We start from the raw sequence: 122,696 nt of genomic DNA on the forward strand, positions 1-122,696 counted from the left end.
TGGACTCACTAAAAGAGCATTACCGGTGAGTAATCCGGCTTATCATTGCTGGTATCATTAATTGACAGATGTACTGCTCCATATTGAAAGAGAAGATGCTACCATCACTCCGTGCCCTTGGTAGACCTGCACATTTCCAACCTGACAATGTCCCATAACACACATGTAAAGCCACTGTTGCATTTTTAAAGAAGAACAGGTTGAAAATGATATCATTGGCCAAGTTTGTCTCTTGATCTGAACCCAATTGAACATCTATGGGAAATTCTGAAGAGACAAGTTGAACATCCATCTGCATCCAGGCCTTAAAAGAGGTTGTTCTTGAAGAATGGAAAAAGATAGATGTCGCAATATGTAACCTGTTTGTTTATTCTGTGCCTTGAAGACTTATTGCTGTACTTAAAAATCATGGGGGTCATACAAAACACTAAATGTAGTAGTTTTTGATGTTGGGTGTATTCAGTTTTGCATCAACTAATTTGAGTAAAAAAATGTTCTATGAAATTTGTCTTCTCGAAATTTTGGACATAATTCTTGTATGCAGTGAGATATTGTTTTAAAGGGAACCTGTCACCCCCCCCCCCCCCCCAGGCATTTTAAACAAAAAAACGCCACCTTGTGCAGCAGTAATGCTGCATTCTGACAAGGTGGCTCTTTTTAAGTTCTGGGTGCTGTAACTGCCGAAATAATCAGTTTTGTAATTTGTCCAAAATACCTTTTCTTCAGTCAAGGAGTCAGGCCTTTCCCCCCCTGCTGCAGACGCCAAACAGCCGTCACTTCAATCTAAACATTTGGGGACTAAAAAATCATTTTTGTGGTAAAAAAATATTTTTTATTTTCACGGCTCTGCGTTATAAACTTTAGTGAAACACTTGGGGATTCAAAGTTCTCACAACACATCTAGATTAGTTCCTTGGAGGTCTAGTTTCCAAAATGGGGTCACTTATGGAGGGTTTCTACTGTTTAGGTGCATCAGGGGCTCTGCAAACACAACGTGATGCCCGCAGACCATACCATCAAAGTCTGCATTCCAAAACTGTGCTCCTTCCCTTCCAGGCTCTGGCATGTGCTCAAACAGTGGTTTACCCCCACATATAGAGTATCAGCATACTCAGGACAAATTGCACAACAACATTTGGGGTCCAATTTCTCTTGCTACCCTTGGTAAAATAAAAAATTGGGAGCGAAAAAATCTTTTTTGTGGGAAAAAAATGATTTTTTATTTTTACGGCTCTACATTATAAACTTCTGTGAAGCACTTGGGGGTTCAAAGCTCTCACTACACATCTAGATAAGTTCCTTAGGGGGTCTACTTTCCAAAATAGTGCCATTTGTGGGGGTTTTCACTGTTTAGGCACATCATGGGCTCTCCAAATGCAACATTGCATCCAATCTCAATTCCAGCCAATTTTGCATTGAAAAGTCAAACGGCGCTCCTTCCCTTCCGAGCTCTGGCGTGCGCCCAAACAGTGGTTCCCCCCACATAAGGAGTATCAGTGTACTCAGGATAAATTGTGCAACAACTTTTGGGGTCCAATTTCTCCTGTTACCCTTAATAATATAAAACAAATTGGATCTGAAGTAATTTTTTTGTCAAATTTAAATGTTAATTTTTTTTTAAACATTCCAAAAATTCCTGTTAAGCACCTGAAGGGTTAACAAACTTCTTGAATGTGGTTTTGAGTACCTTGAGGTGTGCAGTTTTTAGTTTTTAGGGGCATTTTCTATCATATAGGCCCCTCAGAGTCACTTCAAGTGTGAGGTGGTCACTAAGAAAATGGTTTTACCAACTTTTAACCATTATAATGTCCTAGCCAAAAAAATTGTTTCCAAAATTGTGCTGATGTTAAGCAGATATATGGGAAATGTTATTTATTAACTATTTTGTGTGATATGATTCTCTAAATTAAGGACATAAAACCTAAAAAAATTTTCACAAATAAACGCAAGTCATATTGAAGAAATTTTACCACTATCAAAAAGTACAATATGTCACAAGAAAACAATGTCCGAATCATCGGGATCCTTTGAAGCGTTCCAGAGTTATAACTTCATAAAGTGACAATGGTCAGAATTGTAAAAATTGGCCTGGTCACGAAGGTAAAAACAGGCTTCGTCTCAAAGGGGTTAAAACTGCCTAAACCATGGGCACCATGAATCCAAGACTAGCTATAAAATTGCAGAAGGGTATAAGTTCTCTAAAACACTCCAGTGTTTTCAATAAAATATACACTGCTCAAAAAATAAAGGGAACACTTAAACAACAGAATATAACTCCCAAGTAAATCAAACTTCTGTGAAATCAAACTGTCCACTTAGGAAGCAACACTGTTTGACAATCAATTTCACATGCTGTTGTGCAAATGGAATAGACAACAGATGGAAATTGTTGGCATTTATCAAGACACACTCGATAAAGGAATGGTTCTGTAGTTGGGGACCACAGGCCACATCTCAGTACCAATGCTTTCTGGCTGATGTTTTGGTCACTTTTGAATGTTAGTTGTGCTTTCACACTCGCGGTAGCATGAGACGGACTTTACAACCCACACAAGTGGCTCAGGTAATGCAGCTCATCCAGGATGACACATCAATGCGAGCTGTGGCAAGAAGGTTTACTGTGTCTGTCAGCGTAGTGGCCAGAGGCTGGAGGCGCTAACAGGAGACAGGCCAGTATACCAGGAGACGTGGAGGGGTCGTAGGAGGGCAACAACCCCGCAGCAGAACCGCTACCTCAGCATTTGTGCAAGGAGGAACAGGAGGAGAACTGCCAGAGCCCTGCAAAATGACCTCCAGCAGGCCACAAATGTGCATGTGGCTGCACAAATGGTTAGAAACTGACTCCATGAGGATGGTCTGAGTACCAGATGTCCACAGATGGTTGTGCTCACAGCCCAACACCGTGCAGGACGCTTGGCATTTGCCACAGAACACCAGGATTGGCAAATTCACCACTGGCACCCTGTGCTCTTCACAGATGAAAGCAGGTTCACACTGAGCATATGTGACAGAGTCTGGAGACGCCATGGAGAGCGATATGCTGCCTGCAACATCCTTCAGCATGACCTGCTTGGCAGTGGGTCAGTAATGGTGTGGGGTGGCATTTCTTTGGAGGGCCGCACAGCCCTCCATGTGCTCGACAGAGGTAGCCTGACTGCCATTAGGTACCGAGATGAGATCCTCAGACCCCTTGTGAGAACATATGCTGGTGCGGTTGGCCCTGGGTTCCTCCTAATGCAGGACAATGCCAGACCTCATGTGGCTGGAGTCTGTCAGCAGTTCCTGCAAGATGAAGGCATTGAAGCTATGGACTGGCCTGCCCGTTCCCCAGATCTGAATCCAATTGAACACATCTGGGACATCATGTCTCGCACCATCCACCAACGTCACGTTGCACCACAGACTGTCCAGGAGTTGGCGGATGCTTTAGTCCAGGTCTGGGAGGAGATCCCTCAGGAGACCATCCGCCACATCAATTGGAGCATGCCCAGGGATTTTAGGGAGGTCATACAGACACATGGAGGTCACACACACTACTGAACATAATTTCCTTGTCTTGAGGCATTTCCACTGAAGTTGGATCAGCCTGTAACTTTTCATGTTTTCACAAAGCAGTTTGGCACTGCCCCTTTTTGGCTCTTCCAGGCGCTGTTGTAGGCGATTGACATATCTCACCTTATGGGCTGTTAATCACCTCTAGCAGAACTGAGAAAGGTTTTGGCGTTTCAGAGAAATGAAGACGTTGGTACAAAAATGACAGAATTTAGCAGATAAGTGCATTATTGATTGTAGTCTGTTTTAAGTTATTTAATAAGATCATAAAAATGTTGTAATTTTTCTCTAGTAAGACAGGTAAGATTTCCATAATAATCTGTGTCCACAGCAGAGATTATTAAGGAAGATGAGCGGTGGAGCTTATTAGTTATGGATTGTAGGTACAATGGTCCGAGTAGGATCACACTCGATTCTATCAATGGACTGCTGTTCCTTACTTCTTCCTGATCATTTCTTAGATCCGGTGTAAGTACAAATGGCTGGGCAAAGTGAAACAATGCGCTGTCCATGTTAGGAAATAAGATGAATCCAAGTGCCAGTGTGGTTGTTAGTCACTTCTTTATTGAAATAACAGATACAGAACAAACCAGTTTTTGGCTTCAGATCGGAGACCCGCCTGTCTGACTAGCCTTCAGAGTGGTCTCGGTCCACGGTCGGATTTTAAACTATGTTCTTCTCTGTCCTGATCGGACAGCATGTCTCAGTTGTTAGATTCACTTTAGAAGGGATGTGTCACCTTATTGTGTGAGTAGAATTGCAAAGTGCTTACAAAAATTATAAAATTTACTTTAGATTTAAAAATCCTCTCAGCTCTCAAGTACGAATGAATATTTAATTATTTTGTGTACTGTACACCACTTAGGTTACCAGATACCTTAGTAGTCTACCAGAATTGGCTCTTTTATATAGAGCATACATGCCAAACTCTGGCCCCCAGGATGATTTTCTTTAGCCTGTGACACCAGAACCACAACCGCTATGAGGGGCCATTATTCGGTATGGAGGACTATGTGTGGTACATTATTATGTATTTAGGACTATGTAAGGCTTATTATTCTGTATGGAGGACTATGTGGTGCCTATAATACTGTATGGAGGACTATGTGGGGCCCATAATATTGCATGGAAGACTATGTGGGACCCATTATTCTGAAAGGAGAACTATGTGGGGCCTATAATACTGCATGGAGAACTATGTGGGGCCCATTAATCTACATGGAGAACTATGTGGGGCCCATAATACTGTATAGAGGACTATGTGGAGCCCATTATTCTGTATGGAGAACTATGTGGGGCTCATTGTTGTGTATGGAGGACTTTAGGAGGCCCATTTTGGCCCTCTGTCCTTGCTATTGATCCTGCAACCCTCGCTCCGTAGCTGGCCAGATCTCTAGAACCAGCCAGCATCTGTCCCCCTGAGCTCCTCTGATGCTGCAAAGGAAAAGCTTCTTCAGGTTGCAGCACTGGGGAGCACACAGTTCAGGCCATACCTCTGGTCCAAATCATCAATCTACAGAGGTACTCCTGAAGATAGAAGACAACCCCTTTAATAGAAGTTTTCTGGGCTTTTTTCCATCTACTAATTTCTTTACAAAGAGTATAAGAGCTTACTTGTTATATGTTTTAAAAAGTAAGCCCTTCCTCACCATGGGTTGAGAACTGCTACATCTATATATTGCCGTGTACCCCAAGGTTATACATGCTTCTCCCTCTTTTGTTCTCTATGCAATGTACAAGAAGGGGGTCATTATCACAACATATCATTTTGGGCTCTTTAAATTAGTACAAATAATTGGTTAATTTCATAATACATCATTCAGACATCTGCATGTACTTATTCTATTAATTTTTTTTTTCACAGATACAATACGTACCCATTAGACCTATAATGCTATGCACAAGTCCGTGCTTTTACATGGACTGTGTTTTTGTTCAAAACACGGAGACATGTCTGTTTTTCTCTGGCAGCACAAATGACAAGGGCCTATACAAGTGTATGGGTCCGTAAAAAACACGTCCAGCAAACGGATAGTATATATTGAACATTGCAAAGGATAAGAGAAGCTTTGTAATATATATATATATATATTCATCCATGAAAACACGGATGACACGCTGATGGTAAAAATGGATCACACACTGATGGAAAACACTGATGAACACAGGTACCATTTTTTCACGTACGTGTTTAAACACTGACATGTAAATGAGGCCTAATGGTGGGCAGTACTCCATGTTTCTATTTCAGACTTACATATGTCCTGCTTTAATACACAGAGTGGCCTGCAGGCACAACTAGATTGAATTTACTGAAAATGGATTTTTATAGTTCTCCTGCTAGCAATAACAATTTATATGAAATGACCACTCGCCATTGGTGGCCACAAGTATAAAATGTTATCACATCGATTTAGTTCTTCTTAGCTGTCTCTCCCTTAGTGCTATGAATGCGTGACCTGTGCTGCTTATTCCATTGCAGAAGCAGCCTGTATAAGCACGCATGTTTACATTCTCTACCAAACAATCTGCACTCACCTCCGGTGCCAGCGATGTGTGCACATGGTCTCTCGGGGAACGGTTGGCCTTGTTATACCATTTGAGCCCTGCAGCCAATCAGCAGCTGCTTCAGTCTCACTTCCTTTGGACGGAATTGATATTTCGGGGATGTTAGAGAGCAGCGGCCGCTCTTACATCTTCAGGATATCAGTCTTATCTGAAGGAAATGCGTGTAAAATGTCTGTGGACTGGCTGCAGCGCTCACTGGGCATAGCAATATCACGTGAGCCATGGTGCACACTTAGCAACGGAGGTGTGCATAGGCTGTTTTTATTTTACCAGCGGGATTCCAGAGGCGGACATATCATTGGTGCGATCTCTGCAACAGCACAGGGGCCGAAGAGGTAACAGGGTCCATTTGTACCTCTAAAACAGATGGAATTGTGCATTATGATGAGCTATTGAACAGTAAAGGGCCCATATACTATTCTTGCAAAGGGACCCCCTTCTGTCTGTGTCTGCCAGTATGGGGGAATATAGCAACTGAGAAGGGGTTTTTCAAATAGTGTAGGCAGCAACTATCCAGTATCTATGAGCAATATGACTGTAGAACTGTAGCAATGGAACGCAAGCTTTGCTGCTGTACGATTATGTGCACACGACGTATCTGCAGATTGAGGCAAGAGGCAAAGAACATGCATCAGGGAAAACACCGCGATCACTTTCCTAAAGCGTCGTCTGCCTCAAAAATGATGCGAGTACACCGGCGTCTAAAAGACAGCTTGTGCGCATACCCTAAAATGCAGGACAGACTAAATGAACAGAGAAATCCTCGACGTTAGTTTGAATACTCAAGTGAATATGTATTGAAAGTCTTAAAAAAGGTCTGTAAGTGGGGAAAAATGAAAGAGCTGTAGTGTAACAGCTGAGTTCAGAGCCCAGGTGACAAATCACTACATGTGATTCATGAGTTCAGCTATGTTGGGCTGGATAAGCGACATATGAATCATAGGAGGAATTACGCAGGCTGCTGACTTAAAAAAATAAATAAAAAGAGGAAACAACACACTTCCAGGATACATGGAAGGCAATGATATATTTGAATGTTATTTTTTAAAGCATTTTTTAATTCATTATAGTTTAAATGTTAAAATCTAGTTTCAAAAGTAACTTCCAAAGCTAGTACACATTGTAAAAATGCTAAATTGCATTCCTCTAGTGTTAGGGTCGTGACCGACCCGTTTTAGGTTTTAAATGCATACAAATTCTACATACATTTGTTTATTGCATCAAGACTTTTTGACTTTTTCAGGAACTTATTTTAAAATAAAATACAATAAAATAAAACTATTTTACTAAATTGTAAAATGCTCTTATTAAAATTATAACATTTGGGTCAATTTCGACCCAGGTCTAATATAAGAGTAAAAAAACAATAATAAGTCCCAAAACTGAACTCATAAACACAATATAAACCAACAGCCCACAGCCAGCTCTACCTCCAACAACTTGAGTTAGGGATATGTCCAGGCATGTATGGCCAAATCAGCTTAGAGTTGGTACTTTGCAGAGTATACATCTCCAGTTTACACATGCAACAATGAGGAGAAGATTTGATGTAAGCCAAATTCTGGATTATATCTTAGATGATAATGAATCAGAGGACACACAGCAGCAAACTGATACAGATGAACAGGTTTCTGAGGAGGAAGATGATGTGGAGTATCAACCGGAAGACACAGACAGTTCTGATCAGTCTGATGAGGAGGTCACTGGTGCTGAAGCTGCTCCCACTGAAAGATTCAAATCCAAAAGTGGCAAGATCATTTGGAGCTCAGTACCTCCAGATGTACATGACAGGGCAGATGCTGCAAATGTCATCAAAATGACCCCTGGGATCACAAGGTTTGCTGTGACAAGAGTAAGTGACATCAAGACATGTTTTGATCTGTTTATGCCATTGTCAATAAAAAAAATGCTATGACAAACCTTGAAGGAAAAAAAGTCCACGGCAACATGTGGAATGACCTTCATGATGATGTCCTGGATGCCTACATTGGTGTTCTTCTCCTTGCTGGAGTGTACAAATCCTGCAATGAGGCCACTGATCGTCTCTGGGACGCATCGACAGGCAGGAATATTTTCCGGGCAACAATGTCACTTCAAAAGTTTCAAATGATATCAAGAGTCCTCAGATTTGACAGCAGAGACACCAGAACAAAATCTGACAAACTTGCTCCCATCAGGGATGTTTGGGAGAAATGGGTGCAGCTCCTTCCACTGATGTTCAACCCGGGGCCAGAGGTGACAGTAGACGAACGTTTTCTCCCTTTCCACGGAAAGTGCCCCTTCCGGCAATACATGCCAAGTAAGCCAGGCAAATACGGCATAAAAATCTGGGCAGCCTGTGATGCAAAAACTAGCTATGGATGGAATCTACAGATTTACACAGGCAAGTCTGCAAGCGGCATCCCTGAAAAAAAACAAGTCCTCAATATGACTACTGGACTGCAGGGTCACAACATTACTTGTGACAATTTTTTTACCAGCTATGACCTTGGACAAGAACTTCTCAGGAGGAAAATCACCATGGTGGGCACAGTGAAAAAAAACAAACCTGAGCTGCCCGCTGAATTGTTGCAGATGAAGGACAGGGCTCCACTTTCCTCAAAGTTTGTTTTTACAGACACCACCACTGCTGTTTCATACTGCCCCAAAAAACGACGGAATGTGGTACTGATGTCCACACTTCACAAAGATGCAGCTGTGTCATCAGGAAGTGACAAAAAGCCCAGAATCATCCTGGACTATAACAAAAACAAAGGAGGAGTGGACAACCTGGACAAGCTGACTGCCACCTACACTTGCCAGCGAATGACTAGGAGATGGCCAATGGTTGTATTTTACAACATCCTTGATGTGTCAGCATGCAATTCATTTGTGTTGTGGACCCACATTCACCAAGGATGGAATTCAAAGAAAAAAAAACAAGCGGAGGATGTTTCTTGAGGAACTAGGAAGATCCCTTGTCAAGGCGCACATTGACCAAAGGGAGCGAGTGCCCCGAGACCCAGCCACTGCAGCCTTGGTCCGACAACTCCAGAGCTCAACAAGTGCTTCGTCCACACCCACAGCAACACAAAGAGCATCATCACCAGCATCCTCCTCAACCAACCCTGCCTCAACATCAACCACAACAGCCACAACCCCAGTGAGACCACCTGATTCTAAAAGAAAGAGGTGTCAGGTCTGCCCTAGCAATAAGGACAGAAAGACAAACACATCGTGCTTCGCCTGCAAAAAATACCTCTGCAAAGAACACACAAAAAGTGTCACTTTTTGCCACACATGCATCTAAATACTAATGCATCTAAAAACTAATACTTTTTTATAGAAAAAAAAATAGAAAAACTAGTTGTAATGTGACCATAAGTATTAAAATCACATGAGTGAAGTGGCCATGTGATGACTGATGGAACCAGCAAGCAGACCTTAATCTTGACAGTGAGTATATTACACAGTGTTAGGATTGACATGCTACTTCTGTTTTTTATTATTATTGCTATTAATGTTAATATAATTTTCATCTTTTATTTGTATTAAAGTTCTATAAAAAAAAAAATCTGTTTTTTTGCCTTTTTCATAAAGTAGTTAGATATGGGTCAAAATTGACCCGTAACACCATAGATGTTACTAGAGTTAATAATATAAAATATATATATGTATATTTTTTTTACATTTAAGAAATGTGTTCTAAAACCCTTCAGTAATAGTCAGGTAATATAACAAACTTTTTTAAGTTTATATTATTCTCGTGAGGTTCATTTGACAATATTTTTATATTGAAAATGAGGGGTATGCTCTCAAATGAAAGGCCCAGGGGGCCACAACAAAAATATTAAAATCAATCCTTCCATGGATGAGAAACCCTAACAAGGTAACTAAGATGTAAGAAACAAATTGGATCATAAATAACTGTTTTAGGGTATCCTAGGGGTGATTTAAGACACGGGTCAAAACCGACCCGTTAACATAAGAAAGAATAACAGAAAGCTAACACTAGAGGAAGGTTAAATAAATCAAATTGTCTCTTCAGAGAGGAAGAAGACTAGAACTCTAGTGCCACCTATTGGAAGTAGCAATCCTAACAGTCAATGTCGACCAGATCTCCACTTTGCACTGACGAGGAGCAGTACCCCGAAACAGTGTCTGCAAATTGAGATTCTGGTTTGGCTATTATCCTAAGTCATGTGACAAGGGTCATTAAAGGGTCAACATTGACTGTTAGGATTGCTACTTCCAATAGGTGGCACTAGAGTTCTAGTCCTCTTCCTTTCTGAAGAGACAATTTGCATATTTCCCAGAGGAGCATTGCGGCTTTAAGTCTCCTCATCTCGACATGCTTAACATGTCACTCTCAGCAAGGAGAAATGATACTTCTTAAATAAAACAAAGCACACTTAGGGTATGTGCAGATATTCAGTATTAGGCCAGAGTCACACACAACGTATAAAAATACGGTCCGTTTTTGATGGCCGAGATACGCAGAAAATTTCCTGAACAGTAATCCGTATTCAATGCGAGGATGCGATTTTTTTCTCCAAAAATTATCCGTGTGTCATCCGTATGACATCCGTATGGCGAGATTTTCTCACCGGCTTGCAAAATGGACATAGAATGGATCCATAGCCTCAAATATTCGTAAAAACATATATACAGTCTATATATATATATACATATATATATATATATATATATATATATATATATATCTATCTATATATATAATTGTCTAAGGGTTTTTCCGTCTGTCTGTCTGTCTGTCTTTCTGTCTGTCTGTCTGTCTGTCCTGGAAATCCCGCGTCTCTGATTGGTCGAGGCCGCCAGGCCTCGACCAATCAGAGACGGGCACAGCATGGCGACGATGATGTCATAATGGAAATCCCGCGTCTCTAATTGGTCAAGGCCGCCAGGCCTCGACCAATCAGCGACGGGCACAGTATCGACGTAGATGTCATAATGGTTGCCATGGCGACGATGATGTCATAAAGGTTGCCTCGACCAATCAGCAACGGGCTCAGTCTTCCGCGAATTCTTGAATCATCATTGTCAATATACTACGGGGACATGCATATTCTAGAATACCCGATGCATTAGAATCGGGCCACAGTCTAGTATATATATATATATATATATATATATATATATATATATATATATATATATATATATATATATATATATATATATATACAGTGCCTACAAGTAGTATTCAACCCCCTGCAGATTTAGCAGGTTTACACATTTGGAATTAACTTGGCATTGTGACATTTGGACTGTAGATCAGCCTGGAAGTGTGAAATGCACTGCAGCAAAAAAGAATGTTATTTCTTTGTTTGTTTTTTTTTAAATTGTGAAAAGTTCTTTCAGAGGGTCATTTATTATTCAACCCCTCAACCCACCAGAATTCTGTTTGGTTCCCCTAAGTATTAAGAAGTAGTTCAGGCACAAAGAACAATGAGCTTCACATGTTTGGATTAATTATCTCTTTTTCCAGCCTTTTCTGACTATTTAAGACCCTCCCCAAACTTGTGAACAGCACTCATACATGGTCAACATGGGAAAGACAAAGGAGCATTCCAAGGCCATCAGAGACAAGATCGTGGAGGGTCACAAGGCTGGCAAGGGGTACAAAACCCTTTCCAAGGAGTTGGGCCTACCTGTCCACTGTTGGGAGCATCATCCGGAAGTGGAAGGCTTATGGAACTACTGTTAGCCTTCCACGGCCTGGACAGCCTTTGAAAGCTTCCTCCCGTGCCGAGGCCAGGCTTGTCCAAAGAGTCAAGGCTAACCCAAGGACAACAAGGAAGGAGCTCTGGGAAGATCTCATGGCAGTGGGGACATTGGTTTCAGTCAATACCATAAGTAACGTACTCCACCGCAATGGTCTCCGTTCCAGACGAGCCTGTAAGGTACCTTTACTTTCAAAGTGTCATGTCAAGGCTCGTCTACAGTTTGCTCATGATCACTTGGAGGACTCTGAGACTGACTGGTTCAAGGTTCTCTGGTCTGATGAGACCAAGATCGAGATCTTTGGTGCCAACCACACACGTGACGTTTGGAGACTGGATGGCACTGCATACGACCCCAAGAATACCATCCCTACAGTCAAGCATGGTGGTGGCAGCATCATGCTGTGGGGCTGTTTCTCAGCCAAGGGGCCTGGCCATCTGGTCCGTATCCATGGGAAGATGGATAGCACGGACTGCCTGGAGATTTTGGCCAAGAACCTCCGCTCCTCCATCAAGGATCTTAAGATGGGTCGTCATTTCATCTTCCAACAAGACAACGACCCAAAGCACACAGCCAAGAAAACCAAGGCCTGGTTCAAGAGGCAAAAAATCAAGGTGTTGCAGTGGCCTAGTCAGTCTCCTGACCTTAACCCAATTGAAAACTTGTGGAAGGAGCTCAAGATTAAAGTCCACATGAGACACCCAAAGAACCTAGATAACTTGGAGAAGATCTGCATGGAGGAGTGGGCCAAGATAACTCCAGAGACCTGTGCCGGCCTGATCAGGTCTTATAAAAGACGATTATTAGCTGTAATTGCAAACAAAGGTTATTCCACAAAATATAAAACCTAGAGGTTGAAGAATAATTGACCCACACTTTTATGTTTAAAATTTATAAAAATTTAACTGAGCAACAAAACTTTTTGGTTTGTAAGATTTATGCATCTGTTAATAAATCCTGCTCTTGTTTGAAGTTTGAAGGCTCTAACTTATTTGCATCTTATTAAACCTGCTAAATCTGCAGGGGGTTGAATACTACTTTTAGGCACTGTATATGTATAATATATATATATATATATATACAGTGCCTACAAGTAGTATTCAACCCACTGCAGATTTAGCAGGTTTAATAAGATGCAAATAAGTTAGAGCCTTCAAATTTCAAACAAGAGCAGGATTTATTAACAGATGCATAAATCTTACAAACCAAAAAGTTTTGTTGCTCAGTTAAATTTTTATAAATTTTAAACATAAAAGTGTGGGTCAATTATTATTCAACCCCTAGGTTTAATATTTTGTGGAATCACCTTTGTTTGCATTTACAGCTAACAATCGTCTTTTATAAGACCTGATCAGGCCGGCACAGGTCTCTGGAGTTATCTTGGCCCACTCCTCCATGCAGATCTTCTCCAAGTTATCTAGGTTCTTTGGGTGTCTCATGTGGACTTTAATCTTGAGCTCCTTCCACAAGTTTTCAATTGGGTTAAGGTCAGGAGACTGACTAGGCCACTGCAACACCTTGATTTTTTGCCTCTTGAACCAGGCCTTGGTTTTCTTGGCTGTGTGCTTTGGGTCGTTGTCTTGTTGGAAGATGAAATGACGACCCATCTTAAGATCCTTGATGGAGGAGCGGAGGTTCTTGGCCAAAATCTACAGGTAGGCCATGCTATCCATCTTCCCATGGATGCAGACCAGATGGCCAGGCCCCTTGGCTGAGAAACAGCCCCACAGCATGATGCTGCCACCACCATGCTTGACTGTAGGGATGGTATTCTTGGGGTCGTATGCAGTGCCATCCAGTCTCCAAACGTCACGTGTGTGGTTGGCACCAAAGATCTCGTTCTTGGTCTAATCAGACCAGAGAACCTTGAACCAGTCAGTCTCAGAGTCCTCCAAGTGATCATGAGCAAACTGTAGACTAGCCTTGACATGACGCTTTGAAAGTAAAGGTACCTTACGGGCTCGTCTGGAATGGAGACCATTGCGGTGGAGTACATTACTTATGGTATTGACTGAAACCAATGTCCCCACTGCCATGAGATCTTCCCGGAGCTCCTTCCTTGTTGTCCTTGGGTTAGCCTTGACTCTTCAGACAAGCCTGGCCTCGGCACGGGAGGAAACTTTCAAAGGCTGTCCAGGCCGTGGAAGGCTAACAGTAGTTCCATAAGCCTTCCACTTCCGGATGATGCTCCCAACAGTGGAGACAGGTAGGCCCAACTCCTTGGAAAGGGTTTTGTACCCCTTGCCAGCCTTGTGACCCTCCACGATCTTGTCTCTGATGGCCTTGGAATGCTCCTTTGTCTTTCCCATGTTGACCATGTTTGAGTGCTGTTCACAAGTTTGGGGAGGGTCTTAAATAGTCAGAAAAGGCTGGAAAAAGAGATAATTAATCCAAACATGTGAAGCTCATTGTTCTTTGTGCCTGAACTACTTCTTAATACTTTAGGGGAACCAAACAGAATTCTGGTGGGTTGAGGGGTTGAATAATAAATGACCCTCTGAAAAAACTTTTCCCAATTTAAAAAAAAAATAAACAAAGAAATAACATTCTTTTTTGCTGCAGTGCATTTCACACTTCCAGGCTGATCTACAGTCCAAATGTCACAATGCCAAGTTAATTCCAAATGTGTAAACCTGCTAAATCTGCAGGGGGTTGAATACTACTTGTAGGCACTGTATATATATATATATATATATATATATATATATATATATATATATATCCGTGAGACACATATATATACATATATTTATATTTCATATAGCGCTAGATAGCAGAAAAGCCGGTAATTCAATTGCCGGCTTTTTCTATCTCCTTCCCAAACCCGACAGGATATGAGACATGGTTTACATACAGTAAACCATTTCATATCCCTTATTTTTTTGCATATTCCTCACTAGTAATGTTAGAAGTCTGTGTGTAAAATTTGGTGGCTCTAGCTGTTAAAATAAAGGGTTAAATCGCAGAAAAAAACTGGCGTAGGCTCCCATGCAATTTTCTCCGCCAGAGTGGGAAAGCCAGTGACTGAGGGCAGATATTAATAGCCTAGAGAGGGAACATGGTTATTGCCCCCCCCCCCCCGGCTAAAACATCTGCTCCCAGCCACCTCAGAAAAGACACATCTGTTAGATGCGGCAATTCTGGAACTTAGCCTCTCTCTTCCCACTCCCGAGTAGCTGTGGGATATGGGGTAATAAGGGGTTAATGTCACCTTGCTATTGTAAGGTGACATTAGGCCAGGTTAATTATGGAGATGTGTCAATAAGACACCTATCCATTATTAATCCAATAGTAATAAAGGGCTAAAAATACACACACACACATTAGGAAAAAAGTATTTTAATGAAATAAATACACATTGTGTTGTAATAGTTTATTAAACGCTCAATCCAATTGAAGACCCTTGTCACCTGAAACAAAGTTAAAATAAAAAAACAACAATATCCCATACCTCTCCGGCGTTACAGTCAAGTCCCACGAAGTAAATCCATCAGAAGGGGTTAAATAATTTTACAGCAAGGAGCCTACTAATGCAGCTGTGCTCCTGCCTGTAAAAAGTGGGGAATGAATGGGAAGTACATGTGGGGGTTGCCTGGTTGCTAGGGTATCCCCACATGTACTTATGCTGGCTATCAGATGTAAATCATTCAGCTGCAGCAAGAAAAACTAAAACTCCAAGCACTAAAAAATACTCGGAGGACCCCCGAGCATGCTCGAGAAATCTCGAGTAACAAGTATATTCGCTCATCACTAGTCACATACACTGTGTTCCAAATTATTATGCAAATTGGATTTAAGTGTCATAAAGATTTAATTGTTTTGTTTTTCAAATAAACTCGTGGATGGTATTGTGTCTCAGGGCTCAATGGATCACTGAAATCAATCTTAAACACATGTGATAATTGTTTTTTCAGGTGATTCTAATTAAAGGAAAACTACTTAAAAATGATGTTCCACATTATTAAGCACATCACAGTTTTCAAGTAACATGGGAAAGAAAAAGGATCTCTCTGCTGCTGAAAAGCATCAAATAGTGCAATGCCTTGGTGAAGGGATGAAAACATTAGACATTTTCCAAAAACATAAGCGTGATCATCGTACTGTTAAGAGATTTGTGGCTGTATCTGAGCACAAATGTGTTTGTGCTGATAAAGGCATAATGAGGAAGATTTCTGCCAGGCAAGTTCATCGGATTAAGAGAGCAGCTGCTAAAAAGCCATTACAAAGCAGCAAACAGTTATTTGAAGCTGCTGGTGCCTCTGGAGTCCCTCGAACCTCAAGGTGTAGGCTCCTTCAAAGGCTTGCTGTGGTGCATAAACCTACTATTCGGCCACCCTTAAACAGTGTTCACAAGCAGAAATGGTTGTATTGGGCCCAAACATACATGAAGACTAATTTCCAAACAGTCTTGTTTACTGATAAGTGTTGAGCAACCCTGGATGGTCCAGATGGATGGAGTAGTGGATTGTTGGTGGATGGCCACCATGTCCCAACAAGGCTGCAACGTCAGCGAGGAGGTGGAGGAGTCATGTTTTGGGCCAGAATCATGGGAAACAGCTGGTAAGGCCCTTTAAGGTTCCTGAAGGTGTGAAAATGACCTCTGCAAAGTATATAGAGTTTCTGACTGACAACTTTCTTCTATGGCCTAAAAAGCAGAAACGTGCCTTCAGGAGCAAAATCATCTTCATGCTGACAATGCCCCATCTCATGCTGCAAAGAATACCTCTGAGTCATTGGCTGCTATGGGCATAAAAGGAGATAAACTCATGGTGTGGCCACCATCTTCCCCTGACCTCAACCCTATAGAGAACCTTTAGAGGATCATCAAGCAAAAGATCTATGAGGGTGGGAGGCAGTTCACATCCAAACAGCAGCTCTGGGAGGCTATTCCAACTTCATGCAAAGAAATACAAGCAGAAACTCTCCAAAAACTCACAAGTTCAATGGATGCAAGAATTGTGAAGGTGATATCAAAGAAGGGTTCCTATGTTAACATATAACTTGGCCTGTTGGGATGTTTTGGCGTTAAATAGCTTTTTTGTTCAGTGAATGTGACCTCCTAATGCTGCAAATTCCACAAATGAGCATTTTCAGTTCTTTAAAACATATCAAATGTTTAGAAATTCTACTGTGCATAATAATTTGGAACAGTGCATTTTGAGTTTTTATTCATTTTGGAGATTATACTGTTATCATTGGGAGGTTTCTTCAATAAAATTCGATGTATAGTCTAACGGGTGATTACTTTTATTAGACTGACTGTCATTTGCACCGACCATTTAGGAAAATCTGATAAAAATGTAATTTGCATAATAATTTGGAACATAGTGTAGAGTGATTGCAGACTTTCATCTCAAACTTGGACAAGCCCTTTAATTATAAAATGAAGCCCTGTAGCATGTCAATCCTAACACTGTGTAATATACTCACTGTCAAGATTAAGGTCTGCTTGCTGGTTCCATCAGTCATCACATGGCCACTTAACTCATGTGATTTTAATACTTATGGTCACATTACAACTAGTTTTTCTTCCCGCTTCTCTCAGTTTTTATGGAGAACAGCTAGTGGGCACCTGACTAAGTGTTGAAATCACATATGTGCTTGGGATGGAGGGGGGTACCAAACTAAATTCTTGGCCCGGGTGCTGGAAAACCTATATACACATGTAAACTGGCCTCTAGCAGTAGTCACATGAGTGGTCCTCCATTTCCTCATCGATGCCAGCTACAGGAAATTTTGTGTTGTGGGGGGGGGGGGATTGGGGGTGCGACATTGTACCTGGATCTTCTGGTTCCATTACACTTAGTGCAGTTCCGCTCTCGTTAATCGTTTCTTTCAATAAGCTAGACCAGTCCTTAAAAATAATGTCCATTTTATATTCGGCCAAACTGGTGAACAAGGGACTACAGGTTACACATTCTTCTTCTCCATCTTCTACACAATACACCGACTCCATGTCCCCATAAGGCCTATAACTATAATTATAATAATCACAAGACACCTTTAAAGGTTGGAATAAATGGCCGTGAGGTTTTATTTTGAGTTACAAAATCCAAATAATTAACTAAATAACCAATAAATAATATCCATAAGTTCATAAGTCCAAATTTCCATAAACTTCCATAAACCAAATCCACCCAAAGTTGAGTGATTTTTACCCACAAATAAAACCAAACGACAGGAGAAATGACAACATAAAGGGAGGGAGGGCGGGCTCTTCTTTTCTTCAAGCGCCGGCGAACTGAGTATCCAACGCCGGCGCTCAGGTATATATCATAACCAAATCTGCCCAGCAACTGATTGACAACCAATCATCCATCAAAAATTTAGGCGGGCAAAAAGCCAGTCAGAACCAGATCTGGCTGCTTTACATAGAGTAACAGTAAATACCTTGACCTCAATTTGACCCCTAATATCCATGGCATAAATGCATGTGCCAGGCCTATGTGGACATGGGACCCCCGCTATATTTCTGCTGTCTGAGCGGGGGGGCTTACATGTCCCCATAAGGCCTATAACTATAATTATAATAATCACAAGACACCTTTTAAAGGTTGGAATAAATGGCCGTGAGGTTTTATTTTGAGTTACAAAATCCAAATAATTAACTAAATAACCAATAAATAATATCCATAAGTTCATAAGTCCAAATTTCCATAAACTTCCATAAACCAAATCCACCCAAAGTTGAGTGATTTTTACCCAAAAGGCCAAGGTTCAAAGAGCCGAGGCCCCCCCCAAACCACACAGCCATTTTTCGATTATATTGCCCATGTTAAGATTAAATATATCAAGTCCGATATCGGACAAATGAACTAAATCATTTCTGAACATCCCTGGTAAAAAGCCTTCTAAGTCTGTATGTCTAAAAGAAAACCCAGAAATAAGAGGTAAGAACTTCTTCATGGAGAAATGAACCCTCTTCCGGATCTTATCCAAAAATGAAAGTTGATTACAATGCCAAGCACGCCTGGGAATGATTTCTGAAAAAACGACACCAGATAATGGAAAAATCTGTCTTAAATAAGTAAGATCTGACCGCATAATGGCCAGTAGATTCAACGTGTTGATTCTTCCTAAGTCATTCCCAGCGAGATGCACTACAATTAAATCCGGGTAAGGGAACCTCTCCAGACAACTCTTTACCTCGGAGATCAAAGAAAGCCATTGCAGGCCGCGAATGCCGTGACAAAAAACTTGAACTTTAGAAGAATGGAACGACAGATTTTCAGAATATGATCGAAGGCCGGCCCTCCTCTGGGCCCAGCAGACAAATGAATGCCCAACGATCCAAATAACTGCAGGGTATAAGAGAAATAAAAATTAATCGGGATATAAATCAGGCCGAATATAAATTTTGAATCTTTTCGACTCCCATCTTCCCATTCTTTTGATTCTATCGTCAGATAGGCCAGCTCTTGAGGCTTCTGTAGCCGCACCTATTCTGAAAGAATGGGAAGTAATTTTGAGATGACTTTTACCCAAAAATGCTAAACACTTCTTTAAAATAAATTTGAATTGGAAAACCGTCACCGGGGAAGAATCTCTATGAATAAATAGGGAGCCTTCAGCTGGAGGCCTAAACGTAATCCATTTAGACAGATTAGCCACAGGACAAATTTTAGATTCAGGGAACGAATTCAATCTTAGCTCAGATCCTCTCCCCAGCTGATCTGTTTTAGACTTCCTGATAAACAAGAGAAGAAACGATTCAAAAATTCTGACGTCCGAAAGCATAAGCCCGGATGAAACAGCTTTCTTGGCTGACACTACCTCACCGACCCTCAGTGCCCCAAAAAAGGAGATAGAAAATATGGAATTAAACAAAAACGCTTCCTCAAAGTTCTTACAAACGTGCACAAGGGCAGAACAAATGTCAATTAACAAAGAAATAGAAATAGGGCACCTTGAATCCGGAAAAAAACTTTCCCTTTTCAGGCCCTTCAAAAATTGCTTCACCGAGAAAAAGTCCGTTAACGCAGTACCGCCATGTAATTTTAAAAAGAAAGAGACTCCCGCAAAGCATTTGGCTACTGCGGAGTAAGATAAGCCCTGTTTGACCAGAGACTCAGCGAATTTCAAAGCCGAATTCGGGTCAGGAGCAGAGACGTCAAAACCGAAAAGAACAGAAAAATCAACCCATTTTTTCCATGCAGCTGAGTAATCAGCCCATGATCTGTTTGATAAAGAATTCCGAATAAAATAAGGAATTATATCGGAATCATGTCCTGAATTGAAAGGGGGCAATCGTACGCCTCTTTGTCTGCCAATGGGACCTGTAGATAAAAATCAAACCACTGACGATGCAATATAAGATCAGTTAAATGACTAACGTTACCACCTCCCGAGACTGCTTTTAACCAAATATTGCAGTTCAAACATTCCAACACCAATTTTCTCAGAATTTTTGCTGCATTCGCATTCTTGGATGATAGGGTATTGATTGAAAAAATAACTGCCTGATTCCTGGAATGTAATAAAACCCTGGAATTTTGTAATCCATGGCCCCATAAGCAAATACACAGAAGGATTGACAAAAGCTCAGTAATAAAAGGGTTCTTGTTTAATTCTCTAGCAACCCAACTGACAGGCCAGTTCAGGGATACCCAGTGAGATTGAAACAAGCAAGCCACTCCTAGAGTGGCGTCTGCAGAAAAAACAAGGGGAATAGAATCCGAAGATACAAAAGGGGATTGGATTATTGATCTGCCATTAAAACCCGCTAAAAATGCTAGCCAGATTCTGGCGTCCTCTTTCACTTCAGAACACAATCTGATATGAGAATTGGGGGAAGAATGCCCTTTAGTAGCTTCGTAAAGTGACCTGGAAAAAACCCTGCCAATTGGAATGACCCTTAAGGAAAAATTCAATAGCCCCAGCAGGGACTGAAGCTCCTTAAGAGTGATTTTGTCTTTTGGTAGCAAGTTTTCAAGAGAATTACGAAGTTTGTCAATTTTTTCTTGGGGCAGGACGGTTTCCATTCTGACCGAATCGATCATGATGCCCAAAAATTCAATGCGACAAGAAGGGCCTACTGTTTTCTCGTGGGCAATTGGGACTCCAAAAAATGCGCACAATTCAAGAAACCTAGAAAGAGTATTTTCACAAGACATAGATTGGGATGGGCCAACAAAAAGGAAGTAATCTAAATAATGCAGAATACCTGCTTCACAACCGCTAGATTCCAAAACCCAATGCAAAAAACGGGAAAAATTCTCAAAATAAAAACAGGAGAAGGAAAAACCCATAGGAAGGCATTTGTCAAAAAAGAAGCAGTTACCAAACTGAAAACCCAATGAATTAAACCCCTCCGGATGAACTGGGAGAAGTCTGAAGGCAGATTTAATGTCTGATTTGGATAAAAGGGCATTAGGACCGAATTTTCTAAGCATATCCAGAGCGCCATCAAAGGAGGAGTAGGCAACAGAACACATTGTCTTGTCTACCTCATCATTCAACGATTGGCCGACTGGATAAGATAAATGGTGAATCATCCGGAAAGAACCCAGCTCCTTTTTGGGAACAATACCCAGGGGGGGATAAGCGAAAATTTGAATATGGGGGGGACAAAAAGGGGTCGGCGACTCTGCCTAGCTCAAATTCAGATAAAATTTTTTCCCTAGCGACATCAGGGAATTCGGTAATGGACGGGAGATTTTTAACTAAAACACAACCAGAACCTTTGAATTGGGGAACACGAAAACCTAGAGAAAAACCGTCATATAGTAAACTACTGATCTCCCTGTCTGGGTATTTGCTTAGCCAGTGGACCATTTTTTCCAGCCTCACTGGCGATAGAGCCCTTTGAAATTGATTCCTTAGAGGATTGCTGGGCAGCCTGCTTCTTAAAGCATTTGGACATAGGGTGGGAATTCCCACAGAAAGAACATTCATGCTGAAAACGGCAACTATTATTCCACTTACAGAAAGAATCATTGTAAGCAAAACAAACACCTTTTTTGCTGACAGAAACAGAAGGCTGCCTAGTAACAGCATTCCTCATAGGAAGCATGAGATTGATCCATAAACCAATGTCTTTAGAGCCCCATTTTACTTCGGGATGAACTGACAGCTTATGACGAAATGCCTCATCATAACTGTTATGATCCCAATGGCAAAGGATCTCAGAGATTACAGCAAAGTCTGCAAACATAAATACCAGCTCATAGGGACGTGGTAACTAGGCTGACCATATACCTGATCCTAGCACAAACACTAACAGTAGCCGGGGAACGTGCCTACGTTGATCCTAGACGTCTCGCGCCAGCCGGAGAACTAACTAACCCTATAAGGGAAAATAAGACCTCTCTTGCCTCCAGAGAAAAGACCCCAAAGTAATACAAGCCCCCAACAAATAATAACGGTGAGGTAAGAAGAAAAGACAAACGTAAGAATGAACTAGATTTTAGCAAAGAGAGGCCCACTGACTAATAGCAGAATATAGTAAGATGACTTATATGGTCAGCAAAAACCCTGCAAAATTTCCACGCTGAATATCCAAGAACCCCCAAACCGACTAACGGTGTGGGGGGAGAATATCAGCCCCCTAGAGCTTCCAGCGATATCAGGAATCACATTTTGTACAAGCTGGACAAAAATATAAACAATGCAAATGATCAAAAATAAGAAAGCAGGACTTAGCTTATCTTGCAAAGAACCAGGACCTGAAGACAGGAGCAAACAGAAATGAACTGATTACAACGATGCCAGGCACTGGACTGAGAATCCAGGAAGTTTAAATAGCAACACCCCAGGCCTAACGAAGCAGGTGAGTACCAACCTGGTAAAAGACAATCCAAGTGCCAAATCACTAGTGACCACAAGAGGGAGCCAAGGAGTATAGTTCACAACAGTACCCCCCCTTTAAGGAGAGGTCACCGAACCCTCACCAAGGCCACCAGGGCGACCACGATGAGCAGCATGGAAGGCACGAACCAAATCGGCCGCATGAACATCAGAGGCGGCCACCCAGGAATTATCCTCCTGACCATAGCCCTTCCATTTGACCAAATACTGAAGCCTCCGTCTAGAGAGACGAGAATCCAAGATCTTCTCTACCACGTACTCCAACTCGCCCTCAACCAACACCGGAGCAGGAGGCTCAACAGCAGGAACCACAGGCACAACGTACCGCCGCAACAAAGACCTATGGAACACGTTGTGAATGGCAAACGACACCGGAAGATCCAAACGAAAAGAAACCGGGTTAAGAACTTCCAAAATTTTATAAGGACCAATAAAGCGAGGCTTAAACTTAGGAGAGGAAACCTTCAGAGGGACATATCGAGAAGACAACCAAACCAAATCCCCAACACGAAGTCGGGGACCCACACCGCGGCGGCGGTTGGCAAAACGCTGAGCCTTCTCCTGTGACAACTTCAAGTTGTCCACCACAAGATTCCAAATCCGCTGCAACCTATCCACCACGGAATCCACCCCAGGACAGTCAGAAGACTCAACATGACCCGAGGAGAAACGAGGATGAAAACCAGAGTTGCAGAAGAATGGCGAAACCAAAGTAGCGGAACTAGCCCGATTATTAAGGGCAAACTCCGCCAATGGCAAGAAGGTCACCCAATCATCCTGGTCCGCAGAAACAAAACATCTCAAATAAGCCTCCAGTGTCTGATTAGTTCGCTCCGTTTGACCATTAGTCTGAGGATGGAAGGCAGATGAAAACGACAAATCAATGCCCACTTTAGCACAAAAAGATCGCCAGAATCTGGACACAAACTGGGATCCTCTGTCGGACACGATATTCTCCGGAATGCCGTGTAAACGAACCACATTCTGAAAAAACAAAGGAACCAGATCGGAAGAGGAAGGCAACTTAGGCAAGGGTACCAAATGGACCATCTTGGAAAAACGATCACACACCACCCAGATGACAGACATTCCTTGAGACACCGGAAGATCAGAAATTAAATCCATGGAAATGTGTGTCCAAGGCCTCTTCGGGACGGGCAAGGGCAGAAGCAACCCGCTAGCACGAGAACAACAAGGCTTAGCCCGAGCACAAGTCCCACAGGACTGCACAAATGACCACACATCCCGTGACAAGGAAGGCCACCAAAAGGACCTAGCCACCAAATCTCGGGTACCAAAAATTCCCGGATGCCCTGCCAACACCGAGGAATGAACCTCGGAAATGACTTTGCTGGTCCATTTATCAGGAACAAACAGTCTGTCGGGTGGACAAGAGTCAGGTCTACCAGCCTTAAATCTCTGCAACACATGTCGCAAATCAGGAGATATGGCCGACACGATTACTCCCTCTTTAAGAATACCAGCTGGCTCCGAGACTCCAGGAGAGTCAGGCACAAAGCTCCTAGAAAGAGCATCAGCCTTAACATTCTTCGAACCAGGCAGGTACGAGACCACAAAGTCAAAACGAGAGAAAAACAATGACCAACGAGCCTGTCTAGGATTCAGGCGCTTAGCAGACTCGAGATACATCAGATTTTTGTGATCAGTCAAGACCACCACACGATGCTTAGCACCCTCGAGCCAATGATGCCACTCCTCAAATGCCCACTTCATGGCCAACAACTCCCGATTACCAACATCATAGTTCCGCTCAGCAGGCGAAAACTTCCTAGAGAAAAAAGCACATGGTCTCATCACAGAGCAACCAGAGCCTCTCTGCGACAAAACAGCCCCAGCACCGATCTCAGAAGCATCCACTTCAACCTGAAAGGGAAGTGAGACATCAGGCTGGCACAAAACAGGCGCCGAAGTAAACCGGCGCTTCAGCTCCTGGAAGGCCTCCACGGCTGCAGGGGCCCAACTAGTCACATCAGAACCTTTCTTGGTCATATCCGTCAAAGGTTTAACAACGCTAGAAAAGTTAGCGATAAAGCGACGGTAGAAATTAGCAAACCCCAAGAACTTCTGAAGACTCTTAACAGACGTGGGCTGAGTCCAATCATGAATAGCTCGGACCTTGACTGGGTCCATCTCCACAGCAGAAGGGGAGAAAATAAAACCCAAAAAGGAAACCTTCTGCACTCCAAAGAGACACTTTGAGCCCTTCACAAACAAAGCATTATCACGCAAAACCTGAAACACCATCCTGACCTGCTTTACATGAGAATCCCAATCATCCGAGAAAACCAGAATATCATCCAGAAAAACAATCATAAATTTATCCAGATACTTCCGGAAGATATCATGCACAAAGGACTGAAACACTGAAGGAGCATTAGAGAGCCCAAAGGGCATCACCAAGTATTCAAAATGACCTTCGGGCGTATTGAATGCAGTTTTCCATTCATCTCCCTGCCTAATGCACACAAGGTTGTACGCACCACGAAGATCTATCTTCGTGAACCACTTGGCACCCTTAATCCGAGCAAACAAGTCTGACAATAGTGGCAAAGGATACTGAAACTTAACAGTGATTTTATTCAGAAGCCGATAGTCTATACAAGGTCTCAAAGACCCGTCCTTCTTGGCCACAAAAAAAGAATCCCGCACCAAGAGGGGAAGAGGATGGACGAATATGCCCCTTCTCCAAAGACTCCTTGACATAAGAACGCATCGCGGCATGCTCGGGTACAGACAAATTAAATAATCGTCCCTTAGGAAATTTACTGCCAGGAATCAAATCTATAGCGCAGTCACAGTCCCTATGAGGAGGAAGAGCACTGGACCTGGACTCACTGAATACATCCTGATAGTCACACAAATACTCAGGAACCTCTGAAGGAGTAGAAGTAGCAATAGACACCGGTGGAGAATCGTAATGAATTCCCTGACAACCCCAACTCGACACCGACATAGCCTTCCAATCCAAAACAGGATTATGGGTCTGTAACCATGGCAGACCTAACACGACCAAATCATTCATTTTATGCAGAACAAGAAAACGAATCACCTCCCGATGTTCAGGAGTCATGCACATGGTCACTTGTGTCCAATACTGCGGTTTATTTTCCGCCAATGGTGTAGCATCAATTCCTCTGAGAGGAATAGGAACTTTTAAAGGCTCCAGGACAAAACCACAGCGCTTGGCAAACGACAAGTCCATAAGACTCAGGGCAGCACCTGAATCCACAAACGCCATAACAGGGTAGGAAGACAATGAACAAATTAAAGTCACAGACAAAATAAGTTTAGGCTGCAAATTACCATTGGAGACAGGACTGACAACCTTGGTTAGGCGTTTAGAGCATGCTGATATAACATGTGTAGAATCACCACAGTAAAAACACAGCCCATTCTGTCGTCTATGATTTTGTCGTTCGGTTCTAGTCAGGATTCTATCACATTGCATTGCTGGATCGGGGTTTCTATCACATTGCATTGAAACAGGTGTCTGTTCAGACAACACCGCCAGAGGATTAGCGGATTTGAGCTCCCGCAAACGTCGATCAATCTGAATAGCCAGCGCCATAGAATCATTCAGACTTGTAGGAATTGTGAAACCCACCAGCACATTCTTAATGGCTTCAGAAAGACCATTTCTGAAATTTGCGGCCAGAGCACATTCATTCCATTGAGTAAGCACGGACCATTTCCGAAATTTTTGGCAATACACTTCGGCTTCATCCTGGCCCTGAGAGATAGCCAGTAGAGCTTTTTCTGCCTGAATTTCAAGATTAGGCTCCTCATAAAGCAATCCGAGCGCCAGAAAAAACGCATCAACATCCGCCAATGCCGGATCTCCTGGCGCTAACGAGAAAGCCCAATCCTGAGGGTCGCCACGCAAAAAGGAGATAACAATTTTAACTTGCTGAGCTGAATCTCCAGACGAACGAGGTTTCAAAGATAGAAACAATTTACAATTATTCCTAAAATTCCTAAATTTAAATCGATCTCCAGAGAACAGCTCAGGAATAGGTATCTTAGGCTCAGACATAGGACTGCTAACAACAAAATCCTGAATGCTCTGCACTCGTGCAGCAAGCTGATCCACACTAGTAATCAAGGTCTGAACATTCATGTCTGCAGCAAAGCTTACAGCCACTCTGAGAAAAAGGGGAAGGAAGAAAGAGGAGAAAAAAAAAACTCAGAACTCCTTTTCTTTTAATCCCACTTCTGCAATGCATTAACTATTCATAGGCCTGGCATACTGTTATGATCCCAATGGCAAAGGATCTCAGAGATTACAGCAAAGTCTGCAAACATAAATACCAGCTCATAGGGACGTGGTAACTAGGCTGACCATATACCTGATCCTAGCACAAACACTAACAGTAGCCGGGGAACGTGCCTACGTTGATCCTAGACGTCTCGCGCCAGCCGGAGAACTAACTAACCCTATAAGGGAAAATAAGACCTCTCTTGCCTCCAGAGAAAAGACCCCAAAGTAATACAAGCCCCCAACAAATAATAACGGTGAGGTAAGAAGAAAAGACAAACGTAAGAATGAACTAGATTTTAGCAAAGAGAGGCCCACTGACTAATAGCAGAATATAGTAAGATGACTTATATGGTCAGCAAAAACCCTGCAAAATATCCACGCTGAATATCCAAGAACCCCAAAACTGACTAACGGTGTGGGGGGAGAATATCAGCCCCCTAGAGCTTCCAGCGATATCAGGAATCACATTTTGTACAAGCTGGACAAAAATATAAACAATGCAAATGATCAAAAATAAGAAAGCAGGACTTAGCTTATCTTGCAAAGAACCAGGACCTGAAGACAGGAGCAAACAGAAATGAACTGATTACAACGATGCCAGGCACTGGACTGAGAATCCAGGAAGTTTAAATAGCAACACCCCAGGCCTAACGAAGCAGGTGAGTACCAACCTGGTAAAAGACAATCCAAGTGCCAAATCACTAGTGACCACAAGAGGGAGCCAAGGAGTATAGTTCACAACACATAACTGAGCCATGCGGAGCCACCAAAATTTTTATAAGCCTCTAAGATAATGTCAACGTGTTGGAAGAGACTACTACAAAGGTTAGGTGATTTCTCTCCCAAGACGGCAGCATAGATGGCAAACGCTTGGACCCAGTTATTAAAGGACCTAATACTACGCCTAGGGTCATCATGGTCAGATTTGTCATCTTTCTTCTCTGATTTAGGGGGGTGATCCCTACTTGGTAACAATGAAAACAGATCGACAAATTGATTATTCCAAATGAGCTCCTTAACTGAGGGGCTCAAATGGAATCCCAGTGGAGAAAGCTCACAAGTTAAAGCCTCCTTGAAAGGATTCAAAGGAGGAGTACTAAGGGCAGGAGCTTCTGAGCGAAAAGGAGCAGGAGAAGCTGTTGCCCGAGATGAGATATTAGCCTCGCTTAATGCTTCGGCTACTACGGATTTAATTAAGTCTTTTAACTGGTTCTGAGGGACAGACAAGGGGATATTACAAGTCTCACCCCTCGCAGGTCGATCGTCCGGTCTTCTTCCTCCTTCACAGCCTGCGCTCCAGCCAGCAGAATGGGGCGAGCGCAGCTGCCTGGCAGGTCTTGGGTCACGATCCTCCTCTTCATCAGATGACAAGGGGGGCGGAGCTGACCTCGAGCCCCGTGCAGCAGCTGCAGGAGCCGACCGGTCGCCAGCGGATAGGGGCACCACAGCGCTTTTACGGCCGGTGCCCCTTTTGGCTCTTCCGGCCGCTCCCGATGACGTGGACGGCTCACCCAGCTGATGGTTGCCGAAATCTCGCGAAGGGCTGCGAGACCTCGACGCGCAGTGGCGGCGTGACTTCCTGCTTGCTTCCGACAGACCGGGCCTGGACACCGCAGGAGACGGAGCAGGGGGAGAAGCCGCCTTATGTCTTCTGGTCCTCGCCGGAGGGTTCGCAGCAGCCGGAGCTCCCATTTCTTGCCCCGCAGCTGGCACCACAGGTTCCGGAACAGGAGGAGGAGCGACGGCTTTGGAGGCTGCTAATGGAGGTTTTATAGCCAAGCAGCTCCTCAGCCAATCCTCCCCGTCCTCCCCGCTGGCTCTTGATAGGAGTTCCTGCAGGAGCTTCTCCATTGTTCGGTAATGTCTCTTCTTTTCTTCAAGCGCCGGCGAACTGAGTATCCAACGCCGGCGCTCAGGTATATGTCATAACCAAATCTGCCCAGCAACTGATTGACAACCAATCATCCATCAAAAATTTAGGCGGGCAAAAAGCCAGTCAGAACCAGATCTGGCTGCTTTACATAGAGTAACAGTAAATACCTTGACCTCAATTTGACCCCTAATATCCATGGCATAAATGCATGTGCCAGGCCTATGTGGACATGGGACCCCTGCTATATTTCTGCTGTCTGAGCGGGGGGGCTTACATTCTCAGAGTTATAGTCTGCACTTTGTTCCCGGAAACAGGTACCACAGGGGACATGGGGAGATGTGTGATTTGCCTGTGTTTCCTTAGGGGTAAGGTCATACATGTCGATGTGTAACGCTATGATACTGATACCTGGAACCTTAGCTAAGAGTCCCAGGGGCGGCTCACTGAGACTAAGCTCCCTGTTTTTAGTACTTACAGCATGGCGCTACCTTTTCCTAAGGTCCTCCTCTTCCGTTGGACCGTACTTTTCTCAGATTTCTAAGCTCTTTTCTCCTTAATGCAGGGTCCCCACTTGCCTGTGGTGTCCTGCCACCTCTGTAACTAGCTTCTTTCCATGCTGAGATTTGTGGTTCCACAAACACTAAACCTGTCCTCCTGCTGTCACCTACTCTCTTTCACACAGCCATCTCATCACTGACTAATTCCATATCCCTATAGCCTTCCCACTGGCTCCCCTATTGGACTGCCCTCCCCCCTTCCAGGGGACGGCCTTGAGTTTAACGCTCCAAGAACCTGAAACACACTGGCTATGAGGATAAAATACACTTTTATATACTGTATAATATATGCAAATACTGTCATCACACAAAAGCAACTTTTAGCATTTTTAAACTGCTTGACACAACGTCTTCTTGCTTTAACTCCTCAGATATCACTGTCAAGCTTGACAGAGGGAGAACGGGATCCGATCACAGGGTGCCAATGGGTTGTTAAGGTCTGGAGAGGTCTAACAGTTGCCTCCTGTTCTGCTATAAACTAGAGCCCATTAGATCCCACTAGAGCTACACTGACGCTGACTGGTTGGATAGTGCAGTGTATTATCTACACCATGCTCCAAATTATTATGCAAATTATATTTTTCTCGGATTTTCCTAAATGGCCGGTGCAAATGACAGTCAGTCTAATAAAAGTCATCACCCGTTAGAGTATACATCGAATTTTATTGAAGAAACCTCCCAATGATGACAGTATAATCTCCAAAATGAATAAAAACTCAAAATGCACTGTTCCAAATTATTAGGCACAGTAGAATTTCTAAACATTTGATATGTTTTAAAGAACTGAAAATGCTCATTTATGGAATTTGCGGCATTAGGAGGTCACATTTACTGAACAAAAAAACTATTTAACTCCAAAACATCCTAACAGGCCAAGTTACATGTTAACATAGGACCCCTTCTTTGATATCACCTTCACAATTCTTGCATCCATTGAACTTGTGAGTTTTTGGAGAGTTTCTACTTGTATTTCTTTGCATGAAGTCAGAATAGCCCCCCAGAGCTGCTGTTTTGATATGAACTGCCTCCCACCCTCATAGATCTTTTGCTTGATGATACTCCAAAGGTTCTCTATAGGGTTGAGGTCAGGGGAAGATGGTGACCACACCATGAGTTTATCTCCTTTTATGCCAATAGCAGCCAATGACTCAGAGGGATTCTTTGTAGCATGAGATGGTGCATTGTCATGCAAGATGATTTTGCTCCTGAAGGCACGTTTCTGCTTTTTATACCATGGAAGAAAGTTGTCAGTCAGAAACACTATATACTTTGCAGAGGTCATTTTCACACCTTCAGGAATCTTAAAGGGCCCTACCAGCTGTTTCCCCATGATTCCGGCCCAAAACGTGACTCCTCCTCCTCCTTGCTGACGTCGCAGCCTTGATGGGACATGGTGGCCATCCACCAACCATCCACTACTCCATCTATCTGGACCATCCAGGGTTGCTCGACACTCATCAGTAAACAAGACTGTTTGAAAATTAGTCTTCATGTATGTCTGGGCCCACTGCAACAGTTTCTGCTTGTGAACACTGTATAGGGGTGGCCGAATAGTAGGTTTATGAACCAAAGCAAGCCTTTGAAGGATCCTACTCCTTGAGGTTCGAGGGACTCCAGAGGCACCAGCAGCTTCAAATAACTGTTTGCTGGTTTGTAATGGCTTTTTAGCAGCTTCTCTCTTAATACGATTGCCTGGCAGAAACCTTCCTCATTATGCCTTTATCAGCATGAACACGTCTGTGCTCAGATTCAGCCACAAATCTCTTAGGCTACGTACAGATTTGCGTTGTTGTGTGTTGCGTCGGCGACGCATCAGTGACGCAACGCACAATGCATGCAAAACGCATGCAAAACGCATTGTTTTGTGACGCATGCATCCATTTTTTGCTTGATTTTGGACGCACAAAAAATGCATCTTGCTGCGTCCTCTGCACCCTGACGCGTGCGCCGCAGTGACGCATGCGTCACAAAACACAAGTGCAACGCATGTCCATGCGCCCCCATGTTAAATATAGGGGCGCATGACGCATGCGTCGCCGCAGCGGCGCCCGACGCTGCGTCGCACAACGCTAATGTGAACGTAGCCTTAGCAGTACAATGATCACACTTAAGTTTTTGGGAAATATCTAATGTTTTCATCCCTTGACCAAAGCATTGCACTATTTGATGCTTTTCAGCAGCAGAGAGATCCTTTTTCTTTCCCACGTTACTTGAAAACTGTGGCCTGCTTAATAATGTGGAACATCATTTTTAAGTAGTTTCCTTTAATTAGAATCACCTGGAAAACTAATTATCACGTGTGTTTAAGATTGATTTCAGTACTAATAAAGGGTACCGCATACACAACTATATAAGGGTGCTTGGGTAGGATCCCACACCATAGGTATATATTAAATAGACCCAGCACTCAACTTAAGTGATCAAACAGGATATTTAATGTGATTCACTGTAGTAATAAAACGTTTCGGTCTTGCTTCAGACCTTTATCAGTTACAATGTGAGATGATGCGAGGTCACTGAAAAAAATACAGCCACATTCTACCTCCTTAAAAGAATTTGTGATCTTACTGAATACCACTGATGTTTTTTCAGTGACCTCGCATCATCTCACATTGTAACTGATAAAGGTCTGAAGCAAGACCGAAACGTTTTATTACTACAGTGAATCACATTAAATATCCTGTTTGATCACTTAAGTTGAGTGCTGGGTCTATTTAATATATAAGATTGATTTCATTGATCCATTGAGCCCTGAGACACAATACCATCCATGAGTTTATTTGAAAAACAAAACAATTAAATCTGTAGGACACTTAAATCCAATTTGCATAATATTTTGGAACACCGTGTATGTGATTAAAAGACCAATACCCTTGTGAGGCTAATAAGATTTTGAAAAAAAAAAAATTAAATATTAAAAAAAAACACCAAAATCCCAGTTTGATGATAAGAAATGGTTTATGTTTTTTAAAAAAATCTCCAATTCCTGCAAAAAATTATGCATATTTCATATTTGGTATTGCCACATTTGTAAAATCCAGAAATATAAAACTATATTATTATTTATCCCTCATGGCGAATGGTATTAAAAAACCGAGTATATATGTAGTACAAAAGTAATAACAGATGAAAAATATTTGTACAGGACAGTAATTAGTGAATATTTTAACAAGGAAAAAAAAACATGGCAGAATTATGTATACCCCTTTTCACATGTACAGCGCCATGGAATAAATGGCGCTATAATAATAAATAGTAATAATAATAACTTTTTTGTTTATACTCCTGAAAAATAGGTAAAAAACCAAGCCCAAATACAACTATGTTAACAAAAAACTGAATAGTTGTGTCTCCTGAAATGTAACAATAAAAAAGTTTTTTTTAACAATTGAATTATCATAAAGGTCAAACCTGACTTTGACAGGAAGGGGTTAATAAATATATTTACACTGTTGAAAATGGTTCCATTAAAAAACCCAATGTATTCAGCAAAAAAAAACAAGCTATCATGTGGTATGTCAATGAAAAAGGTATAATGTGGCAAGGAAAATATCTGGGCAAAATGCCTGGTCCTTAGGGCCCAAACAGGCCTGCTCATAAAAGGACTAATGGCTAATTTATGGTCTACTGGCTCTTAAGGGTCAACACTTCCCCATTTCACACATGGTAGGGTCTAACCAATATAAATGTAAAAGTTCTGCCATTTTACACTTAGTAAGTTCTTCCCTACGTAACTGTGGCATAGCTGTCCATTCAACCATATTATATTGTGTATTCTACCTTATGTACATAGGATTACAGATACATTTACCCATTTTGACCTTCTTTCTCCAGAATATTTGGGGGCCTTAAAACTGAATTTTACTGGCATGCAGCCAATCATTCCGCCACTCTCATTGAAGGAAGCCATTAAGGGCTTTCTATGCCAGTGTAAGGACACCCTTGGCATTTCTCTATCAATGAGTATCTGCTATCACCCAAAACAATGAACAAGAAAATAGCGATCTTGTAAGTTCACTTACCATATCCGTGAGGTTACAATAAGCCTTTGTTAAGCCAAGATTTGCGGAAACACTGTCAGACTCATACATGCCGATCGGTCTAGGAGGACGATGAGTAACAATGAAATTCTGACAGCCATTATAGAGTCGGAGGTGAAATAACAAAAAGCGTCTGGTTTACTAATCACATGCGGAAACGTTTCCTCCACTCTCTTCCAATGGGGAAATATTAGTTTGACCAAATTAAAGGGATCAGCTTTTCCTTGACAACTTTTTCATTCCCATTATGAAACTACTAATATCGAATTTAAAGTTTGGAAGTTATCTCCTATCAACAGGATAGGGAATAATTTCCCAATCGCTGGGGTCCGAGTGCTGGGACTCCCACCAATCCCATGATCCGAGACTCCGAAGATATCATGTGAATGGCGCAAGAGTCGAACATGCGCACTGTGGCTTCATTCTTAATGTGAATGCTGCTCAGGACACATTTCTGGGGTAATTTATGCCATTAAAGTTGTGTCAATTTTGATGAATTTGCCGGCGGGTCTCGCCACACCCTGCCCTAGCTCGGCCCAGTTCGGCGTAGCTGGCCGGGACTGGTGTAAAAACACCAATAGTCTCGAGATGTTTGCGCAACTTTAAGCTGTGCAAAAAGTTTGCGATGTATCAGTATTTTACATCAGAAAACGAGTGAAAACACCTTGAGGAATCGGGCTATTTATTTCAGAGACTGATTTTCATGCCTGATATCTTTGAATGTGATTAACAATGGTTTATTACACTTTCCACAATTCACCTGATCATAAGGGAGAATTTTCAGTCCGAGTGATATCCGTCAATAAATCAACACTTTGTCCAATGTTATTCAATGGGGCAGAGCAGAGATGAACGATTTATTCACTGACCAAATCTGCAGGTGAAAAGAAATCCCAGCATGCACGACATTCCTCCGTAAATGGGATGAGACGCTCCCATTCAGGTCAGAAAAATATCGGATTTCGCACAAAGACACAGTATAGCATCCGAAATTTATGGACACGATACCATTCTGTAACACTGGAAACTGTAAGTGATTAATATCTGCTGTAAAAAAAAACAGATTTTATATGGATGACAAGTGAGAAAAATATCATCAACTTTTCTGGATGAAACGATTTTCTAGATGAATCCATGTGCAAGTGGACAAAATTATAGGCTCCTAAAACATTTGCGTAAAAATGCCTTTCTATTCCCATATGCTAATTAGGGTGCTCAGTTTACCCTTGGTGCGGCAGCGCAGCTTCAGTGCCTCATTCGGCACCCGGAGTTTGGATACCCCTGCCTCCCTCTCTGGTTATGGACAGGGCCGGCTTGCCAGAAGAAAGTTGGTTCCTGCTCTCACTGTCCAAGTTTGTAGATTGGAGCCACTCACTACACTGTGTATCCTTGGGCCGCAGCAGAGAGGAGAGAGACAGTCATCAGAGAGGAATACATGAGCTTCACCTAGCTCTGGGCGAGACAACGCTGTCCATCACCAGAGTGGGAGGTAGGGGTGTCCGAATTCAGAGGGTGGAACTTGGAGGGATTTATACCATAAAGGTAGGATTTGTATAGGGGCTGCGTACCCTACACGACCATTTGATTTGTTTGTCGCTTAAGGGGTGACGGATTCCCTCAGAGCCGTAAATATAATGAAAGGAATCTGTCATCAGTTTTCTTGCCCCTGACAGTAGCATGAAGTAGGGTGTATGAGCAGTATGTCACATACTGGGCCTGTTGCTGTAGTTTTGGTGAAAAGTAATCTTACCTACTGCATTCCTGCTAATCCCTTCAATGATGCACAGCGTAGAGAGAAAACTGTCAATTAATGGTGGAGGTGAGGTTATTCTACCAGAAAAAACAGTGATAAAGCAAAACTACAACACTATAGCAAGAAGCCCAGCAAGAGACCCTACACTGGAATCAGGGTCTCTGTCACTCTTCATGTTTACCTAAGAATAAACCTAGTGGAAGATCCCCTCTTAATATAAATTATTTTACATTCTATGGACCTCACTTCTCATTTTTACATTGTTCATTAAGCTGAAGAGCTTTTTTAATCCAAACATGGTGAAATCCTTCCATCCTATGCTGTGTCAGGAGAAATATGTCTATGTGGCCATACACTTATATTCAGTATGAGCCCAGACGCATTGTATGGATCACTGTGTTCTGTTTATGCAACTGGAAGATAAGTATATAGTAATGCTTACACTAACAATGGCCAGAGTACATGAAACTAGTTCAGGCAACCAGGAGGCCAGTTTACATATACTCTGGGCTAACAGCATGAATGCAATGTACACTTAGGTTTACCGTAATTCTTCAAGCCTTGTTCATTTGCTGTCTGGTTTTTGAGATGTACACATCTCCCCCTGGTGGTATGAATACATACATAATACCTGCATGGGGGTCTTTTAACTACATTTTTGATGGGGGTCTTTTAACTACATTTTTGGATGCATTCTGTCCCAGAGTGCAGAAATGAATACATAAAATCCTCTTGATTGTTGCTACTTTTATTAATGATGTGGTGACATGGCTGCCTTCCATAGATCCTGTAGGTTACAAACTGCTCTTGCAGTCGGTGTATGTAATTTGGTGGACAATAAGATGTTTCAGTCACTCATGCCTGAAAAGTGAGCGGTAACGTAGCATGGATTGGGGCAGGGGGGCGGCTACCCTGGGAGTTCAAAATGTTGCCCCTTCCCTATGGCTCAAAACTAAAGCTTCAAAACAGAATAGGATTCTTCAGTCGTCCATGCATGTAAAGTGAGGCCCAGGCAGTGGAGTAGCATGAGGTCTAGCAAAGGAGCAACTGCCCTGGTTGCCATAGTGTCTAAGGGGGCAAAATTTTGCCCCTTCCCCACGCGACGTGCAAGTGAGTGCCCGCATGGAACTGATTATGCAGAGCATAACAGGTGAGATGAGTTTGTCATTGTTGCTGCGCTCTGCATAGGTAGTAACCAAAATGACAACGATCATTATAGTGAAGTGAGCACAGCAACTGATGACAAATTTATGTCCATTGCTGCGCTTTACATAATCAGTGACGGAGATGACAGCAGAAGATTAGCATGTAATGAACAAAGACGGGATTGAATCAAGTGCAGTGCAGAAAATTACTCTCTTCAGTTATTACTAGGAATTACTTTTATATTGTTACACTTTTTCTAACCTTAACTAGGGTTAGGGATTGTGTAGAGTTAGAACTAGGGCTAGGGTTAGGCTTAAGAGTTGGGTTAGGGTTGGGGTTGGGGTTGAGGTTAGGACTAGGGTAATACAATTGTTACATAAAACAAATAAAAAAGCAAAAAAATATATTTTTATTAACATTTTTGAAAAAAAAAATGAAAAAATTGGTGATCAAAGTGTAAACGATAGTTAAATCAGTATTTTCCTCAGATTACAACAGATGTGCATGGGGATCAATATTGGTGCAAAACAGAAAGCTTACTCCAAGTCACAGATTACGATGCAGGAACACTTCTTTGTAGCTTTATGTCCAGAAGGCTTCAGTGATCCTTTATTTTAGGAACTTCTACTGTCAATCCTTTTTTTTAGGCCTTTATCTACATAAAGCAAGCAGGGTCTAGTACGAGGTGTTCTTACATTGCCGATCTCTATTCTGGCTCATAGCTGTGTACTTAGCTTGGCATAGTAACAGGGTTTATGATGTTATGCTTTTATTTTTACCAGGACTATCAATAATACACAGTAGAAAAAAGGAAATAAACTATTGAAGGAGCGGAGGAGTGCCAACAGCATTGTCAAGCTCCTCATTTCTACAGCTAACATGATAAAAGCAATAATCATTTGTGTCTCGACCCAAGTTATTACTTTGTATAAAAATCTGATAATAGGTGACTTTAAAATAACGCCTAACTTGGCATGGATCCGGTAATCGGCTTCTACCATCAAAGCCCAACACATGAAGCCAAAGATCTGTCCGGGGTACAGTCCATGCCACCAAGCAGAAAAGGCGAAGGTGCTCAGTAACGGTTGCTTCGAGCAGTTTTGGAATATGAGTCTTCTGAGCCACTTTGCCGTGCTTTTATTCCAAGTCCTGGCAAAAGCTGAGATTCTGTGAGTTGTTTCTAAGGTATAGATGTTACCGTCAGTAAAATCTCCGTAGGAGCTTTCTCCTATGTAAAAGCCTGCGCTGCATAATAAGGCTTCATCCAGCAGCCACTGGGAGTAGTAGGTCAGTCTAAATAGCAACGCCATGCTCCACATTACACATACACATTCCCATCGCCTGCAGTTTGTGAGGTCGTATGGAAAGGTTATGTAGGCAAACAATATACTTTGTAATGCATGGAAGAAGAAGAATAAGGTGCAGGCTTTAATTACAGTCCGGATATCGCATACTTTACAGTTACTGATCTGCTTCTGGAATTCCACAAATGAACATAGCGGCCCACCCAGAAGTGCTGGGAAGAACAGTAAGTAGGAGAGGACCGCTAGTTTGGAGCACGCTGACAGATGATGAAGACCATTCTTCTTCGCCTCGTCTATGTTCACCGTCACTTTCTTTTCATGGATATCCAAGGCTAGAGATGTGATCTTTTGGGTCAGCAGCATGAGAGAAGAAATCATGATGAACACCCTATAGAAAGTATATCATGAAAATGCAAGAAATTAGTTTGACTAGTTAACACGTTTTCTAAGGGGAAATCCGACGATTGAAACTTATCATCTGCCCATAGGTCTCTGGGACAGGATCAAATACATGACACCTATCCTATGGATAAGAGATAAGTTGTAATTGTGGGATAAACCCTTTTAAGCAGATTACCCATGCCATTAATTTGTGGGGAAGGGGTAGGTGCACAGTTCATGGTTAGAGTACTGAGGAATCATGGTGGCTCAGTGCTTTGCAGCACTGGGGTCCTGGATTCAAATCCCACCAAGGATAACATCTTAAAGGAGTTTGTGGGTTTTCTCCCAAACTCTGAATACTTACTGATAGGGAATCTAGATTGTGAGCCCCAATGGGGACAGTGCCGATAATGGCTGTAAAGCGCTGTAGAAGTGAGTAAAATAAAGATACTGTAGTTTTAAGGTTGTTTTTTTTAAATAAATGAATAATACACATTAAAATTAAAAAAAATAATATTATCAGAAAAAAATGCTTATTTCTCCTCCTGAGCTGATCTGTCATTCTCAAATCATGAGTAAAATCTGTGTTCAGTGAAGACGGATTTCCTTATTACAGAGATGACAGATGGTTCTCATAAAATTCGTTGGAGACACAAAGAGGCAGGAGGCGGGTGGAGCTGGAAGCAGATACAGATATTCTGCTGTAAGTTCTCCTGAAACGACAGGTACAAGTAAAAAGTATTTCCACCAAAAATTGAAAACTGATTATAAATAGTATGGTGGCTCAGTAAATAGCATGGTAGATTGGAGTTCTGATATTTTGGGTTCGAATGCGACCAAGGGCAACCTCGACATGAAGTTTATGTGGGTTTCCTCACAAACTCCAAAAACAACTGATAGGTGGTTTCACTATAATATTGACTCTAGTGTAGATGTGAGGCCTGTATTAAATGCTGTATCTAGGACTTTTTTTTTTTTTACTACAAGTCTAAAACTAACAGGCAGATAGATGCTATGTAAATGCCTGTTCTATTCAGCGCCCATCCTTAAGGCCCCGTCACACTTAGAGACGCTGCAGCGATACAGACAACGATGCCGATCGCTGCAGCGTCGCTGTTTAGTCGCTGTGTGGTCGCTGGGGAGCTGTCACACAGACCACTCTCCAGCGACCAACGATGCCGAGGTCCCCGGATAACCAGGGTAAACATCGGGTTGCTAAGCGCAGGGCCGCGCTTAGTAACCCGATGTTTACCCTGGTTACCAGTGTAAAATGTAAAAAAACAAACAGTACATACTCACCTTCGCGTCCCCCGGCGTCCGCTTCCTGCACTGACTGAGCGCTGGCCATAACAGCAGAGCGGTGACGTCACCGCTGTGCTGTACATTCACTTTACGGCCGGCAGTCAGTCAGTGCGGGAAGCAGACGGCAAGGGACCTGACGGACACCGGAATGTGAGTATGTACTGTTTGTTTTTTTTTACATTTACGATGGTAACCAGGGTAAACATCGGGTTACTAAGCGCGGCCCTGCGCTTAGTAACCCGATGTTTACCCTGGTTACCAGTGAAGACATCGCTGAATCCGTGTCGCACACACCGATTCAGCGATGTCAGCGGGACCTCAACGATCAAAAAAAGGTCCAGGCCATTCCGACACGACCAGCGATCTCACAGCAGGGGCCTGGTCGCTGGTACATGTCAAACATAGCGAGATCGCTACTGAGGTCGCTGTTGCGTCACAAAACTTGTGACTCAGCAGCGATCTCGCTAGCGATCTCGCTAAGTGTGACGGGGCCTTTAGAAGGGTTGTTCCCATCACAAAGTGTGGGGCTGGCCACCAACTTCAGCACACCTCAAATCCACTACATAGAGACGTCCTGCAGTTGGATTTCCTGCACAACCAGTGGTTGGCAGCAACTACAGTGGGGGAAATAAGTATTTGATCCCTTGCTGATTTTGTACGTTTGCCCACTGACAAAGACATGAACAGTCTATAATTTTAAGGGTAGGTTAATTTTAACATTGAGAGACAAGAATATCAAAAATAAAATCCAGAAAACCACATTGTATACATTATATAAATTTATTTGCATGTTGCAGTGAGAAATAAGTCTTTGATCCCCTACTAACCATTTAGAGTTCTGACTCCTACAGATCAGTTAGATGCTCCTAATCAACTCGTTACCTGCATTAAAGACAGCTGTCTTACATAGTCACCTTTATCAAAGACTCCTGTCCACAGATTCAATTAATTAGTCAGACTGTAACCTCTACAACAAGGCCAAGACCAAAGAGCTTTAGGCTGCCGTCACACTAGCAGTATTTGATCAGTATTTTACATAAGTATTTGTAAGCCAAAACCAGGAGTGGAACAAATAGAGGAAAAGTATAATAGAAACATAATCACCACTTCTGCATTTATCACCCACTCCTGGTTTTGACTTACAAATACTGATGTAAAATACTGACCAAATACTGCTAGTGTGACGGCAGCCTTATAAGGATGTCAGGGACAAGATTATAGAATTGCACAAAGCTGGAATGGGCTACAAAACCATAAATAAGGGCGAGAAGGAGACAACTGTTGGTGCAATAGTAAGAAAATGGAAGAAATACAAAATGACTGACAATCAACATTGATCTGAGGTACCATTCAAAATTTAACTTGTTGGGTATCCTTGATCATGAGGAAGGTGAGAGATCAGCCTATAACTACACGGGGGGAACTTGTTAAGGATCTCAAGGCAGCTGGGACCACAGTCACCAAGAACACCATTGGTAACACTTTACATCGTAAAGGTTTAAAATCCTACAGTGGCCGCAAGGTCCCCCTGCTCAAGAAGGCACATATGCAGGCCCATCTGAAGTTTACCAATGAACACCTGGATGATTCTGAGAGTGATTGGGAGAAGGTGCTGTGGTCAGATGAGACAAAAATTGAGGTCTCTGGCATTAACTCAACTCGCCGTGCTTGGAGGAAGAGAAATGCTGCCTATGACCCAAAGAACACCCACCCCACTGTCAAGCATGGAGGTGGAAACATTATGTTTTGGGGGTGTTTCTCTGCTAAGGGCACAGGACTACTTCACCTCATCAATGGGAGAATGGATGGAGCCATGTACCGTAAAATCCTGAGTGACAACCTCATTCCCTCCACCAGGACATTAAAAATGGGTTGTGGCTGGGTCTTCCAGCAAGACAATGACCCAAAACATATAGCCAAGGCAACAAAGGAGTGGCTCAAAAAAGAAGCACATTAAGGTCATGGTGTGGCCTAGCCAGAGGGAGTTGAAGCTCCGAATTGCTAACATGTGCACAAACCTCATCATCCATTACAAAAAAGTCTGACTGCTGTGCTTGCCAACAAGGGTTTTGCCACCAAGTATTAAGTCTTGTTTGCCAGAGGGATCAAATACTTATTTCTCCCTGCAAATGCAAATACATGTATATAATTCATACAATGTGATTGTCTAGATTTTATTTTTGATATTCTCTCAATGTTAAAAGTAACCTACCTTTAAAATTATAGACTGTTCATGTCTTTGTCAGTGGGCAAACTTACAAAATCAGCAAGGGATCAAGTATTTATTTCCCCTACTGTACATGTAAAGAAAAAAAAACAAAAAAAACAATTACAATTAATGGCATGTCCTAGCGATGTGCCATCACTGATTTATAAACTATATACATCTTGCCAGGATCAGTCCCCTTTTGTTTTCTGATATCTGGATATTGTATCTTTTCTGGTCTGTTATACTTACTCTACAGTCATTATTTCCTCTAAATAGTATTGTCTGTATATCATCCATAGGTGGCACACAGTTTGCCATGCCATCTGCAGCAGAAAGGCCCATCTGTGTACGAAATGGTAGCTGACTGTGTGAAATATCACTGTAGCACCCAGGGCAGGGGTGAACACCAATATGGCATAACGACCCATTGACATACTGGCTAAAATCACTCCTCCAGCTAGTAGATAGAAGTATCTGAAATACAAAGGACAACAATACAGTTTGTACTACAAAAGTTAATAAGTATCTCGTCAAAACCTTAGTTTATATACGAATAGCTTAAAAAGTAAGTAAAAAATAGCATTTTCATGTTTACAAGCTCTATGTCATATGAATATAAAACAACGATGCTTAACTTCTTACTATTACAGCTTGGAGCACTGTAGGATTGATGGACTGTTCAGCTGCATTCCTTCCTGTCATGATTCCCCAATGGCATGGGAACATCAGAACCACAAAATAACAGACTAGCCCTCGGGTGATGGAAACTCAAGCTGACCGTGACCTAAATCTACCACACAACTAACAGTAGCCAGGAAGCATTCCTACGGCTGCCTAGATGCCATGCGCCAGCCGGAGAACTGACTACGCCTGGAAGAGGAAGGAACAGACCTGGCTTACCTCTAGTGAAATTCCCCAAAGATGATAGTAGCCCCCACATATATTAACGGTGAGTTCAGAGGAAAAGACATACACAGTATGAAGGTAGATTTAGCAAAGCGAGGTCCACTTACTAGATAGAGGAAGGATACAAAAGAGGACTTCACGGTCAGCTGAAAAACCCTTTCAAAAACCCATCCTGAAATTACTTTAAGACTCCTGTGTCAACTCATGACACAGGAGTGGCAATTTCAGTCCACAAGAGCTTCCAGTAACAGGAAATGACAAACTGTAAACTGGACAAAAAATACAAAACAAAAAGGACAAGAGTCCACTTAGCTGATCAGCAGACTGGTAGCAGGAACATGCAACTGAAAGACTCAGGTTACAATGATGACCGGCAAGGAAGGGACTGGAGAGCAAGGCTAAATAGGGAACTCCCAAAACTGATGGAAGCAGGTGAGCTGAGGCAGAAAAGAACACACAAGTCTCCAGTACCACCAGCCACCACTAGGGGAGCCCAAAAAGCGGATCACAACAGTACCCCCCCTTAAGGAGGGGGCACCGAACCCTCACAAGAACCGCCAGGGCGACCTGGATGAGCCCTATGAAAGGCACGAACCAAATCCGAGGCATGAACATCAGAGGCAGTTACCCAAGAATTATCTTCCTGACCATAGCCCTTCCATTTAACCAGATACTGGAGTCTCCGCCTGGAAATACGGGAGTCCAAGATCTTCTCTATAACGTACTCCAATTCACCCTCAACCAGCACAGGAGCAGGAGGCTCAGCAGAAGGAACCACCGGCACCTCGTATCTCCACAACAACGACCGATGGAACACATTATGGATAGCGAAAGATGGCGGGAGGTCCAAACGAAAGGAAACAGGGTTAATAATCTCCAAAATCCTATAGGGACCGATGAACCGAGGCTTAAATTTAGGAGAAGAAACCCTCATTGGGACAAAACGGGAAGACAACCACACCAAGTCCCCAACACGAAGGCGAGGACCAACCCGACGCTGGCGGTTAGCAAACCGCTGAGTCCTCTCCTGGGACAAATTCAAATTGTCCACCACTTGTTCCCAAATCCGATACAACCGATCCACCACAGCATCTACTCCAGGACAATCCGAAGACTCCGCCTGACCAGAAGAAAAACGGGGATGAAACCCCGAATTGCAAAAGAAAGGGGAAACCAAAGTGGCCGAATTAGCCCGATTATTAAGAGCAAACTCCGCCAACGGCAAAAAGGCAACCCAATCATCCTGATCCGCAGACACAAAACACCTCAAATACGTCTCCAAAGTCTGATTAGTTCGCTCCGTCTGGCCATTAGTCTGAGGATGGAAGGCAGACGAAAAAGACAAATCAATGCCCAACCTGGCACAGAATGCCCGCCAAAATCTAGAAACGAACTGGGTACCCCTATCAGAAACGATATTTTCAGGAATACCATGCAAGCGAACCACATTTTGAAAAAACAAAGGAACCAACTCAGACGAGGAAGGCAACTTCGGCAATGGCACCAAATGAACCATCTTAGAAAAACGGTCACACACCACCCAGATAACAGACATCCTCTGAGAGACAGGAAGATCAGAAATAAAGTCCATCGAGATGTGCGTCCAAGGCCTCTTCGGAATAGGCAAGGGCAACAACAACCCGCTAGCCCTAGAACAACAAGGCTTGGCCCGAGCACACACATCACAAGACTGCACAAAAACACGCACATCTCGAGACAGAGATGGCCACCAGAAGGATCTAGCCACCAAATCCCTGGTACCAAAAATTCCAGGATGACCCGCCAGCGTAGAAGAATGAACCTCCGAGATGACTCTACTGGTCCAATCATCAGGAACAAACAGTCTACCAGGTGGACAGCGATCAGGTCTATCCGCCTGAAACTCTTGCAAAGCACGTCGCAGATCTGGGGAAATAGCGGATAATATCACCCCGTCCTTAAGGATACCTGTAGGTTCCGAATCACCAGGGGAATCAGGCTCAAAACTCCTAGAAAGGGCATCTGCCTTCACATTCTTAGAACCTGGTAGATATGAGACCACAAAATTAAACCGAGAGAAAAACAACGACCAGCGCGCCTGTCTAGGATTCAGGCGCCTGGCAGACTCAAGATAAATCAGATTCTTGTGATCAGTCAAAACCACCACCTGATGTCTAGCACCCTCAAGCCAATGACGCCACTCCTCAAATGCCCACTTCATGGCCAAAAGCTCCCGATTACCGACATCATAATTTCTTTCGGCGGCAGAAAATTTTCGAGAAAAGAACGCACAAGGTCTCATCACTGAGCAATCGGAACTTTTCTGCGACAAAACCGCCCCCGCTCCGATCTCGGAAGCATCGACCTCAACCTGAAAGGGGAGAGAGACATCAGGCTGGCGCAACACAGGGGCAGACGAAAAGCGGCGCTTAAGTTCCCGAAAGGCCTCCACAGCGGCAGAGGACCAATTGGCAACATCAGCACCCTTCTTAGTCAAATCCGTAAGAGGCTTAGCAACACCAGAAAAACCAGTTATAAATCGACGATAAAAATTAGCAAAGCCCAAGAACTTCTGAAGACCCTTTAGAGAAGTAGGCTGCGTCCAGTCACAAATAGCCCGAACCTTGACAGGGTCCATCTCAACAGAAGAAGGGGAAAAAATGTACCCCAAAAAGGAAATCTTTTGAACCCCAAAAACACACTTAGAACCCTTTACACACAGAGAATTCTCCCGCAAGACCTGAAAAACCCTCCTGACCTGCTGAACATGAGACTCCCAGTCCTCAGAAAAAATCACAATCATAAATTTATCCAGATATTCACGGAAAATATCATGCATAAAGGACTGAAAAACTGAAGGTGAATTAGAAAGGCCGAAAGGCATTACTAAATACTCAAAGTGGCCCTCAGGCGTATTAAATGCGGTTTTCCACTCATCCCCTTGCTTAATTCGCACCAAATTATACGCCCCACGGAGATCAATCTTGGAGAACCACTTAGCCCCCCTTATGCGAGCAAACAAATCAGTAAGCAGCGGCAACGGATACTGATATTTGACAGTAATTTTATTCAGGAGTCGATAATCAGTACAAGGCCTCAGCGAGCCATCCTTTTTAGAGACAAAGAAAAACCCAGCTCCTAAAGGTGATGAAGAAGGACGAATATGTCCCTTTTCCAGGGACTCCTTAACATACTCTCGCATGGCAGCATGCTCAGGTACAGATAGGTTAAACAAACGACCCTTTGGAAATTTACTGCCTGGAATCAGATCTATGGCGCAATCACACTCTCTGTGGGGAGGGAGAGAACCAATTTTAGGCTCTTCAAAAATATCCCCAAAATCCGACAAAAATGCCGGAACCTCAGAGGGAATAGATGACGAGATAGAAACCAAAGGTATGTCCCCATGAGCCCCCCGACATCCCCAGCTTAACACAGACATAGTTTTCCAGTCCAGTACTGGGTTATGAGATTGCAACCATGGTAATCCAAGCACTAACACATCATGTAAATTATGCAACACGAGGAAGCGAATCATCTCCTGATGGTCTGGAGTCATACGCATAGTCACTTGCGTCCAGAACTGTGGTCTATTACAAGCCAGAGGTGTAGAATCAATACCCTTCAGAGGTATAGGAACTTCCAGAGGCTCCAAATCAAACCCACAGCGCCTGGCGAAGGACCAATCCATGAGACTCAGAGCGGCGCCAGAGTCCACATAGGCATCCACGGTAATAACTGATAATGAACAAATCAGAGTTACAGACAGAAGAAATTTAGACTGTAAAGTGCCAATAGAAACAGACTTGTCAACCTTCCTAGTACGTTTAGAGCATGCTGATATAACATGCGCGGAATCACCACAGTAGAAGCACAAGCCATTTTTGCGCCTATAATTCTGCCGCTCGCTTCTTGACAGAATTCTGTCACATTGCATTTTCTCTGGCGTCCCTTCAGAAGATACCGCCAAATGGTGCACGGGTTTGCGCTCCCGCAAACGCCGATCAATCTGAATCGCCATTGTGATGGACTCATTCAGACCTGTGGGCGTAGGAAACCCCACCATGACATCCTTAACGGCATCAGAAAGGCCTTCTCTGAAAATTGCCGCTAGGGCACACTCATTCCACTGAGTAAGCACAGACCATTTACGAAATTTTTGGCAGTATATCTCAGCTTCATCTTGCCCTTGAGACAGGGCTATTAAAGCTTTTTCAGCTTGAATCTCCAAATTAGGTTCCTCATACAGCAACCCTAAAGCCAGAAAAAACGCATTCACATTGAGCAACGCAGGATCCCCTGGTGTCAATGAAAATGCCCAATTTTGAGGGTCACCTCGCAGCAAAGAAATCACAATCTTAACCTGCTGAACAGGATCTCCAGAGGAGTGAGGTCTGAGAGAAAGGAATAATTTACAATTACATTTGAAATTCAGAAACCGAGATCTCTCTCCGGAAAATACCTCTGGTGTAGGAATCTTAGGTTCAGAAATAGGAGTACGTATAACATAATCTTGTAAATTCTGAACCTTCGTAGCAAGATTATTTAAACCTGCAGCCAAACTCTGAGAGTCCATCCTTAAACCGGAGAGATCAGAGCCATTCAAGGATTAGAAGGAGAGAAAGGCAAGGCTGTAAATAGAGCAGAAATACAACTGAGCCAACTAAGTAGCAAACATAAGAGGAAAAAAAAAAAAAAAATCTACAGACTTCTTTTACTCTCCTTTCTTCTGCCAATTACTTTAACAGTGGCCGGTCATACTGTCATGATTCCCCAATGGCATGGGAACATCAGAACCACAAAATAACAGACTAGCCCTCGGGTGATGGAAACTCAAGCTGACCGTGACCTAAATCTACCACACAACTAACAGTAGCCAGGAAGCATTCCTACGGCTGCCTAGATGCCATGCGCCAGCCGGAGAACTAACTACGCCTGGAAGAGGAAGGAACAGACCTGGCTTACCTCTAGTGAAATTCCCCAAAGATGATAGTAGCCCCCACATATATTAACGGTGAGTTCAGAGGAAAAGACATACACAGTATGAAGGTAGATTTAGCAAAGCGAGGTCCACTTACTAGATAGAGGAAGGATACAAAAGAGGACTTCACGGTCAGCTGAAAAACCCTTTCAAAAACCCATCCTGAAATTACTTTAAGACTCCTGTGTCAACTCATGACACAGGAGTGGCAATTTCAGTCCACAAGAGCTTCCAGTAACAGGAAATGAAAACTGTAAACTGGACAAAAAATACAAAACAAAAAGGACAAGAGTCCACTTAGCTGATCAGCAGACTGGTAGCAGGAACATGCAACTGAAAGACTCAGGTTACAATGATGACCGGCAAGGAAGGGACTGGAGAGCAAGGCTAAATAGGGAACTCCCAAAACTGATGGAAGCAGGTGAGCTGAGGCAGAAAAGAACACACAAGTCTCCAGTACCACCAGCCACCACTAGGGGAGCCCAAAAAGCGGATCACAACACCTTCCTCCGAAGACAAGAATCGCGCTATGTGTACCGTGTCATACGGTTTTACATGTAATGTGAATAGTGACATGCGTCTTTTATTTGTTTACATTGTATGATTGTAATGTACAGTGTATAAGTAATGTAAAGTGTACAATGTGAGTAATGCATAGTGCAGTATTCTGCCACCTATCTATGTACATGGGTGACATGTGTCTGAGCGGTGTGAACATTGTTCTCTGTATAATAATAATAATAATAATAATTTTTATTTATATGGTGCCAACATATTCCGCAGCACTTTACAATTAAGCGGGGACATGTACAGACAATAAATTCAATACAAGTTAAGACAATTTAAACAGTGACATTAGGAGAGAGGTCCCTGTTCGCAAAGCTTACAATCTACAAGGAAATGGGGGGACACAATAGGTGAAAAGCGCTTGTCATTTCAGGCCTGGCAATTATAATAAATAGGGATTTTCATATAAAGCTGCATGATCCGGTCATCAGCCCGTGTGTTTAACCCCTTCATGACCCAGCCTATTTTGACCTTAATGACCTGGCCGTTTTTTGCAATTCTGACCAGTGTCCCTTTATGAGGTAATAACTCAGGAACGCTTCAACGGATCCTTGCGGTTCTGAGTTTGTTTTTTCGTGACATATTGGGCTTCATGTTAGTTGTAAATTTAGGTTCATAATTTTTGTGTTTATTTGTGAAAAAATGGAAATTTGGCTAAAATTTAAAAAATTTCGCAATTTTAAAATTTTGAATTTTTATTCTGGTAAACGAGAGAGTTATGTGACACAAAATAGAACGAAAATTTACAAAACCATTTTTTTTAGGGACCACCTCACATTTGAAGTCAGTTTGAGGGGTCAATATGGCTGAAAATACCCAAAAGTGACACCATTCTAAAAACTGCACCCCTCAAGGTACTCAAAACCACATTCAAGAAGTTTATTAACCCTTCAGGTGCTTCACAGCAGCAGAAGCAACATGGAAGGAAAAAATTAACATTTAACTTTTTAGTCACAAAAATGATCTTTTAGCAACAATTTTTTTATTTTCCCAAGGGTAAAAAGAGAAACTGGACCCGAAAAGTTATTGTACAATTTGTCCTGAGTACGCCGATACCCCATATGTGGGGGGGAACCACTGTTTGGGCGCACAACAGGGCTCGGAACGGAAGGAGCGCCATTTGACTATTTCAATGAAAAATTGGTTCCAATCTTTAGCGGACACCATGTCGCGTTTGGAGAGCCCCTGTGTGCCTAAACATTGGAGCTCCCCCACAAGCGACCCCATTTTGGAAACTAGACCCCCCAAGGAACTTATCTAGATGCATAGTGAGCACTTTGAACCCCCAGGTGCTTCACAAATTGATCCGTAAAAATGAAAAAGTACGGTTTTTTTGCACAAAATTTTTTTTACCCTCAATTTGTTCATTTCCACATGGGCAACAGGATAAATGAATCCTAAAATGTGTTGGGCAATTTCTCCTGAGTACACCGATACCTCATATATGGTCATAAACCACTGTTTGTGCACACGGCAAGGCTCAGAAGGGAAAGAGCGCCATTTGACTTTTGAATGAAAAATTGGCTCCAATCGTTAGTGGACACCATGTCGCGTTTGGAGAGCCCCTGTGTGCCTAAACATTGGATCTCCCCCACAAGTTACTGCATTTTGGAAACTAGACCCTCCAAGGAACTTATCTAGATGCATAGTGAGCACTTTGAACCCCCAGGTGCTTCACAAATTGATCTGTAAAAATGAAAAAGTACGGTTTTTTTGCACAAAAAATTTTTTAGCCTCAATTTGTTCATTTCCACATGGGCAACAGGATAAAATGTATCCTAAAATTTATTGGGCAATTTCTCCTGAGTACACCAATACCTCACATGTGGGGGTAAACTACTGTTTGCGCACACGGCATGGCTCGGAAGGGAAGGAGCGCCATTTGACTTTTTTAATGAAAAATTAGCTCCAATCGTTAGCGGACACCATGTCGCGTTTGGAGAGCCCCTGTGTGCCTAAACATTGGAGCTCCCCCACATGTGACCCCATTTTGGAAACTAGACCTCCCATGGAACTCATTTTTCTTTCCTCAAAAATTATTTTTTAGCCCGCAATTTTTTATTTTCACAAGAGTAACAGGAGAAATTGGACCCGAAAATTTGTTGTCCAGTTTGTGCTGAGTACGCTGATACCCCATATGTGGGGGGCAACCACTGTTTGGGCACACGTTGGGGCTCGGAAGGGAAGTAGTGACGTTTTGGAATGCAGACTTTGATGGAATGGTCTGCGGGCATCATGTTACGTTTGCAGAGCCCCTGATGTGCCCAAACAGTAGAAACCCCCCACAAGTGACCCCATTTTGAAAACCAGACCCCCCAAGGAACTTATCTAGATATGTGGTGAGCACTTTGAACCCCCAAGTGCTTCACAGAAGTTTACAACGCAGAGCCGTGAAAATAAAAATCATTTTTCTTTCCTCAAAAATGATGTTTTAGCAAGCAATTTTTTATTTTCACAAGGGTAACAGGAGAAATTGGACCCCAATAGTTGTTGCCCAGTTTGTCCTGAGTACGCTGGTACCCCATATGTGGGGGTAAATCACTGTTTGGGCACACGTCGGGGCTTGGAAGGGAAGCAGTGATGTTTTGAAATGCAGAATTTGATGGAATGGTCTGCGGGCATCACGTTGCATTTGCAGAGCCCCTGATGTGCCTAAACAGTAGAAACCCCCCACAAGTGACCCCATTTTGGAAACTAGACCCCCCAAAGAACTTATCTAGATGTGTGGTGAGCACTTTGAACCCCAAAGTGCTTCACAGAAGTTTATAACGCAGAGCCGTGAAAATAAAAAATAATTTTTCATTCCTCAAAAATTATGTTTTAGTAAGCAATTTTTTATTTTCGCAAGGGTAACAGGAGAAATTGAACCCCAATAATTGTTTCCCAGTTTGTCCTGAGTATGTCGGTACCCTATATGTGGGGGTAAACCACTGTTTGGGCGCACGTCGGGGCTCGGAAGGGAGGGAGCACCATTTGACTTTTTGAACGCAAGATTGGCTGGATTCAATGGTGGTGCCATGTTGCGTTTGGAGACCCTAAACAGTGGAAACCCCTCAATTCTAACTCCAACACTAACCCCAACACACCCCAAACCCTAATCCCAACTCTAGATATAACCCTAATCACAACCCTAACCCCAACACACCCCTAACCCTAGCCCTAACCCTAACCCTAGTGGGGGAAAAAAAAAAAAATATTATCTTTATTTTATTATTGTCCCTACCTATGGGGGTGATAAAGGGGGGGTTCATTTACTATTTTTTTATTTTGATCACTGTGATAGGTTTTATCACAGTGATCAAAATGTACCTGGAACGAATCTGCCGGCTGGCAGATTCGGCGGGCGCACTGCGCATGCGCCTGCCATTTTGGAAGATGGCGGCGCCCATGAAGAAGACGGATGGACACCGGGAGGCTCGGTAAGTATGGGGGGGAGATCGGAGCAAGGGGGGGGATCGGAGCACGGGGGGTGGATCGGAGCACAGGGGGAGCAGACAGGAGGACGGGGGAGCGGACAGGAGGACGGAGGGGAGCGGACCACAGTACGGGGCAGAAAGGAGGCCTGGGGAGGAGATCGGTGGCGGTGGCAGGGGGCAGATCAGGGTTTCCAGCAATGGCCGATGATATTGCAGCATCGGCCATGGCTGGATTGTAATATTTCACCACTTTTCATAGGTGAAATATTACAAATTGCTCTGATTGGCTGTTTCACTTTCAACAGCCAATCAGAGCGATCGTAGCCACGGGCGGGCGAAGCCACCCCCCCTGGGCTGAAGTACCACTCCCCTGTCCCTGCAGATCGGGTGAAATTGGAGTTTACTCTTTCACCCGATCTGCAGGGACGCGATTCCTCCATGACGCCACATAGGCGTCACAGGTCGGATTGGCACAGACTTTCATGACGCCTACGTGGCGTCACAGGTCGGGAAGGGGAAAGGTGCAATAGTCAAGTATCAAGTGCAGTTATCATGTGCATGGAGGGTGTGGAGACAGATGAATAGTAGGGTGCAGATTCAGAATAATATTTGGAAGGAGGGAACAGGGCAAAGTTTGTTTACTGAGTAGTTGATGTGGTAGGCTTGTTTGAAGAGATGGGTTTTTAAAGCACACTTGAATAGGTCGGGGCTAGGTATCAGTCTCATCGTCTGGGGAAGTGCATTCCAGAGAGCTGGCGCAGCATGAGAGAAGTCTTGGAGACGGAGGTGCGAGGTTCGGATTACAGGGGATGTTAGTCTTAGGTCATTTGTAGAACAGAGGGCACGTGTAGGGCGATAGACAGAGATGAGAGAGGAGATATAAGGTGGTGCAGAACTGTGGAGAGCTTTGTGGGTGAGAGAGATGAGTTTATACTGGACCCTGTAGCGAATGGGTAGCCAGTGTAATGACTGGCACAAGATGGAGGCATCGGTGACGCGGCTGGACAGAAATATGACCCTGGCTGCCGCATTCAAGATGGATTGGAGAGGAGAAAGTTTGGTAAGAGGGAGACCGATCAGAAGAGAGTTGCAGTAGTCCAGACGAGAATGAATAAGAGCGACAGCAAGAGTCTTAGCAGTTTCAAAGGTGAGAAAAGGTCGGATTCTGGAGATGTTTTTAAAGGTACCGTTACACTAAACGACTTACCAACGATCACGACCAGCGATACGACCTGGCCGTGATCGTTGGTAAGTCGTTGTGTGGTCGCTGGGGAGCTGTCACACAGACAGCTCTCTCCAGCGACCAACGATCAGGGGAACGACTTTGGCATCGTTGAAACTGTCTTCAACGATGCCGAAGTCCCCCTGCAGCACCCGGGTAACCAGGGTAAACATCGGGTTACTAAGTGCAGGGCCACGCTTAGTAACCTGGTTACCATTGTAAAAGTTAAAAAAAAAAACACTACATACTCACATTCTGATGTCTGTCACGTCCCCCGCCGGCGTCCACCGGCATGCACTGAATGTGTCAGCGCCGGCAGTAACAGCGGTGACGTCACCGCTGTGCTCTGCTTTACGGCTGGCGCTGACACAGTCAGTGCAGGGAAGCTCTCGGCAGCAGCGCGTGCATATTAGCAGAGCTCTTGCCGAAAGCAGTTTTAACCCTGTGGACGCCGGGGGACGTGACAGACATCAGAATGTGAGTATGTACTGTTTTTTTTTTTAGTTTTACAATGGTAGCCAGGGTAAATATCCGGTTACTAAGCGCGGCCCTGCGCTTAGTAACCCGATATTTACCCTGGTTACAAGTGAACACATCGCTGGATCGGCGTCACACACACCGATCCAGCGATGACAGCGGGTGATCAGCGACGAAAAAAAGGTCCTGATCATTCCCATCGACCAACGACCTCCCAGCAGGGGCCTGATCGTTGGTCGCTGTCACACATAACGAGATCGTTAGCGGGATCGTTGGCTACGTCACCAAAAGTGTGACGTTGCAACGATATCGTTAACGATATCGTTATGTGTGACTCAGTCTTAAGATGCAGGTGACAAGAGCGAGTGAGTGATCGGATATAGGGAGTAAAGGAACGTTCGGTGTCGAATATGACCCCAAGACAGCGGGCATGCTGCTTCGGAGTTATGGTTGAACCCTCCAGGATAATTTCGATGTTGGGTAGAGAGAGGTTAGTAGAAGGGAGAAACACAAGTAGTTCCGTTTTGGAGAGATTTAGTTTCAGATAGAGGGAGGACATGATGTTAGAGACAGCAGACAGACAATGCTTGGTATTTTGAATTAGGGTAGGGGTGATGTCAGGGGAAGAAGTGTATAATTGGGTGTCGTCAGCATAGAGATGGTACTGGAACCCAAATCTGCTGATTGTTTGTCCAATAGGGGAAGTGTATAGAGAGAAGAGGAGGGGGCCAATAGCAGATAGCATTAACTCGCTAATTTGTGCCTCTAATCCTGATGAGCTGCACGTGATTAATCCGGAAGGATGATGCAGTGATGAATTCAACAGATGATGGGATGAAGATGAGGTAGAAGTTAGAGCTGATATTAGAAGCACAAAGTTAGAGGTAACAAGAGAATCCTTTCTCCAGTCCTAAAGCATGTGTTGTCCAAGATGGCACTGACCAAGAAGAAGGAAGTGAGATAAAGATAGGAGGAGTTGCAGAAAGAAAGGTATTATGGGTAAAGCGCAGTAATAATACATGAACAACATAATATAACTACGGCCAGTAGATGGCAGCAAAGTACAACAAATAAAAGATGGAATTAAACCATATACATTACATAATGTCCTATAACACTGACCAACACAAAAAAATCATCAGCAAAGGTTATATGTCTGTTTTATGGAGTTTCATGTGCTGATTCCAAAAATATGCGTAGTTTTGTTCAATCACATAAAGTTTCTGATATAGAAATATTTTTGTTATTACATTATTTCTGCATTTTCAATGTATGTGGTTTTTCCTATGTTCAGTGTCGGACTGGGGTGCCAAGGGCCCACCTGTTGTGAATTAGACTTTTTTGGCTCCCTCTTGTGGTCACTAGTGGTATGACTCTGAGATTGTCTTTCCCTAGTTTGGCACCCACCTGGGTCGTTAGTCCAGGGGTGTTGCTATATGAACTTCCTGAATTCTTAGTCTGGCGCCTGGCATCGCTGTTATCAGTCCTTTCTGTTTGCTCCTGTCTGCTGGTCCTGGTTCATGCAAAATTAAGCTAAGTTCTGCTTCCTTGTTTTTTGGTTATTTGTATTGCTCTTATTTTTTGTCCAGCTTGTACTAAATGTGATTCCTGATTTTGCTGGAAGCTCTAGGGGGCTGGTATTCTCCCCCCGGACCGTTAGACGGTTCGGGGGTTCTTGAATATCCAGCGTGGATATTTTTGATAGGGTTTTTGCTGACCGTATAAGTCATCTTTCTATATTCTGCTATTAGTCAGTGGGCCTCTCTTTGCTAAATACCTAGTTCATTCTTACGTTTGTCTTTTCTTCTTACCTCACCGTTATTATTTGTTGGGGGCTTGTATCCAACTTTTGGGGTCTTTTCTCTGGAGGCAAGAAAGGTCTATCTTTTCCCTTCTAGGGTTAGTTAGTTCTCCGGCTGGCGCGAGACGTCTAGAACCAACGTAGGCACGTTCCCCGGCTGCTGCTATTTGTGGTGCTAGGATTAGATATACGGTCAGCCCAGTTACCACTGCCCTATGAGCTGGTTTTTTGTGTTTGCAGACTTGGTATTTATTGCAGAGACCCTCTGCCATTGGGGTCATAACAGTATGCCAGGCCAAAGTTGAATGTTTAATGCATTGCAGAAGTGGGATAATAAGAAAGGAAATTTTGAGTTTTTTTTTTTTTTTTCCTCTCTTTCTTCCTCCCCTTTACCTCTGAGTGGCTTAAGCTTGCTGCAGACATGAATGTCCAGACTCTGATTACAAGTGTGGATCAGCTTGCTGCTCGTGTGCAGGGCATACAAGATTTTGTTACCAGTAGTCCTATGTCTGAACCTAAAATACCTATTCCTGAACTGTTCTCTGGAGATCGATTTAAGTTTAGGAATTTCAGGAATAATTGTAAATTGTTTCTTTCTCTGAGACCCCGTTCGTCTGGAGACTCAGCTCAGCAAGTTAAAATTGTTATCTCTTTCTTGCGGGGCGACCCTCAGGATTGGGCTTTCTCGCTAGCGCAAGGAGATCCGGCATTGGCGAATATTGATGCGTTTTTTCTGGCGCTCGGATTGCTTTACGAGGAACCCAATCTTGAAATTCAGGCAGAAAAAGCCTTGCTGGCTATTTCTCAGGGCCAGGATGAAGCTGAAGTGTATTGCCAAAAATTTCGGAAATGGTCCGTGCTTACTCAGTGGAATGAGTGTGCTCTGGCCGCAAATTTCAGAAATGGCCTTTCTGAAGCCATTAACCCCTTCCCGACATTTGACGTACTATCCCGTCGAGGTGGGGTGGGCCCGTATGACCGCCGACGGGATAGTACGTCATGCCCTTTAATGCGACACCGCGACTTAAGTCGCAGTGATCGCATTAAAATTCCGATGCCATCTTACCGTACGGAAGATGGCCTCGGCATTTCGGGGTATGGCACCGCCCCCCCGGCCTCCCGATCGCTGTGATTGGCTGTTCAATTCTGAACAGCGAATCACAGCCTTTCTCACTGTTTCAGCCAATCAGATTGGCTGAAACAGTGAGGTCCCAGGCTAGGATCGAGTACCGATGTACTCGATCCTGGGGCCGGTGCCTGGCAACGCCAGGCACTGGCCAGAACCCCTGGGATTGGCGCGATCGACGATCATATCGATCGCGCCAATCGCAGGGCACAGCGGCGGTGTTACCGCGCTGTGCCCTGCATGTAACGCGCTCCGCAGCCCCCTCTGCTCTCCTGTGCCCTGCCTCCTTGTGCTCCGGATCCTGCAGGTGTGATTGGCGCGATCGATGTGATCGTCGATCGCGCCAATCACAGGGCACAGCAGCGGTATGACCGCGCTGTGCCCTGATAGTGACCTGCCGATGACCTGCTGGTCACCTGCCGGTCACTTGCTGGTGACCTGCCGGTAACCTGCCTATGACCGGAGCTGTGAGCTCCGATCATAGGCTGGTGCCTAGCAACACCGGCGTCACCAGGGCCTCCCCTGATTGGTGGGATCGATGTGATCATCGATCCCACCAATCACAGGTCACAGCAGCGGTGTGACCGCTCTGTGACCTGTGTCACCTGTCCCTGACCTGTCTGACCGCTCTTCAGGAATCCTCACACTTGGTGAGGGTTCCTGCAGAGCGGTCACGCTGTCAGATCCCCCTCCTGTGCTGAGACTTGTGGTGCCACAGTAGCCTGTGACACCATAATTCTCGCTGAAAAAACAGAAAGAAAGAAGACAGAAGAAAGAAGACAGAAGAAAGAAGAGAGACTACAACCGTAAGTGTTGATACCCCGATCCCGGCCCGATCTTTCTTACCCCCCCATCCCCCCCTTACCCTCCCCCCATCCCCCCTTACCCCCCCCATCCCCCCTTCCCCCTCCACCCTCACTTTGCGCCGCGTCCGTCCGTGCCCAAATTTAGCAACCGCCGAGCGTTGATTGGTGACGCAGTTCACCGATCAACACTCGTGCTCGCTTTTCTTTTTCACCCCCCTTAGTGCCGCCGAGCGTTGATTGGTGACGCAGTTCACCGATCAACACTCATGCTCACTTTTCTCCTCCATATCCCCGTCCACGCACCCCGCCGCTGCGTCTGAACCCGTGCCTTTCGTTTCTTTTTTTTTTTTCCACATCTCCGTCCGCGCACCCCGCCACTGCGTCTGAACCCGTGCCTTTCGTTTCTTTTTTTTTTTTTTCCACATCCCCGTCCGCGCACCCCGCCACTGCGTCTGAACCCGTGCCTTTCGTTTCTTTTTTTTTTTTCCACATCTCCGTCCGCGCACCCCGCCACTGCGTCTGAACCCGTGCCTTTCGTTTCTTTTTTTTTTTTTCCACATCCCCGTCCGCGCACCCCGCCACTGCGTCTGAACCCGTGCCTTTCGTTTCTTTTTTTTTTTTCCACATCCCCGTCCGCGCACCCCGCCACTGCGTCTGAACCCGTGCCTTTCGTTTCTTTTTTTTTTTTTCCACATCCCCGTCCGCGCACCCCGCCACTGCGTCTGAACCCGTGCCTTTCGTTTCTTTTTTTTTTTTTCCACATCCCCGTCCGCGCACCCCGCCACTGCGTCTGAACCCGTGCCTTTTGTTTCTTTTTTTTTTTTTCCACATCCCCGTCCGCGCACCCCGCCACTGCGTCTGAACCCGTGCCTTTCGTTTCTTTTTTTTTTTTTCCACATCCCCGTCCGCGCACCCCGCCACTGCGTCTGAACCCGTGCCTTTCGTTTCTTTTTTTTTTCCACATCCCCGTCCGCGCACCCCGCCACTGCGTCTGAACCCGTGCCTTTCGTTTCTTTTTTTTTTTTTCCACATCCCCGTCCGCGCACCCCGCCACTGCGTCTGAACCCGTGCCTTTCGTTTCTTTTTTTTTTTTTCCACATCCCCGTCCGCGCACCCCGCCACTGCGTCTGAACCCGTGCCTTTCGTTTCTTTTTTTTTTTTTCCACATCCCCGTCCGCGCACCCCGCCACTGCGTCTGAACCCGTGCCTTTCGTTTCTTTTTTTTTTTTCCACATCCCCGTCCGCGCACCCCGCCACTGCGTCTGAACCCGTGCCTTTCGTTTCTTTTTTTTTTTTTTCCACATCCCCGTCCGCGCACCCCGCCACTGCGTCTGAACCCGTGCCTTTCGTTTCTTTTTTTTTTTTTCCACATCCCCGTCCGCGCACCCCGCCACTGCGTCTGAACCCGTGCCTTTCGTTTCTTTTTTTTTTTTCCACATGCCCGTCCGCGCACCCCGCCACTGCGTCTGAACCCGTGCCTTTCGTTTCTTTTTTTTTTTTTTCCACATCCCCGTCCGCGCACCCCGCCACTGCGTCTGAACCCGTGCCTTTCGTTTCTTTTTTTTTTTTTCCACATCCCCGTCCGCGCACCCCGCCACTACGTCTGAACCCGTGCCTTTCGTTTCTTTTTTTTTTTTTCCACATCCCCGTCCGCGCACCCCGCCACTGCGTCTGAACCCGTGCCTTTCGTTTCTTTTTTTTTTTTTTCACATCCCCGTCCGCGCACCCCGCCACTGCGTCTGAACCCGTGCCTTTCGTTTCTTTTTTTTTTTTCCACATCCCCGTCCGCGCACCCAGCCTCCGCCGCCGAACTTTGATAAGTGACTCGGTTCACTGATCAGAGCTCTCGTGCCTGGTGTTTTTTCCACATCCCCATTCACACACCCAGCAGGCGCCGAACTTTGATAAGTGACGCAGTTCACTTATCAGAGCTAGGGCCTGCTGTTTTAGACTTTTCCTTTCACAGGTATTTTTTTTCCCTATTTGCTTTTTTTCTTTTACTTTTCAGAAGTTTGCACCAAACACTATCCCCCCCCCCCACACGTACACATAGTTCCAATAAATTGCACCCAAACACCATACTCACACAAAAAATGTCCCGTTCGTCCCGTTCGTCCCAGCAGCGCTATTCAGCAGAGGAGGCATATTCTTTTCTTGCCTCCGACACTGATAGCGAGGGAGAGGATCCCACATTCCTTTACTCTTCAGATTCTTCATCCTCTTCCTCCTCCTCCTCCTCCTCCTCCTCATCTTCCTCCTCGGGTCCTGCGGAACCGCCTCGCAGACGCCCCAGGAGAGAAGATGACGCAGCACCCACTCCTGAAGATGAACCAGCGCGCCCTTCTTCGGACCCCATATGGACCTCGCCCCCCGAAAATTACGAGCCACTGATTCCTGATTTTGTGGCAGAATCAGGAATCAGGTTTGACACCACCGGCCTCACAGAAATAGACTTTTTCAAAGTCTTTTTCTCTGAGGATTTTATTAACCTCATGGTGGAGCAAACTAATTTGTACGCTCGGCAATTTTTGGAGCAAAACCCCAGTTCATCATTTTCTAACTGGTCTCCTGTAGACGCAGTAGAAATGATGCAGTTTTGGGGCCTGGTCCTCCACATGGGGATCGTGAAGAAGCCAGACCTTCGGCAATATTGGAGTGTGGATATTTTATATAACACTCCAGTGTTCCGAATGGTCATGGCTCGGACGCGTTTTGAGGCCATCCACAAATTCCTGCATTATTCCGATAATGCACAGTGTCCCGCACGAGATGACCCCAATTTTGACCGTCTGTTCAAAGTTCGGCCGGTCATCGAACACTTCAGGAAAAAGTTTGCTGAAGTGTACGTGCCCAAAAGGGACATCTGTGTGGATGAGTCCTTGGTTCATTTTAAGGGGCGGCTCAGATTCCGTCAATACCTGCCCAGCAAAAGGGCCAGGTACGGAATCAAACTCTACAAGCTGTGTGAGAGTACCTCAGGGTACACCCACAGCTTTAGAGTTTACGAAGGGAAGGACAGCAGGATTGAACCGCCTGAGTGTCCCCCTGTCTTGGGAGTGAGTGGGAAAATAGTGTGCGATTTGGTGCACCCACTGCTGGATAAAGGTTATCACCTCTACACCGATAACTTTTATTCCAGCATCCCACTCTACAAATCCCTCTCTGCGCGAGGTACCACAGCCTGCGGTACTGTCCGCAAAAATCAGAGAGGCCTCCCGAAGACGCTACTTGGGCAGATGCTCAGAAAAGGTGAGAGCAAAGCCCAATGTAGCGACCACCTGCTGGTGGTCAAGTACAAGGACAAGAGGGATGTCCTTCTGTTGACCACCATACACGGTGATGGCAGCGCCCTCAGCACTGTACGGGGTACCTCTACACAGGTCTGCAAACCGGACTGTGTACTGGGGTACAACAAAAACATGGGGGGCGTTGATCTCTCCGATCAACTCCTCCAACCGTACAGTGCTTTGAGGAAGGCCAAGGTGTGGTACAAAAAGCTGTCGGTGTACATCGTACAAATGGCAATGCTTAACGCTTTCCTGCTGTCACGATGTGCACGCCACACCGATACGACGTACCTTCAGTTCCAGGAGGTAGTGATTAAGGCCCTGATGTTTGGCACGAGGGAAGTAGCGGGCCCCAGTACTTCCGGAACTGAGGGTGCTCGTATTGTACCAGGTCAGCATTTTCCGGGGGTGGTCCCGCCAACTGGTAGAAAAGGTAAGCCACAAAAAAGGTGCCGAGTGTGCTACAAACGAGGAGTACGCAAGGACACCATCTATCAATGCGACACCTGCCCCGACAAACCTGGCCTGTGTATGAAGGACTGCTTCAAATTGTACCACACCTCCATGCACTACTAATTAGGAACCAGTAGATTAGTTCCAAAGAGGGGGCACATCTAAGTAAGTTCCATGGGGGTCTAGGTTCCAAAATGATGTCACTTGTGGGTTTTTTTTACTGTTTAGGCACATCAGGGGCTCTGCAAACGGAACATGACGCCCTCAGAACCAGTCCATCAAAGTCTGCATTCCAAATCGTCACTGCTTCCCTTCTGAGTCCTGAAGTGCCCAAACAGTTTTTTCCCACATATGGGGTACCAGCGTACTCAGAACAAAATGGACAGCAACTTTTGGGGTCCAATTTCTCTTGTTACCCTTGGGAAAATAAAAAATTGGGGACTGAAAGATCATTTTTGTGGGGAAAAAATAGGATTTTTTATTTTCACGCCCGGGCGTTATAAACTTTCGTGAAGCACTTGGGGGATAAAAGTGCTCATGACACATCTAGATAAGTTCCTTAGGGGGTCTAGTTTCCAAAATGGGGTCACTTATGGGGGGTTTCCACTGTTTAGGCACATCAGGGGCTCACCAAATGGAACATGATGCCCGCAGACAATTCCATCAAAGTCTGCATTCCAAAACGTCACTACTTCCCTTCCGAGCCCCGAAGTGTGCCCAAACAGTAGTTTTCTCCCACATATGTGGTACCAGCGTACCCAGGACAAATTGGACAACAACTTTTGGGGTCCAATTTCTCCTGTTACCCTTGGGAAAATAAAAAATTGGGGACTGAAAGATCATTTTTGTGGGGAAAAAATAGGATTTTTTATTTTCACGCCCAGGCGTTATAAACTTTCGTGAAGCACTTGGGGGATAAAAGTGCTCATGATACATCTAGATAAGTTCCTTAGGGGGTCTAGTTTCCAAAATAGGGTCACTTATGGGGGGTTTCCACTGTTTAGGCACATCAGGGGCTCACCAAATGGAACATGATGCCCGCAGACAATTCCATCAAAGTCTGCATTCCAAAACGTCACTACTTCCCTTCCGAGCCCCGAAGTGTGCCCAAACAGTAGTTTTCTCCCACATATGTGGTACCAGCGTACCCAGGACAAATTGGACAACAACTTTTGGGGTCCAATTTCTCCTGTTACCCTTGGGAAAATAAAAAATTGGGGACTGAAAGATCATTTTTGTGGGGAAAAAATAGGATTTTTTATTTTCACGCCCGGGCGTTATAAACTTTTGTGAAGCACTTGGGGGATAAAAGTGCTCACGACACATCTAGATAAGTTCCTTAGGGGGTCTAGTTTCCAAAATGGGGTCACTTATGGGGGGTTTCCACTGTTTAGGCACATCAGGGGCTCACCAAATGGAACATGATGCCCGCAGACAATTCCATCAAAGTCTGCATTCCAAAACGTCACTACTTCCCTTCCGAGCCCCGAAGTGTGCCCAAACAGTAGTTTTCTCCCACATATGTGGTACCAGCGTACCCAGGACAAATTGGACAACAACTTTGGGGTCCAATTTCTCCTGTTACCCTTGGGAAAATAAACAATTGGGGACTAAACGATCATGTTTGTAGAAAAAATAGGATTTTTTATTTTCACACCCGGGCGTTATAAACTTTCGTGAAGCACTTGGGGGATAAAAGTGCTCACGACACATCTAGATAAGTTCCTTAGGGGGTCTAGTTTCCAAAATGGGGTCACTTATGGGGGGTTTCCACTGTTTAGGTACATCAGGGGCTCGCCAAACACGACATGGCATCCGATCTCAATTCCAGCCAATTTTAGCTTGAAAATGTCAAAGGGCGCTCCTTTCCTTCTGAGCCCTGCCATGCGCCCAAACAGTGGTTACCCCCCACATATGGGGTATCAGCGTACTCAGGACAAATTGGACAACAACTTTTGGGGTCCAATTTCTCCTGCTACCCTTGAGAAAATAAACAATTGGGGACTAAACGATCATGTTTGTAGAAAAAATAGGATTTTTTATTTTCACACCCGGGCGTTATAAACTTTCGTGAAGCACTTGGGGGATAAAAGTGCTCACGACACATCTAGATAAGTTCCTTAGGGGGTCTAGTTTCCAAAATGCGGTCACTTATGGGGGGTTTCCACTGTTTAGGCACATCAGGGGCTCGCCAAACACGACATGGCATCCGATCTCAATTCCAGCCAATTTTAGCTTGAAAATGTCAAAGGGCGCTCCTTTCCTTCTGAGCCCTGCCATGCGCCCAAACAGTGGTTACCCCCCACATATGGGGTATCAGCATACTCAGGACAAATTGGACAACAACTTTTGGGGTCCAATTTCTCCTGCTACCCTTGAGAAAATAAACAATTGGGGACTAAACGATCATGTTTGTAGAAAAAATAGGATTTTTTATTTTCACACCCGGGCGTTATAAACTTTCGTGAAGCACTTGGGGGATAAAAGTGCTCACGACACATCTAGATAAGTTCCTTAGGGGGTCTAGTTTCCAAAATGGGGTCACTTATGGGGGGTTTCCACTGTTTAGGTACATCAGGGGCTCGCCAAACACGACATGGCATCCGATCTCAATTCCAGCCAATTTTAGCTTGAAAATGTCAAAGGGCGCTCCTTTCCTTCTGAGCCCTGCCATGCGCCCAAACAGTGGTTACCCCCCACATATGGGGTATCAGCGTACTCAGGACAAATTGGACAACAACTTTTGGGGTCCAATTTCTCCTGCTACCCTTGAGAAAATAAACAATTGGGGACTAAACGATCATGTTTGTAGAAAAAATAGGATTTTTTATTTTCACACCCGGGCGTTATAAACTTTCGTGAAGCACTTGGGGGATAAAAGTGCTCACGACACATCTAGATAAGTTCCTTAGGGGGTCTAGTTTCCAAAATGCGGTCACTTATGGGGGGTTTCCACTGTTTAGGCACATCAGGGGCTCGCCAAACACGACATGGCATCCGATCTCAATTCCAGCCAATTTTAGCTTAAAAATGTCAAAGGGCGCTCCTTTCCTTCTGAGCCCTGCCATGCGCCCAAACAGTGGTTACCCCCCACATATGGGGTATCAGCATACTCAGGACAAATTGGACAACAACTTTTGGGGTCCAATTTCTCCTGCTACCCTTGAGAAAATAAACAATTGGGGACTAAACGATCATGTTTGTAGAAAAAATAGGATTTTTTATTTTCACACCCGGGCGTTATAAACTTTCGTGAAGCACTTGGGGGATAAAAGTGGTCACGACACATCTAGATAAGTTCCTTAGGGGGTCTAGTTTCCAAAATGGGGTCACTTATGGGGGGTTTCCACTGTTTAGGCACATCAGGGGCTCGCCAAACACGACATGGCATCCGATCTCAATTCCAGCCAATTTTAGCTTGAAAATGTCAAAGGGCGCTCCTTTCCTTCTGAGCCCTGCCATGCGCCCAAACAGTGGTTACCCCCCACATATGGGGTATCAGCGTACTCAGGACAAATTGGACAACAACTTTTGGGGTCCAATTTCTCCTGCTACCCTTGAGAAAATAAACAATTGGGGACTAAACGATCATGTTTGTAGAAAAAATAGGATTTTTTATTTTCACACCCGGGCGTTATAAACTTTCGTGAAGCACTTGGGGGATAAAAGTGCTCACGACACATCTAGATAAGTTCCTTAGGGGGTCTAGTTTCCAAAATGGGGTCACTTATGGGGGGTTTCCACTGTTTAGGCACATCAGGGGCTGGCCAAATACGACATGGCGTCCGATTTCAATTGCAGCCAATTTTAGCTTGAAAATGTCAAACGACGCTCCTTTCCTTCTGAGCTCTGCCGTGCGCCCAAAAAGTGGTTCTCCCTCACATGTGGGGTATCAGCGTACTCAGGACAAATTGGGCAACAACTTTTAAGGTCCATTTTCTCTTTTTACCCTTGGGAAATTAAAAAAATTATTGCTGAAAGATCATTTTTGTGACTAAAAAGTAAAATGTTAATTTTTTCCTTCCATGTTGCTTCTGCTGCTGTGAAACATCTGAAGGGTTAATAAACTTCTTGAATGTGGTTTTGAGCACCTTGAGGGGTTCAATTTTCAGAATGGTGTCACTTTTTGGTATTTTCTGCCATATAGACCCCTCAAAATGACTTCAAATGTGAGGTGGTCCCTAAAAAAAATGGTTTTGTAAATTTTGTTGTAAAAATGAGAAATTGCTGTTCAAATTTTAACCCTTATAACTTCCTAAAAAAAAAAAATTTTGTTTCCAAAATTGCGCTGATGTAAAGTAGATATGTGGGAAATGTTATTTATTAACTATTTTGTGTCACATAACTCTCTGGTTTAACAGAATAAAAATTCAAAGTTGGAAAATTGCGAAATTTTCAAAATTTTCGCCAATTTTCCTTTTTTTTCACAAATAAACGCAAGTGATATCAAAGAAATTTTACCACTATCATGAAGTACAATATGTCACGAGAAAACAATGTCTGAATCGCCAAGATCCGTTGAAGCGTTCCAGAGTTATAACCTCATAAAGGGACAGTGGTCAGAATTGTAAAAATTGGCCCGGTCATTAACGTGCAAACCACCCTTGGTGGTGAAGGGGTTAAGAATGTGATGGTGGGTTTCTCCATTCCTACAAGTCTGAATGATTCCATGGCGCTGGCTATTCAAATTGACCGGCGTTTGCGGGAGCGCAAAACTGCTAATCCTCTGGTGGTGTTGTCTGAACAAACACCTGATTTAATGCAATGTGATAGAATTCAGACTAGAAATGAACGGAAAAATCATAGACGGCAGAATGGGTTGTGTTTTTACTGTGGTGATTCTACACATGTTATATCAGCATGCTCTAAACTCCTTACAAGGGTTGTTAGCCCTGTCGCCATTGGTAATTTGCAACCTAAATTTATTTTGTCTGTGACTTTAATTTGCTCATTGTCTTCCTACCCTGTTATGGCGTTTGTGGATTCAGGTGCTGCCCTGAGTCTTAGGCCATGTGCACACGTTCAGGATTTTTAGCGTTTTTTTCGCGTTTTTTCGCTATAAAAACGTGATAAAAACGCGAAAAAAACGCTAACATATGCCTCCTATTATTTACAAGGTATTCCGCATTTTTTGTGCAAATGTTGCGATTTTTTCCGCGAAAAAATCGCATAGCGGAAAAAAAAGCAACATGTTCATTAAAAATGCAGAATTGCAGGGATTCCGCACACCTAGGAGTCCATTGATCTGCTTACTTCCCGCACGGAGCTGTGCACACCATGCGGGAAGTAAGCAGATTATGTGCGATTGGTACCCAGGGTGGAGGAGAGGAGACTCTCCTCCACGCACTGGGCACCATATAAGTGGTCAAAAAATAAGAAATAAAATAAAAAATAGTCCTATACTCACCCTCGATGTCCCGCGCAGTGTTCCCGCCTCACCGATGCACGCTGCCGTTCGGTTCCTGTAGCTGATGTGCGGCGAAGGACCTTGCCGATGACGTCACTGTCCTGTGATTGGTCGTGAGCGGTCATGTGACCGCTCACGTGACCGCTCACGTGACCGTGACGTCACGCTAGGTCCTGTGCGCACAGACCAGCTATAGGAAGTCGAACGGACGCCGCTGATGAGATGTCTGGGTGAGTATAAGCATTTTTTTATTTTTTTTATTATTTTTAAACATTCTATCTTTTACTATAGATGCTGCATAAGCTGCATCTATAGTAAAAAGTTGGTCACACTTGTCAAACAGTATGTTTGACAAGTGTGACCAACTTGTCAGTCAGTTTTCCAAGCGATGCTACAGATCGCTTGGAAAACTTTAGCATTCTGCAAGCTAATTACGCTTGCAGAATGCTAAAAAAACGCGAAAAAAACGGAAAAAAAACGCAAAAAAAAAATGCGGATTTCTTGCAGAAAATTTCCGGTTTTCTTCAGGAAATTTCTGCAAGAAATCCGCAACGTGTGCACATACCCTTATGGATCTGTCGTTTGCCAAGCGCTGTGGTTTTGTTCTTGAGCCATTGGTAAATCCTATCCCTCTTAGAGGTATTGATGCTACGCCATTGGCGGAAAATAAACCGCAGTTTTGGACACAGGTAACCATGTGCATGACTCCTGAACATCGGGAGGTGATTCATTTTCTTGTTCTGCATAAAATGCATGATTTGGTCGTTTTGGGTCTGCCATGGTTACAGACCCATAATCCAGTCTTGGATTGGAAGGCAATGTCTGTGTCAAGTTGGGGCTGTCAGGGAATTCATGGTGATTCCCCACCGGTGTCTATTGCTTCCTCTACTCCTTCGGAAGTTCCTGAGTATTTGTCTGATTATCAGGATGTATTCAGCGAGTCCAGGTCCAGTGCTCTTCCTCCTCATAGGGACTGTGACTACGCTATAGATTTGATTCCGGGTAGTAAATTTCCTAAGGGAAGATTATTTAATCTGTCTGTACCTGAGCATACCACAATGCATTCGTATATCAAGGAATCTCTGGAGAAGGGGCATATCCGTCCATCCTCTTCCCCTCTTGGTGCGGGATTCTTTTTTGTGGCCAAGAAGGACGGATCTTTGAGACCTTGTATTGACTATCGGCTTCTGAATAAAATCACTGTTAAATTTCAGTATCCTTTGCCTCTGTTGTCGGACTTGTTTGCCCGGATTAAAGGTGCCAAGTGGTTCACCAAGATAGATCTTCGTGGTGCGTACAACCTTGTGCGCATTAAGCAAGGAGATGAATGGAAAACTGCATTTAATACGCCCGAAGGTCATTTTGAGTACTTGGTGATGCCTTTTGGGCTCTCTAATGCTCCTTCAGTGTTTCAGTCCTTTATGCATGATATTTTCCGGAAGTATCAGGATAAATTTATGATTGTTTATCTGGATGATATTCTGTTTTTTTCTGATGATTGGGACTCGCATGTAGAGCAGGTCAGGATGGTGTTTCAGGTTTTGCGTGAGAATGCTTTGTTTGTTAAGGGCTCAAAGTGTCTCTTTGGAGTACAGAAGGTTCCCTTTTTGGGTTTTATTTTCTCCCCTTCTGCGGTGGAGATGGACCCAGTCAAGGTCCGAGCTATTCATGATTGGACTCAACCCACGTCAGTTAAGAGTCTTCAGAAGTTCTTGGGCTTTGCTAACTTCTACCGTCGTTTTATCGCTAATTTTTCTAGCGTTGTTAAACCTTTGACGGATATGACCAAGAAAGGTTCTGATGTTGCTAACTGGGCTCCTGCAGCCGTGGAGGCTTTCCAAGAGTTGAAGCGCCGGTTTACTTCAGCGCCTGTTTTGTGCCAGCCTGATGTCTCACTTCACTTTCAGGTTGAAGTGGATGCTTCTGAGATTGTGGCAGGGGCCGTTTTGTCGCAGAGAGGCCCTGGTTGCTCTGTAATGAGACCATGTGCTTTTTTCTCTAGCAAGTTTTCGCCTGCTGAGCGGAATTATGATGTTGGCAATCGGGAGTTGCTGGCCATGAAGTGGGCATTTGAGGAGTGGCGTCATTGGCTCGAGGGTGCTAAGCATCGTGTGGTGGTCTTGACTGATCACAAAAATCTGATGTATCTCGAGTCTGCTAAACGCCTGAATCCTAGACAGGCCCATTGGTCATTGTTTTTCTCCCGTTTTGACTTTGTGGTCTCGTATTTACCAGGTTCAAAGAATGTGAAGGCTGATGCTCTTTCAAGGAGCTTTGTGCCTGACTCTCCTGGAGTCGCAGAACCAGTTGGTATTCTTAAAGAGGGAGTAATCTTGTCAGCCATTTCTCCGGATTTGCGACGTGTGTTGCAGAGATTTCAGGCTGGTAGACCTGACTCTTGTCCACCTGACAGACTGTTTGTTCCTGTTAAATGGACCAGCAGAGTCATTTCCGAGGTTCATTCCTCGGTGTTGGCAGGGCATCCGGGAATTTTTGGCACCAGAGATTTGGTGGCTAGGTCCTTTTGGTGGCCTTCCTTGTCGCGGGATGTGCGGTCATTTGTGCAGTCCTGTGGGACTTGTGCTCGAGCTAAGCCTTGCTGTTCTCGTGCCAGCGGGTTGCTCTTGCCCTTGCCTGTCCTGAAGAGGCCTTGGACACACATTTCCATGGATTTCATTTCAGATCTTCCGGTGTCTCAGGGCATGTCTGTCATCTGGGTGGTATGTGATCGCTTTTCCAAGATGGTCCATTTGGTATCTTTGCCTAAGCTGCCTTCCTCTTCCGATCTGGTTCCTTTGTTCTTTCAGAATGTGGTTCGTTTACACGGCATTCCTGAGAATATCGTGTCTGACAGAGGATCCCAGTTTGTTTCCAGGTTCTGGCGATCCTTTTGTGCTAAGATGGGCATTGATTTGTCGTTTTCGTCTGCCTTTCATCCTCAGACTAATGGACAAACGGAGCGAACTAATCAAACTTTGCAGGCTTATTTGAGGTGTTTTGTTTCTGCGGATCAGGATGATTGGGTGACCTTCTTGCCGTTGGCTGAGTTTGCCCTTAATAATCGGGCTAGTTCCGCTACTTTGGTCTCGCCATTTTTCTGCAACTCTGGTTTCCATCCTCGTTTTTCCTCGGGACATGTAGAGCCTTCTGACTATCCTGTGGTAGATTCTGTGGTGGATAGGTTGCAGCAGATTTGGAATCATGTGGTGGACAACTTGAAGTTGTCACAGGAGAAGGCTCAGCGTTTTGCCAACCGCCGCCGCGGTGTGGGTCCCCGACTTCGTGTTGGGGATTTGGTATGGCTGTCTTCTCGATTTGTTCCTATGAAGGTCTCCTCTCCTAAATTCAAGCCTCGCTTCATCGGTCCTTACAAGATATTGGAAATCCTTAATCCTGTGTCCTTTCGGTTGGATCTTCCGGTGTTGTTTGCCATTCACAACGTGTTCCATAGGTCTTTGTTGCGGCGGTACGTTGTACCTGTGGTTCCCTCTGTTGAGCCTCCTGCTCCGGTGTTGGTTGAGGGCGAGTTGGAGTACGTGGTGGAGAAAATCTTGGATTCTCGTCTCTCCAGACGGAGGCTTCAGTATCTGGTCAAGTGGAAGGGCTATGGTCAGGAGGATAATTCCTGGGTGGTTGCCTCTGATGTGCATGCGGCCGATTTAGTTCGTGCCTTTCACGCTGCTCATCCTGATCGCCCTGGTGGTCTTGGTGAGGGTTCGGTGACCCCTCCTTAAAGGGGGGGTACTGGGTACTGTTGTGAATTAGACTTTTTTGGCTCCCTCTTGTGGTCACTAGTGGTATGACTCTGAGATTGTCTTTCCCTAGTTTAGCACCCACCTGGGTCGTTAGTCCAGGGGTGTTGCTATATGAATTTCCTGAATTCTTAGTCTGGTGCCTGGTATCGTTGTTATCAGTGTTGTGGATCCCAATGGCTAGGGGATCGCACTGGACAAGCAAAAAATAACTCAAATAACGGACGAGCTCTAGGGTGATGGAACCTGGGCTGACCGCTGCCCTACTCCTGACAAACACAACTAGAAATAGCCAGGGAGCGTGCCTACGTTGATTCTAGACGCCTCGCGCCAGCCTAAGAGCTAACTAGCACTGCAGAGAAAATAAAGACCTAACTTGCCTCCAGAGAAATAAACCCCAAAGGTATAGTTGCCCCCCACATGTATTGACGGTGAAAATGAGAGGAAGGCACGCACATAGATATGAAAATAGAGTTAGCAAAACGAGGCCCGCTATAACTAGAAAGCAGAAGGATACAAAAGGGGTCTGAGCGGTCAGCAAAAAACCCTAATCAAAAACCATCCTGAGATTACAAGCACCCATGTGCCAACTCATGGCACATGGGGAGCACCTCAGCCCACTAGAGCTTCCAACTAGCATAGAGTAATATTTAGCAAGCTGGACAAAAAACAAAACAAATGAAAAGCATAACTTAGCTTATCCTGAGAGATCTGGAAGCAGGTAGTCAGAACCAAACTGAGCACATCTGAGTACATTGATAGCCGGCAAGGGAATGACAGGAAAGCCAGGTTAAATAGGAAACACCCAGCCTCAGATGGACAGGTGGAAACCAGAGACCGCAACCCACCAAAGTCACCCAGTACCAGTTGTAACCACCAGAGGGAGCCCAAAAACAGAATCCACAACATATCAGTCCTTTCTGTTTGCTCCTGTCTGCTGGTCCTGGTTCATGCAAAATTAAGCTAAGTTCTGCTTCCTTGTTTTTTGGTTATTTGTATTGCTCTTATTTTTTGTCCAGCTTGTACTAAATGTGATTCCTGATTTTGCTGGAAGCTCTAGGGGGCTGGTATTCTCCCCCCGGACCGTTAGACGGTTCGGGGGTTCTTGAATATCCAGCGTGGATATTTTTGATAGGGTTTTTGCTGACCGTATAAGTCATCTTTCTATATTCTGCTATTAGTCAGTGGGCCTCTCTTTGCTAAATACCTAGTTCATTCTTACGTTTGTCTTTTCTTCTTACCTCACCGTTATTATTTGTTGGGGGCTTGTATCCAACTTTTGGGGTCTTTTCTCTGGAGGCAAGAAAGGTCTATCTTTTCCCTTCTAGGGTTAGTTAGTTCTCCGGCTGGCGCGAGACGTCTAGAACCAACGTAGGCACGTTCCCCGGCTGCTGCTATTTGTGGTGCTAGGATTAGATATACGGTCAGCCCAGTTACCACTGCCCTATGAGCTGGTTTTTTGTATTTGCAGACTTGGTATTTATTGCAGAGACCCTCTGCCATTGGGGTCATAACACCCACCAGTAACAGTGACTTTGGGGGCCCACTTTTCACCTTCAAACAAGTAATACACTACCCTTGTCACAAATTTACTTCTATCTCTATTAATAAAATGGGTAGTTTGGTTAATGAATGATGAGATGCTGCTTTTTTCTGTACAGAGCGAATCAAGTGAATTATGCCAAGTATTGACCATACAGTGAGGTTGGAGGCCCAGGTCTGCACAGGGGCCCACAGGGGGATTTCCCTGTTACCCTGTGGGCCAGTCCGAGCCTGCCTATGTTATTCCAATTTCTTGGCTTGTCTTACTTAATTGTGAATTTTCTTACAGGGACAACATCAGTAAAGGTTTTAGTGAGTTTTATTGGAAGGAGTATTGACAGTGCAGTCAACCAATGACTGCTTCTCGGAAAGTCACATGTATGGAGAGGAGCTAACTGTTATGAGGTGGTAAGATTTGAGTCAGTCAGAAAAGGATGGTGATGCAGCAAGGACTGGTATGTGAGACTCTGACAGGAGACAGGCCTCTACAGGGATCTGAGCCCTGCCACAGGGAGATAGAAGAGAAGGCAGCGGACAGCCGCCATTGTGAGAGAATTTTCACTGCATTTCTGGGAGGGAAAGTCGCCTCAGAGGGAATAAAACAGCTCAGCCACTGAGGTGTAACTGAGTGAGGGTCTCCACAGACATAGATCCTGAAAGCAGCCAATATCACACCTAGAAACTGCCTGTTTGCAAATGTTCATCTGTAAGAAATAGGCTGACCTGTTTACCTCACAACTGTATATACAGTAGTTATCTACCAGATTACCTCCAGTAAAATCAGTGCTAAACACAAGCTGCCTCCGTCATCTCTGGGGAAATATCTACATATAGTTGGTCGGCTCATCGCTTTTTTTTTAGTTTGTCACCACCATTAAACTGAACTTACTCTACTGTTTGATCTGATTTAAAGGAGAAACATGCCCCGACAGTGTATCAATCATACAAACAGATTCTGCTATGTGTGTGGTTCTTTTACACCGAAAGGCCAAATACGTTCAATCACTTATGATATTAAAAAGATGTACCAGATGTACTTTAAGTGTCCACTTGGTGATCAAGACAAAAGCTGGGCCTCTCATGTGATATGCTCAAGTTGTTCAAATGGTCTTCGTGACTGGTCCAATATGAGGAAAGTGGCTATGCCATTTGCTGTTCCCATGATTTGGAGAGAACCCAAAAATCATAGTGATGACTGCTACTTTTGTTTTGTCAACCTGAAGGGCTTTTCTACAAAGAACAAACATAAGATTAATTAAACTGAGCTTGAATCTGCGATTAGGCCAGTTCCACTTGATGGTACCTTGCCAGTTCCTGTAACCACCATTGTCTGGATTGGATGAAAATGAAGTATGACGACTATGGAGCTGCAGCTACTGGCGAAGACATGGAGACCTCAAGTCAAGATGGGTATGTACCTGATAGAGGAGCCGAGCAGCCAGAACGCTTTACTCAACATGAATTAAATGATCTCGGAGACCTTTCATTGTCAAAAGATAAAGCTGAACTTCTTGCATCTAGGTTGAAACAGAAGAATATTCTTCATGATGATGTCAAAGGGTGTTATTACTGAAACAGAAGTAACACTTTAACACAATTTTTCACAGTTGAAGGACCAATGGTATACTGTAACAATGTGACTAGCCTCTTTGAAAAACTGAATCAAGAGTTGTTGCAGATTGGCAATTGTTTATTGACTCATCCCAGAGAAGTTTGAAAGCAGTGCCGCTTCACAATGGAAATATGAAACCATCAATCCCTATCACTCACTCATGTAATCTAAAGGAAAGTTATGAAAATCTGTCAATTGTTTTGGATGCTATACAATATAAGCATCATCAATGGAATGTCTGTGGAGATTTGAAAGTGATTGGTCTGCTAATGGGAATGCAAGGAGGTTATACAAAATATTGTTGCTTCTTGTGTTTATGGAACAGTAAAAATGCAGTAGAGCATTATGTTCATCGTGATTGGGGACAGAGAAACATCTATGCTCCAGGTAGAGACACTTTTCAGCATAATCCTTTAGTTGTTCCAACAAAAATCTTTCTTCCTCCTCTACATATAAAGTTGGGATTGATTAAAAACTTTATGAAAGCCATGGCAAAGACAAATTCAAAAGGGTTCCAGTACACTTCACAGAAATTCTCCAGCATTTCACCAGGAAAACTGAAGCAAGGGGTATTTGTTGGTCCTCAGATCAGAGAGCTTATGAGAGATGATATGTTTGAAGGAACTGTAAATGATAAGGGATTGAGATCTTGGAAAAGCTTCAAGTGGATCTGTGAAAACTTCTTAGGAAAACAAAAATCTCCAGAATATGTTGAAGGTGTTGAGCAACTGCTAAATGCATACCTGTGTTATGGATGTCGCATGTCTCTGAAAATGCACTTTTTACATTCACAATTAGATTTCTTCCCTCAAAATCTTGGGGATGAACAAAGTGAGGACATCAAAGTAATGGAACACCGCTACCAGGGTTTTTGGAATGATTCAATGATGGCAGATTACTGTTGGATGTTATATAGGGACAACCCTGAAAAATCGTATCAACGACAGTCTAATGTCAAGCACTTTTAATTTCTGCTCATATTTTTGTTTCTATTTTGCATCTGAAATTATTTTGGTGAAATAAAAACTGTTTTGTAAGGTGAAGCATTTTTTTCTGATATGTAGATTACAGTTTTCTTAATGTCGCCAGTATATTTCCTATACCTTATAATAATGATGCTGCTTCATGGAAATTATTTGTGCTACAGAAAAACTATATAAATTTTTGAAATCAGGACAAAAAATGATACAGAAAAGAACAAAGTCACCTGCGATGATTACAAAAAAATTTTTTGGGGAGACCTGTGTAATGACTGAAAGTCTTGCAAAAGATTTGGCTAACAGCACATGCAGGGTAAGCACAGAGCTAGACTTGGGATAGGATAAATACTGTTCATATGGTTAAGTGGCTTAGCAACGGTATAAGGACAATAGGTTTAGTCTACAGGATAGAATATAATTAGTGAAAAGTGGGCACTTCCTGACAGTGAGTCAAATAGGGAAGTACTGTGACAAGGTCAAGTTCAAGGACAGTTAGCTGGTAGGGCCAGCATGTACCAGTCAGTCAAAGCAGTGGGAGGCTCTACTGGACTCCCAAGCAGACACACAAATCACATCCGGAGATCAAGGTCTGGCATAGGGGCTGCCAGGCACATCATGGTCTTCTGACATGCATAGGTCGGTGAACATAGAACCGCGTGAAGGGTCGGTGACTGGTCCCGATTATACTGCTGAAGTGGACTGAAAATGCCTGAGGCCGACGGAGTCAATGGGCTTATGGAAAGCCCAGGAAGAATGAGTGGCAGGGCTGAAGATGTGTTATGCTAAGGAAGTAAGAAACAGGGAGTGCTGTGCCTTATCACACGTTACATCCTGATAAACTTGAACTGACCAGTAAATGTTGACTTGTTGCACTGAATTTGGTGTCCCCTGAATTGCGATGGCTCCTGAGGATGGAGACCTGGAGACAATGGAGTCCTGCAGCCTACAAGTGAGTGTGAAGCACCACACACCTGATAGCACGCTGGGATTGGAACACTATTTTCCTGTAAAGTTCCAGAGCATAACCGGATAGCAGCTTAGTCATGACTACTGCTGTTAGCCACTTTACATTTAGCGTATTTAGTGTATTCAGCAGGATCCAACCACGTATGAAGAAGTATTGACAAATAAATGCAGGGAAGGATCCAATGGAAACAAAGATGGCACCGAGAACAGACTGCAAGATGGGGCAAAATAGCGAGGTGGATCTACCCATTGTGGGTGTAAGAGAAGTGGAAGGGGCGTGAAAATACGCCCAGCCTGGGAAGTCGCTTGTCCAGAGAGGCCGGCCTGTAGTGAGCGATGCCCGTCCCCAATAAGACTGGAGGAAGAAAAAGAGACCACGCCCATTCCAGCGAACCAAGGGAGAAAAGGTGGAGACTCCCAGGAAACGGGCAGGTGAGCCAGAAGTGGCATCACCCCAGAACAGACAAAGTAATGGAAGGACACACTCATGGCAGAGAGGGCCAGCGCAATTGTTGATGAGTGAGGAGGCAAAGCAGCAAGAGATGATAAAGCACTAATGGCTTACCCATTGAAATAGATGGCCGATGCTTTTTGCTAACCAAACTCGAATATCCACTGAACCACCATGCTGACCATCTCAAAAATAGTAAATAATTGTAACTCAATTAAGTAAATTTATACATTTACTAATGTGTTTGTGCATATATCTTTTTATTAAATATGCCCAAATTTGGTGCATTTCTGGAAAATATAGTTGCACTGTGTTTTAAGCACATTTAGCCTTCAACTGGAGAGGTGGGGTTTCCTATATCCCCGTGTTTAGAAATCTCTAATTTTTACAGAAAATGCAAAGATCACGTTTGTTTTAATTGTTTTCTTATTGGCTATTGATTACACATGAGTATAACAAATTTTTTACACCCACAAGTATCGGAAAATGTAATACTTTGATAAAAATAAAGAAGTTTTCAAAATCTGAATGTTAGGAGTCGAGTTTCCTCTGCTGCACAGGGGGAATCTCGATCCGTGTCTGCTGCGGTCTCCCATTCTCCATCGGCCGCAGTGGAGCCTGCTCAGCGGAGACGTCGGTCCCAGCGTCTCACTGAGTCTGATTCAGTGCAAAGGGTTATTGCTGCCTCTCCAGGCTCTGCTATTGTACCCTGCACTGATCTACGGCGAACAGGCTTTTCTGGGACTAAGTCCTGCTTTGCACACACTGAGCATGCCCAGGGTAAGATCTCTCACTGGAGATCAAGGGTCACATGTTCAGGTACTGCAGCCAAATCTATTGGTCTTTCTAGGAAGGTCCTGTAGGTACGCAGGCTCTGTATGTTTCTCATTGGTCCTCTTTTGGAAGGTCCTGTACGTGCTGCAGCTATTTAAGGCTCGCATGGCCGCACGGCCATGCGCTAGTATCTTCTAAAGTTACATGCTTTGCGCCACTGTGGTCATATGCGTGAATGTGTTCAGGGACCCGGCTGAAATAAGCCCCTAGAATGCTGGCACCTCCGGCGAGGAGTTTGTGTATGAGAGTGTTCAGGGACCCGGCTGAAATAGGCCCTTAGAATGCTGGCACCTTCGGTGAGGAGTGTTGTGTGCATGTATGACCACTGACTGCTCTCTTCAGGGTAGTTAGCCTGTGTCTCTGTGAGAGTTAACAGGGCACAGAGCTTTGCTTTCTCGGCCGCTCTGTGAAGCTAACAGAGCTGGTTAATACCGCCATATTGTGCCGCCATTCACTTAGCGGCAGGATATTTTCTGCACGGTGGACCCCGGGTTGCGAACGCACCAATCACATCAATAAATATATTCGGTGCGTTCCGCAAACCCTAACAGTATACTAGCGCCAGGGTCTGGCTAAGTAATGGCGGACGAACAGCGATTGCAGGGGTACATTCAGCTGCTGGAGAGCCGGTTGGCGTCTCTCGAGCGTGCAACCTCGGCGGTGGATGTTACCGCAATTGCTGTTCAGGCTGCTAGCGTGGCTGCAGCAGCTTTACCCACTGCCACCTCTGTTCCGACCTTATCCCACCTTCCGTTGCCTGAAAAATTCTCTGGGGACAGTAAGTCCTGTAGGGGAATCGTGAGCCAGTGCGGTATACATCTCGAGCTCCTGGCTGCATGTTTTCCCACAGAGCGGGCAAAGGTGGGACTTGTAATTTCTCTCCTATCAGACAGAGCTTTGGAGTGGGCTACGCCGCTGTGGGAGCGCAACGATTATGTGGTGCAGAGTGTTCCTCGGTTTCTGGGCACTCTGAAGCAGGTCTTCATAGGACCTCAAGTCACCCATGATACGGCGCTCCAACTGCTGGCATTGACTCAGGGTTCGACCATGGTCAGCCAATTTGCCATTCTCTTCTGGACTTTAGCGTCTGAGTTGGAGTGGTCAGATAAAACCCTCATCCCAGTATTTTGGAGGGGGCTGGCTGACCATGTGAAGGACGCTTTGGCCACTAGGGAGATTCCCGCTACACTGGAGGAGCTCATATCTATATTAACTCGCATAGACCTTCGTTTTCACGAGCGAGGGTTGGAGCGAGCCCAGTGTAAGCAGAGGTTTCTGCTGGCTCCCACCTTCGCCAGACCTTTGGAATCTCCGGTCCAGGCGCTCGAGTCACATGAGGCCATAGGGGGGTCGCGAGCGGGGTCTAAGTCCCAGGCCGCTCGTGCCCTTAAGGTCTGTCTTGTTTGCCGGCAGTCCGGACATCTTGCCTCCAAGTGTCCGCAGCAGTCGAGGAAACGTCAGCGTCTAGTGGCAGTTGGAGGAGGTACATTAGACACGGCGACGTTTACCTCAAAATTGTCCTTCAAGGGGACAATTACCATAGGCCCATCCACTCTTATGGTAGAGCTTTGCTTGGACTCTGGGGCGGAGGGTAATTTTATGTCTTCCGCTTTCGCTCAGTGACACGCAATACCCCTGGTGATGCACGCCAAGCCAATAACCATTCGAGTGGTAAATGGGTCGACACTACCTTCACAGATTACACACCAAACCATCCCTTTCACTCTTTCTGTATCTCCATCACATCAGGAGATTATTTCTCTTTTGGTCCTTCCTGAGGGAGTTGATGAGGTCCTGTTGGGGATACCCTGGCTTCGTTTTCATTCTCCTCATATAGAGTGGTCCTCAGGGAAAATTTTGGGATGGAGTAAATCCTGTGAGGGTAGATGTCAGAGGGAGTGCGTTCAGGTTGCTACAACTGAGGTACCCGCAGATCTTTCCTCTCTCCCCAAGCACTATTGGCCTTATGCGGACGTGTTCTCCAAAAGGGCTGCGGAGACCCTTCCGCCTCACCACCCCTATGACTGTCCTATCGATCTCTTGCCTGGTGCTGAGCCTCCCCGGGGTTGAGTCTATCCGTTATCTCTCCCGGAGACGGAGGCAATATCTCAGTATATCCAAGAAAATCAGGCAAGGGGTTTTATTAGGAAGTCAGTGTCACCTGCAGGGGCTGGGTTCTTCTTCGTGCAGAAGAAGAGTGGGGAATTACGTCCATGCATTGACTACAGGGGTCTTAACGCCATCACCGTTAAAAACAAGTACCCACTACCCCTGATATCAGAGCTCTTTGATAGGCTACGGGGAGCAAGGGTATTTACTAAATTAGATCTGCGGGGTGCTTATAACCTGATTCGCATCCGTGAGGGGGACGAGTGGAAGACGGCTTTTAACACCAGGGATGGGCACTATGAATATCTGGTGATGCCCTTCAGGCTCTGTAATGCCCCAGCCGTTTTCCAAGACTTTGTGAACGACATCTTCCAGGAGATGCTCACCACCTCGGTCGTAGTCTATCTGGATGATATTCTCATCTACTCTCCAGATATTGACTCCCACCGGAGAGATGTTCGCAAAGTCTTCGACCTCTTACGGGCAAACTCCCTCTACGCCAAGTTGGAGAAGTGTGTGTTTGAGCAGGAGTCCTTGCCATTCCTTGGTTATATCATCTCTGCCCAGGGTTTGGCTATGGATCCTGCCAAACTACAGGCTGTGATGGACTGGCAGGAACCCCATTCACTTAAAGCGGTGCAGCGCTTTATGGGGTTCATCAATTACTATCGCCAGTTCATTCCACACTTTTCAACTTTGGTAGCTCCCTTGGTTGCTCTCACCAAGAAGGGAGCAAATCCCAAGTTGTGGTCGGAGGATGTCTCCAAGGCATTCCTTTCAATTAAGTCACACTTCGCTAGCGCTCCTATTCTACATCGCCCCGATGTAGATAAGCCATTTATTATGGAGGTGGATGCCTCATCCGTTGGTGCTGGAGCAGTCCTTTTCCAAAAGGACGCTCAAGGTCGGAAGCATCCTTGCTTCTTCTTCTCCAAGACCTTCACACCAGCGGAGAGGAATTATTCCATCGGGGACAGGGAGTTGCTAGCAATGAAGTTGGCTTTTTCTGAGTGGAGACACCTCTTGGAGGGAGCTCGCTTTCCCTTCCAAGTATTCACCGACCTCAAAAACTTGGTGTACATACAGACGGCCCAGCGGCTGAGTTCTCGCCAGGCCAGATGGTCCCTGTTCTTCTCCTGGTTCCATTTTACTCTCCATTTTCTCTCTGGGGAGAAGAACATTCGTGCCGATGCTCTCTCCCACTCCGTAGTGTCATCTGAGGAGGAGGATGAGGAGCCTCGGCTTATTGTCCCCTCTGAGAGCCTGAGAACTGTGGCTCCGGTTTCGCTAGAGTCTGTGCCCCCGGGCAAGACTTTCGTACCAGCGAATTTGCGACCGGAGGTTCTCTCTTGGGCTCACTCGTCCAGAGTGGGTGGACATTTTGGAACCAAGAGGACATCTGAGCTTTTGGCGAGGACGTACTGGTGGCCGCATATGGCCCGTGACGTCGGGGACTATATTCGGGCGTGTGTCTCCTGCGCCCAGAATCGATCTTCACGACAACGGCCTGCTGGGTTACTTTACCCCATGCCGGTGGCAGACAGGCCCTGGGAGATGGTCGGGATGTACTTTGTGGTGGGTTTGCCCAAGTCTCGCGGCTGTACCATCATTTGGGTCATCACCGATCATTTCTCGAAAATGGTGCATTTGGTGCCGCTACCACGGTTACCTTCTGCATGGGCCTTGGTGGCGTTGTTCATTAAACATATCTTCCGCTTACATGGAATGCCTGATAATTTGTCAGCGACCGGGGCCCCCAGTTTGCGTCTCGGTTTTGGAGAGAGCTCTGCCGTTTACTCAGCATAGAGCTGAATCTCTCCTCTGCATATCATCCCGAGACGAATGGGTTGGTAGAGAGAACCAATCAGACTCTGGTGACATACGTCATTTTGTCTCTGCTAGGCAGGATGACTGGGCATCTTTGCTACCTTGGGCGGAATTTGCCTTGAACAACGCCGTAGCCGATTCCACTGGTGAGACTCCTTTTCTCCTTAATTATGGCCAGCATCCGCGTGTCCCTGTGCCCATGCCCGTGTCATCCACCGATTCTAGGGTGGCAGACTGGGCGGTGGAGGCACGTGACATCTGGGACCGCACACAGGATGCCATCCGGGCCTCCAAGGAGAGAATGAGGGTCTCGGCTGATACACACCGGCGCCCCGCTCCGACCTTTGCTCCTGGCGACTTAGTGTGGCTCTCCGCCCGTAACATCAGGCTGCGAGTTGAGTCCACTAAGTTTGCGCCTCGCTCCATTGGCCCGTTCAATGTTCTGGAACAGGTGAACCCTGTGGTCTACCGTTTGGCTATTCCTCCACGCCTTGGTATCACCGATACCTTTCACGTTTCTCTCTTAAAGCCCATTCATTTGTCCCAGTTTTCTGAGTCATCTGCCGGGACATCGGGTTCATCCACAAATGAGTTTGAGGTGAATGCTATCGTGGGGTGCAAGGTGGTACGTGGCAAGAAATTTTATCTGGTGGATTGGAAGGGTCACGGTCGAGAGGATAGAACCTGGGAGCCTGTGGAGCACATTCGGGCTCCGCTGCTCATTGCAGCTTTTGAGCGTAGCGAGGCTCAAGGGGGGGGGGGCCCTAGGAGGGGGGTAATGTTAGGAGTCGAGTTTCCTCTGCTGCACAGGGGGAATCTCGATCCGTGTCTGCTGCGGTCTCCCATTCTCCATCGGCCGCAGTGGAGCCTGCTCAGCGGAGACGTCGGTCCCAGCGTCTCACTGAGTCTGATTCAGTGCAAAGGGTTATTGCTGCCTCTCCAGGCTCTGCTATTGTACCCTGCACTGATCTATGGCGAACAGGCTTTTCTGGGACGAAGTCCTGCTTTGCACACACTGAACATGCCCAGGGTAAGATCTCTCACTGGAGATCAAGGGTCACATGTTCAGGTACTGCAGCCAAATCTATTGGTCTTTCTAGGAAGGTCCTGTAGGTACGCAGGCTCTGTAGCAGTTTCTCATTGGTCCTCTTTTGGAAGGTCCTGTACATGCTGCAGCTATTTAAGGCTCGCATGGCCGCACGGCCATGCGCTAGTATCTTCTAAAGTTACATGCTTTGCGCCACTGTGGTCATATGCGTGAATGTGTTCAGGGACCCGGCTGAAATAAGCCCCTAGAATGCTGGCACCTCCGGCGAGGAGATTGTGTATGAGAGAATTCAGGGACCCGGCTGAAATAAGCCCCTAGAATGCGGGCACCTCCGGCGAGGAGTGTTGTGTGCATGCATGACCACTGACTGCTCTCTTCTGGGTAGTTAGCCTGTGTCTCTGTGAGAGTTAACAGGGCACAGAGCTTTGCTTTCTCGGCCGCTCTGTGAAGCTAACAGAGCTGGTTAATACCGCCATATTGTGCCACCATTCACTTAGCGGCAGGATATTTTCTGCACGGTGGACCCCGGGTTGTGAACGCACCAATCACATCAATAAATATATTCGGTGCGTTCCGCAAACCCTAACACTGAAAATGTGTAAAAAAGAATTACATGAGTGGTGATGTGGGGTTCAGCAAGGCCAAGACAGCACTTAGCGACAGCTAGCTCTGTTATGCGTGGCCAGAAGAGAGAGGCCTTGATGACATCCTGTTGACAAGGAAATGGATGGAAGCTAGTGAGACACGTATCCTCATACCAGCATTTTTCAATGAATGGCAGCCGAACAAAAATTCCCTGGGGTGTGGCAAACCCCACCTCACCAGTTGAGGGTTAAGAAGCACCAAAACAACAATCCACTGTACTTAGTTCGCTTGTTTCTGTTTTCTGGTAAACAATATACAGCAAACCCTACACAGTACATTGTTTTGTGGATGCTGCCAGGTACTGCACCTTCACTTGAGTAGGAGATAAAGTCCATTACTCAACAATGCCCATAGTACAATGTCCCCCCCCCAGTACATTGCTTAAATCTGTTAACCCCCAGAGCTGATAAGTTGATCGGTGGGGCTGCCGAGTGTTAGATCGCCGCGCATCTCATATTGATGACCTACCTTGTAATAAGTCATCGTTAAGTACTGGACAACTCCTTTAAAATGCAACGATGTGTGCCAAGTTTATGGCTCAAATATTTGCCAGAAAGTAAGCCAAACAAGAGGTTAATGTAAAATTAGATTAAAGGGTAATTTATCATCCAGCATGAGCCACTGTCATACATTTTTCTCATCTATGTCTTTATGTTAGCCACCATTAGTAAATTTGCCGCAATTTATATTACATGGTCACATGCACTTGAAACAAAACTTAAAACCCCTTATAGAGACACCCTGCAGGGAGAAAGTTTTGTCTTTCATTTGCTAGACTCTTTACAGATAATGGACACCTTATTGATCAAGCAGTAAGAATAACGGCATTAGCACATCTAAGCATACCTGACCATGGCAGACAAATGGCCATAGGAGCAGAGATAACAGTACAGCACAGCCCATGGGAAGGCAGCCAGCTGGTACAGAGTGACAGGATGAAATGAAATCTGAATATAATCCATTATAAGGCCTGTATTTAGCCATAAGATAGGTAGCCTGCCTGACCAGTCGTCTTCATCCCAAGTGTATTGTACTGTCACTTCTCATCCTTATATATAAGGAGGACTAGTGAAAACAAACACCACCATGCAGTGACTGGGACTGATAACCGAGGTGACCAAGGTATCTCAAGGCCATTTATTTGTCTTTGCCAATTCAAGGCAATAAGTATTTGTTTTCCTAAGAGCAGGGCCCAGCACTTTGCTTTGTCTTGGAGAAGAAAGCAGATGTAGGAGAAATCTGTGAGATGTTAAGCATGCTAGGTTTACCAAAAATCCCCCATGCTGTAGATCAAGTGGGCAGATAATAAAGAAGAAATTAGATATACCTTAATCTTTTTATCATGTGGACACAGTCTGTTGAAAGACTAATGGAAAAATGGCCAATCTCAGTAGTGACAGATAAAAAGAGAGTTCTGTTTAGAGGGCAAAGAACAATGGAACTTAATAGCTTTTCCATAAATACACAAACATTCATGGCCGAAAGTATTTCTCCCAGAAAATTATTGCAATTACACATGTTTTGTTATACACATGTTTATTTCCTTTGTGTGTATTGGAACAACAAAAAATAAACTGTGGGTAAAAAGGAAAACTGGACTTAATTTCACACAAAACCCCAAAATGGGCAGGACAAAATTGTTGACACCTTTCCAAAAATTGTTGGTAAACCACTTTGTTTCAGAATGTGATGTTCATTCAAATTCACCTGTAACAATTAACAGATGTGGGCAATATGAAGATCACACCTGAACCCAGACAAAAAGCGGAGAAGTTGACTAAATCTTTGCATCCTGTGTCTGTGTATGACACACTAAGCATGGAGATCAGAGAGAGAGAGAAAAAAAACTGTCTGAGGACTTGAGAACCAAAATTGTTGAAAAATATCAACAATCTCAAGGTTACAAGTTCATCTCCAGATACCTTGATGTTCCTTTGTCCAAGGTATGCAGCACAATCAAGAAGTTAACAACCCATGGCACTATGGCACTGTAGCCAATCTCTCTGGATGTGGACAGCAGAGAGAAATTGATGAAAGGTTGCAACACAAGCTAGTCTGGATGGTGGATAAGCAGTCCCATCAAGTTCCAAAGAAATTGAAGCTGTCCTGCAGGCTCAGGGTGCATCAGTGTCAGCGAGAACTATCTGTCAACATTTGAATTCAATGAAACGCTATGGCAGGGGACTCAGGAGGACCCCACTGCTGACACAGAGGCATAAAAAAGCTAGACTGCAGTTTGCCAAAATGTACTGTATGTGAGTAAACCAAAATCCTTCTGTAAAGCGTCTTGTGGACAGATGAGACCAAAAAAGAGCTTTTTGGTAAAGCACATCATTCTACTGTTTACGGAAAATGGAATGAAGCTAACAAAGAACACATTACCTACAGGCAAACATGGTGGAGGTTCAAAGATGTTTTGGGGTTTATTCGATGCCTTTGGAACTGGGTGCCTTGACTGTGTGCAAGGCATCATGAAATCTGATGGTTACCAAAGGATTTTGAGTCTCAATGTAGTGTCCAGTGTCAGAAACCTAGGTTTGTGTCCTAGGTCAAGGGTCTTCAAGCAGAACAATGACCCCAAACATACTTGAAGGAGCACCCAGAAATGGATGGAAACAATGCGCTGGAGAGTTCTGAAGTGGCCAGCAATGAGTCTGGATCTAAATTCCATTGAACACCTGTGGAGGGATCTTAAAATTGCTGTTGCGAGAAGGCACCCCTCAAATATGCGAGATTTGGAGCAGTTTGCAAAAGAAGAATGGTCCAAAATTTCAGTTGAGAGGTGTAAGAGGCTCGTTGATGGTTATAGGAAGCAATTTATTTCAGTTATTTATTCCAAAGGTTGTGCAACTAAATGTTTAGTTTGGGGTTTCAAAAATTTTGTCGGGCCCATTTTTTGGATTTTGTATGATATTATGGCCAATTTGCTTTTTTTCCTCTGTTTTTTGTGCTGTTCCAATACACACAAATAAACATATGTATAACAAAACATGTGTAATTGCAAAACTTTTATTGGAGAAATACTTCATTTTCTGGAACAATTTCAAGAGTACCAACACTTTCGCCCATTACTGTAAATACACTCCTCATCAATGCAATTTTCACATTAGTTTTGCTGTCACAACTCGGTTTGTCGGGTGTCCCGGGATCAGGGGTCTCCTTCCAAGTCTCTCATGCTAGGGGCACCCTAGCTCACCCTGTTCCCCAGGTTACTTCTGATGGTGAAGATGCCGGGGCCACATCCCTTGCCTTAGCTCCTGAATGCACCCTCAGCCTTTACCCTTCCCCACCCAGGGAAGAGGGGAGTAGTAGAATACAGTAGTACACCAACCAGACTAATAAGGTAATACAAAAAAGGGTAACAAAAATTAAAAATATACACACACATGTAACAGAGGAATGTACTGGGGCATGGATGATGGGGTCAAACCAAAGTAGGAGAAGAAAGGGAATGATCACACACTCAAAACCTACCAACAGTCACAGATAAATCAACCAACCGCCTACGTCAATAACCACCACAAACAACCTCCAACCATGCAGCAAAAGCTTGCTCTGAAAATGAGTGCTAGCCAAGGCCCAGATTATATAGGTAATGGGAGTGGCTAACAGTGCACAGCTGAGAGCCTTAGCTCTAGGAGCTCTCAACAGAGCAGATTAACCCCTGCACTGCCAAAAGAAATTTACACAGTTTAATAAGAAGGTGAAGTGCTTCTAATCAGTGCAGGAGTCAGAGAAATCAGAAGCTGCTGTCTTCTGGTTCCTCTCTGTCACGGTAAACCTGTGACATTTGCGGAACGAGGGCATGACACCACAGCGTGCCTTTTCCAGAACTCTCACATCTAGTTACAGGATTAGTGGGTGTCCCAGCATTCATACCTCAAGGGATAAAAAAGTTATTCCCTAGTGTATCGATTGGATATAATTTATTAACTTGCTACATCCTCTTTAAATGTTAAAACTCAGTGACTATAATATTGTATTAGTATTTACAGCCAGTTTTAAAGTAATTTAGACATTTTGGCAACTGTAGTTTTACCATTGATCCCCTTAAAAAACACAGCGCACAGATGCCACCGGAGTTGAATCATAGTTACCGTATGTCCATTTTTCACTGACTACAAAAGTAAAGTATTTCCCCAGTAAAATCTGTGTATTACATTCTGATTTTATCATGGATTGGCAATTTATTTCACCGTATGCATTCCAAAAGGTGAAATCCACAATGAAAATCAGCAGAAATGACACATTGCGATCAATTTATGTGCAGAAAATATTGAGATGTGTAACTGAGCTGATACAAAACCTACAGATATTCTACACTGAACTCTGTATAGAAAGTCTGTACCATCCATGTGCATTTACAGCCCCCAAGTGACAAAATCAGGAAACTACAATAAAAAGTGCCAAGGAATTTAGGTTTCATTAAGACTTCCTTTTTTTCACCAGTATTCAGGATCCAATTTTGGTCTACCACTGTATATTCTGTTTTTCTCATGAAAAAAATAAAAGTGTTTTTCCAAGATTCTAACTGCTCATTAACCCCTTCATGACTTGGTCAATTTCCATTTTTGCATTTTCCTTTTTTCCACCCCTTCTTCCTAGAGCCAAAACTCTTTAATTTTTTTGTCCACATAGATGTATGAGACTTTGTTTTTTGCGTAACGCGTTGTACTTTTTCAATGACGCCATTCATTTTACCATATCGTGTATTGGAAAACGGTAAAAAAATTCCAAGTGGGGAGAAACAATGAAAAAAATGCAATTCTGACATTGTTTTTTGACAATTGTTTCTACAGTGTTCATTTTGTGTTAAAAATTACTTTGCAGTATGAATCTGCTCATCAGCATGTTTACGGCGATACCAAACATGTCCAGTTGTTTAAAAAATATTTTAGTTGTGAAAAAAAAACGGAAGTTTGCAAAAAAAATTTGGGGTGTTGTGTCGTCATTTTCCACGATTTGCGGAGCTGACTGATAGCATACTTTTGGCGGATCATGATGTTTTATTGATACCATTTTGGGATAGATCTGATGTTCTGATCGATTCTTACAGCATTTTTTGTGGAATTGCAGCGACGAAAAAAATTAATTTTGTTATTCTTGAAATTTTTTCTTTTACGGGGTTTACCGATTGAGTTAATTATTTTTATATTTTGCTAGATGGGACTTTTCTAAACTCAGTGATTCTACATTTGTGTATTATTTTAATATCTTTATTTTCAATGGGGGAAATGGGGTGATTTGAACATTTGTTTTTGCTTTTTTTCATATTTTCATATATTCTTAAAACATTTTTATTTGTTCTTAATAGTCCCCTTAGGAGACCTGTGCGATATACAGTGGCATGTAAAAGTTTGGGCACCCCTGGTCAAAGTTACTGTTATTGTGAACAGTTAAGCAAGTTGAAGATAAAAGTTAAATATGACACATATGACCCGAGAATAAAATATAAACTTTTTACAAATTCAAGATAAATTAAAAGTATATGCAAAATATAGTGTGAAGGTTTAAAAATTATATCCTCAAGAAGTGAAATGTGTCAATTTCACTTGGAAGTAACTGGCCCAAGTTATGCCTTAAAAAAATGACACAACATTCATAAATGCAACATATACCATATATACTCGAGTTTAAGCCGAGGCACCTAATTTTACAAAAAAAAAAGGGAAAACTTATTGACTCTAGTATAAGCTGGGTATGCATTGTTCCCTCATCTCTATCCTAGTCTGTACGACTCCTTATCACCATCCTGGTATGCATGGCCCCCTCATCACCATCCTGGTATGAATGGCCCCCTCATCCCTTTCCTGGTATGCATGGCCCCTCATCCTCATCCTGGTATGTATGGCCTCCTCATCCCTATCCTGGTATGCATGGCCCCCTCATCCCCATCATTGTTTGCATGGCACCCTCATCTCTATCCTGGTATGCATGACTCCTCATCCCTATCCTGGTATGCATGGCCCCTCATCCCCATTCTGGTCTGCATGGCTCCTCATCCCTATCCTTGTATGCAAGATTTCTTATCCCTATCCTTGAATGCATAGACCCCATCAAAAAACATAAAAAAATTAAACCATCCTTCTTACTGTCCTTCCTCTCCCTCTCAGCGTCTTGTTCCAGTGCCAGCAGCTGATTTATGCTTGTAAGCAACGCATGGCAGGGACATCATGCGCTGCTTAGGCCTCTTTCACACTTCCATCTTTAATCTCCCGTCACAATCCGTCGATTTTTGAAAAAACAGGATCCAGCAAATTTTTCTGCTGGATCCTGTTTTTTCCCATAGACTTGTATTAGCGAAGGATCGTGACGGATGGCCATCCGTTTCATCCGTTGTGCACTGGATCTGTTGGAAAACTGCTGTCCATCAGGCGGAGAAAACGTTCAGAGGAACGTTTTTTCTGCACGTCGGAAAATCGCTCAGCTGACTTCGCTGACTGTGAAAAGCAGAAATCCAGTGACGGGTTCTGTCTTTTGAAACTGAGCATGCGTGGAAGAATTTCCCGTCAGGGAAATTCTCTCTCACTCTCTCTCTTTTTACTATTGATGCTGCCTATGCAGCATCAATAGTAACAAGATATAATGTTAAAAATAATAAAAAATTGCAATATTCTTACCTTCCGGCATCCCGCGCAGCGTTACCGATGCTCGCGATGCTCCAGGCAGCTAGCGTTTCCATGGATGCATTGCAAAATGACCCGATGATGTCGCGATCTTGCGAGACCGCGACGTTATCAGAGTTCATTGCACGCAAGGCATTACTGGGAACGCTAGTGTGGCGCCCCTAGGGGTATTTGCCACAAAAATAGTTATTGACACCAAATACAAATACTAAAATAGCAAGACTGCACTACCATCTCCGGCCAGAAGGGGGAGCTCCAGAGACTCCCCTTGATCTATTCTGGTCTGAGAAAAGGACTGGCAGTTGGGCTAAGGAGCTAGGAGTGAAAGGTCATACAACTGAATTTCTAACAACCCTATGACGGTTGATAAGTCAGGACCATCGACCTGAAGAGAAGAGGAATAGAGAGAAAGGACATTGTGAGAACCGGGTAGCATTAATTATTACCCAGAATAGGTGCAGAGACGGATACCGGATCCGCGGCTATATTCATTATATATAATACAGCAACCGGAAAGACGTGAGGTGATATCAGCCTCACTAGGGTCAGGCGTAGCAACAGACACAGAGTTCAGCGGTATTCCCAGAGGGGATAAACTGACAAAAAGGACTCGGGTTGCCCGTCGAACCAGGACCCGGGAGGGACAGATTGAGTCGGCAGCCAGTTCACATACAGCAGCAGGACCACATGGAAACTGCGCATAATAAGAGATAGAAATCTTGACAAGGTCAGAGTAATTCAGAGTGCTCATACAGACTCCGGTGACAGTACTGATTGCAAATCCCTTCATGTTGAAGTAAACTGGTTAAACGTTTCAACGCCTCAGTCTTTCATTTGGACAATAATCATCTACTCAAGATCGGGATCATCACTATTGGGAGGATCCGCTGCTGATCAAGTAAGTGCCTGTTCCTTCACGATATCCCTTACACTGTGTATTGCCTGAGACCACAGCACTGGGTCAAGCCATTCGTGACATCCCCCTCAAGAGACAGACTTCATTGGTCTAGTGCTGGGTACTTCGGTCTCCCGGGCGTCACAACTGGCGTCACGAACAGGATTGGGCCAGCCCGTACACCGGGTATTGTGTGCTGTGATTGGAGCCTAAAACTGTGAAAACTTGGATGAAAAGTTTTGAAAATTGACTTTATTAAAGAAAATCCCGTTCTCCATTGAAAACTATTGAAAGTGACTTTTCTCCATTGGTTATAATGGAGTAAAAATGGCCGCCATCCCCTGAGGTAATCATCTCATAACCGTTAGGCACAAAACTGTTAATCGAGCTACGTCATTACCCAAGCCCCAGTCTAACTGAAAAACTTCAAAATCCACCATTACAGAGCGTGCGGCAGATAGAGGCAGCAGGGGGCGTGTCATTGTGAGCGGTACCAAGCAGAGTGCTCTGACATCAGAGCGAGGGGAAAAACAATCCTGTTGCACAGAGGAACGAATCTACATTATCTAGACGGAAGCGGAGACCGGAAGGGTCTAGATTAACTAAGGGGGTACAGTATGTCGCAACACGGAGACGCCGCAGCACCCGGCGACGCTAATGCAGCTGAAAGACAGAGTATCGATAGAGAGCCTGGCAGCGCAGCAGTGCAAGGAGTGGCGCCCATCATGCCGGTGTTGATGCCATATACCCCGGGTGGCCCGTGGCTTCCAATGTATGAAGGTGAACCTAATACCCTTGACGGTTTCAGGGAAAAGATGCTGGCTCATTTTGATATGTTCCCCGTGGGTGAAGCTCAGCGTGTTAGTCTCCTGATGATGCAGTTAAGTGGCCATGCTAAGCGAGAAGTCACGGCATGGGCAACTGATCTAAAAGGTACTGTTGAACGCATATTTGCTGGATGAAAAGCTACATTTGAAACCACTGCCAGCAGCAAAGCTAAAGTACGATTCTTTAATTGCAAACAAAAAGCTAATGAGGGCGTGAGAGATTTTGCCTTAAACCTGCAGGAAGCCCTTAAATCACTTACACTGGCTGAACCCATTTTTAACACTGGAGCGGATAAACTGCTAAGAGATCAATTTATTGAGGGACTCTACACCCCTTCTCACCGGGGGCATGTGAGCATGCTTGTTTTTAAGAACCCTGAATTGACATTTGCCCAATTAAAAGAGAGCGCTATACGTCTCCAGCTGGCAGAGGCACCTCGGGATCAGGATTTTGCGCAACCCATGGCAGGTGCATCTCAACAACAGGAAGTGCCAGTGACATTGACTATGTCTGGGGCCAATGCTAAGCCCCTGGGGCCTAGTACTAATGAGACTCTTCAACTAAAGATTGACTCTTTAACTGATGTTGTTGCTTCAATGGCTAAAACCATGCAGGAGATGAGAGGACTCAAGATAGAGTTGGCAAACCGTAGAGAGGATGTCCCATGGATGAGACCCCGGAGATACCCGACATGGAGAGGGCGACCCCGCGACCGTTTTCAACCAGATGGACAGCCCATTTGCCGCCGTTGCCAGCAGCCAGGCCACTTTGCACGAGATTGTGGTTTAAACGGGAATCCCGTGGGAATGCGGGCCGCTTCGCAGGAATGAATTTTCAAGGCCCAACACCCTGGCACGACAGGTACATCGGAGGACGACCTATCATCCCTATCGTGCTGGACGGAATTCCCCTCAACGCTTTGCTGGATACAGGTTCCCAGATTACATCTATACCATATATCCTTTATAAGAGGTACTGGGCTGATGTAGATATTGATAAAGGGCCCTCTGATGTTGAACTAGATATATGGGCCAGTAATGGTAAGTTGGTACCGAAACTAGGATTCAGGGAGATGACCATAAAGATTGGTAAAGCAGAATTGAAGAAACGGTATAATTGTCATTGATGTTGACTGGCAGAACTGTGAACCAACTGTATTGATAGGAATGAATGTGTTAGAGAACTGCTTCTCCGAAGTTATTTCTGTCTTACAGCAAATTGCTGAAACTGCCCGATCCTGCCAGCAGAGAGTTCTCAGGAGGGAAATAAAAGTATTAATGTTAAGGCAACAGGTAGAAGTTGCAGGTGGAGAAATCGGCAGTGTGAGGGTGAGTGATCCAACGTCTATTGTAATCCCACAAAAAACAGAAATGCTGGTATGGTGTAGAGCGGCCATTGGTACTAAAGGACGAGACTATCAAGCCTTAATAGAACCAGCGTACACCGACAGCAGGCCCACTATACTCACGGCACGAGGGGTGGTCGAGGTACACCGGGAACGGGTGCCGGTACGACTTTTGAACTGTGGAGAGGAAGAGGTCACTTTGCCAAGGTACGCTACAGTGGCAAAGTTATATACTGTTGACAACAATGCCATCACAACCGTTGAGCCCTTAGAATCGACCTGTCAGGTGGAAAATAACGGCTCAGATGGAGAATCGGAGGATTGGTGCCAACAGCTAGACGTGGGCGTAGATTCAACACCTACCCATCAAAGACAAGGGGTGTATAGATTAGTGACGGAATATGAACAGGTCTTCAGTATACACCCATTGGACTTTGGATGGATAGAAGGGGTGGAACATACAATCCCCACCGGTGACCATCCCCCGATAAAAGAAAGATATAGGCCCATACCGCCCGCTCACTATCAATGCGCGAAGGACATGCTGAGAGAGATGAAACAGGCCGGGGTAATAAGAGATAGTTGTAGCCCTTGGGCGGCCCCTCTGGTGATTGTCAAAAAAAAGGACGGAACCATGAGAATGTGCGTAGACTACCGGCGGATTAATAACATCACCCATAAAGACGCCTATCCCTTGCCTAGGATAGGAGAGTCCTTGACCGCTTTGAAATCTGCTAATTATTTTTCCACCTTAGACTTAACAAGCGGGTATTGGCAAGTCCCTGTGGCTGAGAGGGATAAAGAAAAAACGGCATTCACCACACCAATGGGTCTAAGCGAATTTAATCGCATGCCGTTCGGACTCTGCAACGCATCCGGTACTTTCCAGCGACTGATGGAATGTTGCCTCGGACACAAGAACTTCGAGACCGTCCTCCTGTACCTAGATGATGTGATCGTCTACTCAAAGACTTACGAACAGCACTTAACAGACCTGGCAGAGGTGTTCGAAGCCTTATCCAAGTATGGTATGAAAATCAATCCATCCAAATGTCACCTTCTCAAGCCAAAGGTACAATACTTAGGGCACATCGTGAGTTCGGAGGGAGTAGCACCGGATCCCGAGAAAATAACTGCCATAAGGGATTGGCCAAGACCTACCAACGCAAAAGAAGTGAGGCAATTCTTGGGATGGGTAGGTTACTATCGCAGATTTATAAAAGGATTTACCAAGTTGGCAGCACCCTTGCAAGACGCTTTGGTAGGGCAGACGAAGAAACCTTCGAACCGAAACCCTCCTTTTCAGTGGGACGACGAAAGAGAAGATTCCTTTGAGCAACTAAAGAAGGCACTAACCGGAGAAGAAGTTCTGGCGTATCCGGATTACCATCAACCTTTCATCCTCTACACCGATGCCAGTAATGTAGGATTGGGAGCGGTGCTGTCACAAAAGCAAGAAGGTCGGGAGAAAGTCATCGCCTTTGCAAGTAGAAAACTCCGGCCTACTGAAAGAAATTCAGAAAATTATAGTTCCTTCAAATTGGAGCTACTGGCAGTAGTTTGGGCAGTGACTGAACGTTTCAAACACTATTTGACCGGTGCAGAATTTATTGTCTACACTGACAACAATCCGTTGACCCATCTAGACACGGCTAAATTAGGTGCGTTAGAACAGCGATGGATGGCCCGGTTATCTAATTACAACTTCGTGATCAAGTATCGAGCAGGTCACAAGAATGGAAATGCCGATGCCCCACTTGAGAGATGTAGAAGAAGAAACGGGGGAGCTTGAAGAAATTGAACTACCAGCCTTTCATCAGCCCAAGGCAAAACATCGTCAGTCAAATACCTTTCAGAAACAACAAGAAGTGAATTTTAATCCGTTAGCACACCATAGATGGGCTGACACCCAAGATAGCAATCCGGCTGTGAAGTTAGTGAAGGAACTATTGACTGAGCAAAGTGCATATCCCGATGAGGATGCCCCAGAAGAGACGCATCAACTCTGGAAAGAGAGAGGCAAAATGTTCCTGTATCAAAAGAAGCTCTGTAGGAGGTACACCAATCCAAAAACACATGAATTGGTTTGGCAAATTATCGTGCCTAAACAAGATGTGAGGATGGTCCTCGAGGCTTACCACAATGGTGCTGGTCACTTTGGTTGGAAAAAGTTAGAAGTGCTTCTAAGAGAAAGATTTTATTGGGTCAGGATGAGAAAATCAATCGAACAGTGGTGCAGAAACTGTGGCCCGTGCAACCTCAGAAGGAACGATCAAAAGAGCCAAAGAGCACCACTGCAGCCCATAATCACCAAACAACCACTTGAACTTGTAGCCATGGACCACGTGAAGTTGACACCGAGCCGGTCTGGTTATGTCTATGCCTTGACCATCGTGGACCATTATTCGCGCTTCTTGGTAGTAGTACCTGTAAAAGATCTGACTGCGAAAACTGCAGCCAAAGCATTCGAAACGTACTTTTGTAGACCCCATGGATATCCGGAACAGGATCTCACTGACCAGGGTACAGCCTTTGAATCAGAGATCTTCAGAGAATTCTGTAATATGTATGGTTGCAAAAAGATCCGGACGACGGCCTATCATCCGCAAACAAACGGCTTATGTGAGAAGATGAACCATATTGTGATAGACCTACTAAAGACTTTACCTGAAACGGAAAGGAATCAATGGCCAGAGAAATTGCCTGACTTGGTGGATCTGTATAATCATGTCCCGGTGAGCTCTACCAACTGCACCCCAGCTTATCTTTTGCGTGCAAGACCCGGCCAATTGCCAATCGATCTAGAAATGGGAATTCTGAAACCAGACGCAGAAGTTCAAGACTCCAATTGGGATGTCGTAGGGCAAAAGCAGTATCGCCAAGTGCAAGAGAGTGTGGAAAGAAGCCTCCAGCAAACCAGAGAAAGACAAGAGCGAACTTTCAACCAGAATGCTCTAGCAACCTTATTAAGACCTGGTGACCAAGTACTCAAGAGGAATCGTCGAACCAATAAACTGGATAATCAATGGGAAGCCGTACCCTACACAGTTTTACCAACAAGAATGGATAATCCTAAAATGTGTCTCATTAGCAAAAACGGAGGTTTAACATCTGTACTAGTGTCAAGAGACAATCTTAAATTATGTCCGGAGACGTTGAAAGAGCCAGAAGTTGTCCAGCCAGAACCAGAAGTTATTCAACCCATACAGGTTCAACCAGTAAAGGAAAAAGAAGAGGAAATGTATCACACCTGTATAGGGGACTTTCCCAAAACCCTACTAACATACCATGGTGCGGTAGTGGTTCCCATGGTGGCCTTTTATCCAACACCGAACCCAATATTAGAAGTCCCAAGACAGGAAGAGGCTGACCCCGTACTGCAAGAAGTTCCAGACCAGGAAGAACAGATTCCTGATCGGAGTAATCTCATTCACGGTGGACTTGCCAACCCCATAGTTGTGGAATTATCTTTAGCAGAGAGGGCAGATACTATATCCGCAGTAGACAGAAGTACACAACATAAAGAGACACCGCTATTACGTAGATCCCAGTGTAGTACCCAGGGTCAATTACCGGCCAGGTATGCGGATTACCAACTATAAGACTATAGTCATTGTTATCGTTCTGTAACGTTTAAGCCCAGTACCTACAGAGACTTACCTGTATGAACTTCTTGCATATTCTTGAACTTTTTATCAGCCCGGAAACACCAAATCAAAGTTCCAGAAAGACTGCTTTGTGAACTTTGCTTCCTAGTACCTTCAAGGATAGAACTGTATTAATGGACGCTATTTGAAGTGACTTTTTACAGAATTCCATTTTTTTTGTTTCTTTGAGTGGTTTTTGTAACTTTTCATTTTTAAGACTCTGTACATACCAATTGTTATTTCAAAATGTTATCGTCCCGCAGTCTTGGAGTACTGTTCTTAACTAAGGGGGAATGTGGCGCCCCTAGGGGTATTTGCCACAAAAATAGTTATTGACACCAAATACAAATACTAAAATAGCAAGACTGCACTACCATCTCCGGCCAGAAGGGGGAGCTCCAGAGACTCCCCTTGATCTATTCTGGTCTGAGAAAAGGACTGGCAGTTGGGCTAAAGAGCTAGGAGTGAAAGGTCATACAACTGAATTTCTAACAACCCTATGACGGTTGATAAGTCAGGACCATCGACCTGAAGAGAAGAGGAATAGAGAGAAAGGACATTGTGAGAACCGGGTAGCATTAATTATTACCCAGAATAGGCACAGAGACGGATACTGGATCCGCGGCTATATTCATTATATATAATACAGCAACCGGAAAGACGTGAGGTGATATCAGCCTCACTAGGGTCAGGCGTAGCAACAGACACAGAGTTCAGCGGTATTCCCAGAGGGGATAAACTGACAAAAAGGACTCGGATTGCCCGTCGAACCAGGACCTGGGAGGGACAGATTGAGTCGGCAGCCAGTTCACATACAGCAGCAGGACCACATGGAAACTGCGCATAATAAGAGATAGAAATCTTGACAAGGTCAGAGTAATCCAGAGTGCTCATACAGAATCCGGTGACAGTACTGATTGCAAATCCCTTCATGTTGAAGTAAACTGGTTAAACGTTTCAACGCCTCAGTCTTTCATTTGGACAATAATCATCTACTCAAGATCGGGATCATCACTATTGGGAGGATCCGCTGCTGATCAAGTAAGTGCCTGTTCCTTCACGATATCCCTTACACTGTGTATTGCCTGAGACCACAGCACTGGGTCAAGCCATTCGTGACATCCCCCTCAAGAGACAGACTTCATTGGTCTAGTGCTGGGTACTTCGGTCTCCCGGGCGTCACACTAGCTGCCGGGAGCATCGGTAACGCTGCGCAGGACGCCGGAAGGTAAGAATATTGCCATTTTTTATTTTTTTAATTATTTTTAAACCTGGGTTGTGTTGTGTATGCGTTTTCGCAGTGGAATTCCGCTGCAAAGACGCATACACAACAGGTGCACATAGAAAAACGGGCCCAGTGCACCCGTTTTTTACAATCTGCACAGGATCCGTCATTTCAATATTTTGACGGATCCTGTGCAGATTGTAAAAACGGAAGTGTGAAAGAAGCCTTACATGCAGAGCACAGCTGCCGAAATACCGACTGCTCTCCATGTCGGGTCTATGTGTGTGGAGGGCAGTGAGTATTCATTGCTATTAAGTAGCACGCACAGTGTCAGCTACAGCTGCCGGGTGGTCACATGGTCACCCATGGGAGTGTAGAGAAGTGAATATTCATTTCATTTAAGTAGCGAGCACATGTGATCGCCCGGCGGCTGCAGGAAGAGGTTGCGACTGACACTGTGCACACAATTACAGAGAAATTAATATTCAATCCTGGCTCCTGCCTACTGTGTTAGGTGTCGAGTTCCCACTGCTGCACAGGGGGAATCTCGAACCATGTCCTCTGCGGTGTCCCATTCTTCCCCAGCCGCAGAGAAGCCTGCTCAGCAGAGACGTCGGTCCCAGCGTCTTGTTCAAGCTGATACTGTGCGTCTGGTTACTGCTGCTGTCCCAGGTGCAGCTATTGTAACCAGCACTAATCAGAGGAGAGCAGACGCTCCAGGGACTAAATCCTGCTTTTTGTCTACTGAGCATACCCGTGGGACGACCTCTCATTGGAGGTCGGAGGTAACATGCTCAGGTCCTGAAGCAGCTCTGATTGGACCACTGGGAAGGTCCCGAAAGGCTGCAACTGTAAAAGGTTCGCATGGCCGCTCGGCCATGTGCTAGTGTAGCCTCAAAACGTGGTGTGTATGGATGCATGTATGTTCTGGTGAAAGCTCCTAATTGATCCCCTTCCCTAGCGTTGTTGTTTGAGTGTGGGTGTTTGGAGCAGACTAGCGCCAGTTGTGCCATCCAGCACTAGGCACGTTATCTACAGCGTCATAAGCAGCGTTCGTCAGAGCAGCGCTGTGCGCAACTAGTGCGCTTTCCTGGCCCTAGTTAGGGCGGTTAGTGGCGTCCGCCAGAGCGGCGCTGCACGCACTCAGTGCGCTAAATTTATTATTATTAGTTGTTCCCTGGCACCACAGTTGCGGCGCCCAGTGCTAGTGGGACTCTAACCCTGTGTCCTTGGGGCAGAGACCTGTGACCAAACACTAGCGTTCACTCTGCGGTATTGCGGCCCTGTGAAACAACAGAGTTTGCCTCCTTACATACCAGGTAAAGCTAACCTGTGTGTGTTCACATTGGGATTTGGATGTTTCACCCCCCACAAGTTTGCCCCCTGCAGTTCTCCCCCGGGTACATTTACTTCACCTGTGGGAAGTTATACCATCCAGCTGCCATACCATCACCCCAGAGGATCCCTTTAAGCAGCGTCGGTCCCTACCGAATGCCACAGGTGGCATCACGAACACAAACTTTATTCACCAAACCCTTAAAAGACTTTTCCCTTTTATTTGAGTGCCCAGGGCCACGGACAGGGTCGCAGCCACTGTGATGTCCCCTTCAAGTACCGAACCCGGTACCGAGTACCCCACTGCCCTGGCGGGCGACTCAACTTGGCATCACGAACAGGAAGTACCCGGGGGCGAACTGCTGGGGGCGAACTGCTTGTGGCAAAACATCCTATAACCGTTCACATTATAACGCCATATACTGTCAGCCATTACCGAGCAGCAGGTGTCTTCCACCTTATGTCTTCCTTAATATTATTTGGTGCGTTCCGCCAGCCCTAACATCCTGTGATCCACTGCTTTTGCTTCTCTCCTTCCATCTTCAGGGACCCTCACTCGAGTATAAGCCAAGGGGGGCATTTTCAGCACAAAAAATGTGCTGAAAAACTTGCTTATACTGGAGTATATACAGTATATACTTTCATCTTTTACATTGTAAAAATTACAAAAAGGAAAATGGGCAAATGCAAAAGTGTTGGCACCCTGCATGGTCAGTACCTAGTAGCACCCTCTTTTTAAAGTATGACAGCTTTTTATAGCCAGCCAAGAGACTTTCAATTCTTGTTTGAGGGATTTTGATCCATTCTTCCTTGCAAAATTCTTCCAGTTCTGTGAGATTCCTGGGTCATCTTGCATGTACTGCTATTTTGAGGTCTAGTCACAGATTCTAAATGATCTTCAGATCAGAGGACAGAGAGGGCCATTATAAAACCTTCAGCTTGCGCCTTTTGACATAGTCTATTACGGATTTTGATGTACAGTTGTCAAGGTGAAAATGTATTTTCTTATATACCTTTTATACTTTTATAAATCTTTATACTCTTTTTGTACTGCTATACTTTTATACTGTGAAACAATAAGTTTTTCCTATCTGCTAGCTAATGCAAATGTAATTGTATCTAAAGATGGCTGCCAGTGTTCATTGTTTATTTCAGTTTAGAATGTGAAGAGTTAAGTTTATTTCTCTTGAAAAAGATAACTCTGGAATGTGAAGAAAGTAACCATCGAAGATGTCCTGACAAATGAGAGAGAGAGACTGAGCACTAGATGTATGCTGCTTAAACTCCGCCTAATGCATTCCTTTTTCCTAAACAATAGTACTGTGTATTCAATAAAAAAAAATAAAGTAGTTGCTGCTCGGCTCTGGACACAGGTGAACGCAAGAGCGTCAGCAAAGATTGAATCAGCTACGTGTCTGAATCATTTCTTTTTCCGGTACCAGAAGTTCTGCGCTCACATTACAATTTGGAATGACTGGTGAATGAGGATTAATTGTCGTTATTACGGCCCCGACACAGTCATATGAAAAAGTTTGGGCACCCCTATTAATCTTAAGCTTAATGTTTTATAAAAATTGTTTTTTTTGCAACAGCTATTTCAGTTTCATATATCTAATAACTGTTGGACACAGTAATGTTTCTGCCTTGAAATGAGGTTTATTGTACTAACAGAAAATGTGCAATCTGCATTCAAACAAAATTTGACAGGTGCATAAGTATGGGCACCCTTATCATTTTCTTGTTTTAAATACTCCTACCTACTTTTTACTGACTTACTAAAGCACTTTTTTTGGTTTTGTAACCTCATTGAGCTTTGAACTTCATAGCTAGGTGTATGCAATCATGAGAAAAGCTACTTAAAGTGGCCACTTGCAAGTTGTTCTCCTGTTTGAATCTCCTCCGAAGAGTGGCATCATGGGCTCCTCAAAACAACTGTCAAATGATCTGAAAACAAAGATTATTCAACATAGTTGTTCAGGGGAAGGATACAAAAAGCTGTCTCAGAGGTTTAACCTGTCAATTTCCACTGTGAGGAACATAGTAAGAAAATGGAAGAACACAGGTACAGTTCTTGTTAAGGTCAGAAGTGGCAGGCCAAGAAAAACATCAGAAAGGCAGAGAAGAAGAATGGTGAGATCAGTCAAGGACAATCCTCAGGCCATCTCCAGAGATCTGCAGCATCAACTTGCTGCAGATGGTGTCACTGTTCATCGGTCAACTACACAACACACTTTGCACAAGGAGAAGCTGCATGGGAGAGTGATGCGAAAGAAGCCGTTTCTGCAAGCACGCCACAAACAGAGTCGGCTGAGGTATGCAAAAGCACATGTGGAGAAGCCAATTTCTTTTTGGAAGAAGGTCCTGTGGACTGATGAAACCAAGATTGAGTTGTTTGGTAATACAAAAAGGCGTTATGCATGGTGGCAAAAAAACACAGTGCATTGTATAGTTGACCGATGCACAGTGACACCATCTGCAGCAAGTTGATGCTGCAGCTCTCTGGAGATGGTCTGAGAATTGTCCTTGACTGATCTCACCATTCTTCTTCTCTGCCTTTCTGATGTTTTTCTTGGCCTGCCACTTCTGGCCTTAACAAGAACTGTACCTGTGTTCTTCCATTTCCTTACTATGTTCCTCACAGTGGAAATTGACAGGTTAAATCTCTGAGACAGCTTTTTGTATCCTTCCCCTGAACATCTATGTTGAATAATCTTTGTTTTCAGATTATTTGACAGTTGTTTTGAGGAGCCCATGATGCCACTCTTCAGAGGAGATTCAAACAGGAGAACAACTTGCAAGTGGCCACTTTAAGTAACTTTTCTCATGATTGCATACACCTAGCTATGAAGTTAAAAGCTCAATGAGGTTACAAAACCAAAAAAAGTGCTTTAGTAAGTCAGTAAAAAGTAGGTAGGAGTATTTAAAACAAGAAAATGATAAGGGTGCCCATACTTATGCACCTGTCAAATTTTGTTTGAATGCAGATTGCACATTTTCTGTTAGTACAATAAACCTCATTTCAAGGCAGAAACATTACTGTGTCCAACAGTTATTAGATATATGAAACTGAAATAGCTGTTGCAAAAAGAACAATTTTTATAAAACATTAAGCTTAAGATTAATAGGGGTGCCCAAACTTTTTCATATGACTGTATGTTTAGGATTAGGGTTGAGTGAAACGGATCGGTCATTTTCATAAATCGCCGACTTTTAGGCAAAGTCGGGTTTCATGAAACCCGAACTGATCCTTCAGTGGGATCGGCCATGCGGTCGGCGATCTTCGCGCCAAAGTCGCGTTTCATATGACGCTGTCACCGCCGTTTTTCATCCAATGAAGGAGGACGCAGAGTGTGGGCAGCGTGATGACATAGGTCTCGGTCCCCACCATCTTAGAGAAGGGCATGGCAGTGATTGGCTTGCTGTCTGCAGCGTCACAGGGGCTATAAAGGGGCGTGCACGCCGACCGCCATCTTACTTCTGCATATCTGAGCATAGGGAGAGGTGTTGCTGCAGTTAGTCAGAAGCAGGGACAGTGTAGCGCCCCCACTGCCGTAGGGCCGAGGGGTACCCGGTACTGGGCCTCTGAGTCTCTGCTCTGGGGTTGTCACGGTGGCTAGACCCGGTCCGTGACCCTGCTGAGGGGCGTACAATAATAGATGCGGATGGTGGTGGAGGTGCGGTGCAGTAAATAACGAAGACACCAGGTTGCAGTCTCTTTACCTCTTTACTGAAGGCTTCAGGTGTCCAATCCAGAGCACTGTTAGCCGGGCTGTCGGAGACCGGCCGGTCCGAAGGCACATCAGGAGTCCCCTTAACAGGTGGGAATCAGCGTCTACCTTCTAGCGCCTGTGTATGTTGTAGTCCTTCCTTGCTGAGCACCCCGGGATAGTCCTCACAACTGATTCTGTCTGTCTCTGATGCTCGTTCTCTCCGTCCCCCAGGTGATATGGTTAGGACGCACCCGTATGACGGGGTAGGCCTGGAGTTATTCTGGGACTCTAGAGTCACCCCTCTCCCGCAGCTGCCTCCGTTGTCTGCTTAAGTGATTTGTGTGAGACAGCCAACCTAGAATTGGCTGCCCTGCCGTGGTTTGAAGTATTGCTTAAAGTCTCTTACTTTCTCGGCGTTCCGGCCACTGACTGTTTGCGCCTCAGAAGGATGTTGCCTCGGTCTTACAGCACGACTCCTTCTGGTCCTATTGCCTCTTTGCTGTATTCCTGCTTTTCTCACTCAGCACAATAAACCTCGCTTCTTGTCCTTTCTTAGGAATCTGTCAGGATCCCATCCCTGACAGGTCCTCTCTCTCGCTCTTCCCAGTTACTTCTCCCTGTCTTCCTGTCCAACCCCCAGTTTTACCAGAGTGTGAGGAGTGGCTTACTAGATAGAACCACTCCCCCTGGTGGCCGGAGTGTGAAGTGTAATGTGAGTGTTACCTGATCAGGTGAACTCCTTTAGTGCAATCAGACGTAACATCACTCCCATTAGCGGCAGAGCGACGTTACTGCAACGACCAGGACTCTGGGGCGCTGCAACAGAGTTAGGGAGGAAATATAAACCCCCAAACCGCTTGTGCTGGAGCGATTTTCACTGTCCCACACCACCTTTTTGTGCAGGGACAGTGGAGGTCGTATTTTAGTGCAGCAGCTGCATAGCTGTGTGCACGGTGCTGTGCAAACCAACTGCTTTTTTAAAAGCAAAATTCCTGTTGCTCCTTTCTGCACAGTTACCTATCTTGTTTATTTGTCCACATTTTTGTGTTCAGCAGTCATTTTTATTGCTGCCATACTTGTCCTGAGCTCATTGTAGGGAGCTTCCTATTTTTTTTTTATTTATTTTATTTTAAATAATAATTCCAGCCACTTTCTGCCACGTTCATAGTTTACAGTTATGTGAAAAAAGCAATACTAAATAAATCCGATTGGATATATCCAACAAGATCCTACCAATATAATGGGAACACGGCTCTAGTAGGAATTAAAACTTAGCCTTTAATCTATACAAGGTAAAAAATATAACATTAACAATAACAAATAATGTCACCCCAAAAAAAGAAAAACTATAATGGTATTAAATGATGTAACCTATAAGGTAGAGCATCACTAATGGCTGATACCAAGATAGAGTATGAGTGAGAACAGTAGTAATAAATATACTGTCCCACACTCTCAAGATACCTCTGGTTAATAACACAAGCACATAGGTGCAAAAAATGTTAAGTCAGGTAACCCTGTGTGTATGGGTATTGGCAGGTACCAGGAAAAAACAATAATAAACAGGCAGGAGGGGGATAAAGCAATTAAGGTGAAAATCATATGTAACATAAATATTAAAACAAGAACGATCTCACCAAATGCCGTGGCTCAGGAAGGTGTAGCCCATAATTCGCAGAGTGGAAAAATCCATGAATCAGCGATGTAAAGGGACAATACCCTGTCACTCCCTAAGAGGACTAACCATAAACCTGCGTTCCCGAACTCCTGCCCTTACAAGGGCAGTCCACAGCTACCCCTGAGCAATATCATGCCCTGCACTCTCCCTGTTAGAATGTCCCGACGCGTTTCTTCGCAGGCCGAATCATCAGGGGACTTGCCTGCCTGGGAGCTAAAGTGCATGAGTGCTATAGTGAAGGACAAAGAAACCTGCCACCCTCCATATTAAACTGAGGAGAGTGGGAGGAGTTATATATCCATTTAAGTAATTTGGTGAAAGGCATGATTAGCCAATCACATGCTAAACACAAAGCATGTGATCAAGAAGAGATTGAACATATACCTAATGCAGCGATATGTAACTAAACCGATGATCAGACAAGAGAGTGACACAGAATACTGTAATCACTAGTACCTGTAAGGTAATTGTCCAAAAACAAAACGCCATTGGTCCAAAGAATAGACACGAGGGAGAAACTTCCGGTAATAGCGGAGGTCTAAGTTGCTAGGATACAGAGACGTTGACAAGCACCAGGACGCGCCGGAACCGGAAGTAATGGTTGCTAGGTTACCGAAACGCTGCCCTGTGCTATGATGCTGTCGCTGACAAGCCCCAGGACGTGCCGGAACCGGTAGTAATAGTTGCTAGGTTACCGAGACGCTGCCCTGTGCTATGATGCGCTGAGAACAAACCAGACACTGCCCTGTGCTATGACGCGCTGAGAACAGAGATGATTTTCAACAGAGCGCTACAGCGCTGCCGGAACTCCCTTATTTTACACAATTGCCAAAATAAAATAAAACGTAAGAGGGATAAGAATTGATTTTCAAAGCACCAGCACTATATCCCTATCATGAAGGTTATATAATACCTCAACGTCACTGATGCCATGACATCGCTATATAAAACCCATAAAAATACAAACATAGCTACTATGGAATTGAAACGCATAAGTGCCATAGCTATATGAGGGTTACTGATATGACAATACGTATTTATATGTGTAAAATAGAGCCCTAATGGTCAAAAGACATAACCCAACTGCAGGCATGCTCACATTGATATCCCCAAAGAAACAAAGGGGTATAGATGGTGATAACAGACAATACTCATACAAATAAATGAAGGGGGACAACAAAAGGATTTAGAAAGGGCACAAAAAACATGTCCACTGACACCTGGATTATTAATGAAGGAAAACAGAAAACATCTTTACAAGAAATTAAAGAAAACAACCATAATTGATTTGGTCATTAAGGCCATAAGGTGAAACGGTGTTTAAATAAAAAATCCATTTAGCCTCCTTCTGGAGCAGCAACTGATCCCAGTTGCCTCCTCGAATGGGCATAGTGACCTTTTCAATGGCTATAAACCGTAAGTTCTTAATTTGTCCATTATGCAGCTGGTTGATGTGTCGAGACACAGATGTGTCTCTTTTATGAGACACATCACCCACATGTTCCCCAATTCGCTTCTTAAATTCCTTGATCGTCTTACCTATATATTCCATGCCGCAGGTGCAAGAGGCCCTATAAATGACCCCTTTAGTACTGCAATTAATAAACTGTTTGATGGAATATTCCTTGCCAGTTACATTACTGACAAAAGATCTGCTGTTGTCGACATATTGGCATGCCGTACAGTGCCCGCATTTATTGCACCCCATGACATTACTTTTAAGCCACGTATCCCTAGAAGGATTGGTAAAGTGGCTATGAACAATTCTGTCTTGTAGCAATCTAGATTTCTTGTAAGTAATCATGGGGGCATCACCCAGATGATCAGAGATGTCCGGATCCATCTGGAGGATAGACCAATACTTACTGAGGATGTTCCTTACTCGGCTAGCCCCATTGTCATAGGTGGTAATGAAACGAACAGAAATATCACCCTGTTTTTTAGGGGCAGGATTTAGCAGGTCGGCACGGTCCCTCCTCTTTGCTTCATGGTATGCCTTACTCAGGACACCCTGAGGGTAGCCTCTAGCCAAAAAACGCTCTCTCAATTCTTGGGATTGTGTCTCAAAGACACCATTATCAGAGCAATTTCTCCGAACCCAGAGATACTGCCCTTTTGGGATCCCCCTTTTTAAATGCACTGGGTGGTGACTATCCCAATGTAAGAGCGAATTAGTGGCTGTAGGCTTTCTGAATGTGGAAGTGAGTAGTTCTCCACCCCCACCCTTTGTAATCAGGATGTCCAGAAATGGTATAGAACAGGTGTCAAAGACTGATGTGAAAGAGAGGCCAATATCATTATGATTTAAGGAATTTACAAAAGCGGTAAATCCCTCCTCCGTGCCCCGCCAAACAATCAGAATGTCGTCGATGTATCGTGTCCATAATTCGGACACACGATACAAAGACGAATCATTTTCCTCAAGGTCTTCACCCAAAATCAGTGTCTCCTCCCACCAGCCGAGGAAGAGGTTAGCGTAGGCAGGGGCACATGGACTCCCCATTGCCGTCCCCCTCAGCTGGTGGTAGGTACGCCCATCAAATACAAAGTAGTTATGTGTAAGACAAAACCGGAGGAGCTTAAGTACAAAACAATTGTGTTGATAGTATTGTTGACCCCTGGTGTTGAGGAAGTATTGTACTGCCTCTAGGCCTCTGTCGTGGGGGATAGAAGAATAAAGAGCCTCCACATCGATACTAGCAAGAGATGATTCTAAGCTAATAGTGAGGCCATCCAAACGCCGCAACAAATCTGGGGTGTCTTTAACAAATGACTGCAATGCCGAGACAAAAGGTGACAGGATACGGTCCAGGTAGATGCCTGCATTCTGACACAGGCTGCCTACCCCCGATACAATGGGCCTACCCCTGAGAGGGTGTAGGCCCTTATGTACCTTGGGCAGGCCATAAAAGGTGGCAGTCACCGGATTTTTAGGGAGGATGTAATCAAATTCTGTCTTATTGATAATCCCATCATTTAAACCTTCCTGTAAGATTGTTCTCAACTCGGCACAATATTCGTTTGTAGGGTTACACGAAAGGATTTCATATGTTGTTCTGTCTGTCAAGATAGACTGACACATCTCTTGATAGTCCTTAGTGCCAAGTATAACCACATTGCCCCCCTTATCGGAGGGCTTAATCACTATGTTGGTATTTTGTTCCAACCGTTTTATGGCCTCTATTTCTTGCCTCGAGCAATTGAAGTTACTTTGTATGTGACTTAAAGAAAGTTCCCTCAGTTCTGCAGTAACAAGATTTGAAAAGATGTCAATTGCTGAAAGGTCACCCGTGTTAGATGGCATTGTGGTACTTTTTGCTTTTAATTGTGTGAAGGGTCCCAGGCCCTGGGAATTAGGTTCAATATCACCAATACTATTCAAGAGTCTGACGTCAGGTAACATGTCAACTGAAATGCCAAGTTCAGAACATAGACGGGAATCCTGTTTGTGAAAAAATTTTTCGGTTCCGGCGCGTCCTGGTGCTTGTCAACGTCTCTGTATCCTAGCAACTTAGACCTCCGCTATTACCGGAAGTTTCTCCCTCGTGTCTATTCTTTGGACCGATGGCGTTTTGTTTTTGGACAATTACCTTACAGGTACTAGTGATTACAGTATTCTGTGTCACTCTCTTGTCTGATCATCGGTTTAGTTACATATCGCTGCATTAGGTATATGTTCAATCTCTTCTTGATCACATGCTTTGTGTTTAGCATGTGATTGGCTAATCATGCCTTTCACCAAATTACTTAAATGGATATATAACTCCTCCCACTCTCCTCAGTTTAATATGGAGGGTGGCAGGTTTCTTTGTCCTTCACTATAGCACTCATGCACTTTAGCTCCCAGGCAGGCAAGTCCCCTGATGATTCGGCCTGCGAAGAAACGCGTCGGGACATTCTAACAGGGAGAGTGCAGGGCATGATATTGCTCAGGGGTAGCTGTGGACTGCCCTTGTAAGGGCAGGAGTTCGGGAACGCAGGTTTATGGTCCTCTTAGGGAGTGACAGGGTATTATCCCTTTACATCGCTGATTCATGGATTTTTCCACTCTGCGAATTATGGGCTACACCTTCCTGAGCCACGGCATTTGGTGAGATCGTTCTTGTTTTAATATTTATGTTACATATGATTTTCACCTTAATTGCTTTATCCCCCTCCTGCCTGTTTATTATTGTTTTTTCCTGGTACCTGCCAATACCCATACACACAGGGTTACCTGACTTAACATTTTTTGCACCTATGTGCTTGTGTTATTAACCAGAGGTATCTTGAGAGTGTGGGACAGTATATTTATTACTACTGTTCTCACTCATACTCTATCTTGGTATCAGCCATTAGTGATGCTCTACCTTATAGGTTACATCATTTAATACCATTATAGTTTTTCTTTTTTTGGGGTGACATTATTTGTTATTGTTAATGTTATATTTTTTACCTTGTATAGATTAAAGGCTAAGTTTTAATTCCTACTAGAGCTGTGTTCCCCCTAGTTTACAGTTATACCACTGGGCCAGAGTTGTGGTTCTGTGTCTCCCCCCCAAAAAAAGGGAGATTAAAATTCGCACACAGTGTATATTCTGCTGTACTGCTAGTGTGTCGTATATATCAGGCAGCCACTTTCTGCAACGTTGATAGTTTACAGTTATACCACTGGGCCTGAGTTGTGGTTCTGTGTCTCCCCCCCAAAAAAAGGGAGATTAAAATTCGCACACAGTGTATATTCTGCTGTACTGCTAGTGTGTCATATATATCAGGCAGCCACTTTCTGGCACGTTCATAGTTTACAGTTATACCACTGGGCCAGAGTTGTGGTTCTGTGTCTCCCCCCCAAAAAAAAGGGAGATTAAAATTCGCACACAGTGTATATTCTGCTGTACTGCTAGTGTGTCATATATATCAGGCAGCCACTTTCTGGCACGTTGATAGTTTACAGTTATACCACTGGGCCTGAGTTGTGGTTCTGTGTCTCCCCCCCAAAAAAAAAGAGATTAAAATTCGCACACAGTGTATATTCTGCTGTACTGCTAGTGTGTCGTATATATCAGGCAGCCACTTTCTGGCACGTTCATAGTTTACAGTTATACCACTGGGCCAGAGTTGTGCTTCTGTGTCTCCCCCCCCCAAAAAAAGGGAGATTAAAATTTGCACACAGTGTATATTCTGCTGTACTGCTAGTGTGTCGTATATATCAGGCAACCACTTTCTGCAACGTTGATAGTTTACAGTTATACCACTGGGCCTGAGTTGTGGTTCTGTGTCTCGCCCCCAAAAAAAGGGAGATTAAAATTCGCACACAGTGTATATTCTGCTGTACTGCTAGTGTGTCGTATATATCAGGCAGCCACTTTCTGGCACGTTCAAAGTTTACAGTTATACCACTGGGCCAGAGTTGTGGTTCTGTGTCTCCCCCCCAAAAATGAGGAAGTCTGGTGGAAGAGGCCGTGGGCGGGGGTTGTCAGCTGGTACTGATGGTGGTGCTGCATCTGGTGGTAGTGGCAAAAGCACAGTAGCACCTAAGGCTGGAGGTGTTGAGCCTGCGTCATCGTCTGGCTACACAAGGCCTCGAAGGCTCCCTTACCTGGGAGTAGGAAAACAGCTTTTAAAGCCGGAGCAGCAGGAAAAAGTTTTGGCTTTCCTTGCTGACTCAGCCTCTAGCTCTTTGGCCTCCTCTTCCCAAAGTTCGAAATGTCACAGCAGCCAGTCGTCAGTGGATGCTCCCGGTCAGGAACAAGACGTTTCCTTGTGTCCTTCTCCCAAACCAAAAGTGAAGGATGCGTCAGGCGTGTACAACAGGTTACTCCATGGAACTCTTTACACATACCGTGCCTGGGTTAGAAAGGGAAATTGTACCCTGCCCATTACAAGAAGAATCGGACATGGAGTGCACTGATGCACAGCCACAGCTGGATTATGATGCTGTTCCATTGAGTCAGATCACTACATTGCCCTCGCAGTTTGCTGAGCCACAATCTGACCCTGATGAGACTATGGTGCCCTGTCCCGAACGCTATAGCACCTTACACGGTGACACTGAGGAAGGTGCACATGACATTGAGGAGGAGGTGATAGATGACCCAGTTGTTGACCCAGATTGGCAGCCATGGGGAGAAGAGGGTGGTGCTGCCAGTAGCTCAGAAGCGGAGGAGGGTTATCCGCAGCAGCACAAATCTACATTGCAACAGCTGTCATCTGGCAGGCCCGTATCAGGCAAAAAACGTTTGACAAAACCAGTTTTAGGACAGCGTGGCCATCCTGTGAAAGTTGCACAGTGTGCAATGCCTGAAAAGGAATTCCATAGTAGGAAGAGTGCAGTGTGGCATTTTTTTGACCAAGATCCCAATGATCAGTGATCTGTAAAAAATGCTCAAAGACCTTTAGCAGAGGGAAGATTCTTAACAATTTAAATACAACGTGCATGCGTAGACATTTAAACAGCATGCACTTGCAAGCCTGGACTAACTACCTATCGTCCCGTACCGTTGGTGCACCAGGTCTGAATGAAGGTAGCCAGCACCGCAACATTGCTTCCCTCACTGTAAGACCACCGATTAGGACACCAGCAGCAGCAAATGTGGAGGGATCGTCGCTAGGCCAAAGCAGTCAGGGAGTCAGAAGGTTATTGGTAGGAAGCACCATATGTAGGCCAACATCACCAACTCACTCTCAATCTGCCATGTCCACAACCACCACCACCGCTAGTTCCACCATAGGCAGCTCTCCAGTCCAGCTCACCCTAGAAGAGACTCTTGTTAGGAAACGAAAGTACTCATCCTGTCATCCGCGTACACAGGGTTTGAACGCCCACATTGCCAGACTTATCTCATTAGAGATGATGCCCTACCGGTTGGTTGAAAGCAAAGCTTTCAAAGCCCTGATGGCCTACGCAGTACCACGCTATGACCTACCCAGTCGCCACTTCTTTGCGAGAAAAGCCATCCCAGCCCTCCACCAGCATGTCAAAGACCGCATTGTCCATGCACTGAGGCAATCTGTCAGTGGGAAGGTGCACCTCACAACAGATGCATGGACCAGTAGGCATGGCCAGTGACGTTACGTGTCCATCACGGCGCACTGGGTTAATGTCGTGGATGCAGGGTCCACAGGGGACAGCAATAGTGGGACAGTTCTGCCTAGCCCACGATCTAGGAAACAGTTGGCTGTAGACGTTCGCCACCCCACCTCCTCCTCCTCCAGAAGTGAAAGCTCGTCAACAGAGCGCTGTCGCACGACCACTCCATCCGCAGCTGCCAGTGTTTCACACGAGGTGTCCCATTATGGAACAGCTAGTGGGAAGCGTCAGCAGGCTGTGTTTGAAATGAAGTGTTTGGGCGACAACAGACACACCGCGGAAGTTCTGGCCGAGTTCTTGCAGCAAGAAACTCAGTCATGGCTGGGCAGTGTACATCTTGAGGCAGGCAAGGTAGTCAGTGATAATGGAAGGAATTTTATGGCTGCCATAGCCCTTTCACAACTCAAACACATACCTTGCCTGGCTCACACTTTGAACCTGGTGGTGCAGTGCTTTCTTAAAAATTATCCGGAGTTACCAGCCCTGCTCTTGAAGGTGCGAAGACTTTGCTCGCACATCCGCCGGTCGCCCGTACACTCCAGCCGTATGCTGAACCATCAGCGATCGCTCAATCTTCCACAGCACCGCCTAATTATCGACGTTGCAACAAGGTGGAACTCCACACTGCACATGGTTCAGAGGCTGTGTGAACAGAGGCGTGCTGTCATGTATTTGTGGGAGGATACGCATACACGGGCAGGCAGTTGGATGGCTGACATGGAGTTGTCTGGTGTGCAGTGGTCCAAGCTACAAGACCTCTGTCAAGTCCTTCAGTGTTTTGAGGAATGCACACGGCTGGCAAGTGCAGACGACGCCATCATAAGCATGAGCATCCCACTTATGCATCTGCTGATGCAAAGTTTGACGCACATCAAGGAGCTGGCGTCTGCAGCCGAGGAGGAGGGAATCCTTGATGACAGTCAGCCATTGTCTGGTCAGGGAACTGTCCAGGACGAGGTGGCGGTCGGAGAGGATGAGGATGATGGGGATGACTATGTATGGGAGGAGGATGCTTCTCAGGGGCCACTTGAAACTGGTGGCGTTGCAAGGTCAGGTACAGGTTTCTTGCGGGACACTTGTGATGTGGATTTCCAAGAAAGTGCTCCTCAACCCAGCAGGACCAGTGAATTGACACCAGGAACATTGGCCCACATGGCTGAGTATGCCTTGCGTATTCTAAAAAGGGACCCCCGCATTGTCAAAATGATGACCGATGACGATTACTGGTTGGCCTGCCTCCTGGATCCACGCTATAAAGGGAAAATGCAAAACATCATGCCACATGAGAACCTTGAGCAAATATTGGCTACCAAACAAGCCACTCTTGTAGACCGTTTGGTTCAGGCATTCCCAGCACACAGAGGCGGTGATGGTCCTCACACTTGCCGTAGGGGGCAACATGACAGAGGTGCTAGAGGTGCCGAAATCCGAAGTGGTGTTGGACAGAGGGGTTTTATGACAAGGTTGTGGAGTGATTTTTCAATGACCGCTGACACAACAGGGACTGCTGCATCTATTCAAAGTGACAGGAGACAGCCTTTGTCCAGTATGGTTACAAACTATTTTTCATCCCTTATCGATGTTCTCCCTCACAGGTCATTCCCCTTTGATTACTGGGCATCTAAACTAGACACCTGGCCTGAATTGGCAGAATATGCATTACAGGAGCTCGCTTGCCCTGCTGCCAGTGTGCTTTCAGAAAGAGTCTTCAGTGCTGCTAGTTCAATACTGACCGAAAAAAGGACATGTTTGGCTACCCAAAATGTAGATGATCTAACCTTCATTGAAATGAACCAATCATGGATTGCCAATTCTTTTGCCCCACCTTCCCCTGCTGACACCTAGCTTGGGTGATAAATGACTCGCTTTTGCCCACCTCTTACTGACTTTGCCAATTCCTCCATTTGCAGCTGCTGAATGTCCTCCATAGGCCATTTTTATACCTCCCTAAATGGGCTGACTCCCCCCACAGGACCGTGGTCACCACTTGGCGCAAGCACCCGTGCAAGTGCCGTTTGCCTGGACAGGTGGGTGCGCCCACTCTACCTTTACTAAACAAAGAGTTTGAATCTACAGGCTTTCAGCCTCTATCAACAATATGAAACTGCATTTGGCCTGGTTCTTGGTTTGGGCCTAGTTACATCTGCTGCTGCCTCTTGCTTTCCTCAAAGAAACAAAGCTGCGTTTGAATCTACAGGCTTTCAGCCTCTATCAACAATATGAAACTGCATTTGGCCTGGTTCTTGGTTTGGGCCTAGTTACATCTGCTGCTGCCTCTTGCTTTCCTCAAAGAAACAAAGCTGAGTTTGAATCTACAGGCTTTCGGCCTCTATCAACAATATGAAACTGCATTTGGCCTGGTTCTTGGTTTGGGTCTATTTATGTCTGCTGCTGCCTCTTGGTTTCCTCAAAGAAACAAAGCTGAGTTTCAATCTACAGGCTTTCGGCCTATATTTAGAATTTTAAACTGTATTTGGCCTACTAGTTTGGTTGGGCCCTACTAACGGTGTCTGCTGCTGCTTGTTGTTGTCCTCCACTGAACAAAGCAATGCTGCCTGTTTACTCCTGTAACCAATTTTTTCCTGCTTTGAGCCTCCTTTTTTATTTTGGGCCTATATCTGTGTTTCCTCCTCATACTGCCTTTTACCCAGCCACTGCTTGATGGGTCTTATGGTACATTAACCCAGACCACTACATTCCCCTTGCACTCTACACAGCCAGAATCTGACCCTGCTGAAAGTCAGGTCCCCCTTCCCGCATACTATACCACCTTACACGGGGACAAAGAGGAAGGTGCATATGAAAGTGCAGGTTCCTTCATCAGGTGGGGGGGCATACTCGTTGGCGACGTCACTGTCACTGGGCCCGTCATAGTACGCAAAAGTGTCACTGCCGGTGGGAGGCGCCCCCGCCGTCAAACACAACGCCGTACTTTGAGGGGCCCTGTGCCAGTGGCAATGCGGACAAGTGTGCCCCCCCTGCTTGCTCATGATCACAGCACTTGCAAAGTTCAAATACTTACCTCTCCCTGCTCCACCGCCGTGACGTAGTCCGCGTTTCCTGGGCCCACGAAAAACTTGAGCCAGCCCTACTCCCCCCACAACTGTTGCCAAATTACCCCCAAATTTTCAATGGCTAACTATTATTATAAGGTAAATTAAGATTGACAAGCTTAAGTAACAATAATTGATGTTTTTGACATTAAAATGGGCTCGGTAGGTGTTTTCCTGTCCTCCACTCACTGCCGACTTTTATTCCCCATTGACTTGCATTGGGTTTCATGTTTCAGTCGGCCCCCGACTTTTCGCAATGATCGGCCGATTTCACCTGACCCGACTTTTGACAAAGTCGGGGTTTGCGAAACCCGACTCGATCTTGAAAAAGTAAAAGTCGCTCAACCCTATTTAGGATCATTATCCAATTGTAGAAGCCATCCTCTTTTCAAATTGTTTTTTTTACAGATGGTGTTATGCTTGCATCAAGAATTTGTTGAAATTTCTTTGAATCTATTCTTCCATCTACCCATGAAATGTTCACCGTGCCATTGGCTGCAACACAACCCTAAACCATGATTGACCCACCCCCATGTTTCATGGTTGTCGACAGGGGCTGGCTGGCACTTTTCAGCCTGGGGGGCAATCACAAGGCAGTGGCCCCCTAGTTGCAGTGCTTTTGCCTTGCTTATCTCTGGCTGCTGCATTAAAGCAGCAGAGATAGCAGGCTTTAAAAACAGGCTGGTACATAGATATGGGAACAGAACGGAGCTAGGTGCATATATATGGAAGCAGAACCAAGCTTGCTGCCTACATAGATACTGTAACAGAAACAAGCTGACTACATAGACACGAGACCGGAACCAAGATTGCTACGTAGACAAGGAAACTGACTGGAGCTTACTACAGAGATATGGGAGCAGAACTGAGCTTACCACAGAGATATAGGAGCAGAACTGAGCTTACTACAGAGATATAGGAGCAGAACGGAGATTACTACAGAGATATAGGAGCAGAACGGAGCTTACTACAGAGATATGGGAACAGAACGGAGCTTACTACAGAGATATAGGAGCAGAACTGAGCTTGCTACAGAGATATAGGAGCAGAACTGAGCTTACTACAGAGATATAGGAGCAGAACAGAGCTTACTACAAAGATATAGGAGCAGAACGGAGCTTACTACAGAGACATGGGAACAGAACGGAGCTTACTATTGAGCTATGGGAGCAGAACAGAGCTTACTACAGAGATATGGGAGAAGACTGAGTTTACTACAGAGATATAAGAACAAAACGGAGCTTACTACAGAGATATGGTAGCAGAACGGAGCTTACTGCAGAGATATGGGAGCAGAACCGAGCTTATCACAGAGATATGGGAGCAGAACCGAGCTTACTGCAGAGATAAGGGAGCAGAACCGAGCTTACTATATTCTACTACAAGATGCAGAAACAGAACCAAGCTTACGGCATACATATGGTACCAGAATCTACTGTATATGTGTATATATATATATATATATATATATATATATATATATATATATATATACAGTATATACACTCACCGGCCACTTTATTAGGTACACCATGCTAGTAACGGGTTGGACCCCTTTTGCCTTCAGAACTGCCTCAATTCTTCGTGGCATAGATTCAACAAGGTGCTGGAAGCATTCCTCAGAGATTTTGGTCCATATTGACATGATGGCATCACACAGTTGCCGCAGATTTGTTGGCTGCACATCCCAAAGATGCTCCATACAAGGCAGGATGGATCCATGCTTTCATGTTGTTTACGCCAAATTCTGACCCTACCATCCGAATGTCGCAGCAGAAATCGAGACTCATCAGACCAAGCAACGTTTTTCCAATCTTCTACTGTCCAATTTCGATGAGCTTGTGCAAATTGTAGCCTCAGTTTCCTGTTCTTAGCTGAAAGGAGTGGTACCCGGTGTGGTCTTCTGCTGCTGTAGCCCATCTGCCTCAAAGTTCGACGCACTGTGCGTTCAGAGATGCTCTTAGGCCTACCTTGGTTGTAACGGGTGGCGATTTGAGTCACTGTTGCCTTTCTATCAGCTCGAACCAGTCTGCCCATTCTCCTCTGACCTCTGGCATCAACAAGGCATTTCCGCCCACAGAACTGCCGCTCACTGGATTTTTTTTCTTTTTCGGGCCATTCTCTGTAAACCCTAGAGATGGTTGTGCGTGAAAATCCCAGTAGATCAGCAGTTTCTGAAATACTCAGACCAGCCCTTCTGGCACCAACAACCATGCCACGTTCAAAGGCACTCAAATCACCTTTCTTCCCCATACTGATGCTCGGTTTGAACTGCAGGAGATTGTCTTGACCATGTCTACATGCCTAAATGCACTGAGTTGCCGCCATGTGATTGGCTGATTAGAAATTAAGTGTTAACAAGAAGTTGGACAAGTGTACCTAATAAAGTGGCCAGTGAGTGTATATATTGCCTAAAATACAAAAGGAAATGTGTCATCTTTAATGTTAGGCCTTTTAGAGATCATTTCATTTTCAGCTTGCTTAACTATTCACAATGACAGTAATTTTGACCAGGGGTACCCAAACTTTTACATGCATGCCACTGGTGAGTTTGGAATCAAATATTTTGAGCACAACACAATCGGTCCGCAAAAACCCCCCCCAGACCTGTCTTATACTATAAGCTGTGAATAAGGAGCTGTAACTTCCAAAACACATCAGATGTCTACACATTTGGGTATGTATCGTATTTTTCGGACCATAAGACGCACGCCAAATTTTCAGCAGTAAAATAGGGGAGAAAAATGTAATGCATCAAATAGGGGTCCGTCTTACAGTTCAAATTCAGCTTACAGGTGGTTGGGGCGGGGTCACAGGAGGAGTTCAGAGGTGTGACGCTGAGGGGTGATGCTGCAAGTCCCATCCCAGGCCACTAGAAGGGGGTGTTTGGCAGTGCTAGGCAGTGCTCAGCGGTACTCGGCAGTGCGGGGTCTCCGCCGACATTTTGTGAAAGCATGGAGCACCCGCGTTTCCATGGTTTCAATGCGGTGGACTCCGGGAAAATGACAGCTGGAGGTAGTGCATGCGCAGATGTCACTTGGGAGCCAAGATTTTGATGCCGAGATCTCAATCTACGCATGCGCCACTTCGACGGCCATTTTCCTGGAGTCCACCGCACTGAAACCATGGAGGTGCAGGGGCCCTGGGCTTTCACAAAAGCCTTTTTTTCTTGTGGATTGGAAGGGGTCCAGTCCTGAAGAGAGGTCATGGGAGCCCAGGAAGAACATCCATGCCCCTCTCCTCCTGGAGAAATTTCTTGTTGGCTTGAAGAATGAGTAAAGGGGGGTACTGTAGTGCCGCCGTCCCTGCACGCTTCCCTCCTCCGCCGGCAGGGATGCTGACTTACCTCCGCGGCCCCTGTCCTGCACTTCCTCCTGCTGCTGTTGCTCAGGGTCTGTACATGGCCCGCAGATCCCCGGGCACTGTGCTTAGGGCGCGCGAGTTCCCTCCTTCGTAAAGGGAAAGCACGCAACATCTTAAAGTGTCCCCATCCAATCGCTGGTAGACACTTATTATTTAACCCCTTTACCCCCTAAGGAAGTTTGCACCTTCATGACCAGGCCAAATTTTAAAATTCTGACAAGTGTCACTTTATGAGGTAATAACTCTGGAATGCTTCAACGGATTACACTAATTCTCATATTGTTTTTTCAAGACATATTGTACTTCATCACTGTAGTAAAAGTTCTTCAATGTGACTTGCTTTTAATTGAAAAATGAAAATTTGGAGAAAATTTTGCAATTTTCAAACTTGTAATTTTTATGACCTTAAATGAGAGTTATATCACACAAAATAATTAATAAATAACATTTCCCACATGTCTACTTTATATCAGCACAATTTTTGAAACAATTTTTTTTTGTTAGGAAGTTTGGAGGGTTAAAAGTGATTTTTCATTTCTCCAACAAAATTTACAAAACCATTTTTTTAGGGTCCACATCACATTTGAAGTGACTTTGGAGGCCTATATGACAGAAAATACACAAGTGACACCATACTAAAAACTGTACTCCACAAGGTGCTCAAAACCACGTCCAAGAAGTTTATTAACCCTTCAGGTGCTTCACAAGAACTGAAGCAACGTGGACGGAAAAAAATAACATTTAACTTTTTTCACACGAAATTTACTTTTGACCCGAACCTTTTTATTTTCACAAGGGTAACATTAGAAAATGGACCACAAAATGGAGCACAGTTTTACTTTTTGAATGCAAAATTGGCTGGAATCGAGTGACAAAATTCAAACAAACATTCAAAAAGTTTATTAAGCCTACACGTACTTCACAGGAATTTTTGGAACGTGGAAGGAAAAAACATAACATTTAACTTTTTTCACAAAAATTTTACTTTAGATCCATTTTTTTTTAATTTTTACATGGGGAACAGGAGAAAATGGACCACAAAATGTGGTGTGAAATTTCTCCTGAGTATGCTGATGACCCATACATGGGGGAAAACCACTGTTTAGGCGCATGGCAGGGCTTGGAAGAGAAGGCGCACCTTTTTACTTTTTGAACACAAAATTGGCTAGAATCGAGAGCAGAAGCCGTGTCACATTTGGAGAGCCCATGACGTGCCTAAACAGTGGAAACCCCTCACAATTGACCCCCCCATTTTGGAAACTAGACCCCTCAAGGAACTTATCTAGATGTATGTTAAGCACATTAAATCCCCAGGTGCATCACAGAAGTTTATAACACCGAGCTGTGGAAATGAAAAATCACATTTTTTCCACAAAATTGATTTTCTAGCCCCAAATTTTTTATTTTCACAAAGATAAAAGGAGAAAATGGATGCCAAAAATTGTTGTGCAATTTGTCCTGAGTATGCGGATACTCCTTACGTGAGGGAAAACAACTGTTTGGGCACATGGCAGAGCTTGGAAGGGAAGAAGCACTGTTTGACTTTTTGAATGCAAAATTGGCTGGAATCGAGAGTGGATGCCAAGTCACGTTTAGAGACCCCTGATGTGCCTAAACAGTAGAAACCCACAAAAATGTACACCATTTTGGAAACTAGACCCCTCAAGGAACGTATCTAGATGTGTGGTGAGCACTTTGAGCCTCCAGGTGCTTCACAAAAGTTAATAACGTAGAGCCGTGAAAATAAAAAATCCCTTTTCTTCCAGAAAAATTATATTTTAGCCCAAACTTATTTATTTTCACAAGGGTAACAGAAAAAATAGACCCCGAATATTGTTGTGCAATTTCTCTGGAGTATGCTGATACCCCATATGTGGGGGGAAAACTATTGTGTGGGTGCACGGCAGGGCTCGGAAGAGAAGGAACACCGTTTGACTTTTTGAACGCAAAATTGGCTAGAATCGTGATCGGACGCCATGTCGCATTTGGAGAGTCCCTGATGTGCCTAAGCAGTGGAAACCCTCCATAAGTGACCCTATTTTGGAAACTATACCCCTCAAAGAACTTATCTAGATGCGTGGTGAGCACCTTGAACCCCAAGGTGCTTCACAGAAGTTTATAATGCAGAGCGGTGAAAATAAAAATCTCATTTTTCCCACAAAAATTATATTTCAGCCCCAAATTATTTATTTTCACAATGGTAACAGGAAAAAATTTACTACAAAAATTGTTGTGCAATTTCTCCTGAGCATGCTGATGCCCCATATGTGGGGGAAAATAAATGTTTCGGCGCACGACAGGGCTTGGAAGGGAAGGAGAACCATTTGACTTTTTGAACACAAAATTGTCTGGAATTGTGAGCGGACGCCATGTCACATTTTGAGAGCCCCTGATGTGCCTAAACAGTGGAAACCCGCCACAAGCCACCATATTTTGGAAACTAGACCCCTCAAGGAACTTATCTACATGTGTGGTGAGCACCTTGAACCCTAAGATGCTTCACAGAAGTTTATATCATAGAGCCGTGAAAATAAAAATCACATTTTTCCCACAAAAATGAACTTTTAGTCCCAAAGGTTTTTTTTGTAATGTCCCTGCCGGCATCACTGCTTTGCTTCCCATCCCCCAGCAGGCAGATACCCCGACTTACCACTCCTGGCCGTGCAGTGAGTTCTGTCCTTTGCTTGCTGTTAGCTCCATGCCCTCTACTTGCTGTGTGCATAGTGGCTGTATGCTTAGGGCGGCAGCGCCTGCCTTTCCTGATTCTTACACAGACAGTGTGCTCATTCATAATGTGTCCCCAGCCTATAACTAAGGCTACTTTCACACTAGCGTCGGGCTCGGTCCGTCGCAGTGCGTCGGGCCGAGGTCACCGACGCTAGCGTTGTCTCCGCCGCACAACGGGGGCAGCGGATGCAATTTTCCAGCGCATCCGCTGCCCCATTGTGAGGTGCGGGGAAGGAGGGGGCGGAGTTCCGGCCGCGCATGCGCGGTCGGAAAAAGCGGACCGTCGGGAGCAAAAAACGTTACATGTAACGTTTTTTGCTCCCGACGTTCCGCCACAACACGGCGCAACCGTCGCACGACGGTTGCGACGTGTGTCAATGCATCGCAAATGCGTCGCTAATGTTAGTCAATGCAGAAAAAACGCATCCTGCAAGCACTTTTGCAGGATGCGTTTTTTTGGCAAAACGACGCATTGCGACGTATTGCAGTTAACGCTAGTGTGAAAGTAGCCTGAGAGTCACTTGTTACCTAAGGCAGCTCCACCAATGGGAAGGGGTCTGAGCAACACTGTTTCAGTCTGTGTAAACTACTGAGTTGCCAGGTCCTGTTTCTGATCTTGCCTGTTCCTGCCACCCTGGGGGCTGTATACCCAGGCCTGTACCCTGACTCTGTACCTGTATCTGACCTTTCCTGTTTCCACCACCCTGGGGGCTGAATACTCAGACCTGAATCCTGAACCTGTCTGTCCTTGTCGAAATTAGCACCTATCCCTGAACCTATTTGTATCCAAGCCTGGATCCTTCCCTAACCTGCTGTTTGTCCCTGTCCATATTCCTTACACTTGCAGTGTCTGAACCTGCTTCTATCTCTAAAGACCTGCAGTCTGTACTGACACTTACCTCAAAGAACCTATCTCTATTCTATTGTATTTGCTACTTTATTGTAAGCATCTGTGTGAATCTGGTCCTGTCTGTCCTGCTTGTACCTGTACTTGGTCTAGTGTTAACTCGATCCTGTGTGTCCTTGTAATTATCCTATGCTTGACTGCATCTGCAGCTGTTTAACCATGCCTGCACCTGTACCGAACCTGCAAATCTGCACCTGTGCCACCCCTGTGGCTCCTTGTCTGATTTGGGCTGTATCTGTTCTGGAATTCGAGTCTTATTTGCCTGTGTCCCAGTCCTTCCTGAAAATGCTCCTAGTCTGAACTGGGTCCTAACCGTCCCTATATTCCAGTCGCACCTACTTGTGCCCCAGTCCCTCCCGAAACTGTACGTGTTCCTCTAGTCTTAACTGGGTCCTGCCTGCCAGAGTATCAGCTGTGCCCATCTGCCTGCCAGAGTATCAGCCATACCCGCTTTCACCGACCTGCCTGTATATTAGCCGTCTCCACCTGTACATCACCCCTGTCTGCCAGTACTTGCCTGTCCATGTATCAGCTGAGCCAGACAGTGTATCTAGAGTACTTGCCTGCACCTGTCATTAGTGTCCTGTCCCCTTGAGCGTCAGCTGCTACAGCCAGACGCCGCCCTGGAGTGCTACCTGGCAGAAGGCACAAGCCTGACCGCATCACTTGAGACTCCAGCCAACACCAAGGTAGCTGCTTAGTCACGCCCCTCCGTGGTAAGTCTGGTTTGTGGCACAGTGGGGCCATAATCCTCACTCGTGCCAACCAGTCTGTGAGCGTTATAATTTTCACAAGTATAACAGGAAAAGGACCGCAGATATTGTTGTGCAATTTCTCTTGAGTACGCTGGTACCCCATATGTGGGGGATAACCAGTTTGTGCGCACGGCAGAGCTAGGAAGGGAAGGAGCGCCATTTGACTTACTGAACGCAAAATTGGCTGAAATTGAGATCAGACAGTGGAAACCCCCCCACAAGTGACACCATTTTGGAAACTAGAACCCTTATGGAACTTAATCTTCGCTTGCTGCTCCATATGGAGGGTCTCTTCTTGCATCTTGGCAAAGCCAAGGGCTCCTTTGGCATGTCGTGACTGGTCCAGCTCCCTGGCCTCTTTTGCCGCCCTCTCCAGGCCGGTGGGGTCGAAGTTGCTCCATTTGTCCTTGGGCTTGTTCTTGTCCCCCCGCTTCTCCATCCCCTCCAGGGAGCAGCAGGGGCATTGGCAGACCGGGCACGTCCGATGGCGCCGGCTGCCCCTTGTTATACCGCATAGCCAGGACATGTCACCGTACAGCGGGCGCATTGCTCTTCTCTCTCGCATGCGTGTCAACCTCTGTGACAAGGTCACTTTCCGTACAACCCTGCCCCTGCCCCTTATGGAACTTGTTTAAATGTGTGGTGAGCACCTTGAACCTCCAGGTGCTTCACAGAAATTTATAATGTTGAGTTAATAAAAAAAATATCATTTTTTCCAACAAAATTGATCTTTTAGCCCCAATGTTTTTATTATCACAAGGGTAACAGGAGAAAACTGACCCCAAAATCTATTGTGCAATTTCTCTTTAGGATGGAATATCCGCACAGAAAGCCGGGATGTGCTGGGACCTGTTTAGAAGCCCTGGTGGGGCTGCAGAAATCTCCACACGAACGTTTTTCTGTTTGTTTTTTTTTACTTTTTCGCAAAGACGCAGCAAACTGCAGTGTTGTATATTTACTGCAGATTTCTCCCACCCATTATTTTCTGTGGGGATAAATCTGCATTATTTATTACAGGTGTAAATGATATGCTGCGGATGTAAAAAACTGGATGTCACTTTCTGACCTGAAAATAAAAGTAACGTGTGATTTAATGTATTGGTAACCTGTCACCAGGTTTGGCCGATACAAGTTACGGCCACCGCCTTTCATGGCTTATCTACAGCATTCTGTAATGCTGTATATCTGCCCCCAACCTGACCTGTAAGGCCTCTTTCACACTTCAGTCTTTTGGCGTCAGTCTGAAACCGCCATTTTCCTCAAATAGCGGATCCGCCATTTTTTTTTTTGCGGATCCGCTATTTTCCCATAGACTTGCATTAGCGACGGATTGTGGCGGATGGTCGTCCGTTCCATCCGCCATGTGACGGATCCGTCGGAATTTGGCGGACGTTGTCTAGACATAGACGGACATTATAAAGTTTTTTGTCTGCGCCGAAATGGCGGTTCGCGACAGATCCGTCGCGTCCGCCATTCCATAGAATGGACACCTATGGGCGACGGATCCGTCGCGACCGTCATTTCGGCGGATCCGTCGCCCCAATCCACTTTTTCAATTGCGCATGCTCCAAAAAGTAGATACTTTTCCCAGACAACCCCCAAGTAACTGATCCGTCGAAAAAACGGATCCGTTAGAACTGTTTTCTCAACAATTGTGACGGATCCGTCACTATGTCGGAGCAGACTGATGACAAACAACTGAAGTGTGAAAGAAGCCTAAGATAAGAAAAATACGTTTTATTATACTCACCCGGGGGGCTGTCCGGTCCGATGGGTGTCGCAGGTCCTGGTCCAGCACCTCCCATCTTCTTGTGACGCCGCCCTCCTGCTGCTTCATCGCTCCCC

The 122,696-nt window shown here is 44.8% G+C and overlaps 1 protein-coding gene across 1 annotated transcript; it reads right to left on the minus strand.

Moving 5' to 3' along the window:
- Positions 1–36,571: 36,571 nt before the first annotated feature.
- MBOAT4 (membrane bound ghrelin O-acyltransferase MBOAT4) lies at positions 36,572–103,565 on the minus strand. The gene is made up of 3 exons (XM_077260455.1): positions 103,434–103,565; positions 41,744–41,968; positions 36,572–37,990 (listed from the first exon to the last, which is right to left on the minus strand). The coding sequence occupies exons 2-3, from the start codon at positions 41,926–41,928 to the stop codon at positions 37,060–37,062; spliced, it is 1,116 nt and encodes a 371-aa protein (XP_077116570.1). The 5' UTR covers positions 41,929–41,968; positions 103,434–103,565; the 3' UTR covers positions 36,572–37,059.
- Between the last annotated feature and the right edge of the window lie 19,131 nt (positions 103,566–122,696).

Source organism: Ranitomeya variabilis, chromosome 1 (assembly GCF_051348905.1).
Source record: "Ranitomeya variabilis isolate aRanVar5 chromosome 1, aRanVar5.hap1, whole genome shotgun sequence".
Taxonomy (NCBI): domain Eukaryota; kingdom Metazoa; phylum Chordata; class Amphibia; order Anura; family Dendrobatidae; genus Ranitomeya; species Ranitomeya variabilis.

Excerpts from the sequence above, each read along its gene's own strand:
- MBOAT4 (XM_077260455.1), bottom strand. The coding sequence starts at position 41,928 with ATGTCAATGGGTCGTTATGCCATATTGGTGTTCACCCCTGCCCTGGGT. Across the intron at positions 37,991-41,743 it reads GAGGAAATAATGACTGTAGA|GGTGTTCATCATGATTTCTT; the intron begins GTAAGTATAACA and ends TACTTTCTATAG.